Genomic DNA, 144,179 nt, shown 5'->3' on the forward strand with positions numbered 1-144,179 from the left:
TTATTACAAACAGTATATACTTTACAATAGGATTGTTTCTATATTAAGAATCAACAGCTGTGGTGAGTCTGGTTGATCAGCAATGGCCAGTTAGCACAAAGTAAATTAGTTGTTTCATCACTGTGTAGCCGTAACACTCATGTTCTACATTATTTATAGTATAATTGGCACTGCCATGTAGCATACTTGTGTAATCTAGTTTCATTCTTTTCCCCTGTGTCTTATTAGGGTGATACTGAATGAGAAGTATCGTTCATCCTCCTAGATTCATTCACTCCAGAGTAAGCCAATTCTTCCAATTTCTACAGTACAATACAAATACAGAATCTAGCAAGTACTATTATTTTCAGGTTACTCTTTTTAGATTTTTATTCTTGGTTTTACATTTGTTCCATTGTTTTTCTTTACATCTATCTATCTATCTATCTATCTATCTATCTATCTATCTATCTATCTATCTATCTATCTATCTATCTATCTATCTATCTATCTATCTATCTATCTTATACCTGGCTACCACAAAACCATGTGCACTGGAGGGGGGCAGATGTTACTTGTGTAGAGAGAATTATATTTGGGTTGGGTTTTACCTCAAAGTGAGATCTATATTGCAGTGTAAAAATAAAGCAGTCATTATTTACCCTGCACAGAAACAAAATAACTCACTCAAATATAATTCTCTCTGCACATGTTACATCTGCCCTCTTGCAGTGCACATGGTTTTGTCCATCTAAGAAGGATTTTGTCAGAACGAGTGAACTAGAATTAGGCCCATAGTAACTATCCACTTGGTCTAGAGTATGTATCTGCCTTGCTTGAATCTCTTGTATTGTCCTGATTCTTGAGGCCTTGTATCTAATAGATATCAATTTTCACAATAGAGTGACTCTGTCTTGATTGAATCTCTTACCTTTGACTAGTAGATGACCACTTTAATGGGTAATGGCAGCACAAGGTCCCTCATTACCTGCTCAGTACCCTCTACTGGTCCCCTATGTTTGGGTATTGGGAGCACAGCTGCCCACTACTTTTTATGGCTCATCTGGTCATTGTCTTATGCACATGGTTTAATACGCTATACCACAAATCTTAGTCTGAAATGTGAATGCATTGTGGGCAACAATGTATAAGGACGCATCAGTAAATACTCCTTATATTTCCCTGTACTGGCTGCATACCAGTGAATTGCTTCTTTTAGAAGTTTGCATTTGTGTTAGAATTTCACATTTGTATTCTTGTTTTTTTTAACAATTTATTTTGTTGTAGTTGTTTACTTCTCTTTGATTATCTATTCTATTAATTAAGAAATCAGTAAATGAGTTACCTGACTACCATTGTATAAATACTATATTTACATCTTCATTTCCATTTTCCTGTCCTGACCTTGGGCCTACAGTAAGTTATTGATTAATGAAAGCATTCTATGGATGGACTTGGGCCTCTGATCTAGTTCTTGATAAATAAAAATTTTGGTACTTGTGTATTATCTGGGCATCCGATTTTCTTCATTGCACCTAAAAATCGCGTTGTATCGCATACAATCATATTGCATGCGATACGACGCGATTTGGCGCGATTTTTATATGTAAAGGCACCCAGATGCCTGTTTCATATGTGAAATGGCCCCCCAGACCCCATTTTTAATTGTATGACCACCCTGATGGCTAAATGCCCCCCATTGTTAACGCCACCCCACTATCAATGCAAACCCAAAGTGTGGCGAGCGCAGCGAGCCCGCCAGGGGCGGCGGTACACGTCCTCCGACCTTTTCATACCCCCACTATCCACGTCGGGGTGGAGTTGACTTTATATAGTGTGGCGAGCGCAGCGAGCCACCGAGCCCGAAGCGTGGCGAGTGCACGCAAATTACATGTAATGTAATACGCGTCCCCTCGCGGGGCTCGCTGCGCTTGCCACGCTTCAGGGTCGGTGGCTCGCTGCACTCGCCACACTATATAAAATCAACTCCACGCCGACGAGGATAGTGGGGGTATGAAAAGGTCAGAGGACGCGTACCGGCGCGCGCTCGCCACGCTTCGGATTGGCGTTGATAGTGGGATGGCATTAACAATGGGGGGCATTTAGCCATCAGCATGGGTATACAATTAAAAATGGCGTCTGGGGGGCCATTTCACATATTTTACAGGTATCTGGGTGCCTGTACATATAGAAATGGGGGGCATTTAGCTCAAATCGCTTCGCATCGCATCGCGTCGCATTGTATACCATACAATAGCATACAATACGAAGCGATCTTGACTTCAAGTTAATTTCAAGGGAAATCGCGTCAAATCGCGTCGCATCGCATGCTTTAGGTACTGGCATACAATTTCAACATCAGGCGCCCAGATAATACACAAGTACCAAAATTTTCTATGGGTTGTATAATTTACAGTCTTATAAAATGTAATACCACTCCGTCTGCCATGGTGTGCCACTATGATTCATGGATGTAGTAGCCTCTTTTAAAAGATGGGAAGTTATTCCTTAGTTGCTGAAAAATTTTTAATGTGCACCACTGCACATATATTTTCAGAGATTAGGTGAAGCATCAAGGTGAATGTCAAGGCTTCTCTGATACTGGAGTTCTCCAACACTGCTTGACAACAGTACCTGCTCTGGGCCATATAAATGTTTACTGTAAAGCCACATGATAAAATAATTTTTCTGAAGTATCTCCCACCATGTAACTGTAGTGGTATTGTTAAGTCTTATTGTTAGTACCCCTTGGTGTGCTAGGGAAAACCCATTTTGTGTATTATTCTTAGAACCCCTCCCTTTCAAGCACCTGAGGGCTATTAACCAATTAATTGAGCTGCATCCATTTTATATTGCAATACATTTTATTTAAAACAATTGTAATGTCTTGAGAGTGAGGGCAAGATTTAATAGGGTACAATTTTGAGTAATGTAAAATGGCACTAAATCGCATTCTAATCTTTCACAGTTTGTTAAGGTGATGTCTCGTACTTGGAAAATCTACCCGGTAATTGGATTCATTACTATTATGTCTATGAGTTTCTTGGTTCATCGTAGATTCAAAGAGGTAATGTATATACTTTCAATAACATCCACTACTCTTTCCATGTGTTTAATTCACCATGATGTTATGCATGTAAGGTAAGTTGCAAATATAAGCAATGTTCAACTGATACTGTATTAAGAGTTAATTTTGCCAAAAAAATATTCCTCACACCTTTACACCACAAACAACTTAAACCTTCGAAACAGAGCAGAGATGATCCACTGATACAGGTCTGTTGTCCGTTCAAAATATAGCTGATTTTGGACTCCATATAAACCAGCTCAAATTACATGATTTCAGCTGCATTATTACTGTATCAGCGATAAAAAAAACTTACTACTCTATATGGCAGAAACATAAAAATGAGTAGTGTAACTGGATTTCTGACAATACCAGTATAATCAGATATTGTCATGGCCACTGTTCCCCTGCAACATGCCTTCATACCAATAAATTGCTTCAGAAAAGTTTTTATTTTTAATTTTAAACAATTAAAATTTTTGGTACTCTTTACCTAGAACGGCGCCCGTCGCGGGCATCGCGGGTACATTTATGTATGCCCGCGACGCGACCGACGCGATGCCCGCGATTTCCCCATTGAAACCCATGTTAAACATGAAAATCGCGTCGGTCGCGTCGCGGCCGGCCATAAATGTACCCGCGATGCCCGCGACGCGATGCTACCGATTTCCCATAGGAATCAATGTTAAAAGGCGCGATGGACCCGATTTTACTGTTAAATGGCTCAATGGACCCGATTTGGCCATAGAAATCAATGTTAAATGGGCCACAGAGCCCATTAACCCTTAAATGTCCCCCAAAATTTTTTACGCCACCCCACCATCCACGCCAACCCGAAGCGTGGCGAGCGCAGCGAGCCCGCGAGGGGCGGCGGTACGCGTCCTCCGACCTTTTCATGCCCTACTATCCACGTCGGCGTGGAGTTGAGAATAGAATAGTGTGGCGAGCGCAGCGAGCCACCGAGCCCGAAGCGTGGCGAGGGGACGCGGATACCTTCACAGGTAAACGCGTCCCCTCGCAGGCTTCACAGGTGTCCGCGTGGCCACGGACACCTGTGAAGCCCGCGAGGGGACGCGTTTACCTGTGAAGGTATCCGCGTCCCCTCGCGGGGCTCGCTGCGCTCGCCACGCTTCGGGCTCGGTGGCTCGCTGCGCTCGCCACACTATTCTATTCTCAACTCCACGCCGACGTGGATAGTAGGGCATGAAAAGGTCGTAGGACGCATACCGCCGCCCCTCGCGGGCTCGCTGCGCTCGCCACGCTTCGGGTTCACGTTGATCGTGGGGTGGCGTTAAAAATTTTGGGGGCCATTTAAGACTTCAGGGGGACTATTAGGGCTCTGTGGCCCATTTAACATTGTTTCCTATGTAAAAATCGCGGGCATTGAGGCATTTAACGCTAAAATCACGGTCAATCTGCCTTTTTAACATTGTTCCCTATGGGAAAATCGCGGAAATCGCGGGTACCCGATTTTGATGTACCCGCGATTTACCCGCGATGCCCGCGATTACCGCGATTTTACCCCCGATGCCCGCGATTTCAATTGTGGGCGCCGTTCTAGGTAAAGAGTACCAAATTTTTATTTAAAACAATTGTAATGTCTTGAGAGTGAGGGCAAGATTTAATAGGGTACAATTTTGAGTCATGTTTTAAAATGGCACTAAATCGCATTCTAATTTTTTTGAGGGGGAACTTACGTAAAAAGTATACCCCAGCTGTGGCATGACACTGTGGGCTGTTGAAGCCCAGTGCTGGTTCCTAAATATGGGGGACCCCCAGTTCTTTTGTCCCCCATACTTTTGGAACCAGGACCGGTCCAAAAATCTTCTGCTCCTTAGGAGGTTTCTGTCCTCCCTGAGCTCACCTTAGGACACCTGCATTACGGTTTGACATATGTATTCTTTTAGTCCCCTGTATTTTTGGAACCAGGTCCAGCCTAATGAGCCCGGTTCTGGTTATGCTTTTTATTTTAACTTTTACACATTTTTTACGACAGAACCATACATAGATATCAATGATCTGTGGATGGTTCTGTCAAATTCATCAGTCAGAACCTGGTCTATTTTTTGGGGGAAACGTTTACCAAAAATTGCACCCTTTTAGTATTGTGAGGTGTATACTTTATATTGGGAAAACATCTGGATGCAAATTAAAGTGTGACCAAAATCGCCAGGTCAAAATGTGCGAATTTCACAGCAAAAAGTGTGATTTTTTTTTAATCATAATTCACACGTGATTTTCGGAAAACATGCAAATTCAGCTGTTTTTTACCTAACATTGCCCATCTATAAAATCACACTCTATTACATTTCACCCTGAAAATTTAGCCCCATACAAACTAAGCAATATTCTTCACAATATATCACTCAGACAGGGATTTCTGAGCGATATTGTGGACAATATCACCTAGTGTATATGCTCCCTGTCGTAATCGATGTGCACTCCACCGCACCATTAACGCCCCCCTCCCTCATCCATGCACGTCCAGATAAGGGAGGTCATCATTACCGATGACCATGCAGAAGCTGCAGCACAGCCGTCACTCCCTCCGCTGCCCCCTGTCGTCGCTCACTCCAGAGCCGGCAACGGCTTGTGTGTATGCATTTTGCTGATGCCTGCCACCTGTCAGTTCGACAACGCTAACAATATCGGTGGCAGGAGGCATTGGCTAGTGTGTATGTGGCTTTTCATATAGCTGCGTAATTTTGCCATCCACACTACTCATAACTGGAACTGGCTGATGATTTGATATTTTAAACCTTTTTATAACCTTCCAAACTTTCATTAGATATTTCTATATAATAGAAATCGAGGTATACGATAAGGTATACGATAAGGTCACTAGGTCGACAAAAGGAAGGTAGACTTGCATTGGGTTGACCACTTAAGGTTGATATGCATAAAGGTCAACATGTCTGAAGGTTGACATGGGGTTAGGTTGACAGGGTCATTAGGTCATCACATGCATTAGGTCAATATGGGCTAGGTCAACAGTCAAATTGACATGAGGTTTTTCCTTAAATTTCCTGCCTCCAGTGTCATGTCCTTAAGTACTTTTAAAGAATGTCTCCCTTTGGTCAATTGTTATATGCTTACATACATTACCAGATTTTTGTTCTAAGCAGTCAGACTTAGCAACACCAAAGAAATTACAGGACATGGCCTGTCATGATGGGCCTTATTCTAATTCACTCTGACAAAATCCTTCTTAGATGGACAAAACCATGTGCACTGCAGGTGGGGCAGATGTTACTTGTGAAGAGAGAAGTAGAGTTGGGTGGGGTTTTACTTCAAAGTGAGATCTATATTGCAGTGTAAAAATAAAGCAGCCAGTATTTACGTTGCACAGAAACTTAATAACTCACCCAAATCTAATTCTCTCTGCACCTGTTACATCTGCCCCCCTGCAGTGCACATGGTTTTGTCCATCTAAGAAGGATTTTGTCAGAAAGAGTGAACTAGAATAAGGCCCGATATGAGACGCTGCTAAGCCAGATGCCAAAACTGAGGCCAATCAATAAACACATTTCTAATAGGTAGATTGGACAATACATCTTTAGGTACTATCTTTAGGCTCTTACTATTGAAGGATGTTTCCCATCTGGCCCCACTGATTGATCAATTTTCAGTTTTGAGAGTATTATTTAGGTAATCTTCTATTGCCTTTTCTCCCTCCACTAAACTTTCACTCACTTACGGAAATTTACTAAGAATATGAAAATTGTTATTTGGATTCTTAATATGAATGAATATGACTGGCATAACAATAGTGGCCAATAGCGGTATTTAGGAGGAGGAGCTGCACAATATAAACAAACTCATCATGCGTCTTCTCCTCAGTCCAGTCTGGCATGGGTTTTCGCTTTATTATTTTTTCATTTTACCTGGATGACTACTTGGAATGAAGGGGACCAATCTACGCCGGAGGAGCCTGGTGAGTATAATTTCCTTCCACAGGTACCCCATGGATTTCTTCAGGACCAGCTGATGGACGGATGGACGCAGACCTACCTATAGGGTCAAGGTAGATCAGTATCAGTGTTAAAGGGCTATGTATGTAATAAAGTTTTATTTTTCAGGTGTCAGAGTGTTTTTATTTAACTATTGGTTCAGATGTGGAACTAAGAGTCCCAGCAAGCCTAATAATGGGCCAAATGCTTAGACTTGTGGTTCTCCAAGTCCCAGGATACGGTCTAGGTTTGCTGGGACTCATAGTTCCACAGCAGAACCCAATGGTTTAATTCTATCTTTTACACATTTATCAGCCCAGTACCCAAACCCAGGGGTACCGGGGACAGCCCCATGCTTCTGCCTGGGTAGGTTAATTCTGGAGGGAGAGACCCATTCATTGTGAGGTCCCCACTCCCCCAAAAAACCCTGCCATTTTTTGGTACTTGTGTATTTTGGCGGCGCCCATCGCATCGCATACCATAAGGCATACGATGGTATGCGATGCGACGCGATATCGCGCGATATTGTACAATGCCATACAATTTTAAAATTGTATATGGCATACAATGCCATACAATGTGATGCAATGCGATTAAACATTGGATAAGCACCCTAATGGGTGCTTACAATGTTAAATGCAAACCCACGCCACTCCCCCACTATAAACGTGAACCCGAAGCGTGGCGAGCGCAGCGAGCCCGCGAGGGGCGGCGGTACGCGTCCTCCGACCTTTTCATACCCCCACTATCCACGTCGGCGTGGAGTTGAGAATAGAAAGTGTGGCGAGCGCAGCGAGCCACCGTGCCCGAAGCGTGGCGAGTGCAGCGAGCCCCGCGAGGGGACGCGGATATCTGTGAAGCCCGCGAAGGTATCCGCGTTCGCTCGCCATGCTTCGGGCTCGGTGGCTCGCTGCGCTCGCCACACTTTCTATTCTCAACTCCACGCCGAAGTGGATAGTGGGGGTATGAAAAGGTCGGAGGACGCGTACCGCCGCCCCTCGCAGGCTCGCTGCGATTGCCACGCTTCGGGTTCACGTTTATAGTGGGGGGGTGGCGTGGGGGTGCACCCCCCCCACTATAAACTATAAACATTGTAAGCACCCCTTTAGGGTGCTTATACAATCTTTCATCGTATAAGGGCCAAAAATCGCGTCGCATCGCATTGCATGCCATCGGGTGCATGGCATGCGATGCGACGCGATTAAAACATTGCGCGATGGAAATCGGGGGCGCCGCTATAATACACAAGTACCCATTTTTTTAAATGATTTATTTTATTGTCTATTTTTTTACATTGCAGTCTGCACAAATCTGGTTGATCTGTGCAGGTTTCTGCCAAATATGCCTGGAAAATTAAGTATATTTTCCAGGTGTATTTTACTGACAATTATTGGTCGTATCCCGTAATTACCGGCCGTATTGAATATACGGCCGCTTAGTAAATTAGGAATCACCATTTTTTTTATTTCTATTTGTATTCTTTTGATGGTGTATGCATACATATTTGTAAATACAAATATGAATGTGCCATGAATACAAATACGAATTTGTGTATTTTCGGGATAGTAAATCATAATTAGTAAGTAACTCTGTGGCGCAGGAACTAATTTGCTACTCCTGTACTGTCCAGTAAGCTACAGTACATGTAGCCAGACACTAATGAATACAATTACATTGAAGTGCGTATCATTACACTATTTTACAACTTGTTATGGGCACGGACGCGAATGTGTCTCATTGGTTTGGTTGAAAGGCATTAGGATGAATCTGAGTGAAAGCTTTGGGCACTCTTATCAGGTGTGTAGGCTAGTGGATAAGTGTGCCACTCTTCATTTTGTACATTAGAGTACAGAATTCCTGAGTTCGATTCATAAAGGGACCATTTAAACACATCTATAGTACAGTAGGTCAGTTAGAGTATACAGTATTTAATAGACAAAAGAATAATGCCTCCCTTGAAAGCTTTCCGTGCATCTGCATGGGCACAGACGCTAGGGCGTCTGCACGGGTGCGAACAGCTTTTATTGCATTATTCTGTTATCACTACAGCTATAAGCAGGGGTTAAAGTGAGCCGGAACAGGGCGGAACTGCGTTCCGTCAGTTCCATTTTGGAGCTGGAATGGTTCCGCCTCTGTCTGCTCACTTTGCCCTGCTGCTGTCTGTCCATTCATGCAGTGCACTGCAGTGCCGTTTAAGGCAGAAGTGCGGACAGAGGGTGATGCTGTATATGTGCGAATCTGCGCAAATTCTGGTCCCACGGTCCTGTGTATCTCCCCACCGGGTTCCTGTGTCTCTTCCCGCCGGTTCTTTGTGTCTCTTCCTGACGGGTTCCAGTGTTTCTCCCCGCCTGTCCCTGTGTCTCTCCCCACCATATCTCTCTCCCGTCTGGGTGTCAACATATGTAGGCAGAGCATCCCTCCACCATGTGGCTGGGCACTGAAGACAGCATCCATTCTTCCACTGGGGCTCCAGCCCCTGTGCTGGCTGTCAGCAAAGCACTTAAGAGCATGCAGGGCTGTTAACCCCTGCCTCCCAGGTACTAGCACCGCAATGACCGCTGTGACCCTGGGGGATTTATACACATTGGGGATGTTTAGAACTTCTGCTGGGGTCCTCACTAGTGCAGGCAGCGGGCTAGAGCTTGAGTACTGTGCACTGTCAAAGAGCATGTAACCCCTGGCACTGTGCATGAAACCCCTGGCAGTGAGCAAGAAGCCCCTGGCAAAGAGCATGTAACCCCTGGCACTGTGCATGAATCCCCTGACACTGTGAATGAACCCCCTGGCACAGAGCATGAAACCCCTAGCAAAGAGCAAGAAAACCCCAGCAATGAGCATGTAGGTAAGTGTCACTTATGTGGCATAATATGTAATAGGCATTACCGTGTGTGGCATAATGTGTAATGGGAATTACGGTTTTGGCATAATGTGTAATGTGCATTACGGTGTGTGGCATAATGTGTAATGGGCATTACGGTGTGCATAATCCCCCGTCCCACAAAGCCAAGCCCTACATTTTTTGCTGAACACCTCCGGCGCGCACTGTCCCGTTTTTAGGGTATTTTTGGGTTGTCTTGCACTATGGGGCATAATTTGAATTAAGGGTTAATTTATATGGCTGGGGGACCACTTTAAGCACTGGGTATTAATGATAATTCTATAAGTATAATGGGGAGATATAAAAGCTCCTGGATGCCAAAACATTGTTCCTAGCACCTCTATAGAGTTTTTTCCTATTTGAGTAATAAGTAGCACTTGCATACTCAATAGCACTTTGTGTACTTCGTTGCACGAACAGCTTTTATTGTACTCTGCTGCTGTGTTATGTCCCTATCAGTATAATGTCTGTGTTATGTTACAGCTGTGTTATGTCCCTATCAGTATAATGGGGAGATATTAAAGCTCCTCCCTAAGTTCCTGGATGCCAATACACTGTGCTTAGAGTTTTTTCCTAATTGAGTACTACAGTAAGTACAGGGGCGTAGCTAAGGGTTCATGGGCCCTGGTGCGAAAGGTCAGCTTGGGGCCCCCCTACATACAACACATTTATACACCGCCACCCTCATATATACATTTACGCCACCATCATAAATACTTACATACATTTATACACCGCCACCCTCATACATACATACATATATATACCGCCACCCTCATACGTGCACACACATATACACCGCCACCCAAATACATGCATACATTTATACACTGCCACCCTCATACATGCATACACCGCCACCCTCGTACATACATTTACGCCACCCTCTTACATACATTTATACACCACCACCCTCTTACATACATACATTTATACACGCCACCATCAAAAATGAATACATTTACGCCAACCTCATACATACATTTATACACCGCCACCCTCATACATACATATATACATCGCCACCCTCATACATACATATATACACCGCCACCCTCATACGTGCACACATATATACACCGCCACCCTCATACATACATACACCGCCACCCTCATACATACAGTACATGTATACAACGCCACCCTCATACATTCACTCAGTACATACACCACCACTCTCATCCATCCATACACTGCCTCCTTCATACATACATACATACATACATATATCCACAACATACTGTACACTGTCTCTCATAGAAAACCATCCACTACCTCCACCAACACCCCCCCCTCCCTCAGCGCAGCTTTTCTGCTGCTCCACAGATGTTTAAAATTCTCCCCTCCCCCCTAACACAACCCCTGGCTGCCCCCATCAAGGTACACCTTTCCCGGGTAACTTACTTGGAGTTTTGCACGCTAATGGACAGAGGGTGATGACGTTGGGCGTCCTCCAAATATGGAGAGGGGGGGAGGTGCTCCGCGGGCCGCGCCCAGCCGATCAGTGTGCCCAGTCACTGCCCAGTCAGTTTCTGCGATGAGGGTGGGGGGAGCTGCACTACACTTTGTACAGTCAAGTGTATTTCAGTGGGAGGCGGCAGCACAAGCCCGTGTCCCCGGGCGTCCCCGCCTCCTCTGACTGGATAGAGCAGGGGTGGCCAACCTGCGGCTCATTAAGGAGAGAGCCGCAGGTTGGCCACCCCTGCTCTATGCAGTCAGAGGAGGCGGGGACGCACGGGCTTGTGCTGCCGCCTCCCACTAAAAGGCACTTAACTGTACAAACTACAAAGTGTAATGAGGCCGGGTCCCGGCCACAATTCGGCCTCAATGTAAACGGCCTCCCGGGAAACTTCCCGGTCAAGTTAATGACCAATCTGTCAGGACGGCCGGACAGTGGCGGGGATGGGCCCCCCTGGCTCAGGGGCCCGGTCGCAGTTGCGACCGCTGCGACCCCTGTAGCTACGCCACTGAGTAAGTAGCACTAGCATACTCAATAGCATTAACAGCTTTTATTGTACTGTGCTGTAAGTTACAGCTATACAGTAAGTGATATCTTTATAAGTATTATGGGGAGAGATAAAAGCTCCTCCCTAAGTTTCTGGATGCAAAACACCGTGTTTATCCTCTCTATGCAGTATTTCCTATGTGCGATAGTCAGTAGTAATGAGCTACGTGGACAATTGGAGGGGACCCTGCCTATGGTTGCTTGCCACTTCCCTTCCTTATGTCATATAAACTACTACTTAGTCTGCCTTGAAAGTCAAGAGTCTCCTCTTTCATATACTACCAGTCTTTAGTCTCAAGTCTCTAGGACACATAGAACCGGAGATATCAGGGTGCAAAGTAGACACATTTTCCCCACTGACTAGAATGGACCCGTTAATTCAGACCCACCATGGTTTCCGATGCTTGCAGTTACCCTTTCCGGGCTAAAATAATTAATCCGCACTGTCTAATAGTATTACTGCCAGGTGATCCCTATAAATTGGGATTACTTACAAATTCTGTATTTCATGTATAGGGAGGTGCTTTCCAGGAATTGGTTAAATGTATAACAGGAAACAAAGAAAAAAAAAGGATTCCTACAAGGGGCACTCAATACTGGCTCATTTAGCTATTTAGCTTTTATTTAACATATTTGTTTTCATTATAGTGTCCCAAGAAAAGATTATAATAAAATTTAAATTGTATTGAATATAACGTTAAAAAGCTGCAAAATACACAATTGTGCTCATAAGTTTACATACCCTAGCAGAATTTGTGATTTTCTGGCCACTCATGGTTAGTGGTTGGGTGAAGCCATTTATTGTCAAACAACTGAGTCTACTCTTTTAAAATCATAATTACAACAGAAACTACCCAAATGACCCTGACCAAAAGTTTACAAACCCCAGTTCTTAATACCGTGTATTGCCCCCTTTAACATCAATGACAGCTGGAAGTCTTTTGTGGTAGTTGTGGATGAGGATCTTTATTTTCTCAGATGGTAAAGCTGCCCATTCTTCTTGGCAAAAAACCTCCAGTTCCTGTAAAATCCTGGGCTACCTGCACATTTAAGATCTCCCCAGAGTGGCTCCAGAACCTTCACTTTATTCTGCTGAAGCCAATGACAGGTCGACTTGGCCTTGTGTATTGGATCATTGTCATGTTGGAATGTCCAAGTATGTCCCATGCGCAGCTTCCGGGCTGATGAGTGCAAATTTTCCTCCATTATTTTCTGATAACATGCTGCATTCATCTTGCCATCAATTTTTACCAAGTTTCCAGTGCCATTGTACCTCACACATCCCCAAAACATCAGCGATCCACCTCTGTGTTTCACAGTAGGAATGGTGTACCGTTCATCATAGGCCTTGTTGAATCCTCTCCAAATGTAATGTTTATGGTTGTGGCCAAAAGGTTCCATTTTGGTCTCATCACTCCAAATGACTTTGTACCAGAAGTTTTGAAGCTTGTCTCTGTGCTGTTTGGAGTATTGTAAGCCGGATGCGTTGTGGCATTTGCGTAGTAATGGCTTCTCCTGGCGAATCTACCATACAGCCCATATTTCTTCAAATACCTCCTTATTGTGCATCTTGAAACAACCACACCACTTTTTTACAGAGAGTCCTGTATTTCAGCTGAAGTTATTTGTGGATTTTTCTTTGCATCCTGTCAGCGCTCAGAGGCTTACCACAGTTAGGGGTCCCTCTGTTTGTCCTGCGGGCCGCATGGTATGGACAGGACGCCGGGGAGCAGGGGCACACAGGAGGCAGGTCCCAGGCAGCGTGGTGTGGCAACGGAGGCCACCATTGTAAGCACAGTGTTGAGGAGGTGTGCCTGGTTCTCTGCATTGTCTCCAGAATGGAGGCAGCCATGTTGGAGACCAAGGTTTCTCCAATCCCCTGCCAGGGGTTTTCTCCAGCCAATCCTGTGTGTCTTTCCCTGATAAAAGTCATCTGGTACATATCTCCCTGCCAATGCTTCAGTCTACTTCCTGGAGAGTGGTTCGGTGGCTTTGTGCTCCACAGTGTTCCTGCCTAACCTGCTGTTGCTCCTTAAAGTCCCAGTACCGCAGTGACCTTTCAGCGTGCTGCAGCAGACCCACCTCTCTGCTGTTGGGATTGCCATCCTGTGCCTCTCAGCTACTTCCAAAGTTCCTCAGTGACTCTCAGCAGTTTCCAAAGTATCTCAGCTTTTACAAGTCATGTTCCATAGAGTGCAAAAGCATCCATAGTGTATTCAAAGTTATACCAAAGTATTTTCACTGTGTGCAAGTATTCCAGAGAGTGCCAAAGTATCTTCATTGTGCTAAAATCCACAGAGTGCAATATTCCGCAGTGTGCTAAAGTCTTCAGTGTGCTAAATTCCACAGTGTGCTAAAATCAGCAGCGTGCTAAAGTCTATAGTGTGCTAAAGTATTCACAGTATGCTAAAGTATTCACAGTATGCCAACGTATTCACAGTGTGCCAAAGTATATACAGAGTGCTAAAGTATCCTCAGTGTCTTCTAAGTGCTAAAGTATCCTCAGTGTCTTCTAAGTGCTAAAATATCTACAGTGTCTTCAAAGTACTAAAGTTTCTTCAGTGTGGTCAAGTGCCTCAGTTACCCAAGTGCCTTAGTTACCTAAGTGCCTCAGTTACCCAAGTGCCTCAGTTACCCAAGTGCCTCAGTCTTCATAGCTCCAGTATCCACAGTGTGCTCCAGTATCCACAGTGTGTTCCGTTATCCACAGTGTGTTCCAGTATCCACAGTGTGTTCCAGTATCCACAGTGTGTTCCAGTATCCATAGTGTGTTCCAGTATCCACAGTGTGTTAAAGTATACCAGAGTACTAAAGTATCCACAGTGTATTCAAGTACCTCAGTTAATATTAAGTTGTATACAGATGCCACAGTCACCTTGAGTTGTGTCCAAGTGCCTCAGTTGTCCAAGTGCTGCAGCTATCCTTACCTGCTTCTAGGAGCACCAAGCCTTCACAGCTCCAAGCCTTCACAGCTCCAAGTCTTCACAGCCTCAAGTCTTCACAGCCTCAAGTCTTCACAGCTCCAAGTTACTACAGCCATCTCCAAGGTCTTTATCATTTACTACGAACTCTTACAGTGGTCTTCAAACCCCTTCATCATCTTCAACTTCCTTATCGTTGTATCTGCAAGTTCTACATCACAGTCTACCCATTATTATGCAAACTGATACCGTTGTAATTACCATTCATTTACCTCATTACCTGCTATGTGCTATTATTCCTATTGATTGTATTCTAAGACCTGATCATTAAACTCTTCAATCTTATCCAAGTTCTCCTTCGTTCATCCTCTATCCTGGTTTATGTGAAGGCAGTACCTCCAACCACCGAACAACATATCCATCCACTCACTTCCTCAGCTACCCCTTTCCTGCCAGTCCCACCAATACCCCAAAGTGTGACACATCCCAAACAATTTTCCTGGCAGTTGTGGATGAAATGTTTGGTTTCCACAGAATCCCTTATTTTCCACTTCCTAATTAGAGTATAAACACTGCTGATTGGCATTCTCAATTGCTTGGTTATCTTTTTATATCCCTTTCCTGTTTTATACAGTTCAATTACCTTTTCCCGCAGATCCTTTGGGATTTGAGTCATGCGGAAAGCAAACAAATTGTCAGACACGTCAGTGCAGCAATGGATGAAAGATGCAAGGGTCTTTCAGAAGACCAGAAACTCACTGACCTTTTACATACACACACACACACACACACACACACACACACACACACACACACACACACACACACACACACTTATTACAAGCAAACAGATTACAGGTGAGGATGGTTACCTTTAGTAGCCATTTAAACTCGTTTGTGTCAACTTGTGTGCATGTTATCAGGCCAAAATCTCCACTTTTGATCACAGTCATTTGGGTAGTTTCTGTTGTCATTATGATTTAAAAAGAGTAAACACTGTTATTTGACAATAAATGGCTTCACCCAACCAATAACCATGAGTGAAAGAAAAGTTTCTCAGTTATCATTCATATTCTCTGACAAATGGCCAGAAAATCACAAATTCTGCTAAAGGTATGTAAACTTATTATCACAACTGTAATTAAAATTATAATTCATTGTGAAGAAAGTGTAATAAAGTTCAATAAAGTGTGAAAGCTGTACAATGGAAAAGATGGATGAGATATGTCCCTCTGTGCGCCTAGGCAGTCTGTAAGAAGGTACACCTAAATGATATCCCTGAATATAAAAAAACAGCAAATACATGAAAGGTGACGGTGTTCCTCCCAATGGCGCCCTGATAAGAAGAATACGTCCCTCTTTATAAAGGGGCGGTCCTCTTCTCCGTATATGTGAGATAATATATAATACCCCGACTTTCCTCCTCCTTAGAAAGGGGTCCTCTTCTCCGTATCAATAGATTAGCCAAATACAGATTTTATTCCCTTGGACCAACCGCAGGGGACAGAACAAAAAAATGGATAAAAATGGTACATAGAGTAATACCATACATTAAACACAACATAAATTTGCACAAGACATGAGGTAAACAGTGGCCAATTACCCAGATGTAAAATGCGCATGAAAAGGAAGGTGAGTACCCGGGATCCACCTCCACATCCAGGCAAATGGGTAACAGGTCCAGTGTCCAGTCCTCAATAAAAGCAGAACTGCATGCTAGACAGTGGCATAACTATAGCACCGCAGCCCCCGCACACCGCGGGGGGGGGGGGGGGGGGGCGCTGTGCATGTGCGGGCGCCGGGGGCTGCAGTGCTATAGTTACACCCCGCCGCAATCCCCCGCAGTCTTTACCTGTCTTCAGTATGCGCTGGTCCCGGCTCCCTTCTTCTGCTATGAGGACCACCACAAAATGTCCGCCCCCATTTAGCAGACAGTTCTCTGAAACTGTCTGCTGTATGGGGGCGGACATTTTGTGGTGGTCCTCATAGCAGAAGAAGGGAGCCGGGACCAGCGCGTATTGAACGTAGGTAAGACTGTGGGGGATGGGGGGGGGGTTTGCATGGGCGGCGGGGCAGCGGGGCAGGGGTTGGTGCGGCGGGGTTGGTGCGGGGGGGTGGGTGGGAGTTCGCCCTCCCTTTAACGGCGGGGTGGGCGGCCAAAACCTAGTTACGCCACTGATGCTAGTATACGCGATGTGTCATATCAAGCGTCTGATGTCCATGTCCAGTTGACTGTCACTAAAGCAGTGTGTGAACATGCTTGTAATAAACTGAACAATCGTGATTTTAACGGAAACATGTATAGGAAATGTTCTCATTTAAGCCTCTGGGGCTTAGTACATTGAGGTTGATAATCCATTTGGATTCACATTGCAGTATATTCTTCGCTCGATCACCTCTCCTGATGGAGGCTGGGACAGTGTTGATGATGCCATAGCGTAAGGTGTTGAGGGGGTGATTCATCTTTGCGAAATGGCGGGCAATGGGTTGGTCGCTTGAACCAGAAGATAATGCTTTTCTGATGGCCGACCGATGGACCGACATACTGTCTTTGAAGCGACAAAATGATTTGATAAACCACGTTAGTGGTATTGCAGTTAACATTGTGTTGAATATTGATGGATTTGCCAGTGTGTGGGTGTTTGAAGGTGCTGCCTGCTAACATGAACTGGCATTCATCTCCACATCTCCACATCTGGAGCATCCCAAAGGTTTAGGGTTGAGAAATGAAGTGTATGTTGGATTGGTGGATATGATGAGCGATAGATCGGTTTTAATGAGCCAGTCTCTTAGGTTTCTTCCCCTGGAGTAACAGGGCATGATAGATGTGTTGGTTAAAGGCAATCTTGAGTCAGAAGAAATAATAGGCCAGTGTTTTTGGCTGCAGAGTTGATGGAGGGTGAGAGATGATTATATTTATTCACCCATGGGAGTTTTCTTCTGGCTACTGTGGCGGTAGTGTCTTTATTAAATAAAGAATCTCGGTCGATGTTCAATACTTTTAGCTTCTTGAAGAATTTTGTGCGAATATCCTCCTAGCAGAAATTTATTGATGAGAGTTTCAATTTGTTGGATGGCTGTGCATCTGTCGCTACTGATTCGCCAGATGCGGATCATCTGAGAGTACGGTAAACCACATTTGGTGGCAGCTGGATGCTAATAATGGTTGGTTACGATCCGTGGGCTTATGCTATACTGTAGTAGAAATCTTGTTGTGACAAGTGAGATTTTGACATCCAAGAAATTAATTTTGCTTTTACTGAGGGAATATGTAAATTTGATAGGACTCGATGTAGCATTGTGGGTATCCATGAGGGTTTTGAAATCTTCTTCGGAAGAGGACCAAATAATGAAGAGGTCATCTATGTAACATCCAAAAAAAGGTATACAGGACATGATTTCTGGTTGTTGAAAACAAATTCTTGCTCGATGGCGTACATCACGATTTTGACATAGCACAGAGCTGCGCTAGAACCCATCTGGCAGACCTGTGCTTGTAAGAAGAATTGTTTATCGTAGAGAAAAAAGTTATTGCAAAGAACAAGTTCCAGAAAAGCCATGATCGCATTGATTTGGTCAATGCTGAATGACCTTTTATCAGACAAGAATTTCTTGGTGATACTGAGACTAGACAGTGAGGTGTTCATGAGATCACGTGTCAACAGGTGAACCGCTTGAGGAAAGAAACTTTTTAGGCTTCTGGTGGACCTGGTGGGAATAGCCCTGTAGCACCTGCCTGATGGCAGCAGGTTAAACAAGCAATGGCCAGGATGTAGTTGGTCCTTGACTATCTTCGTTGCCCGTTTTTTTTCTCTGGGCAGGTACAGGTCCTGGACAGAGGGAAGGTCTGTCTCGATTATCTTCTCCACAGTTCTGACTACCTTTTGAAGTCTGCATTTGTCTCTCTCGCTGGCAGAGCCGTACCCACTCAGCAGAGGATGCAAAGCAGGTAAGCGCCGGGCAGGAGAGGCGCTGTCTCTGTTGTGCATCCTCTGCTGTCCTCCATGCCTGCCGGCTGCTGCTGGCCCTGTCACACTTCATCACAGGCAGCAGCGCCAGAGGCACAGAGATCCCTCCTGGCTCATTTACAGCTGGTCATTGGCAGGGCCCGAAAGGGGGCAGAGCTACACTGATGGAGGGGGCGTGGCTACACTGACCAGAAGGGGCGGAGCTACAAGGGAGCAAGACTGCCAGAAGACAACAGGAAACAGGAGAGGATGAGCTGCCACCATTGTAAAGTGTGAGTGTTCTGATGTCGGCAACTGATGTGGGCACGTGTGTAGGCAGAGCTACTAATGTCAGCAACTGGTGTGGGCACATGTGTAGGCAGCACTACTAATGTCGGCAACTGGTGTGGGCACATGTGTAGGCAGCGCTACTAATGTCGCCAACTGGTGTGGGCACGTATATAGGCAGCGCTGCTAATGTCGGCAACTGGTGTGGGCACATGTGTAGGCAGCGCTACTAATGTCGGCAACTGGTGTGGGCACGTATATAGGCAGCGCTGCTAATGTCGGCAACTGGTGTGGGCACATGTGTAGGCAGCGCTACTAATGTCGGCAACTGGTGTGGGCACATGTGTAGGCAGCGCTACTAATGTCGGCAACTGGTGTGGGCACGTATATAGGCAGCGCTGCTAATGTCGGCAACTGGTGTGGGCACGCATATAGGCAACGCTACTAATGTTGGCAGCTGATGTGGGCACGTGTATAGGCAGCGCTATTAACGTTGGCAACTGGTGTGGGCACAGTGGCGTAGCTACGTTTTGGGCGCCCCCCCCGCCGTTAGGGGGGGCGCCCATACCCACCCCCCGCCGCCGCCCCGTCGAGCACCCCCCCCCGGTCGCCCCGTCGCCCCGCTGCCTATGCTAACCCCCTCCCCCGCAGTCTTACCTATCGCGCTGGTCCCAGCGGCTCCGTCCGTTCATCTGCTGAGGACCACCACAAAATGGCCACCCAGCACCCAGCAGACAGTTTCAGAGAACTGTTTGCTATATGGGGGCGGCCATTTTGTTGTGGTCCTCATCAGAAGAATGGAGCCGCCGGGACCAGCAAGATACGTAAGTCTGCGGGGGATTGGGGGGGGGGGGGTAACTATAGCACCGCAGCCCCCGGCGCCCCCACATGCACAGCGCCCCCCCCCCCCCCCGCGGTGGTGGGGGCTGCGGTGCTATAGTTACGCCCCTGTGTGGGCAAGTGTATAGGCAGCACTACTAATGTCGGCAACTGGTGTGGGCACGTGTATAGGCATCGCTACTAATGTCGGCAACTGGTGTGGGCACTACTTGTAAGCAGAGCAACTACTTTTCGCAACTGGTGTGGGTGTTATGAATAAGCAACGCTACAAATGTGGGCATATGCAGGAGTACTCGGGGGCATTATGTGTAGCATAATGTGTGTCAATGTCATATGGACATTATAGTGCATGGCACTTTATGTAAGGGGAATTACAGTGTGTGGCATAATGTGTAATGGGCATTATGGTGTTCTGCATATTGTGCAAGGGGCATCATGATGTGTGGCATTACAAATAATGTACATTACTGTGTGTGGTTACTATAATGTGTTATGGGCTTTGAGGTGAGAAGCATAATGTGTTATGGGGATTATGGTGTTATTGGTACTTTTATGTGACCACGCCAATTCCCCATGAAGCCACGCTTCTACAATTTTGCGCGCGCCTTCGGCACGCACTGTCCCTGTTTTATCACACATGGCACCAAAATGGCTAGTTACGGCACTGGTGCTGTGTTAGGTGAATAAGATTGTGCTACTGTGTGGTGTCATTTGGAGTGGGAGCATTATTGTGTGGCCATACCCCTCCCTTTGTAAAGTTTTGGTGGGCGCAAATTTATAGTTCGCAGGAGGGCGCCGAACCCCCTAGCACCGGCCCTGGCCATACCTGACCAGTATTGAGGAGCACAGTACTGACTACACAAATTGCGGAGTAGAAGAGGAGCAGAAGCTTCTGTGGGATGTTGAACTTCCTCAGTTGCCTAAGGAAGAATAGCCTCTGCTGTGCTTTTCCAACAATAGTATCAGTGTTGGGCCCCCATTTAAGGTCCCAGGAGATTGTGGTTCCTAGGAACTTGAAGGAGTCCACTAGCGACACCACACTGTCAGCAGTTGTTAGCGGAGGAACACCAGCAGCCTTCTTCATAAAGTCCACTACAATCTCAATGGGTTTTGAGTGGATTGAGCTCTAGATGGTTGCTGCTGCACCACTGGGCAAATCAGTCCACTTCTTGTCTGTAGGCCGATTCATCCCACAGACAAGAAGTGGACTGATTGGCCCGGTGGTGTAGCAGCAACCACTTACTACTAATAACAGCAGAAAAAACAATGCATCCTCTTTGTGCGAGATACATATGGAGGATCGGCGGTCAGGATGCCAGCAGTCAGAACGCTGGCATCACAAAGGAGAGAATCCCAACATACTTACCTCCCCCTGCCGCCTAATCCTAACATTACCTCCTGCAGTTTCACCCTAACCCTCAGGGGCTGGCTGGTAACTTTCACACACACACACAAGCAAGTGGCCCTGGCTTGTCTACCAGAGTACATATCCTGCCGATATGTGAAAAAGCATACGCATGCAAAAGTGCATTTATCATTTTGTGATAAATAAAAATTATTTTCTGATGCCATATAATAGTATGGTGATGGAAAATGGTTAGATGCTTGCAAATACAGTAGAGAAAGAGGATATCCATCTGTTATCTGGTTTCATACATTCCGAGGATTGTTTTAAGTGTAAAAGCTGGTTATTGCACATTTAACACTTATGCCAGGATGTGGTCATTAGGTCGACAAAAATTATGTCAATAGTAAATAGGTCGACCACTATTGGTCAACAGTCAAAATGTCAACACATGAAAAATGATGACATGCATAAGGTCCACATGGTCAAAAGGTCAAAAGGTCAATATAAGTAATAGGTCGGCTTGAGAAAGATCGACATGAAAAATGTCGACATATAACACTAATACAGTACACACATACACTTGATGCAGCAGCTAACACTCTTCCCCCTCCAACTTGCAGCACAGCACGAAATACAGCATGTGTATACCCACAATGCACACACCTTTTTTTACAGCTGTCTGAAATCAAAGAGTAGTGCTCTGAAGTGACAGTCAGTGACACAAGCACTTTGGGGAGAAATCATGTGACGCGGCAGCTCCACAGGTTGGTTCAGCCATCTTCTTGGCTACTTGAGCTGCCACACATGTGTCACACTGAGGCCCTCATTTTAGTGTGCTCAGTAAGCTGTGAAGATCGCAGCTTCCCGAGCAACAGAGGTGCCACCCATCCGAACACCACCTGCCGCTGACGATGCTACTATACAAGGGGATGTGTAACGAAGACACATCCCCTTGCATGCCTCTGCTGCAGGAGAAATTATTTGATGGTCACCGACTATCAAGTGATTTCTCCTGGCTTATAAGTCAGTGAGAACTGACTTTTATTTACGAGCGCCGGGACGAAGATGGGGTGGGCAGCTAAAGTCTTTTGACATCAGCTGCCGCCTCCGGCACCCATCAGCATGCCTGCGTACCCATGGGAATGCCTAGAATTTTCAAAGGGATGCCGATTAAATGCTGGGCATTCCCATGGGCGACTCCCATCCTGCCACCATCTGTCCCCAGCCCACCCTGATCCTTGACCAAAAAACAGCCCACCCATTGGCCCACCTTATTTTTTGAACCTTTGTTTCAATTCTATTCTTCAATTTTTCCACATCGTGATGCCCATTACACATTATGCCTCACACATGATGCCCATTACACATTTATGGCTCACACTGTGATGCCCATTATACATTACACCTCACACCTTGACGCCCATCACAAATTATGCCCATTACAGGTTACACCACACAATGTGACACCCATTACATGTTACGCCTCACAGCTCATACTGTGATGCCCGTTACACGTTATGCCTCACACTGTGACACTCATTACACTTTACACCTCCCAGACACTCTGGGAAGGATCAGACAAACTGCAGGACAGTTAAGTATCTTTTTGTTTGAGTACTGTTAATTACTGTTCTGTATTTAACTGGTATTTAATATGGAGTTGTGTGATTTAGTAGCAGTTTCTCCAACTTGGTAAAAATTTGTGGGAACAAGGTTGAGAATCTCCACCAGTGTGCATCTTGTAAGATGTATTCACCGATGGACATTGGGTTCAAAGGCGAGTATGACTGTACCAGATGCAAGCAGTTGATTACTCTGGAAGGTCAAGGATCTAGAGCAACACATTACAACACTGAGGGAAATAATTAACCTTGATCAGAGTTTGCAGTTTCCTGCATTAGAGGAACAGGGGGCCAGGGGGTGTCAGATGTTGAGTCAAGGAAGCGAGGATCGGTAGCTGGGTACAAGATAGGGTGTCTAGGATAGATGATGGAGTAAGCAGCAGGCAAGCTCTGAACTACCAAATCCTAGTAGATATGCCTGAAGAAACTATGGTTGGGAGTGAGGAGCTGGGGGAGCTGGCAGGGAAGGGGTCCTCTAGCAACCAGAGGAATACCCCCTCTGGCAGGGAGGGTAAATCAGAGAGGAAGAGCCCAAGGCAAATAGTGGTGGTAGGGGGTTAAATTTTTAGGAAAGTTGATAGGGCAATCTGTGATTGAGACCGTGATAGGTGTACAGTCTGTTGTCTCTCAGGTGCTCAGGTACGTCATATCGCAGACCGGGTGGGCAGATTATTGGGATGGGGTGGGGAAGACCCAGCTGTCTTTGTGCATGTTGGCACCAATGACAAAGTCAGTGGTAGATGGGATGTCCTCAAAAAAGACTTTAGGGATCTAGGCAATAAACTTAGGGTGAGGACATCTAAGGTAATAATGTTAGAAATGTTGCCTGTGCCATGAGCTAGCCCAGGGAGACAGGGAAATTAGGGAGGTTAATGTGTGGCTCAAAGATTGGTGCAGGAGGGAGGGATTTCAGTTCCTAGAAAACTGGGCGGACTTCTCGGTCAGGTGCCATCTCTTTTGCCACAATGGATTGCACCTGAATGAGGAGGGGCATGGGTGCTTGGGGGTAGAATGGTGTGAAGGCTTGAGGAGGGTATAGTAATAAACCTTAAACCAATAAATGATAGTAGAATAGAGGGAAAAGACTGCTACATTGTGGAAGAAGCAGGGGGAAGGGAGGAAGAAGGGAATAAGGTATATGAAAGGTGTATGAGATACATACAGACAAACACAAATATTGTCCATGATACTGATTTAGCATTTCAGGAATCCTCTGCAACTGCAACAGGTAACATGACAAAGGCAAAGGAAAAATTAGATCTGAAATGCCTTGATCTCAATGCTAGTTGTATAACTGGTAAAATGGATTTTGATCTCATAGGTATTACCAAAATTTGGTGGGACAAATCACATGAGTGGGAGGCTAAAACAGAAGGTTATAGTCTGTTTAATAAAAATAGATACGGTAGAATGGGAGGGGGTGTATATCTATATGTTAAAACATCCTTAAAACCATACATAAGGGAAGACATATCCCTGAGCACAATGGAGTCAGCAGAATCAGTATGGGAAGAAATCACAGGTAATATTAAAGGGTCTAAAATTTTTATAGTAGGAACATGTTATAAACCACCCAACATAAATACAGAGGAGAAAAAAGACCTCCTGGGAAAAGCGGCCAGCTTAGGGGACAAAATTATTATGGGTGACTTTAACTACCCAGAAATAAATGAGAAAGATAGGTCCACCCACCAGCCAATCATGTTTCGAGAAATCCTGATGGGCGAACATGATTGGCTGGTGGGCAGGACTAACTTCCGGTCTGTGGGTGGAGCCACAGATGTAAACAGAAGTCTGTATTTAAAAGAGAGGAAGGGGGAGGGGGGCCCATTATCAAAAGCAAGATCCCCCTCCCACCTTGTACCACACACTACAGGACTGAACTGGGGCTGAAAATAGGTACTGCCATTTACTGTAGTAGTAGTAGTAGTAGTAGTTTGTTTATTTATAAGGCGCCACAAAGTGTCTGCAGCGCCGTACATAGAAAACAAACAAAAAAATTACAAGGTAACGTACATGGTGTGTTAATAAAATACAGCGTAAATAGGGGTATAGCTGGTAGAACTAAAATCAGCATCAGTTCTGAAGTAGGTGTCGAAATTGTCAAGGAGACTGAAGATGAAGTAGAGGAAGGGAAGAACGGGGCAGGAGGACTGGTGAGGTAAAGAGGTAGGGTGAGTACATGACGAAGGAGGGCCCTACTCATAAGAGTTAACAGACTAAAAGGAGGTGGTGGACGAATAAAAAAACAATAGGATAAGTAGGAACAGATGGGAACAGATGGAGGGGGAGACGTGAGAGAAGGAATGGAACAGGGGGAGACATGAGAGGAGGAAAAGAACAGGGGGAGACGTGAGAGGAGGAAAGGAACAGGAGGAGACGTGAGAGGAGGAAAGGAAAAGTGAGAGACGTGAGAAGAGGAATGGAACAGGGGGAGACGTGAGAGGAGGAGGAACAGGGGGAGATGTGAGAGTAGGAAAGGAACAGGGGGAAACGTGAGAGGAGGAAAGGAATAGGGGGAGACGTGAGAGGAGGAGGAACAGGGGGAGACGTGAGAGGAGGAAAGGAATAGGGGGAGACGTGAGAGGAGGAAAGGAATAGGGGGAGACGTGAGAGGAGGAGGAACAGGGGGAGACGTGAGAGGAGGAGGAACAGGGGGAGACATGAGAGGAGGAAAGGAATAGGGGAGATGTGAAACGAAGAGGAACAGGGGGAGACCTGACAGGAGGAGGAACAGGGGGAGAGATGAAAGAAGGAAAAAAGGGGGAGATGTGAGAGGCGGAGAGAAATAGGGGAGATGTGAGAGCAGGAGAGGGAATGGGGAAGACGTGATGAGAGGAATTGTGTGATACATGAAAAGAGGATAGGGAATGGGGGAGACATTTCAGGAGAGGAGGAACAGGGGAGATGTGACAGGTGACAAATGGGGGAATAGCATGGGGGATAGGTACTGTAGGATGAGGCATATGCTGGGGCATAGGGAAGATGAGGCACAGGCTGGGGCATATGTATGATGAGGAATAGGATGAGGCTCAGGCTGAGGCATAGGTTGCATGGGACTCAAAAGCGGTGGCCAAGCACTACTGCCCCTTGTGAAGTATATTATGTTTTTTGAAAGGTGAATAGCCAGAAGATATCTATAGCCATTATAGCAGTCTGTGTGTAGCGCATAAATAGTCACTGCAGTCTATGGACAGTACTGGAGCTATGTAGTGACTATTGGGAACTGAGCCAGGATCTGGTAATGAATGGGTTACTATTCCTAGACTCTAGAATTAGTAAAGGAAACAGGTAAAGTCACTGCCATGATACCAACTTATTTGGACTGGAGATGAGCAGCTGATATACTGTATTACACTATAAAAGGAGGATAGAACAATATGATTGTATAGAAACAGTTAATGCAGGAGAGTGGGGACTATGGGCCTTATTCTATTTCACTCTTCTGACAAAATCCTTCTTAGCTGGAAAAAAACCATGTGCACTGCAGGTGGGGCAGATGTAACATGTGCAGACAGAATTAGATTTGGGTGAGTTATTTTGTTTCTGTGCAGGGAAAATACTGACTGCTTTATTTTTACACTGCAATATAGATCTCACTTTGAAGAAAAACCCCACCCAAATCTAATTCTCTCTGCACATGTTACATCTGCCCCACCTGCAGTGCACATGGGAAGGAATTTGCCTCTAAGAGTGAACTAGAATAAGGCCCTATGTGACGTTAGCAATGTCAGTGTGTAACTGTGTAAACAAGGCTCCCTCCATCCATCATTATCCCCCTCACCCGATGCTCCACACTAGTGACCCTCTTCCTCCTGTCCTGAGCACCTGATCCATCAGTGGCCAGGGGGATGCTATAAGCTCTTCCCAGAAGGTTAGCTTCCCTGTAACCCCTTCCCTGCCAGGCAGCACAGACTGGGTGGTCAGCTCCTTATTTGTAATAAAGCAGCAGCATAGCACACACTTGCTGCTGCCACCATCCATCCTTAGTTTGTGAGACTGTGATGATATGCAGGCTATGTGGCATCCCGGATTAACCTTGATGCTACACTGCCCAATTCACTTGCATTTTCAGCACCACCACTGTACTCGAGTCGCAAGGGATCACTTCACTTGAGTCACAGCCCAGGGGCAGCTGTCTTGAAGTTCCTGCTGCTGCTAACTATGTTCAGTTCCCACCTACTCTCTGTACAGACAGCCAATAGTCAAGCAGATTGCTCCCAAATACACCCCGTGCTGAGCCTGGCAAAGGTTTGTGGGAGTTGTAGTTTTAGTAGTTGCTGCCGGGCTGAGGGAAGGATGAAGGGCGGTGTTGCACCATGGGAGGAGCTGCATGCGGCCCTGCAGCAGCCCTCCAATGGCTGAGATCGTGGTTGTGCAGTCAGCGGCCCTGCCAGAGATTCTGGTGACTTATGAGCCGGCCGACCGGGAAATGGCCCGGTTTTCTGCTGGGCCAATCCGCCCCTGGCATGCACATACAATCCCTCCTTACAGAGGAATATTATGTTACCAATGGGGAAGAGAGGGAACACAAGTGAACCACTTACAGAACTATAAGTAGGGACCCACTTGCAGAGAACTGGCAGTGAAAGGGTTACTAACACTTATCCCCATTGGTTGGCTGAACGGAGAATATTGGTAACTGAAGGGTCACCAGTGTTGCACCCCCTGCTGCAGCACTTCTGCTACCTTTGTCCGGCTCCTGTCCTCGGCGCCACCCGGGATAAAAAGCACCATGCTGAGGATGCACTGATCATGGCTGTCCACTGTTTGGTCCTCAGGTCCACGACTTCTTCTCTAAAAAAACTTAATCAAATGTGAAAAAGTAGCATTAAACAAAATATAACAAAATTTTCATACTGGTACATAAATAAATTGGCATATAATGGGGCCATGTTGGACCTCATCGCCGTGCTCTGGTGCTGCTGCAACAATAATTAATTATCATACAGAAAATATGTTTTGCATAATTAACTCAAACAACATAAGCAAGAATGGGTGGTCTAATAGAATGTGTACTGGCACATGCACATGCACTTTAACAAAACCATCCTGGTAATTTATGTTAGTTAGTGTATAAGCTGGTGACAGTTAGTTGGGGGATGACCAAAGTTGGATAATTTGTTTAAAAAAAAATCTGTATTATTACTCAAAAAATACGGACTACTTTGTACAACGGATTGCAAAAAGTAGTCCACGTACTGGGAGACTGACTGGCTTATAGGGAACCCATAATCAAAATTATTTGTCTCCCAGGAGAAGAGACCAAAATTTATAGACTTTGGGCAAAATATATACGAGGAACCCTAGGAAAATTCTGGATTAAAAACCACGATCATGAATCATGAATCCAGTGATTATTAAAGCCCACCAGGCAAATAGAATTAATATATTTTTTGTACTTATCAATAGGGTCATAGGTCAAATTCATATAGCAATCCTTATTAGAAAGTTGCCTGTCGATTCCCTTTTTATTTTCAACCTTATTAAGTATAATGATCCCCCCCCCCTCGCCTATACCGTATTTCACGTAATTATGTAATAGCCTTACTTTCTTTAGCGTTCAGATTATAATAAACTTTAGCAGAATTTTTTCAGGCAACAACACGTCATGTTTCACAAGTCACATGAAGCTGTCAATGGAGCTGCTGGAGGAGGGCGGATCAAATACACTATTAGGTTTTAAGGGCAGGGGGGAGCTATGATCAATTTTTTAGGCTGTCAAGCAAAGTGATCTTTAAAACGCAATCTATGGAATTTAAACAATTCACTTTCTCTCAACCTCAAATGGCTGAACAAAAGATAATCCTTGGGTGTGTATTCTGAGAGTTTAAAGACAGATATATTTTTGATCCCTTCTTGCCCCTCCCTTTTTGATTTGTGGTGTCTGACTCCTTTTCCTGCAGAGCCCAGGCCTCATGTAGACTTTTTCCCCTGAAAGAGCATACATATATTAAAGTCATATCCTGTTTGGAAGAGGCACATGTGGGATTACTATCTGTCTGGTATCTCTATAGAATAAGCCCTTCTCATAGGAAAAAATATTTTTGGAACATTTGCTTATTATTTTTATTGTTTCACCAGTGTGGATTTTTTCCTGGTTTTTATCAATGAAGAACCTTGTGAAAAGGAATCATTGAATCTAATAAAATTATTCACTTTGACTTTCCCCTGATGAAGTCGTTAAGAGGAAATGCGTAGGGTCATCAATCATTCGTTTATGGGAAAGATCACATGTACTTTGTATGTTTTATTGAATGTTTTTATCATTGTATTTCTTATGCAAATAAAAATGCAGAATTCCTTTATATATAAGAGGTTTTAACCTAAAAAGGTGGTGGTATTGTTAAAACTCTATTTTATTGCACTCTATTACTTCTATCAATCTACCTACCTACTGCCCCCACTAACAGGGGGGCTTAATAGAGGTGTCGCTGGTGCCCTGCAGTGCATTCAGAGGTACTCTCTTTGTAATATATTAAAGTCTGTTTAGGTACAGGGTGGAAATATAATCCTTAACATAGTCAAAATAACACATACCAAACTTTACTATAAAGCAAGTGTGTCATAATTTGGTAGTTCGTCAGCCTGATTTACTGAAGGTGCTCAGATAATTGGTCAATCAGGTTTGTGGGAAAAACTCCAAAAATTATGTTCACCTGATAAATGTACCATTAAAAATATATCAGTTTCAATTTAAAAAACATTGCATTATTCTGTGTGTTCTCTTGTTAATACTAAATAAGAAAAGGTGTATCATGTCTCTCCATATTCCGAGTTACAGTAGAATAGATCATTACTTTGGAACATATTGGTTCTATTAAATAAGAATGTGTGGATACTGTATGTTCATGTTGTATTTTTGGTCTTTCATAGCCTCTATCTACAAACCGGTCCTACAGCATAATTTTTCCCAGTAGTTCTCTATTTCACTGCAATCTTTTCTCACCTGTAAAAACTTTGAATATGGTAAAATAAACCTGTTTTTTTTTTAGTATACAAAAAATGTAAAAAAAAAAAATTGTGGGAAAACTCTTTCCTAAAATCTCTCACTTTCTGATTCTCACACCCTATTACATTTCTCCCTAGATCTAATTAGTCAATCTACTTCAGGTGCTGTTTATAGGTGAACCTTAAATTATGAGAATTGATTTGGATGTTATAAATAAAATCCTCAATGCTGAGGTTATTACCCTCCCAGATCAAGATGTTATAATCAAAATACTCTTGAAAGATAATTATATTTGGGTACTTGATCTCTTCTCAACCATATATGGATTCACACTCCAAGTCCACCATGTAGATGTTTGCTGTCTCTTGGCACTGTACATAATATGCAAGACAGATGGTGTTTGCAGGTGCACTATGCACTCATTACTGCTAACATATATACCTTTTATAATTCACTGTACATAATATTATGGTAGATGTATTGGTACTTGTTAAGTTTCATGGCGGCAGCATGGCCGCACGCTACTTCCGGGTTGCGCTCGCCACACTATATTTATTTATTAACAGTTTCTTATATAGCGCTTACATATTCCGCAGCGCTTTATAAAATCAACTCCAAGCCGACGTGGATAGTGGGGGTATGAGGCCAGAGGATGCGTACCGCTGCCGCTCGCCACGCTTCGGGTTGGCGTTGATAGTGGGGTGGCGTTAACAATAGGGGGCCATTTAACATAGTAATCACCCATCAGGGTGGGTGTACAATCAAAAATCGGGTCTGGGGGGTCATTTAACATAGGAATCAGGCATCTGGGTGCCTGTGCGATTAAAAATCGGGTTCAATCGCCTTGCATTGCGTCGCTTCGCATGCGATATGATTGTATGTGATGCGATGCAACGCGATTTTTTAACGTGCGATGAAAAAATCAAGTGCCCAGATAATACACAAGTACCAAAAAAACAATAAAGATGTAAAGTTGAACAACATTTATCCAAGAATAATATAAGTGCCAATAATTTGTTAGTGGAATATTAGGCAAGGTTGTTAGGCATATTGGAAAGTTTTTATAAGAGTCATGCGGTCATTAGTTAGTAGATTAGGCAAGGTTGTTAGGCATATTATGTTGCTTTCACATTGCCTAAACATTTGAGACCCGGTAGTTTGAAACGATATTTAAAATGGTATATTACCGTTTTAAACCCCTTTCACACTGCACATAAATACCGGGTCTCAAGCAGGTTTGCAGTATGAAAGCAGGACAGACAGTAACTATAAGACAGCATAGTGCATATGTAATGAGCACAGTGCATATGAATGAGCCGCTCATTACATATGCACATATTTAATGAGCGACTCATTATATATGCACTGCACTCTCATAGCTACTGCCTGAGTCCTATATACTGGTTCAGAGCCGTTCACACTGCATAAAAAATGGCTCTGAACCATGTAGGTGTCACGACTGAAGGGCTGGATGAAGTCGTGTGGTGTGTAGCAACCGGAGACGGACCAGAGGAGGAAGGATTAAATCGTGCAGGTTTAATAATAGAATTCATCAATGGAAACAATACACACTTGAATACTTTCTTTAAGTGACAGTTAGTGGTAAATAATACTTGAGCCAGCAAGGCACTTTTAGAAGAAGAAAGTTCATTTGAATAATGACAGTTCAATAGCATAGGACGACAGGCTGGGGTCTTGAAGAATAAGAGGATCCGGAAAGAGAATGTACTTGATGGTAAATGAAGCATCCTTGAAGATGAATGAAGAAATGAAGATTGCAGAATTGCTTGGAAGCAGGAGGACTTGAAGAGCTAGGCCAGGAAGCTCAGGGATACAGGCAGAGGCCAGACTGTGGAGAGAACTGGCAGCGATGGTGTTAAGCAGTAACCTAGACCAGTATAGAGCACGAGCAAGGCACCAAGGTCAGGAGAGGTGAGTCAGAGAGCCGGAGTCAGCTGGGAGCTGTGAACGCCTCTGGAGACTCTTTGTACTGACACTGAACAGCCCTAGGCAGATCCCCTATATCCCAAGAGGGCGGCTGCCATTGGCTGTCAGGTCAGTATGGGCGGAAACCTCAGACCTGGGCCAATCTGCTATTTGTCCTTAACCAAGATGGCGGCGCCGGCCTCCCGGCGCCATTACAGTACACAATGCTACACCTGTCGGCGTCCCACGCTGCCCGCTGCCCACCAGACTGTCTCTGCCCGCTGCCGCTGACCCGGAGACCACTACACGCTAGCCGACGGCGGGCGTGAACGGGTGAGTAATATGCCCGCCGCGCACCGCCGCGGCTGCGTGTGACAGTAGGACTCTGTTTTTTACCCGTTTGCAAATACCGGTTATTTGTTTTTTTTTAATCTTCATTTTTATTAGTTTAATACACATTTAAAAAAACAGACAAAAGAGCATCAGCTCACAGCGGGTATATATTGGTATTATCTGTTACATTAGCTGTGATTGTACAGCTGATTGCTCACACAATGACAGTACTAAATACAACACAATACAATACAAGACAGGACAATACTAAAAAAAAAAAAACCTGTAAATGCAGACCGGTGCTTTCACACTGCAGTTCTAACCTTTTAAAAGGCTAAAAAATCGGCAATATACCGGTTAAGAGCTGCAGTGTGAAAGGGGTATTAGAAAGTCGTTATCAGCGTCATGCAGTCATTAGGTACTGCAAAGCAGAAAAGCTTTTGGTATCGATAAAGCTTATTAGTGTTTATTGGCACGTCAAGTTCTTTGGTTAATAAAGCAGTTTTTAGCAAAGAGGCACAATGTGTTAGTGCAAGCAGCTGAAAGGTATAATTACAAAATCCTTGTGTCAGTGTTTGTATTTTGTCTGTCCATAGATTTTTTTCCCGCCAAGTAGTGGACAAATACACTAGTTTGCAGGAATCTATGATCTGCAAACTCTCTTTGTAATAGGGAATAGGATTGCCACCTAGCAACAGCTGGTGGTTATGTCGGGAGGCTTACACCATAACCCACCAGCTGTTGCTAGGTGGCAATCCTATTCCCTAGAACAAAGAGAGTTTGCAGATCATAGATTCCTGCAAACTAGTGTTTGTTCGTCGGGAGGCTTGCCACCTAGCAACAGCTGGTGGGTTATGGTGTAAGCCTCCCGACATACGCTGGAATGGTATAGTGAAATAAAATTTTCACTTACCTTACCACAGCCAGGGGAGTAGGGAGCTTAGCTGCTGATGCATGACATGTGCACAGGCAGTGCACATATACTGCAGGTCATGCAGGTGCACTCTAGTCACATGCACCTGCTGTATATAAGGCTAAGCCCGGCCCCTGAGGTCAGATTTTACAGAAGCTTACAGATGGCAATCCTAAAGTGGAACAAGAGAGAAATACCATTGTATGCAAAGACCATTGTATGCAAAAATAATGTTAACTAGAACATTCATAATGAACATAGATCAGATCTGAGAAACTCTACTGGAAGGAGTAAGAATGAAACTGGGTTGGACTAGGAACCAACAACTGAAATAACTGCCATGCTGTACTGTAGCCAGGCATGTTATAAACTGAGGCAAACTTGTGAGTATAGCAGAGAAGAGGAAATAATTAATTTCTGATATTTAGGTGACTGCACTTGTTGCTTCTTCTAGGCCTTCGGAGTGCCTTGAATCAAAGGATAAGTTAGGTATATAACCGAACCTTAGAGAGAACAAGCAGCAGACCTAGCAAGGTACTGGGTGGGAAGGGTGGGAGCTGTTGCTAGGTGGCAATCCTATTCCCTAGAACAAAGAGAGTTTGCAGATCATAGATTCCTGCAAACTAGTGTTTGTTCGTCGGGAGGCTTGCCACCTAGCAACAGCTGGTGGGTAGACTACCACACACCTGGTGGTTGCTCTAAGGAACGCAATTCTTTGAGAACCAGAAGGCCTCCAGCAATGTCTAAAGAAAGTCCAAGCGGATGACCAATGTGCAGCTTGCAATACAGGCTGAAATGGTAAGCCTCTAGCAGCCATTGAATTAACTGCGTCACAGTGAAGGGGATGGCCTTTGAAGTGGAGTGTCTATTCCAGAACTCTGTATGGTGGAAACTATACACTCCCTGGTCATAAAAAGGTCTGGCAGGATGAAAAATATTCTGGCATGTGAGAGAGAAGTTTGTTTGATGTCTCTCCTTACAGGTACTGTGAGGGGTATGTAAGTGGATTGGCAATCAACTATACAAAGATCTGGATCTGACTGGTCTCTGACCAGATCACATTCCACCAGAGGTGTGTGCATGGAACTTGTTTTTGTGTGTCCCCGTAGAATAATAAGGAAACCCATTGGCGTAGGGGTCATCCAGGTTCAGATATGTGGTTTGACGAAAACTCAGCCCCTCTGGCTGCAAAGGCAGGGGCTAATAGTGAAGCTAACTTCTTTGAAAGGCCAAAGATATCTGCAGATGGTGGTATAGTGGCCAAGAAGTACAAAAAGGGATTAATGTCCCACCAGGTAGAATGCCATAGCATGGTGGTCCTTTAAGTATTCTTATTCTCTGAGGCCTGGGATAAGGAGAGCTAGAGTCAAGCCATATGAGCATATCTTGGCATAAGCCAAACCTGTTTCGAATGTGGTGGCAAGGAAGTCCAGAGTTATGCTAGGCTCGGAAAAGAGGGCCTGAAGAAGGAAGGTTAGAGGACTGTAAGGCTAGAAATTCAATTATGGATTGATATCTGGATCTTATTCTAGGCCTAAAACAGGCAAGGCGTGGAAAAGGCAGAGAGGTTGGGAATGGTCTGCAACCTAGTAATGTTGCAATCCACATACAATGTGAAAGATGTTTCAGTAGGTCTGTGCTGCCCTGGAAGCAGTCTGTAGATGAACCTAGAGGAAGCCCGGAACCTTGTGAAAAAGTTTGATAAAGGGAACAAAACTCTGGAGGGCCAGACAGAGTATGCCAGAAATATTTGGGTATTTTGGACACGTCTGTTTCGATTTTGTGGATGACCCACAACCGCAGAGCCAGAGGGAAAAAGGCATATGAAAGTGGAATGTCAGCCCGCGAAAAAGGACATAGCATCCATGTGGAGAGTCCCTTGAGTCCGAATTTTGGATATGAATGTCAGAACTTGTACGTTTGATGGTGTTGCAAACGTATCCACTTGTGGGTGACCCAAGGTCTTTGCAATTCTGAGAAAGATCTCTGGTGTGTTATGGCAGCAGTGGGATCTAAATCTACACCTCCGAAGGAACTGGTGAGTCGCTCAATCCACAGTATGACTGGTTATGTATAAGGAAATGGCTATCTTGTTTAACTCTTCTTGTATGCATGAAGCAAACAGGAGAATGGACCGCTGTACTGCCCACTTCCAGGCATTTATTGCCTGCTGACAGAGAATGCAAGATCAAGTGCCTCTTATTCTTTTGAGGTAGATAAACAGTGGTTTTGATGTCCAGACAAAGCTGAACTGAATTATCCCGTGGGTCTGAGGGAAATACAGAGGATATAGCCAATCTGGCAGCTCTTAGCTCTAAGAGATTGATATGAGCTTTAGAATCTCAAGCGGTCCACTTCCCTCCTACTGTATTGCACTGGGTGAATGGACCCCCCAGCCCATGAGGGATGCATCTGATGTGATGACTATGTCTGGAGTAGGAGGTAGGGGAGATCTGGAATAGGAAATGTTTTCCAACTGTGAATCTCCCTGTGGACTATGGGAGATAGTATTATTTTGTCTGTCCTAATCCTGTCAAATAAGGGATGATAGGAGGTTCTGGAATTGTCTGCATATGAGAGGTACGTGGAGAAAACTCAGGATCTGAGGCTCTCATTTTCCTTATCAGCCTAGCCAAGTCTCTCAGGGAAAACTGAGCACCTGAGAAACAGACTTATATGGCGTTCCACTTGTCTGAGGGAACCGCTATTGATAAAGAAGAGGAATCTATCAAAGACCCCAGAAAGATTGGGAAGGTATTAATACAAATTTCTCAAGGTTCTTATGAAAACCTAGATGCCAGAGGAGCGACAGGATATGATACCTGGGAGAAAGGGGGGACAATTGTTCTGCATGCACTACCAGGAGATTACCTAGGTAGATAATAACAGCAAACCCTTTACTGTCTGAGGTGTGTAATTGCTGCCTTCATGATGCATATGAGTATGTAAGGGGCATTGGACAGTCCGAAATCCATTACAGTCCAGTTGCATGGAACGTCTCTCCACAGGGAACTTAGCAGCCTCCTATGATTTGGATGTTCCAGTATCATGTTAAATGCCTCCTTCGGGTCTGTTGAGCTACAATGTTTAGCTTGGACCAGCCTAAAGGGTATATCTGCTAAACCCTCCATATGGAAAGACCAAGGTTTCATATATATTCAGTACTGGCCTATATGAAAGGTCCTGTTTCCTTACAGGGAAATGGTAGCTGACCCAACCTATTTGCAGTTGTCTGCCGACTCGATCTAGCCCTGTTAAAGGGCGAGGGACATTATTTATCCAGCATCCAGAACTAGTGTTCCCTGGATGGGAGCATATCTGGTTAGGAAAAGGAACAAGGGGAATATGCCCCTCCTCCCACCTGTACATGGTAGTCCGCCTACAGGAGGCCAATGCTCTGGAAAGACAGGGAGGAATCCTCTGTCTTTATTAGGATGATATTCACTTCACCTCTCGTGACCTGTGTCTGGGAGAAGCCTCCTCTGAGGACTCTGTGGCTGTCACATTGCTCTAGGTTCAAACTGCTGGCTCTAACAGAATGACCCTCCTAGCAAACAGGCCCCTTGAAGGGCTGGGGACTTTATCAGAACTTAACCTTGTGTATGAAGTCAGGACTGAAAGATCAGAATTAGGTTTGGGACATCCACTGATGCAGGAGCTACATTACTGAGATCTGCACTTGCTTGCTGGCAGTTCTGCGGGCATTTGAAATAGAATTAAAGGCCTGGCCAATCATCAGGGTAGCTCTATTAACAGCTTTCAATAGGGCCATTTGGAAGCAGGGAATCTAGGGAGTTTGCTGGAACCCTTCTTACTCTGCCTTATCCAGGGCAAATAATACTGGCCCACAGTGTCAGTTACTTTGAACTTTATTTATTTTTATCTATTTATTTTTTGCAGCACTTTTTCCCCCACTTGTGCTGAGAAAGCAGAGTCAATCTCTAGGGTAAAAAGGGCAGGGATTTCAGGAATGCCCAGGTGTTACAGAGAACAATCTGTCCTCCTTAATGAGGGGCTGCAAAAGCCAGCTGGGTGAATTACTACACCTCAAGCACTTGTTCAGGGCAGAGTGTGCTGTGTATTGCATAAATGGGGCATTTCACTTGCCAATGCCACTCAGGTCATTTGCAAATCACTATATTCACCCCTGTGAGAGGATTCACTGGATCTTGTTACATCCTCTAACTCCCAAGCCACTCCCTGTGAGTTAGCTGGGGACTGTGTACTGTGGTGACTAGTCCCTTTTCTGAGCACTAGTCCCTGTTATGAGCTTGTTGTTGAGCATACTGCCAGTGACAGGCAGGAAAATGTGCCGGCCATGGGCAAGAGAGGGTGGTCTGTTACAGACCTCTCAGGTATTCCTACTGCAGGCAATACCTGGTAAAGAGATGTTATTGCCTGAACAGGCATCTCTTGAAGAAACATGGACTGTTTGTTTGTTTCTTTTTGTGCCTTTCCACAACACTGTGAGAATAGGCAGGGGGAGGAGGAGAGACTGCCTGACTGGGCTCTCCTTTCTCCCCAGAAACTTCCCTGCTGTCTTCCGACCTGACAGGGTTAAATAACTTTCTCCTCTTAAATAATACCTCATTCTGCGAGGAAGAGGAGGTATAAGCAGCCACAGCCATGTAATGTTTGGAGGGCCATCTGTTTTGCTGAAGGATGGGGATTTTATCAGTCTGTCTGTAGCAAACACAGACACAGCTTCCTCCTTCCTTCAGCGCTGAGGTAAAATCTGACCTCAGGGGGCGGGGCTTAGCCTTATATACAGCAGGTGCATGTGACTAGAGTGCACCTGCATGACCTGCAGTATATGTGCACTGCCTGTGCACATGTCATGCATCAGCAGCTAAGCTCCCTACTCCCCTGGCTGTGGTAAGGTAAGTGAAAATTTTATTTCACTATACCATTCCAGCGTATGTCGGGAGGCTTACACCATAACCCACCAGCTGTTGCTAGGTGGCAAGCCTCCCGACGAACAAACACTAGTTTGCAGGAATCTATGATCTGCAAACTCTCTTTGTTCTAGGGAATAGGATTGCCACCTAGCAACAGCTGGTGGGTTATGGTGTAAGCCTCCCGACATAACCACCAGCTGTTGCTAGGTGGCAAGCCTCCCGACGAACAAAAATAGTGGATGAATAAAGCAGGCAAAGGACTCCTGGCTCCTGATTACTGATGGGTTAGAACTCCCACTTCACCAAATCAGGGTCCGCCCACAGCCAAATCTGTCCAAGTGTGAAGAACAAGTACCAGAAAGCAGTTGGTGGTAAAATCAAATACAGTAGAGCAATTTAAACATGCTTGGGATAGACATATTGATATCCTTACAAAGAAATAATGCCCCCCATACACGGTCCATTTTTTCGGTCCGTTCTGTACTTTTAAAGTACACATCGTATCGGATCGCATCCCTTGTGCATGCACTGCGATCCGTTCCGATGTGTACCTAGTACAAAAAGTATGTGCAGCACATACTTTTTGTACCGTACTATGTGATGCGCGGAAGCGCGCATCGCATAGTACAGAACGGAGCCCTACACAACGGACCGTGTATGGGCTCCTTAAGGATGATATATGGTTTGAGGTAACATGTTTAAAAAAGGAGCAGACTAGATCGGCCAAGTGGTTCTTATCTGCCGTCAAATTCTATGTTTCTATTGCTAAAAATTATTAACATAATCATAGCTATCACATTGCTGTTAGACTTCAGGCATGCTGTCTGGTCTAAAGTTCACTGCAACTTTGCTTTTTAAAGGTGAGGCAATTACCATCACACCTGTTGCAAAGCATCTAGGGAAATAGTTGACACAAGCTATGATAAATGAGTTAAAACAGGGTGCATGAGAAAAAGAGACCACAAAGAGACTAATTAAAAATGAATCTAATAAACAAAAAGCAATTATCATCGGCACTCACCATTCCTAGATTTGGGGTGCCCTATGGTTTGAGACCACATTGTTTGAATAGAAATCACAGGGGCTCTGCACTCGCTAAATTAACTAACTATAATAAACAGTGGAGATTTAGTTCATGAACTAAATCTCCACTGTTTATTATAGTTAGTTAATTTAGCGAGTGATCAATACAGTGCAGGGCCCCTGTGATTTCTTTTTAAACATTATATATAATTTATCTACACATATGGTCTTTCACCATATGTGCCTTGTCTGTACCACCGTTTTCTGCTCAGTGTTTCCCTCTTCAACATCACTCTGCCACTCTGTCTTCTCTCCCATCTTCACCTAGTTTTCTTCCACCCATGCCAGTGTTTTCAACCTATCTGCATCTTTACCCCACATCTGCACCAATTTGTCTCCCTTCTGCATAATCTCCCCCCCCCCCGATCCTCACCACTCTTACCCCATTCATTTATCTGACATTGCCGGGAAGGTAAGTATTGAGGTCACTGTTAGGGCTATGGCCCTGGGGGTGGTGGTGAGGTGTTAGCCTCAGCCAACCCCCAGGATTAGGCTTAGCTGCCACTCCCAAGGGTAGGTAGAAATACTTAACCCCTCCATGCTACTATGCCCCCCATCCATGACACTGCTTCTTTCCATCTGTGCTGCTCTATTCCCCTCATCCACACAGCACTGTCCAACCATCCACACCACTCTATCTCCCCACCATCTGTGCTACTGTCTTTTCCCCATCTGCACCATTCTCTTTACCCTATCTGTTGCACTCTGCCCCCCCCCCCCACTGAATCACTCGGTCTTACCTTCCCCCATCTGCACCACTGTTTTCCACCCGTCTGTGTTGCTTTGTCCCCCATCAATGTTGCTGAGTCTTCCCCCTATCCACATATCTCTGTCCACACAGCCACACTGCTCTGTCTCCTCCCTCCAATCAACACCACTATTACCTCACCTGAGCAGCTTTGTCTTCTGCTTCGACCTTTGCATAGACTGCATTTGTGTATTCCAATGAGCACACAAATCTGTGAATTAGCAGCTCCACCATTGTGTGAGTGACAGCAATCTCACTCTGTGAGAGTGCTGAATCTGCACTTACCCATATCTGTATTGTGCAAGGAACACGTCCATTAAGGCGCCAGCCTTAATGATCAGAATTTCATTGCTTTTTGGAGTTTGAGTGGAAGAGTTACAACAGGTTTCTGAAATGTCAGATCATGTGTAATGCTGCTTTTAGACCGCAAAACTGACTTTGACCAGGTATTTTGAAACGTTTCTAAAAACGGGTCTGCCAGGTAAAACCCCTTTCACATCTCTTAAACGGGATATTACTGTTTAAGTGCCGTTTTTTGACACTGGCAGACCCGTTTTTGGAAACTTTTCAAATACAGGATCAAAGCCAGTGCGGTCTTCAGCAACCCCCCCCCCTGTAACACGCTGTGTGGCAGCGTGTTACAGTTAACCCCCCCCAACCAATAGAGGCTAACACCCCCACCACCCCCCCAACCACCCAATGTGTTTAAGAAAGCCCCCCGTGCAGCCAGTACCTCATGCCTTGCGGATCCCAGCTGTGCAGAATCCTGCTGCTAATAAAAAAAGTGACTTTCGGAAAATGGCTGCCCCCATACCAAAGACAGTTTTTTTAAACAGTCTTTCCTATGGGGCAGCCATTTTCCGAAAGTCACTTTTTTTATAAGCAGCAGGAGCCAGCAGGAGCCAACAGCAGGGATCGTAAGGCACGAGGCAGGGGGTTTTCTTAAACACATTAGGGGAGGGTCCCCTCTGAGCCAGGTCCCCTCTGCGCTGGTCCCTCTGAACCAGCGCAGTGCATATTTAACGAGCCGGCCGTTCATTACATATGCGCATATGTAATGAGCGGCTAATTAATTTGCACATATGTATTTATCGGCTACTTACATATGCGCATATGTAATTAGCGTCTGGCTCATTAAATATGCAGGCACTGGGGACCAATAGTGCTCACTGCTGCCTGGGTACCGTTTCAGACCCGTTCAGACCGCAAAAAAAAACGGGTCTGAAACGTGTAGGACCCTTCTTTTTTACCGTTTTCAAATACCAGTTATTTTAAAACGGTAACTTCACTCTGGACCTTTCAGACCGCACATATTACCGTTTTGAAACGGTAAAGAAACGGCAATATACCGTTTCATTTGTGCGGTCTGAAAGGGGCATAAGAAGCCTTAATGAGACATGTAAAACCCATAAGGCTTTTTGTCTATGGAATTTCATAGCTTTTTTTTTTTTTCAATTTATTTTTTTAACTCAGATAGCACAGCTCAGGACACCGACCAGCCAAAATCGATAGCACAGCTCAGGAGGGGAAACAGAGGAGAGAGAAAGACAAGGAGGAAAGAGGAGCGAAAGAGGGATAGTGGATGATTGGGGAGCAGAGAAGAAGGGGTATCGGAGAAGAAGGGTGGATGAGGGGAAGCAGAATATGTGGGGGGGCGGAGGAGGATGGGGAGGAGAGGAGGAAGAGGAGCGGATGAGAAGCAGAGAAGGAAAAGCAGGAGAGGGGGAATAGAGGAGAGCAGGAGTGGATAAGGGAGAGCAGGGGAGGGGGAAAGTGGAAGTGAGGAGGATGGAAGCAGAGGAGCAGAAGGGGGAGCACAATACAGGGAGAATAGGAGGGGGAGCAAGAGATGAAGAAGTGCATATGAGAAGTAGGTGGAGGAGCTGAGAAGAGTAGGAGAGGAGAATTGACAGCAGGAGCAGAGGATGGTAAGTGAAGGAGAGAAGGAGAGTGTGTTGAAGTGAAGCAGAGAAGGAAGAGGGAGTGAGAAGGAGTGAAAGTGGAGGAGAGGAGGAGGAGGGGAAGTGGAGGAGAGGAGGAGGGGACGCAGAGGAAAGGGGAGAGTGGTGAAGCAGAGAGAGAGAGCAAGAGAGGGGATGAAGAGGGAAAGTGGAGGAGAGGAGAAGGGGAATTGGAGGAGAGGGAAGGAGGAGGGGGAGAGGATGTGTGGAGGAAGAGTAGATGTGTGGAGAAGGAGCGGAGAAAGGAGAGCAGTATATGCAGACGCTGTGTACCACTTGTCATCGGCGATGCATGCTAAAGGATCATCAGCGATGGAAATGCTATGTTTTCTGCCCCTGCTCACAGGTCTGCTGCACTCTCTTTCCCCGGCGTTAGTCATCTCTTCCTCCACCTCCCCGGCGCTGGGCCTTCTCTTCCTGCACCCCACCACTGGGTCCCCAGCAGTCTGAGAGAGAGACAGAGAGAAGTGTGAGGAAAGAGGTGAAGAGGAGAGAAGTAGAAGGAGCGGAGAGGAGGGGGAGAGACGTGGAAGCAGAGGAGAGAGACGTGAAGGAAAGGGGAGCGGAAGAGGGATAGTAGATGGTTGGGGAGCAGACGAGAAGGGGGAGCAGAGAAGAGGAGGTGGATGAGGGCAAGCAGAAGATGTGGGGGGTAGTGGAGAAGGAGGAGGATCAGAGGAGGATGAGGAAGAGAGGATGAAGGGGAGCAGAGGAGAGGATAACCAGAGAAGTGAAAGCAGGAGAAGGTTTGAGGAGGAGGGGAAGTGAAGGAGTGGAGGAGAGGGGGGAGTGGAGGATAGAGGGAGCGGATAAAGGAGAGCAGGGGAAGGGTGAGTGAGGGTGAGGAAAGCAGAGTAGAGGAGGGGGAAGCAAAGGATGGAGAGCAAATAAGAAGGAGATGGTGGAGCTGATGAGGGGAGTGGAGGAGAGTAGAAGGGAGAGCAGGAATGGAGGAGGGGGAGCAGAGGAGAGGGGGAAGAGGTGAAGCAGAGGAGATAGAGCAGGAGAGGGGTGAGAAGGAGGGGAAGTGGAGATGAGGAAGAAGGGGGGTGAGGAGGAGGAGGAGTGGACGTGTGGAGAGAGAGCAAAGGGAGAGGCACTGTGTACCACTTGTCATGTGCGATGCATGCTACATGATCAGCAGCAATGGAAACACTGTGTTTTCTAGTTTTCTGCCCCTGCTCACGGGTCTGCTGCAATCTCTTTCCCCGGTGCTACTCATCTCCTCCTCCATCTCCCCGACGCTGGGTCTTCTCTTCCTGTACCCCACCGGGGAGAGGGAGAGGAGGGGGAGCAGAGAAGAGGGGGAGTGGAGGAGGAGGGATAGTGGAGATGAGGAGGAGGTGGAGCAGAGGAGAGGAGTAGGGGTAATGGAGAGGAGAGTTGGAGGATGAGGGAGAGAAGCAAGAGGAGGGGGAGTGGAGAATGGAGAGCATGAGAGGGGGTGAGGAGTAGGGGAGTATTGGAAGTGAAGAAGAGGAGGGGGAGCGGAGAATGGAGAGAGGGGGTGCAGAGGAGGAGGTGAGCAGAAGGGAAGTAGAGGAGTAGGACCGGAGGAGGTGGTTTGGGAACTGAGGAGAAGGGGAGAATGGAGAGCAGGAGCTTTAGTGAAACATGCCCCTTTATAATGGGGCATGTTTCACTAAATTAAAAAAACAAAACTATAATTATCTGAAAAACATTAACCCCAAAAGGCACTACACTGGGACAATATCTATCTAATAAAACCGAAAGTTTTAATTCTTCCTCTACCCTGAGTTATGCCTTCCCAATAGACTTTCATTAAAAACGGTGTCAAAAAGCCACTTCTGAAATGGCAGAAAAAAACTGACAGTTGGAAGTTTAGATTGCTCCAAATTGCTCATTTTTTACTATTTCGCCCTATTTGGCATGCAGCACCGTTCGACGATTCTAGGCGTCCATGTTAAATTTTAGCTCAGTTCGTCTTGTAACTTTTGAGGTGTAGCCCCTCAAACACCATGCCCCCATCTCAAAAGTTCCCTATGGGAAAATTCCGTTTGATCGGTTCAGCCTTAATATAAGGGCAGGACCGTGCCTTTATAATATATATTTTATTATAATTATTTATTTTTATTTATATATTTCTTTTGTCAATGTCAATTTACCTTTTCAGATTTCCCGTACAAGCTCTTTCCCAGTCAAACCCTCTCTGAATAATGAAATAAAGAATATTCGTGATTCTGCCTTGTCCATTGAGGAGCTCTCAGTTTTCAACAGAATATCTGACCTGATTCCTACAATCCAGTTCAGCAACATTAACTATACAACAAGTGCTAAGAAAAGTAAAGCCACGATTTTTAATCCAAGAGAGAAATACTGCATTGGAGAAAAGTTAATTGTTCAGATTGATATGTTTGACCACTTGGGCAATAAGAAATCATATGGTGGTGACTTCATAAAAGCAAGAATCTTTACACCAAATCTTAATGCTGGGGCATCTGGGAGGGTTGAAGATTTTCACAATGGATCATATCATGTTCATTTCACTCTATTTTGGGAAGGAAATGTATTTATCTCTTTGATACTTTACCATCCAAGTGAAGGTGTTGCAGCACTATGGAGAGCAAGGAACAATGACTATAGTCTCATATACTTCTTAGGTACCTTTGTCAATGGTAGCCAACAAGTCAAGAGTGAATGTGGATTTCAGCTTAAATTCCTGAAAGAAGTTTGTGAATATAGACATGAAAATGAATGGTTTTATTGCAACAAGCCAGAGAAGTTCCATTGTGAGTCATTAATATTACTTCAGTCATACAACAGAGACATATCGTTCCTTAGTGGGCCAGAGAAAACAATGTTTGAAAGGTAACTATATTTACAATTTCCTACATTCCTGTAAAATAAAATGTTTCATATGTTCATAAATAGGTTTTAATCAGGTTTTACATTTTCACACTACTGTGTCTAATTTATTTGCCTGTACATGCCCTCCTGCATTTTTCCTACACATCTTTTATATTTTTTTGCTCATTTCTGTCTGTAATTCTTCTGTCTTGTATTTCCTTTTATCTTCTTTTTTTCAATAATGCTAATTATAGTAGTATGCCCAAAGAAATGTCACATTTGTTATTGGGGATCTGCGGTTAGGTTCTTCAGAAATCCAAATCCTCCCGAACTTTGCAGATCTGAACTTGCACCAAAACTGGTGACAATCATCCATGGAGACTCGATTGAACTGAGGATTTTTTATACAAATTTAGAGTTTAGCTTTGCAAAATTAGCAACAGGGCCTACAAAACTGTGGCTGAAATGATTGGTTTGTTTGGGCCCCCAAAAAACCCCAATTCATATCTCCCTGAATAAACTGGCTTTACAGATACAAGATGTCATCGTCACTCAGCATCCTCCTCCTCTGATTCCTCGCCCCCTTCAGTGTGTACTTCCTTATCCTTTTTTTCAATTCATCCCCGCTGGACTCCCCAATCACAGGTCCCATTATAATCTCTGGAGGCATTTCCTGGTCTTCATTGAATAATTGATAATTAATTTTTATAAACATCATCTTCTTCTCATTTTGCGGAAGCAACATCCTTCGCTACTCACTGACCAGGTTCCCCGCTGCACTAAAACTCTTTCGGAGTATACACTGGAGGTAAAATAGAGCCAGTTTGTACAGGGGTTTCCAAACTGCCTTTTTTTCCTGCCAGTACAGGTAAGGACTGTCTGACATGTCTACTTGGATGCTGTCACCAATGGTGACAGCATCCAATGCAGCGACAGTAGACATGTCAGCAATCGTTGGCAGGTCCTTTAGTCAGGACCAGATGTCCAAACTCTCTCCTTCCTGCCCTGCATCCCCGCCAATGGGTTGTGTGGGAAATTGCAGCTGTTTCCACGCAGCCTCAGGTGTGGGAGAAAATGAAGGGGGAGCTGTGGCAGTGTAACGGTCCCCTTCAGATGACAATCTCCTGACCAGCAGGTCTTTGCACCTTTGTAGACTTGTGTCCACTGGAAACAGAGACACAACATATGCTTTAAACTGTGGATTGAGCACGGTGGCCAGAATGTATTCCACTGACTTTAAAAGACTGACCACCCTTGTATCCTGGCAAAGTGTATGTAGGGATTCACCCACAAGAGCTACATGCTTCGTGGAATCGCAATGCTTTAGCTCCTCCTTCACTTTCTCCAGCTGCTTCTGCAACAGCCTGACCAGGGGAATCACCTGACTCAAGCTGGCAGTGTCGGAGCTGACTTCACATGTGGAAAGTACAAACAGCAAGAGAACCTTGCACAACATGGAAATCAGCCTCCACTGCGCTTGAGTCAGGTGCAGCCCTGCTCCTCTGCCTATGTCATAGGTGGCCATGTAGGCTTGAATGGTCTTTTGCTGCTCCTCCATCCTCTGCAACATATATAGGGTGGAGTTCCAGCACGTCACCACCTTTGCTTAAGCTGATGGCAGGGCAGGTTGAGGAGTTTTTGCTGCCGCTCCAGCCTTCGGCAGGCAGTGGCAGAATGCCGAAAGTGTCCGCAAATTTTGCAGGCCACTGCAAGCATCTCCTGTATGCTCCTGTCACTTCTGATGAATTGATGCACCATCAAAATTACTATGTGGGCAAAACATGGCACATGTTGGAAATTTATGTTACTGGCATTGTCCGACACCACAAATGCCAAGGAGAGTCTAAGGGGGGTAAGCCATTGGGAGATGATTTCCCTCAGTTTCTCTAAGAGGTTGTCAACATTGTGCCTCTTCCTGAAATCAGTGATACACATCATAGCCTGCCTTGGAAGGAGCTGGCATGCAGGAGATGCTGCTGCTGTGAAAGGGGACGCATCTACCCAGTGGGCTGTCACAGTCATATACTGTAGTCCTTAGTTTGCCCTGATCCACTTGTCTACATGACCATAGTTAAGTGGAGAGTACAGCTGCAATTTTCAGGGAACTGAGAACACTTTTTCTGACATCTCTGTACATCCTGGGTATCGCCTGCCTAGTGAAGTGGAATCTAGATGCAAATTGGTACAAGGGACACAATACCTCCATAAGCTTTCTAAATTCCACTCCACTGATGTCAGACACCAGATGCACGTCTAACACCAACAAACTGTAGCTTTCAAGGCCGCAGTTATCCACTTTGCCATTTGATGACTGCTATCATATTTCGTCCTCATGGCAAATACTGCTGGATGGTCAATTGCTTAGTGAAAGACGTAGTGGTCTTACTACTTCCCCGCTGGGATGATGACCGACTCCTAGCAGCAACAGCAGCAGCGGCAGTAGTCGGCGTAGCACTGCAGGATCCTCCGGAGGAATCCAGGATAGAAGAGGAGTCAGGACGGATGGGTTTTGGATTCTGCACTCTGATTTCTTGTGCCCTGTATTAGGTGGGTAAATACCGCTATTTATTTTATTTTGTGTAGCGGGGGTGCTATCCTAACCAACTGGGGTCAACAATCAGAAAAAGGAGAAAAAAGGCAGTTGTAGGTGGATGCACTCCTTTGGATTTGGATATTCTCATGTTTGAATAAATAAACCGTGGGGACTCCAGTTGTCTTTATTAATTTAGTTTTGACAAGGAGATACCCACCAATTTGCGAAATAATGGGTTAAAAAATCAGGACATACATACACACATGTAGTGACGAAGGTAAAGATAAGTATTGAAAAGATTTAAAATGTGTAGGCAGGTTGAATAGGAGGATGTAGAGTGTGATATTCAGGGATAATTCCCAATGGGCATGTGCCTTAGTATTATATGTCACACTGTTGAAAGACTGGGAAAGGTTTATTTAGTTTCTATTTGCCTTAATAGGCTGAGAAGTGTTGGGTTTATTAACTTTATTTATTTAACAAGAAGAGTATTTTGATACAATCATTGTAACCATCAGTGGATACATTGTATTACCATCACATTCCTATCTGGCTTATTACCCATATTCTCAGGCAGGCAACAATGTATACTTTGTGCAGTAAGTAAGGTGATTTATACTTCCACTGGTCACTGCTGACCTCTGCTGGTAATTAGGTGTGCAGTCTTCAATACTGTACATAAGTGGGTGCGAACCCTTTATTGATGACACTGTAATGCTGGCAAATTGCCTGAGAATTGCAGTTTTTAAAGCAGCATTCGTATATATCTGCACAGGCACACTGTTAACCTCTGCCAATTCCACCTGTCAGCCTGATATTGGCATTTAACAGTGGACAAGAGATGTGTAATATTTTGCCTTAAATCTGGTGGTATGCTGCACTGTGCTGCTTGCTTATCCTCAGTGCATCCCACGCAGGTTGCCCTGGGGTGGGGTACTGCGTGAGCAGAGGTCCTACAGTCTTTCAAACAGTGAATCTGACAAATAACATATAAACAAACTACATCATATCTTCCCACAAACTGCCTAACACGGATCTAGAACACGTGTTTCGCATAGGTGCTTCTTCAAGCTAGCCTCTGGCTAGCTTGAGGAAGCACCTATGCGAAACACGTGTTAGGCAGTTTGTGGGAAAATATGATATAGTTTGTGTATATGTTATTTGTCAGATTCACTGTTTGAAAGACTATAGGACCTCTGCTCACGCAGTACCCCAACCCAGTCCACCGTTAAATGCCAATATCAGCCTGACAGGTGGAATTGGCAGAGGTTAACAGTGTGCCTGTGCAGAAATATACGAATACTGCTTTAAAAACGGCAATTTTCAGGCAATTTGCCAGCAGTACAGTGTCATCAATAAAGGGTTCGTACCCACTTGTGTATTGAAGACTGCACACCAAATTATCAGCAGTGACCAGTGGAAGTATAAATCACCTTACTTACTGCACAAAGTAAACATTGTTGCATGCCTGAGAATCTGTGTAATAAGCCAGATAGAAATGTGATGGCAATACAATGTATCCACTGAGTTACAATGATTGTATCAAAATACTCTTCTTGTTAAACAAATAAAGTTAATAAACCCAACACTGCTCAGCTTATGGAGGCAAATAGAAACTACATAAACCTTTCCCAGTCTTTCAACAGTGTGACATATAATACTAAGGCACATGCCCAATGGGAATTATCCCTTAATATCACACTCTACATCCTCCTATTCAACCTGCCTACATGTTTTAAATCTTTTCAACACTTATCTTTACCTTCGTCACTACATGTGTGTATGTATGTCCTGATTTTTTAACCCCTTATTTCGCAAATTGGTGGGTATCTCCTTGTCAAAACCGAATTAATAAAGACAACTGGAGTCCCCACAATTTTAAATCAAATGTTTATTCAAACATGAGAATATCCAAATCTATCTGATCGGAGTGCATCCACCTTCAACTGCCTTTTTTCTCCTTTTTCTGATAGAAGAGGAGTCAGTCATGCTGGTGACAATGGCCTGCAGGACTTCCCCCGGATAGAGGAGGAAATTGAGGAGGAGGGAGTCGGTGGTGTGCTTTTCAGGCACTTGACTCCAATAGGAGGACTAAGGGATTTAGGTGTCCCTGGACTGCTGACGGTCCTATCCACAGTTCCTAAACTAAACACAGATTTATGAAGGGTCTTCAAGTGACATATAAGGGAGGATGTCCCTAGGTGGGCAAGATCATTACCCTGCTTATTGGAGCTTTACATAAGCTATATATGGCAATACATTTGTTGTCCAGATTTGGATAAAAAAGAATTCCAGACCGAAGAGGTGGATTTATTGGTCCTCTGTCCAGGCATGACTATGGGCTTTTTCATCCCATGGACAACAACTGTTTCCCCCCTGGTGCCTCATTTAAGTAAACCACCTCAGCATCCTCCTCCACTTCCTGCCTCAGCGCCAGCTACATCAATATCCTAATCTCGGTCTACAACATTGACACCTTCATTATCTAAATCAGGAACTGCACTGTGGGTGATCCATCCAGCATATGCAGAGGGGGTGCTGAAAATGGTGAAAGGAGTCCCGTACAGCAATGGGAAGTTCAGGCATCGCAACCAACACCCTTGGACTCTCCTTGGGGGTTTGTGATAACATGTCTTCTTTAGTAGGCAGAGATGTTTGCTGTGTTTTTGATGACTGCTGAAATCTCTTAAAATCTCTAAAGGAGGGAGTAGTAGGGCTTGCATCGTCATGTGAAGTTGAACCACCAGTCATGAATACAGGCTAGGGCCTTAACCGTTCCTTGCCACTCTATGTTGTAAATGGCACATTGGCAAGTTTACGTTTCTCCTCCAATGATTTTAATTTATTTTTTGGGTCCTTTTTTTTACTCAACTTTGGCTTTTTGAATTTTACATGCCCTGTACTTTGACACTGGACATCGGCCTTGGCAAATGATGTTGATGGCATATCATTGTCCATGTCATCATTAATACTTGCAGTTGCAGCAGATTCAGAAGTAGGAAGAAGCGACCCTTCATCTTTTCCAATTTGATTCTCCATATTATGGATCTTCATTATTTTTGTGGATTTATTCAATATATTACACCACAGGACATCACCACTGGAGTGCAAGTATATATGGCATTAGATGCACCAGTAGTTAGGTATTATTTATACGGCAGTAGATGCACCAGCAGACAGATATTATATATACGGCAGTAGATACACCAGCAGAGAGTTATTATATATACAGCAGCAGAGGCACCAGCAGAGAGATATTATATATATATATGGCAGTAGATGCTCTAGCAAAGAGATATTATATATACGGCAGCAGAGGCACCAGCAGACAGATATTATATATATACGGCAGTAGATGCACTAGCAAAGAGATATTATATATACGGCAGCAGAGGCACCAGCAGAGAGATATTATATATATACGGCAGTAGATGCACTAGCAGAGAGATACTGTATTATATATATGGCAGTAGATACACCAGCATTGAGATAATATATATATACGGCAGTAGATGCACCAGCAGAGAGATATTATATATAAGGCAGTAGATGCACCAGTAGACTGGTATTATAATTTATATAGCAGTAGATGCACCAGCATTGAGATATTATATATAAGGCAGTAGATGCACCAGCAGAGAGATATTGTCAGTAGATGCACCAGCAGAGAAATATTATATATACGGCAGTAGATGCACCAGCAGAGAAATATTATATATACGGCAGTAGATGCACCGGCAGAGAGATATTATATATAGGACAGTAGAGGCACCAGTAGACTGGTAATATTATTTATACGGCAGTAGATGCACCAGTATTGAGATATTATATATACGGCAGTAGATGCAACAGCATTGAGATATTATATACAGCAGCAGAGGCACCAGCAGATATATATATATATATATATATACGGCAGTAGATGCACTAGCAGAGAGATATTATATATACGGCAGTAGATGCACCAGCATTGAGATATTATATATACGGCAGTAGATGCACCAGCAGAGAGATATTGTCAGTAGATGCACCAGCAGAGAGATAATATATATATACGGCTATATATATACGGCAGTAGATGCACCAGTAGACTGGTACACTAGATATGATTTCAAACGCTTAAACTGGCGTGTTACTCCTTCAAGGTTTGCAGGCTGTAATAACCTTCCCCTCAGTGGGGCAGATTACAAATATCCGATGTTCCCCAAACGGGGTCCAAAAGTACGCGATGTGTCCGCAACCTTCTTCAAGCACCTCTTTAGGGTGCAGGTGCATGGAGTTTTAAATTAGGGGGACCATCCCATTTATAGAGGACTGTCGGCAAGATCTGTGCAGTGTAGTTGGCCTGATCCACAGTATCTGGTCCACAGTATCCGTTGTTCAGCTGTAGAATGGATATAATGCGTGTGGGTATCAGCAATATACAGCTCAATTTCTATAAACAGCTCAATTTCTGATCTAAGTGGAGAATGCTGGACAAAGCTTTGTCCAGCATTCTCCACTTAGATCAGAAATTGAGCTGTTTATAGAAATTGAGCTGTATATTGCTGATACCCACACGCATTAGATCCATTCTACAGCTGAACATCGGATACTGTGGACCAGATACTGTGGATCAGGCCAACTACACTGCACAGATCTTGCCGACAGTCCTCTATAAATGGGATGGTCCCTCTAATTTAAAACTCCATGCACCTGCACCCTAAAGAGGTGCTTGAAGAAGGTTGTGGACACATCGCATACTTTTTGACCCCATTTGGGGAACATCTGATATTTGGAATCTGCCCCACTGAGGGGAAGGTTATTGCAGCCTGCAAACCTTGAAGGAGTAACATGCCAGTTTAAGCGTTTGAAATCATATCTAGTGTAAAACCCCTGATGAAGTCTTTTTTAAGACGAAACGCGTCGGGTTATTGATATCGTATTTTCGAAAAGGATACAATTTCCCGATGTGGTTCTTGAAACACAAATAACGCATTCTGGTTTTATGATTATACATTGTATTGGGTTATTGTACTGTATATGACTGTAACTGGTGGAAGTTCCATTTGGTGGTAAAAGCGCTCTCTATACCTCTTTTTTCCATTTCCATTGTTGCCTCCCACTAACAGGGGGGGTTTTAGAGTAGCTGCTCAAACTATAAGGGCGCATGTGGGGTCATTCTTTGGATATATATATATATATATATATATATATATATATATATATATATGTACAGCAGTAGATGCACCAGTACACTGGTATTAATATTTATTTATATGGCAGTAGATGCCTTATATAAGGCTGTAAATGCACCAGCAGGGAGGTATTAAACAGCAGATGCACAAGCAGACTGGTATACAAGTGGCTAATAACAACAGTGCACATATACTGATTGAAGTGGCCAGGTACTGGCTGGGCTGGCAGCCACTGGCAGAGCAGAGCAGACAGTGGCACTAGTAGGCACTGGCAGTCGCCCCAGCAGCAAAAAAAAGACAGCTCCCGGTACTTGTGTATTATCAGGGCGCCCTCGAAATCGGCCAAAAATCGGCCACAAATCGGCCACAAATCGCATGCAAAAATCGAATGCGATTTTGCGGCCGATTTTTGGCCGATTTTAGTCCGATTTTTCGCGTTTTTCGGCCGATTTGCTTGCTGTTCCATCATTGCACACCTTGCACACCCCCAATTTCTATCGTAGTGCATCGCATCGCATGCAATATAGCGGCATGCAATGCATGTCATGCGATTCATGTTATGCAATTCAATTTCTGATGGGTGCTTATAATGTTAAATGCACCCCCATTGTCAATGCCACCCCCACTATCAACGCCAACCCGAAGCGCGGCAAGCGCAGCGAGCCCGCGAGGGGTGGCGGTACGCGTCCTCCGACCTTTTCATACCCCCACTATCCACGTCGGTGTGGAGTTGATTTTAGACGTGGCGAGCGGATGCGGAATACATGTAAAGTAATCCGTGTCCCCTCACAGGGCTCGCTGCGCTCGCCACGCTTCGGGCTCGGTGGCTCGCTGCGCTCGCCCCACTATCTAAAGTCAACTCCACGCTGACGTGGATAGTGGGGGTATGAAAAGGTCGGAGGATGCATAACGCCGTGTTGGCGTTGATAGTGGGGGTGGCGTTTACAATGGGGGTGCATTTAACATTGCGAATCGCATCACATGCCACTTGCTGGCATGCAATGCTATGCAATATTTAATTGTACAATCAGGGGCATTTTCCCCAAAATTGCATACCATCGCATAGTACCTGGGGGTGTTCAAGGATGGAATAGCATGCAAATCGGCATGAAATGGGCGAAAGTCAGCAAAAAATCGGCCGAAAATCGGCCGCTAAATCGCATCGCAGATCAAATCGGCCAAAAATCGGCTGCAAATCGGCCGATAAATCAGATGCGATATCGTTTATGATTTACAGATGGGGCAGGTCTCATCCTTGCAGGGGATGGCGATGGTGACGCCAGCCACCATCCCCCGCCACCCGCCATCTGTACAGCGAGAAGGGGACGCGCGCGCACAAGATGCGCGCGCGTCCCCTTCTGACGGCGCTTCCATCGCTTCCCCCAGGTCACCGCTGGCCTGTCGGCGGTCACCCGGGGTCCCTGCCGCCTCCCCGCACCCCTCCCCTAACTCTGTCCGTCTCCCTGAAGCGGAGACGGACAGGGTTCCCGTCACCCCGCCGACGGAAACTGAGACACGCATGCGCATGAGACGCATCGCGCGTCTCAATCAGATGGCGAGCCAGGCTACTGGCGGAATGCCAGCAGTGACATTCTGGCGATTCGCCAGCAAAGAAGAGCCCGGCCCCATCTGTACATTACATCGGGCGCCCTGATAATACACAAGTACCCAGCTCCCTAACCTACCTAACCTAACAAAGCTCTACACAGTCAGCACACTCCTATCCCTAACCCTCCTAACTCACAAGTGACAAATGGCGCCAGATTCTCACTGCTTATATAGAGGTCCGGATCTCATGAGAATCCTGCACTGGGCAATGATGTTTTGCCTGCGCACCCGGCTCCGAATCAGGCGGGAAGCTCCGCGCGTTGCTCGGATCCGGGCTCAGATTGCTACCGTTCGTGCGGGTTTGAATCTGGGGAATCCGAGCCCGCACATCTTTATATATATAACAACTCCTTGCTATACCACACCCCAACAAAGATAATGTAAAATTATTCCCCAGACAGGGAAAGGTGTAAAACAGTTCATCGCCCACTAAGCTATTTGCTTAGTTTTACGCGTCCACTCGCCACTCGTCGAGCTCGGTGGCTCGCTGCGCTCCACACACTATATAAAATCAACTCCATGCCGACATGGATAGTGGGGGTATGAGCGTACTAACTATAGTGGGCGCCCAACTAACATATAAGTACCACAATATGTATTCTGCAATCTGGTGCAATAATAAAAACCCATTACAGTAGAGTTATCAAGAAAAAGTTACAAATTATGTTGTAAAATATTGAAAAATAAAACAGGATCAGTAATAGTATCTATAATGGGGGCGTGGCCTAGCACACTATCTGAAAGGAAGCAACTTTAGGGAACTCCCAATTGGGATACATTGTACTGCCCTTAAAGCCCACAGGATGCCTGGCACTGTGTTCCTCTCACTTTCTTGGTCCTCAGGGCTCACGCTTTATCAAAGGGCACTATTCGCTGAGCCAGTAGAATTTAAATCTATGCAGGTTGTGGCCTAGGCCTCTGGGAGATTCTGCAGCCTTGAAGTCTAGGCTGTTCCTGGAAACGGAGCGCAGTCAGTGCAGACCCGGTCAAACTACGTTGGCACTGTGGGGACCCCTTTGGAGACCACTCGAGGTGAGCCTCTGGAGCCACATGTATTTGGCACAGGTCATATCAGGATGGATGAGAGACCCTTCTATTAGTTCCCATATTGTCTTAATTTTTATTCCCTCCCTTTGACTGAGGATTTGGACTTCATGTATCATCAGTGTCCACCACCCTGCCTTCTACACCAGATCAGTCACCTTCTGTGAGATGCTGCCCTCCTGCTACTGTGCTATTTTTCTATCATATTTACATACATACATGATGTTGCTGCTTGATTGATTATGACTGTCTGCATTCATCACTCCTTAATGTTATCAGTATATTTCTGGCCTTGTTTTATGGAACTAACTCTGACTTAACCTGTACTGAGGGTGCTAACAGAGTTCATCTACACAACAGAGTTTGATCTTGGTAATTTTTACTTTTTTGCACTATAGTCATTATGCCTCCTAAACAACCAAAATGATCTGTAGGGATACCCCCAGTCAGTTTCCTTTAAACCTGTCTCCTCTATTGTGTTGCCAAAGAGGATAAAATTATTCAATTATCTCCACTTAGCATGCCATTTGATCCTGCGTCTACATCCTGCAAGTACGGTAGATGTTTGCTATTGCCACTGACACTGGGATCAATTATTTGATTTTGGGGGACTTTAACATGCTTCTAGACCAGGGCTGGGCAACACCGGCCCTCCAGATGTTAATGAACTACACATCCCAGGATGCTTTGCATTAGTTTGGCTATGTGGCCATGCTGAAACTGATGCAAGGCATGCTGGGATGTGTAGTTCATCAACATCTGGAGGGCCGGTGTTGCCCAGCCCTGTTCTAGACCCATCTCTCGACAAATCCGTTAAATGGATGTTACAGTAGATCACAGGGGTTTCTAGCTTGCCAGACAACTGGTCTGACAACCTAACGTTTTGTATACATTGGGAGATTAATTTGGAACAGATTTCTCCCAATCCCTGGCACCATGGCGATTATCTGCTCCATGAACTGGATGCTAAACAGACCCTTTTACAATCCCTTAATCTCTTTTTAGAGACTACTAAACTGGAAGACACATTGCTATTTACCTTCTTGTGTTCTTTGAAAGCAGTAGTCAGAGACTCAGCCATACAGGCAGCAGCTTGTATACGCAAGTAAACAGTTGCTTATCAAGTAGCCATTGAATCCCCAATGACTGATCTGGAATATAGACATAAAATGTAACCACTCAATCATAAGCCAGAACTGTTAAGGGTTCATGAGGAATGAAATATTTTGGCTTTGTGGGAGGGCCATAAATCTCTTTTTAAACTGAAACATATATTTTATGTTTAGGGTGATATAGTAGGAAGTCTCTTTGCTAGGAAACTAGAAACTAGCAGAGGAATCAATTGCTAATATGCAAGGTACCAAAGCGTCAGATCCTTTGGATATCGCAAATGCTTTTTACTCCACACATTACAACCTTGCAGATGATACCTCAACTTCACAACCAACAGTGGGGCAAATGTATTAGGCCTTAGCAAGAGATAAACGCAAGGGTGATAAAGAGAGATAAACGTCCAGCCAATCACCTGCTAACTGTCATGTTACAGGCTGTGTTTAAAAAAAAATCAGTAAGGAGCTGATTGGCTGGACGTTTATCTCTCTTTATCACCCAGTGTCTGAGATAATAGATTCCTAGCTGCAGTAAATCTATCTTCTCTTAATACAGATAGGGGCACATTTATCATTACAGAGGGATGCCAGCGCGGTGACATCGCATTGCGGTATTGTGCAATACCGCTGGGATTTATCCATGTAAGGGCGCAGGGACCCTGACCCGGAAGCCGGGGTGTCTGCGCATGTGCGGTTATGTGCTAACACCACCCTGCCCCCCCCCCCCCCCACGCGCGCGTGACCCCACTGACTGCACTGTCGCTCGAGCAGTGTGATGTGTAGCCATACGCTACAATGGGCTGTCGCCATATCAGAATGGCAATAGCCCAGGGGTGCGAAGCCAGGCTGCTAGATGTTGATACATCGGGCAGTTTCGCATCCCCCATAGAAACCTATTGGGGATGCGGCTGTCAGAGAATCCTGCTGTGGTCCCCCTTTAATACATTTGGGGGATACTTAATATTTGTGGTTAACCCCCGAAAACGGCCGTTTTTGGGGATTTAGCCGCAAATATTACTTGATAAATGCAGCCCAGTCTCCACTCACTTGAATGCCCTTGGTCTCATAATGAGATAAATGCTGTCATTAACACTGTCCCACAGATAAGCCCCTGGCCCTAATGGTTACAGTAATAAATTATACTCTTGTTTTGGTACTTATATGTTAGTTGGGCGCCCAATTAGCATACGGATGGTAACTTAGGGAAATCGCATCGCATGGGCCATTTTAAGGGCATGCGCTGTGATGTGATGTGATTTTTTCATGTAATTTTTTTAATATATTTTACAATAGCTTTTATGCACCCCCCCCCCCACTATCCACGCCACCCCGAAGCATGGCAAGCTTTCGAAGCATGGAGCTTTTCAAGCCCCCACTATCCACTTTGGCGTGGAGTTGATTGTATATAGTGTGGCGAGCGCAGCGAGCCACCGAGCCCGAAGTGTAGCGAGCCCCACAAGGAGACATGTATTACTTTACATGTATTCCGCATCCCCTCACGGGGCTCACTGCACTCGCCACACTATATAAAGTCAACTCCATGCTGACGTGGATAGTGGGATAATGAAAAAGTTAGAGGATGCGTTCCGCCACCACTCGCCACGCTTCGGGGTGACGTGGATAGTGGGGGGGTGCATAAAAGCTATTTTTAGGACATACAATCATATCATTGTATACCTAATGTCATGGCATCACACACCCTATAGAATCGCATTCGATTTAAAATCGTATGCGATTTTGCGGCAGATGCGATGCGATGGCCCGGGGCTGGGAGAGCAGTGATTAAATTACATAGGAAAATCGCATCGCATCGCACATCGCATGGCCCTAAAATGGCCCTAAAATGGCCCATGCGATGCGATGTGATGCGATTTCACTACGCAGAATAGCCCACTAAGCAAATTGCTTAGTGGGCGCACAACTAAAATATAAGTACCCTTGTTTTAAAGAAACCATTTCTCCTATTTTGGTTCAGGTATTTAATGAATCTTCGATTTGTAGTTTCCCAAAAGAAATAGTGGAAACTAGAATAGTTGTATTCCCTATACCAGGCATTCCCAACCACGGTCCTCAAGGCACATCAACAGTGCAGGTTTTAGTTATATCCAGGCTTCAGCACAGATGGTTTAATCAGAATCACTCAGGTACTAATTAAGTCACCTGTGCTCAAGCCTGGATATCTACAAAACCTGCACTCTTGGTGTGCCTTGAGGACCGTGGTTGGGAATGCCTGCCCTATACCGTGAAAACCCCCCAATAACCTGACCCACTTCCATCCTATTACAGTTACTCAATACAGATGTTAAAATATATGCTAAATTGGGTACAACTAGATTAAACCCCTTACTCCTGACTATGGAGGCCAATCCTGGGACATTTTTTTTTAATCTCGGGATAAAAAATCTGCCAATCCTTGGATTTCCAAGTTCCTGGACATGGTGCCATACTAGGAACTGCTTAGAAACAGTCCATCGGTGGACGATCAGGCTGAGTGGATGCGGTAAGTAGAGTGGATGGATACAGAAGGGGGCTGATGGACGTGCCACAGCGAGTGGCCGGGGGCCGGCAGACGTGGCGGAGAGGGCAAGGGCAAACAGAGGCAGCAGTGGGGACGGCTGGTGCATGGCTGTGCAGCGTGACCTCTAGCATCATGCTGCACAGTCGCACAACATGTTTATCAGGCAGCGCTTCCCGGCAGAAAGGCGTGAAAATGATCATTCGTATTTTAATCCTGAAAATTTGTGATTGGATGGAGAGGGCAGGCAGGGCTTTTCCTTATCACCCTGTTTTTTTTTACATTGACTATTGAACCACTAGCCAAGGCAATTAGAATGATAGATTCTATAAGGGGCCCGGATATCTCTAGTAGGATGTATAAAATCTGTCTATTTGCGGAGGGTGTCCTGCTTACTCTAGTAGATCCGGACACAGCTTTATTTTATTTGCATTGGATGCTTGAAAAACACCCTTATACTAATTTATCTATTAATTCCTCTAAAATCCTTACATGAAGGAACTGTTTAGCACTCTACCAGTATTGTATATATGGGCAACAATTGTTGCCAATTAAAACCATACAGAACTAAAAGTATCCAATATAACCAGTAAATCAAAAATATACAGAGTTACTACTCACTGGATACATTAGTAGACAGCTTAAGAAGTATTCTTTATAGGCATACTTTGCATTTTTATTCAATAATTCTAATTCTTTCCTGGTTCATCACAACGTGACAATTCTTTTTCTTTCTATATGTATCATTCCAAACGTTGTCCAGTTTTAGCCCCCCCCCCCTCCCCCCCATAAACTCACAAGAAGGATTAATCCAGAGATTGAGACTTTAGGGGGGCCTCTTTTGACCAGTAAAATTTAAAATTCATAAATTTAAATATATCTTTCAATTCTCCTGTCTTGTGCGACTGACTTGTCTCGTTCCTATTTTCCTTGAAAATACTCTAAAGTTCGAGATTATAAATTAAATTAATTTAAAGATATCTATAATATATTTCAAATACAGGAAACCAAATATGCTAAAAATGCTGTACAAAATTAAAATAGATTATCGCATATCAAATAGAAGGCTAGAGCACCCACTGTCCCTAAATCAGGAATCAGTTAATTGACAGCAAACCAAGTTCAATGGGAAATAACTGAGGGAAGGGTTTCGTAGTCATAAATCACTGAAAATATTTGTTATAGCCGGTTGGTACACATAGTGAACTTGGCTTTTGTACAGACTATGGGGGTTGTATGTGCATGTGCAGAGTCATTTCTGGGCATGTGCATATGCCACGTGCGTGTGGCCACAGTGAACAGACTGTAAACCCAATGCACGCATCCAAGGCTGCAGCTGGGGGGCGTGGGGCGGCGGTGGATAGTCGCACCCATGGGAACGACCAGCAATTCATGGGCGTTCCCATGTAAAACACTTTTGTTGGTAAGCTGCTCAATCAGAGGTGTGTCACTCAGGTGACAAAAGGGAGGGGTAATTCTGTCTAGAAAAAAAACATGTTGTATCCCAATTGCACACTAAGTGAGAAAAATAACTACATAATAATCAGATAATACAGAGATCTTGGATGCATATATATATATATGCTGGGCATTCCCATGGTAATCAGGCTGTGACGCCGGTGCCGGGGTCGGGCAGCTGACACCACCGGATGTCAGCTGCCCACCCACTTCCTCCCAAGGGTGCACGCAAATCTAAGTGACCTGAGAGTCACTTAGAAATGCGTGCACGTTTCACATCATTCGAGGGTCGGCAACCCACAGGCTGCAACTGGATGTATATGTTAAACATCCATTTGCAGGCCCTGCGTGCAAACACACGCAGCGAGGAAGGGGGGGGGGGGTAGATGGCCCGGCATCTATTGGGCAGGGTCTGGTGCACTCGCATGGCTGAGGTTTTGCAGCGTTGTATATTAACCAGAATAAACCCCTATCTGTGTACGTGACTTGATGCATAAATACTTGCAACCCAATCATTTTTTGCTTCATGTTGTTTCCTCGCACCCTGCCCCACTCTGTTCACCGATCTCTCTATTTTATTACTCTCAGTGGCTGTATTTAATCCTTCTGCCAAGACCAGTCTTTTTCCCTGTCTCTATCTTTCTCTCCATCTCTTCTTTCTTTCTCTCTCTCTCTCTCTCTCTCTTTCTCTGGGGTACATTTACTAAGATGGAAGTTCTATTGAAGATTAATGTATTACTTAATACAGCTGTAATGCCTTATTGCGCCTATAAAAGTACTTTGTATGCGTCTATCTTTAACACTCAGAATTGACTCATCTTTGCTTTTGGCCTATATGTGACAAATGTAGCACTTGAATTTGAATTTTCTTTTAATGTTTTTACAGTATCCTCAACAATTGACACACATGGCACATGTTGTCGGACCTGTAGTAACTTTCTATGACTTAATATGTGGCTAATTTACCTGTGTTTACTTAAAAAGCCACAGCTAGAAAGTCAAACCTGGGCATCAATTTCTGTAGCATTGCTGTAACAATTTCTTCATCATTTTATTGCTCCTGAACAGACATTAGTTGCTGAGGAACATACATCATTTTCTATGTCATCACTCATTCCTAACATGTTATTCTATACAAAAGGCAAACAATTATCCTCATAAGACCTCAATTTTGGTACAATGTTTGTATTGCTGTCCACATGTCTTTAGCTAATGTCTTACCATGTATAACAGAGTAAACATGCTGCTCTCACACTCTAACTAATAGTGCCCATAGCCCACGCTGTCACCTGGGCTTGGATCTGTACCAGTATCTACTGTCATTTTAAGCAATCTCTCGTGCTGTAATTGCATTATCATAGCAAATTACAGTAGCTGGTTGTATAATTCTCTTTTAGTTATGTAGCTAAAACAGTATATTCATGGTTCTTACAGGAATAACTAAACAGATTATGTGCTGCTATACTGCAGATGTTGTGTATTGATTAGCTTCTGTACTGACACTGTACTGGAAACACTCTGTACTGTCTTTCTCTTTGTGCTCTAAACAGTATGCTGCTATAAGTATCCTAGTAGCTGCCAAGAATGCGGCAGCGGCAGGGGTTGGGGGGGGGGGGGGACATATTTACTAGTTACGCCACTGCATTGGAAAGTCCCTTTCCAAGAGAGGGTAGTCCAGGTGGGGAGATTGGGGGTATGGTGCCACATATGTCATCATTGCTGTAAACAGCCTTATGTTTTGTACAAGAAATGACAAAAGTTACTCGCGCTCACAAACAGAGATTGCTGCTGGAAATACCACAGAATTGGGATACCACACCCAAAAAGAAATACCACAATGACAACAAGATGTGGATCTCCACAGCGCTACCTCCGGAAGTGTTTCTTGATTCCCTATGTAAAGTATGGGTCAAGACTCCAACAGTATGGAAAAGAAAAAATATAACAGTACAATTTCAGATTAGTGAAGGTCCATATACTAGATCTCAACTTCTTCCAAATCTCAAGGTGACTCACCTAGTCTAGCTAGGAGATGTTCCCATAACGGTTTCTTTATAAATATATAGGAAATGGAAACTCACCAAAGGGCAGTGCCCTATTTTCATCCAAAGGTATCTTTTATTTTCACTCCAAAACGACAGGACAATCTGTATCATCCAAAGGTCACAATTTTTATTCCTTAAAAACAGGACGTTCACCCTCCCACTGTACAAGGAAATCCTTCTCCCACCCGGAATGGAAGAGATACAGTCCAAGTAGTGCAGATGGTATCACACCAGTGGATAGGGGGTCAGTCCAAATTTAAATAATCCTTTAAAACACCAGGTGTTTTAAAGGATTATTTAAATTTGGACTGACCCCCTATCCACTGGTGTGATACCATCTGCACTACTTGGACTGTATCTCTTCCATTCCGGGTGGGAGAAGGATTTCCTTGTACAGTGGGAGGGTGAACGTCCTGTTTTTAAGGAATAAAAATTGTGACCTTTGGATGATACAGATTGTCCTGTCGTTTTGGAGTGAAAATAAAAGATACATTTGGATGAAAATAGGGCACTGCCCTTTGGTGAGTTTCCATTTCCTATATATTTATAAAGAAACCGTTATGGGAACATCTCCTAGCTAGACTAGGTGAGTCACCTTGAGATTTGGAAGAAGTTGAGATCTAGTATATGGACCTTCACTAATCTGAAATTGTACTGTTATATTTTTTCTTTTCCATACTGTTGGAGTCTTGACCCATACTTTACATAGGGAATCAAGAAACACTTCCGGAGGTAGCGCTGTGGAGATCCACATCTTGTTGTCATTATGTTTTGCACAATTTATAGTTAATAGTTTCATTGGGTCTCCCATAAATTCTTGGAGAGCAGACTACTATGGTTGTAAAAACAAGTATATTTCATCAAAGGCAGATATGTTTTAAAATACATTTTGAGGGGCAGGAATGCACTTTTTATTTTAATGGCCCTTGGAAAATATCTGGTGATTTAGCTGTAAATGTCTCTAATAGCTACAGTATGCAATTAGATAACGTTTTATATCACAATCAAAACATTTTTGTTCACAGATTGTCTTGTCTTCCACTTCTTTTATGTTTTATTTTTTTTAGAAAAAATCTAGCAGTTGCTATTGAAAGCAATTTTGGAAACATTGCTGTGTCGACATGTCCAAGTAAGTTTTTTTTTTTTCCATCTGAATATTTCTGTAAAACAATTTTAACTAAATACATTTTGGCTAAATTATTCATTTGAGCAAAAGTGTTATTTTTTATTTAATATTGTGATTGAGATTAGGACAAGTTTATCTCAACAGGGATAAACTTAATTTTAATGGGTCTGCTAACAAATTGTATATGAGAACTTTATTTAATAAAATATGTAGAAGAATTTTGTTGTATCACTTATGCTAACCATTAAACACAGCTTTAGCATTTCGGAGCCTTATTAAGGATTGTACTTAAGGGGTTCAGTATGATATTCCAACAGTCAAAATCATGACAACCATTGGCTGGTGGTCAAAATACAGACAAGGTCAAAATCCAGACAGCGTAGAAATCCCGAGATTTAAAATGCAGACACGGTCAAAATGCCGACATTTATATAAGTGTACCGCTATGCTCTCCATTCTTTGGGCCAAGCTGCACTCGGTATACAATTGTATTCTAACTCTAAACCCTCTTAGATGGGAAAGTATGAATAAACAAGTCAGTTTAACAGCAAAAATCATGAAAAACACATGTTGACTTTTTGACCTGTCAACATTTTAAATGTCGGTAATTTGACCGTGTCTGCATTTTAAATGTTGGCATTTCAACCCTATTGGAATTTTGACCTTGTCGGTATTTTTACAATTGGCCAATGGTTGTCGGGATTTTGACTGTCGGGAAATTGACAGCATCCCTACTTAAGTAGTCGTTTGTACATAATGGCCTTGCTGTATGGCAGCTGACTTCTGTCCATTTTTGTTAAATGTATAGCAGCTATGATAGTGTCTGAGCACTATCACTCCTGGGGCTTATGGATAATAGTTCTATGATAAATTCAACTAGATTAAAAATATATAGTAATACCTTCTGCAAGTGGCCTATAGGATTTGGTTGGAATCCGAGTTTACAGACAAAGGCAAGTATTCAATGCGGGGGGAGAGCGGTGACAGCGTTCAGGGCTGCCTGCTCGCTGTCACTGCTCACCCCCACAGTATTCAACTGACAATATTCAAATGACCCCCCTAATACGCTGATTCCCCTTGGTTCATTTTTGTATCGTGGGGGAAATCGGCGTATTTTGCTGCTGGAGCAGTGATACCCGTGGTGAAATGCTGCTGATTCGCTGCATTAGCCACGGGTTTGGCTGTTTGGGGGAATCCTCACTGTCCTGTGACAGCGAGATCGGCTGGCGAGGGGGTTAAACAGCGAGGATCGATTGTTTTCTGCGATACTCGCTGTTTAACCCCCTTGCCGGCCACGGTGACAACCATTGAATACAGCCCATTAAATAGAGGATTGTGGTTACTGTGACTGGTATATACAGTAAAAGTAGAGGTGCAAAATAAAGAATGTTCTCAATTTAAATAAAATACATTTTATTTTGATAATTTCATTAATTTTAAATTGGTTTGCTCTCCTTATCAACAAGAATTCTCTTTTTTTCTCAATAAAGATTGATATTTCTAAACACAGTAGACAGTGGCGTAACTATAGAGGGGTGCAGGGGATGCAGCTGCTATGGGGCCCGGAGGTTGGGGGGGGGGCAGAGCCCAGCAGATGATCCCCTGCACCCTGTCAAAGTGTGTCCCCCTGTGAACGCCTGCTGCTGGCGCATGTGAATGGGAGGCTCCTGCTCCCGTCCCTGGCGCAGATTACATTGTCACCAACCCACCTGGAGCTGTGATGGTGTTGTGACGAGTCCCAGTGGAGGGGTTTGGTGACTCCGCCCCTCTGGAACCCCCCACAGATCGTGGTAAGTACCAGCGGGGGGTAGTCGGCCGTGATGACACCCAGTGGGGTATCATGACCTGGCGCCTCTCCCTCCCTGTCCCGGCGCCTGTCATGATGAGATCCAATGGGGGGGTCCAGGACCTGACAGCCTGCCCCAGCCATGATGAGATCCAGCTGGGGACCAGGACCTGGTGGCTCCCTCCCCCGGCGTCTGCCATGATGAGACCCAGCAAGGGGGAAGGGCAGAACTTGGCGGCTTCCCTCTCTGTCACTACCCAGCGCTGATGTTATTTTCAACAGCAGCAGCCGAATCTGAGGGGCTGCAATGTGCGTGAGTCATGACCCTGGTAAGCAAATAACAGGTCAGTGCTGCCCTGCCACCCCCCATCCATAGTGCAGTGCCCCGCCCATCTAGCCAGCTGCCCTAGTACAGTGCCAACCATCTAGCCCGCTGTCCCCAGCCCAGTGTCCCCCATCTAGCCAGCTGTCTTCAGCCCAGTGCACTCCCATCTAGCCAGCTGTCCCAAGCCCAGTGTCCCCCATCTAGCCAGCCGGCCCCAGCCCAATGTCCCCCCATTTAGCCAGCTGGCCACAGCCCAGTGTCCCCCCCATCTAGTCAGCTGGCCCCAGCCCAGTGCACCCCCATCTAGCCAGCCAACCCCAGCCCAGTGTCCCATCATTTAGCCAGCCGGCCCCAGCCCAGTGTCCCCCCATCTAGCCAGCTGTAGTTGCCCCCCCCCCCATATAGCCAGCCATCCCCATCCCAGTGCCCCATCTAACCAACCATCCTTCTTTTCCAGCCCGGTGGCCCCCACCATCCCTATGTCTCTCAATCTGGCACCTTGCACCACCCTTTTCCTTCTTGATCGGCTAACTGCCAACATCTCATTGCCCTCCGCTTAACCTCCATCCAGTACAGTTACAGTACCCCCCACAGAGAGTCCCCCCTTTTCCAGACTGGTGATTGCCCCTCCCAGTAGAGTGACCCTACCGGCTCAAAGACCCCCCCCCCACATGTGACTTGCACTCCACTTACTAAATTCGCCTGCACATAGTTTAACATAGGGAAGGAAGATGACTGGCTGTGGGGATGCCAGTAGTAAGAATACCAACACTGGCATCCCAATGGATGGAATCACAACAGTAGGTATACTTACTCCCCCCCCCCCGTATCCTTAACCATCTTCCCACGTACCCTAAACACTCTGTGTAAGCTTTAACAGTCTCCATCCAGTCTGGTCTTGCCTTCTACTGTGTCATATCCCCCCTCCCCATCTACTACTTTGACCCCATGTGATGGCATGCGATGGGATGCGATTTTTGCCGTTTTAAGCATTTTGAAGAAAAAAATCGCATGCGATTTTTAACAGAAAAGCATCCAAATGCATTGAAATTAGTATCAAACATGTTCAATGGCCCCCAAATGTCATTTTTCAGGCTGTACCACCCCACTATAAACGCAAACCCGAAGCGTGGCGAGCGCAGCGAGTCCGCGAGGGGCGGCTGTACGCGTCCTACGACCTTTTCATACCCCCACTATCCACGTCGTCGTGGAGTTGAGAATAGAAAGTGTGGCAAGCGCAGCGAGCCACCGAGCCCGAAGCGTGGCGAGCGCAGCGGGCCCCGCGAGGGGACGCGGACACCTGTGAAGCCCGCGAGGGGACGCCTATACGCTTCGGGCTCGGTGGCTCGCTGCACTTGCCACACTTTCTATTCTCAACTCCATGCCGACGTGGATAGTGGGGGTATGAAAAGGTCGTAGGACGCGTACCGCCGCCCCTCGCGGGCTCGCTGCGCTCGCCACGCTTCGGGTTCGCGTTGATAGTGGGGGTGGTACAGCCTGAAAAATGACATTTGGGGGCCATTGAACATGTTTGATACTAATTTCAATGCATTTGGATGCTTTTCTGTTAAAAATCGCATGTGATCGCATGCGCTCAAATCGCATGCTATGCGACCGCATGCGATGCGATCGCATGCGATGTGATGCGATTTTTTACTATGCGATGGACATTCTGGGAGCCGTGATTGTCCACAAGTACCCAGAATGGTCATAGATAGATTTAGTAGATTGAGTAGAAGTGCCTACTGTGATTCATAATTTGATTGGTAGCTTGATTGGCCGTGCAATTGCAGGCTGTAATAGCTGGTCCGGTAACAAGTTCCGCAGGAGGTCCGGGTGTGGGTGTCTGCTGCGGGCCATATGTATGCAAATTAGACAACAATTTAAATCATAAGACCTTTATTTAGCAAAGTGTAGGTGTGCTAGTAATAACAATTAAGACTGTAGAAGTCTCTGGAGGACTTGGGGCTGTGCAGTTGCAGAGATTTATGCAACTTCAAATATGGGAAGATACTCAAATTAGACTCACAGCCAGTATACAGAATATCGGGATCTGTATGTTGAATTGCATAAGTGGATTGTCACGACTGTAGTCAGATCAGAGTTAGAAATTTACACAGGCGTAGGGGTTGACTGTTATATAGGAATTGGGGTGCCTTGAAAAGGCTACAGCGCCTTCACCAGGAGGCACCCAGGACAGTTAGAGACAGGACCACGAGGTAAAAAGCACAAGTCTTTATTAATACCACAGATGGTACAGATGGTAACTGGTGAGAATTAACTTGAATATGAACGGCAACAACTCAACAGGATTCAGTACCATAAAATGAGTATGAATAACAATAAGAGGTGCAGCGTAGGAACGCTGATGCAGTCTATAAAAGCACAGCATGCTTGGTAGTAAATGGAGCAGTGTAGCACACTGATGGAGTCCTGATTAGAGCTAACAATAAATGAAGGACTGACAATTGGTGCAGTGTGAGGACATTGAGGGAGTCTAGACAATAATAACAGTAGTGATGGTATTGGTGCAGTGTAGGAACAGTGATGGAGTCCAGGCACAAAAATAACTGTAACAATAGTGGGGTATGGTGCAGTGTAGGAAAACTGATGAAGTCCAGATAATAACACAGTCTCAGGAAATGCAATATGAAGAAACAGCAGAGTGGTACTGACCCTTGAAGACTTGTGGAAATGCCTTGGAAAGTGGGCACAGATAATAATACTGGAAATACTTGAAGAAACTTGGATGAACTCTACTGATGGTGGAACATCGATAGCGGTGATGATCACTGCTAAAACTGGAGAGCCACCAATGATGCAGGAGAATCACTGATGTTGGAAACTGTTGATGGATGTAGGAGTTGAGGAATCACCAATAATGCTGAAGAATAATTGATGGTGAATACCAGTGATGGAACATCGGTGGAGCTGAAGAATTACCGATGGTGCTTGGAAGTCACCGATGGTAAGTACGATGGTGGAGCATCGATGGAGCTGAGGAATTACCAATGGTGCTTGGAAGTCACCAATGGTTAGTACCGATGGTGCAACATTGATGGAGCCAGGAAAACTGCACACTTGGAGTACTCAGGTTCTGAAGAAGGATGGAAAGCTCTGGAGAATGGCACCTGGAAGTAGCTAAGGAGACAGAGAAAGATCATGTTGCAGGTAGCACAAGCTGATCAGTAGCACTGGCAACTTGCTTTACTTACCCAGCACCTATAAAGCAGCAGGGGAGTGGTGATGGGCTGGGCAGAGCAGAGAGCCTTACAGGATAGGCTGAGAAATACTATGTGATCAGAAAAGACATGGCTGCTCCCATGTTCAGGAAAGACAGGAAAAGCTGTTTGTACAGTACATAGACATGGCTATGATAATGGTGACAGGGGGTGACTGACAGGCAAGGATTGGTGTTTATCTGCGGCAGCTGCCACGCTGGGAGACTGCTGGATCGCTGGTACAGATGCACATTGTGAGTTCTGGATCCCTGCACTGCGGGCAGAGCACACACAGCACTGATGAAAGCATGTTCTGGTATTCAGTGCCAGTCTTGATAAACACTTGGAAGATAAATATACCTGTCTTAATATTCTGGCCGTGACACAGATGCAAGCCTAAATTCACAGGATGGCAAGGCCTCACCCCAAACCAATGTATTCAGAAACCCATTCATACAGAGGCTTGGCGTTTGTCATGGTGGCCATGGCCAGCACACTAGTGAGTGGAACACACATTGGCTTAGTCCACTTGGCTTAAGCCAGCAACAGATATAACCTAGGATAAACATTGAAGTGATAAAGTTGAATGACTCAGAAGTAATAGGATTGTGTAAGCAAATTTAGAACATAGTGTACCTGCAAAATTGCTTTCATTTTCTGTTATGGCATCTTTTAGCACACTAAGCAGTAATTTGGTCCATTAGTGGCATCTAGTGGTCAGTGGCAGTACATCACTTCATAGAGGTGTAGAGTAGATAGGGCCAGATGTACTAAGTCTTGAAAAGTGATAAAAGGGAGAGTGCTATACCACCAGCCAATCAGCTCCTAACTATTTTTTCAAACCCAGCCTGTAAAATGGCAGTTAGATGCTGATTAACTAGTGGTTTAGCACTCTCCATGTTATCACTTTTCAAGCTTAGTACATCTGGCCCTTAGTCTTTTATATATAGAGATGTATCAAGTAAATACAAGTCCGGCACTCAACTATCATATGCACAAGTTACTTGCCCAGGTGCCTTCTTGGAGGGTAGCCTCACAATAATAGAATTCCATGATTTGCTTCATCTTCAACTGGTCCCGGAGTGACGTTTCCGTTGAATTCTATATGTAGATGTATAAATATTTACATAAAATGTTTTTATTAAAGACATGCAAATTTGCAGTGTTCCATGGCAGACAATCAGGCATTAGTTAACAAAAAAAACTAAATAAAACAAGAAGCATGTGTAAAAATAGGTTGCACCCCTTATCTCAACCCTACTAGTCAGACTCATCTGTTCTTTTTAAAGTGGTGATACCCAAATCTGGGAGCCTCACCACTACCAGGTTTTAGCTGACAACCCTGTTAGGAGACCGATATCAGCACTGACAACAAAACAGATTTCATTGGGTAGCAAATGGTCTTTAATATGTAGCACAAATATACTTTTCTATAGCTGTAAAACCTTATTGAGTATATTTACCAGGGATATAGTAATATACAGTCATAGTGCTGTATGCTTTTTCAAAATGTACTGGAGACACACAAAATGGGTTACGTGACGGAATTGATTGGGACAGGAGCCATTTTGCCTTTTCTACCATTATATTAATGTGTTATTTGCTTTTTGGGTTTATTTTTATTTTTTTACAGCAACGACCTGGTTGTTCACTTGTAAAAATCACTTAATGCTAGTTGGCATGATATTTGGCATTATGTTGCTATTGCACACCAGCAGTGATCGATTGTTTCTGACCAGCAGGAAGGAAATTCATTTTCCAACATAGACCTATTCTCATGGGGAAAAAACTGGTGCTGCCATTATGATGATTGTAACTGTAAGAAGCACTTCAGCATACAACGTGTGTGCATTTATTTTTCAGATGCAAGTATTATAATTTCAAACCAAATAAAGTATTTGCCAGAGGAGTCTAGGCAAAGTTCATGCCAAACAAAACTTGGTGAAGCAGCTGCATCAGTTCAAAGTAGGAAGTGTCTTCTAACATGCTGCAGGTTTGGGTGACTCAAAACAAATTCCATACATCTTGCACTTGATTTCTGGGAACACATTCTAGTAGTAAGGGGCCAGGTCTGTACTATATGGTAGATGACCACACTCTTGGATGCATTTGTCGGCTAGAAATATACCACTTTCGTGGACTTGTGGGCAGGTGCATTGTCAAGATCAAGAAGGGCATGAGTATGAGCACCACTCTTGAAAATGGATCCTAGCAAGGCAGGCATTGGTTGGCATAATAATCCCCACTGCTGCTATAGTGTTCAGTGCTTTGACATTTCACAAGAAGTCAGTGAGTATTATTCACAACTAGACAGTCAAACAGTCAGATTGTGTTCACTTTACCTATGCACTGCACATTCAGAAATGTATTGCACACCCATCATTTTAAAATGTGGCTTTAGAACCTGGCTTTAACAATTGGTCTCTTTATGTGATGAAATAAACTGTATTCTGTGTACAAGTTATTACCAGAATAAGCAACCCACTGTAGTTCCATCACTAGCATTACAATATAAACTCCAAAATCACCAACAATACCAGTGGCGCTTAAAGGGGGGGTTTGGTTGCACAGAAGCCCCCCTGACAGGTGAAGTTTTTATTTCTGTTTGCTGCCGACCTCCAGCCGCTGCTGCTCTTGAATGCCCAGTGGCTGCTTAGTGCTAAAGAGCTCTCCATGCTTTGCAAAGCAGACGGCAAAGTACAAAAGCAGGAGCTGAGCAGTGGTGGGCACATGAAGGCAGTGGCAGTGGGATGTCAGCATTGATAGCGGCAGGCACTCTGCAGTAGAGAAAGAGGTGTCCAATTTACAGGACCTCGGCAGCATAGGGGGAAGAACTTCAGCAGTAAAAGGGGCCTGCTGCCTGTCACTTCCATGCGCCCATTTTTTTTAAAATGTGCGGCGTGTGGTCCCATACCTCCTCTGCAAAGTGGCCTACCATGCCTGGCTCTCCAGTCCATCTTAGCACTGACTGGTTACCGCACATCTGAGTTTGCGTTCCACAATATGGAGCACAATCAGGATGTAGCTGAAGACGGCAACGAGAGGGTATTCTCCATGCCCCTTCTGCTAATGGCCCTCAGAAAATCGCTGAATTACAGTAAACTCAGCTGACATAAACTCAGCAAAGCAGGGGACCATCTGGATGGGCTCACGGCTGAGGAGGGGGTGCCACCACAGTTAATGACACTCAACCACTATCATTGCCCCAGACCCATTGCTGTGTGCTTCTACACAAACAGACTTGCCTGTCAGGTGCCATGGGAGCAAATAAAGTCCCCGCTGGGTGCCCAGATTCCCCACTACCACTGAATTGCTTCCTGCCCCTCTATCTCTGTATCCTGGGGCCGGGCTGCATGAAAGCCACACTGGTGACTGGCCATGCTGACTGCAGAGAAGGATGGGACATGATGCAGGAACCTTGCGGAACACAGCTTCAACACAATCCTGAATTTGCTGATCCAGAGTAAGTCTATTGGAGGCCACTACCACCCCACCGCCTAACTCTAACCAGACACCCCAGTCCTGCATAACTCACCCCCTGCTGCACAACAGTAGTCATACAGCCCCCACACAGTATAACGCTACCATACCTCCTCCCTCTTACCATTCACCCCCCCATGCATTTTAACCCTAACCATACACACTCACACACACACCACAGCCTGACCCTAACCATACACACACACCCCACAGCCTATAACCCAAACCATACACACAACCCACAGCCTATAACCCTAACCATACACACACCCCACACCCCCTATAACCCTAACCAAGCACGCACCCCACAGCCTATAACCCAAACCATACTCACACCCCACAGCCTATAGCCCCAACCATGCACACCCCGCAGCCTATTATGTGACCACCACCCTTCCCCATGAAGCCATGCCCTAAATCTTTGACACTCACCTTTGCTGCATAGTGTTCCTTTTTCAAGTATGGGGGAGGCGGGGCAAAGCATATATTATACTGTACATACATACATTTTAGTTTTAGTGAAGCACCCTGTTAGGACTTAGGGGGTTATTCTTATTCACTTGAAAAGGCACAATCACTCTCTAATGGACAAAACCATGTGCTCTGCGGGTGGGGCTGATGTAACGGGTCCCGACAGCCGGGATCCCAACAGTTATTTACCTGACGTTGGGATCCCGACTGTTAAAACACCGACAGACGGGTTCCCGATGGCCACTGGCTATTCTCCCTCATGGGGGTCCACAAGCCCCATAGAGGGAGAACAGAATAGGTGGCGAGCCACCGTGCCCGCAGCGTGGCGAGCGCAGCGAGCCCACAAGGGGATTTGTTGCGCTTACCATGCTGTCTGAGTCAGGCCAGTCGGGATCCTGATGTTGGGCTAATGACTGTCGGGATCTTGTCTCTTGGAACCCTATACCACACCCGATGTAACATGTGCAGAGAGAGTTAAGGAGCCCATACACGGTCCGTTGTGTATGGCTCCGTTCTGTACTATGCGATGCGCGTCCCCGCGCATCGCATAGTACGGTACAAAAAGTATGTGCTGCACATACTTTTTGTACTAGGTACACATCGGATCAGATCACAGTGCATGCACACTGCATGCACTAGGGATCCGATCCGATGTGTGCTAATTAAGTATCAAACGGATCCGTTAAACGGACCGTGTATGGGCTGCATTAGATTTGGGAGTTTAATTGTTTCTGTGCAGGGTAAATACTGACTGCTTTATTTTTACACTGCAATATAGATATCAGTTTAAAGTACACCCCCCACCCAAATCTAGCTCTCTCTGCACATGTTACATCAGCCCCACCTGCAGTGCATATGGTTTTGTCCATTAGAGAGTGATTGTGCCTTTCTGAGTGAATCAGAATAACCCCCTGAAGGTGGATGTGAGTGCGGACTATCAATGGTCACAGACACACACAGACTGTATCGCACAAATCTAGAACCCCCCCATGAAAATCCTGCGTTTGCCCCAGAATACAGAATCAGTATCAGAAAGTGGAGTTTCACAAAATGTATATAGGTTTTTAGCAGTCATCATAATAATGGTCTGTAAACAAGCAAACCTAATTTGTGGGTAATAGGTGTTAAAACCAGGAGAAAAAGAATGCATTCTTAGTATAAACAGAACATTAGCTGCAAATGTCAGGTTTTTCTCTGCTATATAGAGAAAGTTAATAAATACAAATATAGAAAGGTGTTTTTAATTTGCTTTATTTTTCCTTTCCTCAGATACAACCTCTTTACAACTGCAGAAATGTAAGATTGGAATGAAGTCTCCCTTTCCAAGTGGCTTTGTGTTAAATAATAACTGGAGACCGGTATTTTGTAATATCTCCAACTTTACTAACACGGAACAAAAATACAGTTGTTTAAGTGACAAAATGATCTATATTTTAGGAGATTCTACCTTACGACAATGGTTCCATCATTTGGTAAACTCACTGAAAGGTACTTTGTTTAACAATAGCAAAATACTAGATTGTATATTTCTTTGCTTTCCTTTATTGCTATTCAAAAATAAATGTGTTGTAGCAATTTACAAAGAAAAGGGGCCCAAACACCAGTGGGTGTCACCCTCCAATCCCACAACCCGCCGGCACTGCAGTTGTGCTAATCGGATGTTCCAATCAGCAGCCAGTTGAGGGATCGGGGATATTAAGAATTTGAAATAAATCCAGATTCCTCGATACCCGCTAGGATTGGGAGATTGGGATTTTTAAACATGTCAATATCCCCGATCTTCTGGCGTGACCATTGGGGATTGCCCCAATACGCTTCTGGTGTATGGGCACCTTAACTTCTGAGAGCCCAAGATAATTGTGACTTTCCCTTTTTGCACACGAGGCATACTTTATGGTTGATAATTTACATATCAAGGGCGAAATGAAACAGCCTATGTGCTGCCTATATTCTGCTATAATTTACAATGCATAAATGACAAAGTACATTTACAGCAGCAACATCAGCCGTGATGGAGACTCATGCGCTGCACATGCTCGGGGTATTATTTGAGAAAATGCTGACAAGGCTGTGGACTGCATTTGCAGGGACAGAGCTTTCTCGCAAGCTCTGTACATGAGAAAAAACGGAGGTAGCTATGCCCTGTCAGACCACAATATGTCAAAATTAAAACAATTAAAAACTACAATTGAAAGGTCCTCTATTCAAGCAGCAGCCAAATGTGGGTACTTGCAGTGGCGGATTCAGGGGGGGGGCACCCGGGCACGTGCCCCCCTGTCATTTATTTTGTAGCTGAGGACCAGGGCTTTCCAACGAGCCCAGCCCCGTGTCTCTAGCCCCCCGGGAACCGGAGATATCGCCTGGCAAACCTGTAACGTTTTTTCCCCTTAGGATAATATGGGACCCGTCAATTCCGACCCCCACCCGGTTTCGACGGCTGCCAGTTCCCGCCCTGGCATCACAGAAGCTTGTGGTTGATTTTATTCAATTCCAAATCGCTGGGCCTTCAATATGATACCAGGCTGGTCCAAATCGGTTAATCGGTTCCAGAGATATTGCGTGTAAACCGATTTCTTTATTTTTGAAATGTAATTTCATGGCTGTTCATGTTTTTGAGGGCAGATTACTCTGGAACCAAACGTTCCAGTTTCACTGGACCAAAATCATTCAAAGCCAACTCAAAAGTTCTTCAATATAATACTTGTCTCATGTAAATGGGTCAGTTGGTTCTGAAGATATAGCCGGTTAAATGAGATAACTGGTTAAAGGGGGGAAGGGTGGTTTTCTCTCCCCCTCACACCAGAAAATGCAGGGACTAGGCTGATGTAAAAGGGGCCAACCTGGGAATGCATTTTCTGGTGTGAAAGGGGTATTATTTCAAATAGCCGGGAACTGCAGTGCTCTGAATACAGCCAGGCTCTGACACTGTCAGTGGCTATCACTTCTGCCTGGCGGCGGCTGTCCCCCATTTACCACGAGCATGTATTCCCCCTTGGCAATGAGCATGTAATCCCACATGGCAACGAGCATGGAACCTCTGGCAATGAGCATGGAACCCTTGGCAATGAGCATGTAGAGAAGCCGCACTTATGTAGCATAATTTTTAATAGGCATTATGGGGTTTGGCATAACACATAATGGACATAATGGCGTGTAATTTAACGTGTAATGGACATTATGGTGTAAATGTTTAATGCGCGCCTTTGGTGGACAATGTCCCTGTTTATGAAGTGTATTGTGAATTTTGGCTTAATCTGTGTGGCATTATGTAAATTCTGGCTCAATCCATGTGGCATTATGTGAATTTTGTCTCAATCCGTGTGGCATTAAGTGAATTTTGTCTCAATCCGTGTGGCATTATGTGAATTTTGGCTCAATCCGTGTGGCATTATGTGAATTTTGGCTCAATCCGTGTGGCGTTATGTGAATTTTGGCTCAATCCGTGTGGCATTATGTGAATTTTGGCTCAATCCGTGTGGCATTATGTGAATTTTGGCTCAATCCGTGTGGCATTATGTGAATTTTGCCTCAATCCGTGTGGCATTTTATGCATTTGGCTCAATCCGTGTGGTATTATGTGAATTTTGACACAATCCATTTGGCATTATGTAAATTTTGGCTCAGGCCATGTGGCATTATGTGAATTTTGACACAATCCATGTTACATTATTTGAATTTTGGCTCAATCCATGTGGCATTATGTCAATTTTGGCTCATTCCATTTGGCATCATGTGTAAGGGGCAAGTATAATGGGGTCTAGTATTTTGTTGCATAATGTGTAGAAGTTGTATATGGTGTTGACACGCCCCCTGTTGAGTGGCCACACACCCTTTTCTGGAGCGCGCCTTTGGCGCGCGCACAACTACATCCTTCACTTTTGTCGCCATGGTGGGACTGCGTACTTATGGGCCTATTTTTAATTCCATTCCCACCCTCTCCTGCCACTCTCTTAGCATGTACACTGGCACCACTAACACCGCCCCTCCCCCACCCAAACCCTTTTTTATCATGGTGCCCCCCCTGTCATTTTATCCTGGATCCGCCCCTGGGTACTTGTATCACATACTGCACTTAGAATAGAGATATGTCTATCCAAATTCCAACAATTCACAATTGTATAAGAAATCAATGTACGAAGACAAGCCACCACTAGGGGTCTCTATGACAAACTTATATTATTATTGCTGCTAAGGGCACTGTTACTAAACAATACGTATAAAAAAATACACTATACTGAAATAATAAATTCATTTTTAATTCTAACTGAATAAAAAATGGATAAACTAATAATATACAAATTATAAAAAAATAGCGAAATCAATCATACATAAATCAAACAAAACAACAATAAAAAGCAAGTCCCATTGGGGGTGAAGAAAGTCAATTCTCCGATAGTATTATTAGTGTTCCAACTGTATTAGTAAGCCAAATGATGGGAGAAAATGTATCTGAATAAATATTTGATTAACTGTAAGAAAGAAAAATGGAGTCTCTGCGCTATTATTTCATTCAAAATTGCACCACGGGTGAAATCACTTCACATACACAGTTTTTTTATTTTAGTTAATAGTTTATGTATATTTCTTTTTCTTAAAATATATATATATATATAAATATAAAGACAGTACAAATTTTATAGGCGGCCACCTAGAAAATCACAATATAATACATCAAACAGCAAAAAAATATATATATTTCTGTTATATATAAAAAACACATATATTTAAAAATGAGTCTTGAAATATCTGAATATATATAGGAACTAAGTTCATTTATTTATGGACAGAAAACACTTGTTTTTTTTTGCATTCACAGAGTACCGTTGACTTTTGTCTCCAGACAGTCTTTTTACTTTAAATATATTGCTGGACTTATACCATTTGTTATATATTTCTGAAAAATGTTCATCAATGGTTTTCGGGCACACAGCAGCGCGTCTCTCACCTGCGCACACTGGGGCAGATGTATTAAGCCTGGAGAAGAGATAAACTGGAGATAAAGTGGAGATAAGGTAAAAGGAGATAAAGCACCAGCCAATGAACTGTTTCAAAATGACAGTTGGCAGTTGATTGGCTGGTGCTTTATCTCCTTTTACCTTATCTCCAGTTTATCTCTTCTCCAGGCTTAATACATCTGCCCCATAGTGCGCTATGATCCCAGCCAATATGGAGTGTCCCTCCGGTGAGCGGGTTGTGGGGGGATGCCGTCAGGATGTTGAAGCAGGCGTATCATTCACCCATGCTGTTGCGGGACTGTGTCCGGACAGCTAGCGCTACTCTCACCTGCGCTGCCGTTTAACCCAGTCTCACCGGTGTTCTCCTTGCGGCTCTCTGGTGCGTGATGAAGTCGGATCTCCTCCGGTCTTTCCCCAGATGTATTTGTGCCAATGTTGATTATGCACGGGATGCGTGTAGATCCTGGAGCGATGGTGAATGATATCTGGATTGAAGTTCCAAAAAAGGTTGTTAGCTGGGTGAACCTCTAACGCGTTTCACCCTTTAGGAGGGCTTTTTCAAAGACATATTTGATATGTTTGGTTAGTGTTTGCAAGAGAAAAGGGGGTCTTTATCATACCACTGCGGGTTAGTGGTTAATAGTCTGTTAGTACATCAGAAGCAGTTCATTGTGGCATCACAGCAGCACATCAAGAAAAATCTGATTATTGATGATATGATATAGTTACCACTCCTTTTTGATTGCGGCTATGCTTGCTGCCTTTTAGAAAAACAAGCTTGGGGGTAGACAGGTAACCACCTGAATAGCAGTAGAAGTATGCGGTTCCCGGACCGGTTAATAATTCCAGTTTTGCCCTATTGAGGTCTGCACACTATGATGGCACTGCCGTCCACAAGAAAATCTGGTACCAGGAAGAAGTGAGTATCACTAACGCGTTTCTCCGCCTAACAACGATCAGCAGCTTCCCCGGAGAGGAACTTCTACTGCTATTCAGCTATTCTACTAATATCCGTATGTTTTAATAGGACCATTTTCACCAAATGTCACCAACAATCTATGCAATCCATAATTGCAAAGAAATAAAACCATAAAATAAGTTATGTGTAACAATGTGATATGACACAGGGAAAGTATTAAACACACACACTGAAATGTAATACTTTTTTACAAAAGTCTTCAAGACACCTCCTGTATAGAGAAACTAGTCTTTTGGCCCATTCTTCCACACAAACAGTCTTTAAATCTTGAAGACTCCATGGCCCTTTTTCTATGAACTCTAATCCACTCTCTCTTTCCATAGATTTAAATTGGATTCAAGTCAGGTGATTGGCTGGGCCATTCTAGCATCTTTCTTTTCTTTCTCTGAAACCAATTGAGAGTGTCCTTGGCTGTGTGTATGGGGTCATTTACTTGCTGAAATGTCCACCCTCATTTAATCTTCAGCACCCAGTGTTATATGACAGTAGACTTTTATCAAGAATGTGGAAAAACAGCCACACACCATGATATTCCCACCTCCACTTCACTGTTAGGATGGTGTTTTGAGGTGATGTGCAGTGCCATTTCTCCTACAAACATGGTGTGTATTATGACATCCAAAAAGTTAAATCTTGGTCTCATTGGACCAGACTATGGGGCAGATTTATTAAGCTTGGAGAAGAGATAAACTGGAGATAAAGCGGAGAAAAGGTAAAAGGAGATAAAGCACAGCCAATCAGCTGTGTTTGAAAAAGACAGTTGGGAGTTGATTGGCTGATACTTTATCTCATTTTACCTTTTCTCTGCGTTATCTCCAGTTTATCTCTTCTCCAAGCTTAATAAATCTGCCCCTATGGGCCTTATTCTAGTTCACTCTTTCTGACAAAATCCTTCTTAGATGGACAAAACCATGTGCACTGCAGGGGGGCAGATGTAAAATGTGCAGAGAGAATTAGATTTGGGTGAGTTATTTCGGGTGACATTCTATGGGATGAGATTTGCGTTTTTTGGCGTTAATTAGTCAACAAAATGGCGACATCGCATTTTTCCGTCAAATCGCCTATTTAATAGGATGCGCTAAGGGACTGAAATCGCATATTATGTGCGTTAATGCATGCGGACCAAAAGTGCGAGATTAATTCGCATTTATATCGCATCCAGATGTTTTCGTACAGAAAAGTATACAAATCGCTTATTTAATGTAATGCGGTTTCTCAAATCGCACTTTTTAGGTGTCTAATAATCGCACTTATTTCAGACCAGGTTTTGTTTGGCGATTTGGCCCAGAACTCATTTTGGTCAAGTGCACACATGGTTAATTTCACCACAGGTGCCCTCATTTTCACTTACAAACACCCCTACATAAACCCCAACATCATTAAGGACACCTGTGAGGGTTTGAGACATGGAGATTTTGCAGAGTGGTTTGGAGTTGCTTATCTGTGATGTGGCCCATTTGGAGGAGCTGCGCAGGAGGGAGGAAGCTGCGCGCCAGATCCAGGTAGCCCCCCGACTACTGCGTACCCCACGTATGTATCGTGCTCGGCTGTACCTGGACTCCCTCTCGGATCAACAGGTTGTGGGGATGTTTAGGCTGAACCGCATTAACCTGTTGGACTTATATGAGCAGGTGAGAGATGATTTGGACCCTTTTGGGGGAGGCAACTATGCAGTGTCTGGCCTGCACAAATTAATGTGTGCCCTCTACTATTTGGCCACAGGCTCCACTTAGTATGTGACCTCATGGGCCTTGGGGGTATCACAGGCCACTTTCTCTAAGCATTTTACTCAAGTGTTACTTGCTTTAAAGAAGTTGTGGCGCACATACATCAGATTCCCCAGTTCTGAGCAGGAGTAGCAGGACCACAAGTTGGCTTTCTATAGACTCTCAGCATTCCCTCGCGTGCTGGGAGCTATAGACTGCACACACATTGGGATTAGGGCACCGCACGTGCGGGGCCACGTCTACGTCAATAGGCGTGGGCGGCACTCCCTGAATGTGCAGGTTGTATCCAATGCTCACTTGAAAATCCTGAGTGTTGTCGCACTTTCCGGGAAACTGCCATGACGCCTATATTCTGAGACACTCAGCCCTCTGGAACAGATTTACCGACCACCAAATGCCAGAGGGCTGGCTACTAGGTAAGTACCTTTTTACATATTACCCTGTCTGTCCTTATTTGTACCTGCTCTAATGTGTGTGTTTCCTGTTTCACAAGCATATTGCTCTTCTACCAGTGTGTCCTGTTTGAAAGAAACACATACCGTCCCATATAAGGCAATAACTTCCTATCTGTGTTTTAGGTGACTCAGGATATGCTTGTGTTTCCTGGCTCATGACACCTTTGCGCACCCCGGAGGGCCCTGCACAGCACCGGTATAATGAAGCCCACATTGCAACCCGCAATGTGGTGGAGCGCACATTTGGCGTTTTGAAGAGTCGATTCCGGTGTTTGGACAGGACGTCGGGTACGCTGCTTTACCACCCTGCCAAAGTAGTGATGATCATCCAGGCTTGCTGCATGCTGCACAACATAGCCCTGTCCCAACCTGCCTATGTGGAGGAGGAACATGCAGCAGTCGTGCAGGAAGCCCAACCTACCACACCTCGGGTAGTGAGGGGTACGCAGAGGGGGAATCTGGTGCGCACACACATCATCAGCCGTTACTTTTCTGGTAAGCACATGTGCCCTGTACTCCAAAATGTACCTGTGCTGTAAGTGTACTCATTAACAAATTTGTGACCAATACCATCTGCTTCCACCCACATTTAGCCTAATACACAGAGCCCAACGGATGCAGATGGTGGTGCTGACCTATCCCTTGCTGGTATCTAGCTTGTAAGTACATTTGATACATGTATGAATGAAGTTTGCAGTCAAACATGGCTCACTGGTGCTGTGGAACTACACGTGCCAGCATGCCCTGACACACTACAACCATTACAGTCCAAACCATGAGTGTCAGAGCCTGCTGGAATATGTAGATCCACAACCTTTGCCGGCCAAGGAGTTACCCCACACTACTTTAGTGCAATCCCATTGTCATATACCATTACAATATGTTATAATTTACACAATAATTGTTTTTTATAAAAATACACAAACACAATGGTATGCGGTTAGACATTTTTACAAATCTGCATTTTTGCAGGTAACACATAACAACTGTGGGGCCATGTTACAAGATGTATTGGATTTTACAAAATTAACAAACATATATATGAGCTACCTTCTCCCAGCATCAGGCAACCCTACACCACTTCTAGAACCTGCACCAAGCCCACCACGGGTCCTAACACTCCGACGGGGTGGGGAAGTGGGGGAGCCACTTATTGGGGTGCTGGATACACTGCTGAGGGTTGATGCTGCGCCACCTCCCACATTGGCTTCCAGCTGCTGTAGTTGGGCCTGCATACCTATTAAGGCATTGGTCTGCGCTGTGCATGATTGGCTTAGTGCAGCTATACTTTGCGCCAGGCTGCCAATATGGCTATTCTGTTCCCTTACAGCAGAAGTTAAATCTGCAAAACGGGTGTCAATGCTGTTAGCAATGCGCACATGAGTGCCTACACCTACCCGTACACTACGTGCAATTTTGCGTAATTGAAGAAACGTGTCACGCATGTACCCCTGAATGTTACCTATTTGCAGGCTTTGGGAGGCCATGAATTCTATCTGTTTGTCCTTGAAATTGACCAAGGAGTTAGCTACTTGGGAAGCAGAAGCTGCTGTATGGGGTGTGTTTGTGGGTGGGGGTGGGTTGGGAGACACCCCACTTGGGGGAAGATCACTCTGTGATGAGGTCTGTATTTCTTCCTCTGCCGCAAAGGTCTCGACCGGTTCAAGAATGATGTCCATTTCGTCTAACAGCATTATTGAAGAATCGGTTTGGTTGGTCCCTAGTTGTATAGCACCTGTGGATACAGATGAAGAGGTAAGTACTGATGCATATATAGGCCAGACTGTCATCTATACTGTTTTAGAAAGGGCTTGAGATGCTGGACGCACATACCTAGGGGTGTTATGTACTTACACATGTACCCCGATACAGCATGTAACATTGACATTAATAATATGTCACATGCCTAGCTCAGATGACATTCATTTCAGTTGCAATGTAGCAGCAGGAGATGAATGTAGTGTGAGATATTGTTGATGTGACATGGGTGTGTGTACTGTATGTGTAATGGCGTGTTTTTTGTTCATTTACCTGCTTCCACAGATTCTGCAGCAACGGGCCTTCTTGTCTTGGATGCTGCAGCACTTCGGGATGGACAATCTGTACAAGGAAAGATGGGCAGCCATTATGGACCTTACAATGGATAAGCATTTACAAAAACCATGCATTCAAATGACTATAATGGACAATACTTCCTTTGGATAAGGACTGCATTATTTATTCACCACCATTTTTTTTTATTTTTTTTAACACTATTATTTGGTAAAATGATTATTAAATTAGTGGACACATGACAACTATTGGATAATCTGTGGTATGTAGTCATGGCAGGTAAACCACCAGTACACCTCTGTGTTTTTGGCCACATACATGTTAGGCTGCTAGAAAGAATGTTACAGTGTTGATCAATATGAGCAGTTGTGGAACTACAGGGCACAGCATTATGAGCAATTTGAAAGTAGGAGCAGGCAATTTCTTGTGCATGACCTTGCTGGGCTATGTAGTTCCACAGCAGCACTTTACTTAGCATAACAATACAAGTGAACATTATAGTTATAAAACATTGGCATGTATGTTTAAGATTGCATGGGGTCACACTTACCAGCTCTGGATGGCGTTTGCGGCCTATCGGTATCCGCCACGTGCATGCCAGGCAGGACCTCAGGGGGTATGATGCGCTTCAACTTCACCTCATACGAAGTGTAGCACACAGTGGTGGGGCTTCCTCCTCCAGTCTTGGTGGCCTCCTCCAACTCCATGGCCATTTTACTTTTCAACTGCCTTTTGATGTCGTTGAATCTCTTTTTTACATTGCGCACCAGGCACTTGTGCTGACTGACAGCGTTCACCGCCTGGGTGATGTCCTTCCACATAGCCCTTTTGCGCTGTGCAGTGGTCTTGTGGTGAGATTTGCCAAGTAAACGGTCAAACACTGGCATGATAGCCCGGACAAGTGCAGCATTTTCCTCATATGAAAATCTGACCTTCCGGCCACTTTTTGTGCGGCCAGCTTCCACCTCCTCCTCCTCCTCATTTTCTACTCCAGCCATCCTCCTCCATGCCAGTGTCTTCCTCCTCCTCACCTCCATCTTCCTCCACCTCTGACATGTGGCCCTCCTGCAGCTGCTGTGGGGTATGGTCAAGGTCTTGGCTATAGGATGGGGATGCCAGCGGATCCTCCACCTCCTCCTGCTGGGGCTGGACGCCCAGGGCCTGGTCTGGGGCTGGCCTTGCTGTGGCCATGCTGCCTGCCACACTGCTGGCTCTCCCACTTGGCTGGCTGCTGCCACTGCTCCCTCTGCCACTGCTCCCTCTGCCACTGCTCCCTCTGCCACTGCTTCCTCTGCCACTCCTCACTCTGCCACTGCTCCCTCTGCCACTCCTCACTCTGCCACCAACACCTCTTCCTCTACTCACACTGCCACTGCTCCTCTCCATGCTCCTTACTTCCTATCAAAGAGTGAAATGGCGCCAATGGCCCTCTATATAGGGGGTGTGATGCATAATGGAGGGGACAGAGGTGGGCCAATAGGTTGGGGGGTTCTTACTCATGCGGAGACAGTTTTGTAAATCGCACTCCGGTTGGTCCAAAGCTCGCACATGACCGGCGGAAGAAATCGCACTTTTTTGTGACTTAAAATCGCACCACTTCGCCGCAAATCGCAACACTTCGCACTTTTCAGCATCCAAAGCGCATCACATTAAATATGCGAATTATGACTGAAAAATGCGAGTTCAAAAAGGGCGAATAGCGGCGATGTGGTTATCACATCCCATAGAATGTCACCCTTAGTTTCTGTACAGGGTAAATACTGGCTGCTTTATTTTTACACTGCAATATAGATCTCACTTTGAAGTAAAACCCCACCCAAATCTGCACAAGTCACATCTGCCCAACCTGCAGTGCACATGGTTTTGTCCATCTAAGAATGATTTTTTCAGAAAGAGTGAACTAGAATAACCCCCTATATTCTCTCAACATTTCACAGGCTTGTCCAAGTGTTGTGTAGCATACTTTAAATAAGCTCCAACATGCTTTTTCTTCACTAATGGACTCTTGCGTTGTGAGTGTGCATACTGGCCGTGGCGGTTGATTGCATTACTGTACTTACTGGGTTTTTTTTAAATAATTGTACCTGCTAATTCCAGGTCTTTCTAAAGCTCTCCACAAGTGGCCCTTGGCTCTTAGACAACTCTTCTGATAATTATTTTCACTCCTCCACTGAAATGATGATATTTCCACTTTGAATAATAGCAGCAACAGTGCTCACTGGAACATTTAGAAGTTTAGAAATCCTTCTATAACATTGCCATCAGTATGTTTTGCAACAGTTCAGCAGCGGATGTCTTTTTAAAAGCTCTTTGCTGTTACCCTTAATGAGATGTTTCTTGTGTGAAACCTTGGTAATGAGACATCTTTTTGTAGGTTATCATTTAGGACTGAACCAGCTTATATTAATTTGCACTGATAAGGGGCAGGATTGCATTGTAATTACTGATAGATTTCAGCTGGTGTCTTGGCTTTCCATGACATTTTGCACCACCCTTTCTTTATGTGTTCAATAATTTTTCCCTGTGTCATTTCACATTATTACATACAGGTATAACTGAATTTATGGAATCTATGGTTTGATTTCTTTGCACGTGTGAATTGCATTGGATGTTTCTGGTTGTTGGTAAACATTTTATTACAATAGCCCCATTACAAATACTGTATGTTTACTGGAAAAAATGGTGATGTGCTTAATACTTATATTGCCCGCTGTATATCTGCAGATCAATTGATCTGAAGATATATCTCTCATCAGATTGGGCCGTGTGTTCTCCATACACTCTGCCCAATCATACATGTGACTACCCAGTTTAGCTGCCAATCAATGTTGGCTCCTTGTGCGGGTGTACGGACAGTTGGTGTATCACCTGAACCACACAGCATGAACCACCAATATATATATTTCGGGCACCTGACGTGATATCCTAAAGAAAGGTTTGAGCGCTAGGGACAGGTGTGCTGTGCCGCGTACAAATGGCTGCCTTCTGGTAGAGGGATGCCGCCCTCACTTAGGGGATATATGGAGAAAAAGGACCAGTGGGCGCCTTCTGTATGCTAAAACAATTTATTACACAAATAACACAAAAACACAGTATAAACAAACAAAATTATTGTATAAAAAACACTAATTTGCATGCATGCAAAACCTCAATAAAATTTTTTGTTAAAAAGCCATTTCACTGCATATGCATAAGGTGTAACAAATAGTTACCAGTTCCTGATTGGGTGGATAAATTGCCAGGTGTGGACAGATGTTTCAGCCTCGCACAAAGTTGCTGTGGGCAAAATTTTGTAAATCCTTCCAAATGGGATCAGGGCTTCCAGGACGGATACACACCATATGTATAGCAATATCTCCTTAATAGTACTTGGTGCTGTCTCCTCTAATCATGGAGGCATTGGTGAATTGGCCTGATGGATGTACCGAGCCAGATGCCTGGTGTTGTTAAACCCTTTCTCCGGGTGCTGCGCCAGCCGGCGGCCCAACTTTGGGCTGAGATAAACGGTACTCCACTGAGTCAGGATCAACCCAGCACTTACGTGTGCTGACGTCTGCAGCGCAGACCTCTGGTGTATACAGCGGCTGCTGGACTCAATTCCCAGCCGGCTGTTAGTGTGCACAGTAGGGACCGGGTTGCCGCGGATCAGTGTCAGTCAGGCGGCGGGCTAGTAGTGTTGATCAAGTGCCCTGCAGGTCCTCAACTGATAGTCCTCCTCTATGGACTCCTCAAGACGCGTTTCGCCGCGCTCAGGCGGCTTTGTCAATTTTCCTTAAAAAAAAGCCGCAGATGAGAGACTTTCAGGACGGCTTTGCATAGCGCTCTACTATGCAAAGCCATCCTCCCCCCTCCGTCGGTGCCGGGCAGGGGGAAAGCCACTCAGGGTGTATGCACTGAGTGGCTTTCCCCGCAGTGATGATAGTGATCATCGCTGTCCATACACGCTGGGCATAGTCGCCCAGTGTGTATGGACCTTTAGAAGTAGAAGAGTAGCCTATCTTTTCCAGCATCTTTGTCAGCACAACTAGATTGCTGGGGTTAAATAACATGCTGATTTGCAATGTGCTAGCTGATCACCATTTCCCAGAATAATTAACATGATACGAAAGATAGAATCCAAACTTAATAGATATAAATCCAGAAATCCAGACGGCTTTATAAAATTACCTCTTACTATTTTTTTTTTCAACAGAATTCAGGAAATTGAATCTGCATAGAACAGGACTGGAATCGCTGCTTTTTGCAGTACATGAGAGGAGGAATATTCAGTTACACTGGAAAAAGCACAGTCATCCTTTTGTTGCGAGTAATTATTACACAGTTAAAGACGATACCTACATGACTGAGGAGATAGATCGACTAGCGGGTGGTTCCAACTATGTTCTTGTCATCTGCTTGGGCCAGCACTTCAGACCTTTCCCAATCCAGCTCTTTATCAGGAGAGTTATAAATGTGCATAAGGCTGTGAAACGTCTCTTCTTACGGAGTCCAGAGACCAAGGTTATTATCAAAGCAGAGAACATCAGAGAGGTCAGCAGTGATGCCGAGAGATTCAGTGACTTCCATGGCTATATCCAATATCTGATTGTGAAGGATATCTTCCAAGATCTTCGTGTTGCGGTTATTGATGCCTGGGACATTACCATTGCTTACAATATAAATAATGTTCACCCACCTGAACATGTAGTGATGAACCAGGTACACATGTTCTTAACATATATTTGCTAGTTCACATAATATTTCTCTAGTTAATATTAGGTTTCCGCTACTTCAGGAGCTTGATGGAGAAGCGGAAACCTAATATTAACCAGAGGAACACGTTGAGTTATTTACTCACCACTGGAACACTTGAGCGTCTATCCAATACTGGGACCTCTATTCGGAGGAGAAATATCGGACCAGACTTCCTACTGGGAACCTTGCTCCTGTGCAGTACCCTCCTGATCCCATCTGAGAAAGTTACTTGGCTTGGCTCCACAATAGGGCTCATTTTGGAGAGGAGACCAAGACGATCGTGTTGACCCAGCCAAGAAAAATATTGATAGTCAGGCTGTTGAGCTTGGCTGCACCTGAGAAAGTTTCTTGTGCTATTACCTTGGGACTATTACCTTTTTCCTAAAGCACAACAGGATTGGATCAAGCCGTTATTTTCAGGAACTGGTAATATCTATGTGCTGCATAGAGTAATTGGAAAAGGCCCTAGTTCTGGGACAAATGCTCTAAACTAATCTAGTGGTCTTATTAGCCCCTATTGATTTTAATAATATAACATTACATTTTAATATAACTTTTTATTGTTGATAATAAATGGAGAAAACGGTCCTACTGTATATATTTTTTTCAGCCTGCCCTGGTATATCCTTGTCTCTCATATATCCATATCTGTGGGTTTACCATGCAATATGTATGGATTACGTGGTCACCCAAATTGATGTGACTCACACATATCGCGGCAACTTTGTACAGTATAAGGACACATCTGTACATGTTAGAGGTTTTATTTGGTCACACAATTCTCTCTTCCCATATGCAAATACCAGAGGTAAATTTAGGGGTCAGGCTGCCCAAAGGCATAATATTATTGGCTGCCCTGCTCTCCCTCCTTAACTACTCTCAGCATCCGTGGTCACTGGCAGTTAAACATAGCTGGAAAACTGCCCTGCAGCAGTAACAGGCAGCTCTGCAATGACATGGCAGCAACAATGTAACAATGCAAAAGACAACTCAGCATAAAATAAAATCATTGTTGTATAATCATTGATACGACATGGGTATGGTCCTGGAACACTAGTAAGTACTTTGTCTAGTGCTTTTTATGCTGCTTTCACATTGCAGAAATGGGTAATGACACGGTATTCTTAAATGGGACTTTAAAACGGGTCTGAGCCTTGAGACCTTTCACATTGCAGGTGAAAACCATTTTAAAAATCATTTAATACCATTCAAACATTCAACCCGTTTAACCCCCAAGGGACAAGTTTCAAGCCATAGAAATAGAGCTGCCAAGGTTTGGAAAGAGATTTTAGTTGCCACCTGCGCTCACTTGGAAATGCAGCTAGAAGATACACCAAGTAGGGCTACCAACCCCCAATACAGATACACGTAACAATTTACAGAGGTGGATCTCCACAGCGCTTTTCTCAGGGTAGACGGTTCTAATCCAGGTGTCCACCTGGGCGTCCCATCGTGGCAGGGACTGGGTCTATCCTTTCAAATCTGTCCCATTATTTGGATTCCCTACTCCAACCTTTGGTCCAACAAACCCCCTCTTTTCTGAAGGATACCATTTCAGTACTCCAGACTCTCCAGGAGACTGTATGGGAGGAAGGTGACATTCTAGCTACGGCAGATGTCACCTCACTATATACTATAATCAGACATGATTTGGGCCTTGCAGCCGTTGAATATTTTTTAGACCTAAAAAATACATCAAATGATGAAAAAAGATTAATCTTTGAGGGCATCTCCCTTATTCTAACAAATAATTATTTTTGGTATGAGGGGTCCTACTATCTTCAGCTCACTGGGACCGCTATGGGCACCAGGCTGGCACCTAGCTATGCCAATCTTTTCATGGCTTGGTGGGTGGCTACTTCAGTTTGGAGTGGCCACCCATATGGTGCCAGCCTGGTGTCCTGGTCCCGGTACATCGACAATGTTTTTTTCATCTGGAGGGGAGGAGAGTCCACCCTTGAAATCTTCTCTAAGTATCTCAATGAGAACAATTTGTTTATTAAACTCACCTTTGAAACCAGTAAAAGTGAGGTGCATTTTCTAGATTTGTCCATTTATATAGAGAATAATGTGATAAAAACAAAAAATTATGTTAAGAGTACAGATTGCAATTCATACATCCCGTTTGATAGCAATCATCATGCAAACTGGAAGAAGAGTGTTCCTAAGAGCCAATTCTTCCGTATACGGAGGAATTGCACAGATGTGACTATGTATAGAGAACAAGCGGAAGTAATGCAACAACAGTTCATTGCTAAAGGTTACGATCCAGTAGTAGTGAAAAGTGCTCTACAAGAAGGAGAAGAAATGAACAGAATAGATGCCTTGAAAAAGGACCCCAAAAAAATCAAAGAAAATAAGAGAGGGGTACCCTTCATCACTAAATTCAATTCTCAGCATAAAGAGATAGAATGTATAATAAAAAAACACTGGGGTATCCTTAATAGTGACCCATTGCTTGAGAAATACATAGGAACTACTCCTAATATTATTTACAGGAGATCTGAAAATATTAAAAATATGGTGGTGCGGAGTGCCATCAATACACCCGAAACTCGGAACCTGATAAAAACTAAGGGGTTCCATCGGTGTGGTACTTGTAGCATCTGTAAGGTGTGCAAGTCCACAGAAAGAAAGTGTTTGGAATACAAATCAAACCAAACAGGGAAAGTATATGAAATTAAGGACTTCGTGACCTGTGACACAAAATACTGTATTTATTTATTATGCTGCACATGTGATAAACAATATATAGGTAAAACCTCCAGGGCACTGAAAGTACGTCTGGGGGAACATGTACGCAACATTAGGAAAGGCATGGAAACTCATAGCGTGTCCTCACACTTTAAAAATGTTCATGGAAGTGATCCTCGATATATTAAATCATTTTGTGGCATCAAAGTGGTTAATTCTAACTGGAGGAGGGACGATAGAGATATCAGATTGTCCCAAACTGAAATGAAACTGATATATGACCTCAAAACCCTGATGCCAAAGGGCTTAAACACAGATTTTGAGTTGAAGTGCTTTTTGATATGATCTGCCTGTATATTTAATATTGTATATATAAATGGCCTACATGCTTTAAAGATGAAATGTTGTAATCCTCTATAGTTACTGATCCATTTTTTATCTTTCTATCTATTATGGGGGAGACAATCGGCTGTAGCATGACAGCTACCAACAGTATTTGATTCACATGATCCGCAGTGGAACGCATTCAGAGCGATTAGCTCCAGGAAGCAAGCCTGCAGCTTGCGTTCCATAGAGTCAGCACCGCGGTCTAACAGGAAGTGACACGCCGGGCGGTGACCCGCATTTGCGTTCCACCAAACGGATATGATGCACGGATTCCGGAAGTAGAGTCTTGCAGTAAGATCCCGGAAGTACCATCTATTACAGACGCCGTGCAATTAAAGAAAAAACAAGAAGAAGATCCTCTATGCGTATGAAATAGATGTCACTCTCTATATATACCTCTTATTTTATATGCACATAAGAGTAGATAGCGAATGTCTTTTTAATATTGTTAAGTATGTATGAAATTATTTGTATTTTATGCGTTTTATGAGTGTTAATGAATTTGTCAGAGCATTGATATCTGCCAGGTTTTAGATTTACCATGTTTGATACAGGCATATATACCCTGCCTGGAGCCATTTTTATTTGTACTACACCCTGAGGAAGAACATTGCTGTTCGAAACGCGTTGGTGTTTTAAAGGACTTTTATGTGGACCCTCCAACTTTCATCCAACCCTTGTGCCATCTTTGGGTTTTGTCTGTGTTGCTGCCACCTCTTATTCCAGGTGAGAGGACAGATATACAGCCGTGGGAGTGTGGGGTCCTGTGCTTGCTGATTTTTAAATAAATTTGAATTTTACCTGTGGACCTGTCATGTGAATTCTGCTGAATAAAGAAACCTTTGGATGAACATAGGGACTGTTCCCTCGGTGAGTGTCTTTCCATAAGTTTGGTGTATAGACGTTTAAAGATACCTTGATGTGAACATCTCCTAGTCAATCTAGGTGAGTGGCGGTGGTTGTTTCACCCTACTGAATCAGAATTTCAGTCTGTGTGCTAACCGAAAAATCCCTTTTCTCTTCTGTCCCATGTGTTGGTGAACACCTGGATTAGAACCGTCTACCCTGAGAAAAGCGCTGTGGAGATCCACCTCTGTAAATTGATAGAAATAGAGCTGTTCAAACTGCCAAAAAAATGGCTTTAAAACGTGTAGGACTCTGCTTTTTAACCGTGTTGAAATACCGGTTAACTTTAACCGGTAAATCAACTCTGGCACTTTCACATTGCAGCCTTAAACGTTTTAAAATGGAAAAAAACGGCAATATACAGTTTTAAAAGTGCGATGTGAAAGGGGTATTATTGAAGCATGTGCACCAAGACATGTATACAATCGATAATGAAATCACATACATATTGGAACAAAATGACAAATAAACAATGTAACATGTTCAATAAATCATTGCACTGCATGAAGTGTAACAGTTTTTATAAGCATTCAAAATTGAAAAACATTCAAATTTCAAAAAGTGTCCACAGTATTGGCCACCAGTGTAACTTAACTGAATGATGCAATTCTCCATGCATCCGAATTTTCTATTTTTTTTTTTTTAAAACCCATAACATAATGAACAGGATCTACAACTATAGCTTGGTCCCAAAAAAAAAAGCTATATCTATAGGACAAATACTATTCTTAGAAATTATTATGTTGTAAAATGGGCCAAAAAATAAGCCAGTACATATAAACAATCAGTTAGGAAGATAGCGGGTACTGAATGGGCCATAAAACAGAAACAAATTTGTAAAAAAAAAAACCCTACTCTTTCCTATACTAGAAAATGATTAACTATAACGATCATAAAACTCCAGGGTATACATGTCACTGACACTCCCCCAAACACATTTAGAATTGAATATCTTGAATCTCAAAAGATTTTTTTTTGTATTAATTCTGAGGGTTAAGGGGAAGCAGGGGCGGATTGGGAATTAAAACCAGCCCGGGAAAAATCTTGAAGCAGCCCTAAGGTGGGGGAGTGTTGTTGCGCGCCGGAGGCGCACCCGATTTTTAGGGGGCATGGCCTATCAATATGGGGGTGTGGCCTATTCCAACAAGGCCACGCCCAATTTTTGCCGCTGTGAGGGCATGGCTAGTGGCTCTCTGAGCTGCTGGCTATGTCCCCAGCCCCTCAGGCTGCAGAATAGGCGCATGCGTACAGCGTTTATTCTACAGCCTGTGGGGCTGGGGAGATAGAGATGGGGGGGGGGGGTGACAGGGGGTCTCCCAACACAGTAGAGTGGCAGGGTGAAAGAAGATGCAGGGAGGGAGGGGGGATGGAGGGTGCCGTAGAATGCTGGGAGGGGAGATGCAGAGTGGCTGAGAACGAAGGGAGTGAGGACTTACACAGGGTGGTACAGGATGCAGAGTGTGAGGGGGCATGGTAGCACAGGATGCAGGGTAGGAGGGGGAATGCAGAGTGGCAGGGGATGCAGGGAGGGGAGTCACAAAGTGGTGCAGGAGACAGTGATGCCCATAATACATATGCCACACACCGTGATGCCCATTATACATATGCCACACATCCTGATGCCATTATACATATGCCGCACACCGTGATGCCCATTATACTTGTGCCGCACACCCTGATGCCCATTACAGATATGCCGCACACCCTGATGCCATTATACATATGCCGCACACCCTGATGCCATTATACATATGCCGCACACCGTGATGCCCATTATACATATGCCGCACACCCTGATGCCCATTATACATATGCCGCACACCCTGATGCCATTATACATATGCCACACACCGTGATGCCCATTATACTTGTAGCGCACACCGTGATGCCCATTATACTTGTGCCGCACACCGTGATGCTCATTATACATATGCCACACACACGTGATGCCCATTATACATATGCCTCACACCGTGATGCCCATTATACATATGCCTCACACCATGATGCCCATTATACATATGCCGCACAATATAATGCTCATTATACATATGCCACACACCATGATGCCCATTATACATATGCCTCACACCGTGATGCCCATTATACATATGCCGCACACCCTGTTGCCATTATACATATGCCGCACACCATGATGCCCAATTTTACATATGCCGCACACCCTGATGCCATTATACATATGCCTCACACCGTGATGCCCATTATACTTGTGCCGCACATTGTGATGCTCATTATACATATGCCACACACATGTGATGCCCATTATACATATGCCTCACACCGTGATGCCCATTATACATATGCCTCACACCGTGATGCTCATTATACATATGCCTCACACCGTGATGCCCATTATACATATGCCTCACACCGTGATGCCCATTATACATATGCCGCACACCGTGATGCCCATTATACATATGCCGCACACCCTGATGCCATTATACATATGCCGCACACCGTGATGCCCATTATACATATGCCGCACACCCTGATGCCATTATACATATGCCGCACACCGTAATGTCCATTATACATATGCCGCACACCGTGATGCTCCATTATACATATGCCACACACACGTGATGCCCATTATACATATGCCGCACACCGTGATGCCCATTATACATATGCCACACACACGTGATGCCCATTATACATATGCCTCACACCGTGATGCCCATTATACATATGCCGCACACCCTGATGCCATTATACATATGCCGCACACCGTGATGCCCATTATACATATGCCGCACACCCTGATGCCATTATACATATGCCGCACACCGTGATGCCCATTATACTTGTGCCGCACACCGTGATGCCCATTATACATATGCCGCACACCCTGATGCCATTATACATATGCCGCACACCGTGATGCCCATTATACTTGTGCCGCACACCGTGATGCTCATTATACATATGCCACACACATGTGATGCCCATTATACATGTGCCTCACACCGTGATGCCCATTATACATATGCCTCACACCGTGATGCTCATTATACATATGCCTCACACCGTGATGCCCATTATACATATGCCGCACACCCTGATGCCATTATACATATGCCGCACACCGTAATGTCCATTATACATATGCCGCACACCGTGATGCTCCATTATACATATGCCACACACACGTGATGCCCATTATACATATGCCGCACACCGTGATGCCCATTATACATATGCCACACACACGTGATGCCCATTATACATATGCCTCACACCGTGATGCCCATTATACATATGCCGCACACCCTGATGCCATTATACATATGCCGCACACCGTGATGCCCATTATACATATGCCGCACACCCTGATGCCATTATACATATGCCGCACACCGTGATGCCCATTATACATATGCCGCACACCCCAGGGGCAAACGCAGGATTTTCAGAAGGGGGTTTCCAGAGGGGCGGAGCAAAGCACGGAGATGGACACTTAGGTGACCTAGTATATGCCGGGTCAGTTAAAGTATTATAGATAGACCAAATAAATACATACATACATATATATATATATATATATATATATATATATATATACATATACATACAGGTGCATCAACAGCAGTGTAGACCCCGGGGCATAGCAATGTATTGGGGCCCCTACGATCCTCCAGCGGTAGGGGTGGGGGGTGCTTTGAGCGAAAGCTTTGATGTCCTGCGGGTGGTAGGGGGTATTATATCAACCGCTCAGCATGTAAGGGCATGGATCAGTAATTTCCACTAATTACCCCTTTACTGCACAGATGGTGGGAGATGGGATGGGAGAAGGGGGCATTGGGCTGAATGAAGGGGCCCTGATACATAACTTCCAGGGAGGTAGAGGATGTTTAATATGCAGAGAAGGGGTGTATAGTGGAGTCGGCTTATTATTCATAATTGTCTGGTGGGAGGGCAGCTTGCTTGACTGCAGATATCTCCAGTTCCCGGAAATAGATTTCTTAGATTTTAATGGAATTAAAAACTAGAGACTCCCACCTACCAAATGGTATTGGGGACTAGAGGATCAGAGTTCAGGAGGCAGAGCAATCTGCCAACGAGTATATAAAACTTAGGGTTACCACCTTTTCCCTTTAATTCCAGACACATATTAATTACACAGGTTCTGTGGAAGTATAAAACCAGGTGATATGAAGTCTTGAAGTCATTCAGCCACAGAACCTGTGTAATTAATATGTGTCCGGAATTAAAGGGAAAAGGTGGTAACCCTAATAAAACTACATACCAGGTGTGTGGAGTTGGAGCAGTAACCAGCTGCTTGAAGGCTGATATCTCTGTTTTTTGGGAACAGTAGAGACAAGCGACTACTATCCATGGTGCATAACCAACCATTGGTCTAGCATACAAATACTGTACCTTCTAACACTGTCAACAACTCAAGTGGCTTGTGAAAGAAGTTTTTCAAGGCTTAAATTTATCAAAAACAGGCTGTGGAGTACCCTTAGTGCTGAGCATTTGGAAGCATTTCTTCTCATGTCTGTTGAAAAAGACATTCTACGACAAATAGATACAGATACAATCATCAGTACAGTGTCATTAAAAAAGTCCACTGTTATGTAAGGAGTTGTATCTGAAATAGTATTAATAAACAAAGCCTTCCCCTCAGGGGCGGATTGGCCCACCGGGAAACCGGGCTATTTCCCGGTGGGCCGGCCCATTTCATCCATATAGGGGCCGCTCGCCCCCCCTGGCTGGGCCGCGGACCACCGACTGCCATCTCCGCGCATAGCGGCCGCGGCCACAGCCACTTCACCCATAACAAAGATGGCCGCGGCCAGCTTCGTCCCCTGCAGCACTCACAATGGCCGCGGGAGGGCTGGTGCGCATGCGCGGTCGCACGCAGCACCTCCCGCGGCCCCACTGACTGTGATTGTGCGGCTGGTTAGGTGATCCCCAGCAGGCAGCGCAAGTTCTTTTGCGCGCTGGGGATCAAAAACACGGTGGGCGGCGCTGGCAAAGCGGCAGCAGAATTAAGGACTGAGCAGTCTGTCTGCAGCGCCGCCCACCCTTCTGCTATCCTCGAGTACTCCCTATAGCAGCAGCCTGGCAGCCACAGCCCACAGCTGATGCACTGGAAGAGCCAGCAAGGCATGGGCAGAGCCTGGAGCAGCTCTACAGCAAGCCAGGTATGTAATGTGTCATGGGAATGGGCATGATATGTTAATGTGTGCTGTAATGGGTATCATGTGTGTGCGGTATATGTATAATGGCATCACGGTATGTGGCATATGTATAATGGCATCACAGTGTGCGGCATATGTATAATGGCATCACGTGTGTGTGGCATATGTATAATGGCATCACGTGTGTGTGGCATATGTATAATGGGCATCACGGTGTGTGGCATATGTATAATGGGCATCACGGTGTGAGGCATATGTATAATGGCATCACAGTGTCCGGCATATGTATAATGGCATCACGTGTGTGTGGCATATGTATAATGGGTATCACGGTGTGTGGCATATGTATAATGGGCATCACGGTGTGAGGCATATGTATAATGGGCATCACGTGTGTGTGGCATATGTATAATGGAGCATCACGGTGTGCGGCATATGTATAATGGACATTACGGTGTGCGGCATATGTATAATGAGCATCACGGTGTGCTGCACAAGTATAATGGGCATCACGGTGTGCGGCATATGTATAATGGCATCAGGGTGTGCGGCATATGTATAATGGGCATCACGGTGTGCGGCATATGTATAATGAGCATCACGGTGTGCTGCACAAGTATAATGGGCATCACGGTGTGCGGCATATGTATAATGGCATCAGGGTGTGCGGCATATGTATAATGGGCATCACGGTGTGCGGCATATGTATAATGGCATCAGGGTGTGCGGCATATGTATAATGGGCATCACGGTGTGAGGCATATGTATAATGGGCATCACGGTGTGAGGCATATGTATAATGAGCATCACGGTGTGAGGCATATGTATAATGGGCATCACGGTGTGTGGCATATGTATAATGGGCATCACATGTGTGTGGCATATGTATAATGAGCATCACGGTGTGCGGCACAAGTATAATGGCATCAGGGTGCAGTAGCGCACGCAGGGGGGGTTTCTGAGTACCCAAAAACCCCCCAGGAGTCTAAGGGCCCTCAGCTGAAAGCTGAGGGTCCCCTCTTTCCAGGGGTATAAGAATTTTAAAAATCGGCCCTTGGGAACCGGAGATATCTGACTTCAAAGCAGTGGTCCCCATCCAAGCCTGTTAATTGTTATTCCCAGTCAGATATTTCAGGTTCTGTCTGACTTAGAGTTTTTTTGAGGGTATATTCCAAAAGCTGTGACTCTCCCCCTTTGAGGTACACTACTGTTCCCAGAACCAGAGATATCAGCCTTCCAGCAGCTGGTTACTGCTCCAGCTCCACACACCTAATATTTAGTATTATATACTCATGGGCAGATTGCTCTGCCTCCTGAAGTATGATCACCTAGTCCCCAATACCATTTGGTAGGTGGGATTCTCTAGTTTATAATTCCATTAAAATCTAAGAAATCTATTTCCGGGAACTGGAGATATCTGCAGTCAAGCAAGCTGTCCTCCCACCAGAAAATTATGAATAATAAGCCCACTCAACTATACACCCCTCCTCTTCATATTAAACCTCCTCTACCACCCTGGAAGTTATGTATCAGGACCCCTTCATTCAGCCTAATGCCCCCTTCTCCCACCATCTGTGCAGTAAAGGGGTAATTAGTGGAAATTACTGATCCAGGCCCTACATGCAGAGCGGTTGATATAATACCCCCTACCTCCCGCAGGACATCAAAGCTTCCCCCACCCCTACTGCTGGAGGATCGGTAGGGGCCCCAATACATTGCTATGCCCCGGGGTCTTTCACTGCTGTTGACACCCCTGTATGTATGTATGTATGTATGTGTGTGTGTGTATATATATATATATATATATATATTTTTTTTTTATTATTATTTATATACATTTGGTCTATCTATATACATATACTGGGTCACCTAAGCGTCCATCTCCGTGCTTTGCTCCGCCCCTCTGGAAACCCCCTTCTGAAAATCCTGCGTTTGCCACTGTCATCTACTGGTAATACCAGCAGGTCAGCAGCGGTCACCGGCAATAATGCAGGAGCTCATTGCTGGCCCGAACACACTGGGCGGCTTTTGAGCTGAAGTAGCTGAAACAACTAAACTGAGCCTTAAGTCTTATCAGTTTGTATGTCTTGTTTTATAGAATTTTGGGAAAATGGAGATATATGGGTGCAGTGCATACATTTGAAGAAAAAATAAAAATGAAGTTATTATAGGTTCAATAAAATGTTCAAAGATCTGTCTCTTCTTTTCTTTACAGTGTTGTTTTTGCATTTATTTAAAAAGGTAACAATTTTTTTTTATAGACAATTAAGAAAATCTGCCGAGATTACCTTAATTTTGGCTTGTGCCTCTACATTTATTTCAGATTCAAATTAGTCCCACAGTATTAGAATTAAACACCGCCTTCACTCGCAAAAGCAACTTCTCTCTCTAACGGACAAAACCATGTGCACTGCAGGGGGCAGATGTAACATGTACAGAGAGTTATATTTGGGTCAGTTATTTTGTTTCTCTGTAGGGAAAATACTGACTGCTTTATTTTTACACTGCAATATAGATCGATTTCTCTGTAGGAAAAATACTGGCTGCTTTATTTTTACACTGCAATATAGATATCAGTTTGAAGTAAAAACCCCACCATTTTCTCCATTAGAGGGAGCATTTGCTTTTATTTTTTAACCAGAATCAGGCCCATACATACATACCCTACATTTTTCAATCCACCTCTTAATAATTAGTCACATTCCATGACTTAGCCCTTTGAGTTTAGCATTGGCAAGCAAACAATTTTATTCATCATAATTAGAGATGGGCAAACTGACTCACTAAAATAGCGGTTCTGCATTTGATCACTCAGTGAAAATAACTAGTTCTCTGATCTAGTTCACTACCTCACTTTGAATAAAAATAATAGTTATTTCTGTTTTGAGTAGTTTCGTAATGTAAAGTGAGTTTAATAAATGAATGACTTTATCTCTCTAAGGTCTTTTATATTGGGGCAAAGGGACGTTTTTCGTCTATTTACTGTATTAGAGAAAAAGCGACCTATTAAATTATTCTGAATCTAGGTCTTTTATTGCATATTATGGAAGTAAAAATGAGTAACAACAATGGGATTAATATTGCAGAGCTAAATATGTCACTACACGGTTGCTGGATAAGTTACTGCTTTTCTAAAATATTAAATAATCTGATTTATTAAACACATCTGCATACCTCCCAACTGTCCCGCTTACTGCGGGAACGTCACGGTTTTTGGGGATGTTCAGCGTTCCACCCAGGGCCAGCAGTGTCCCGCGGCAGGGGGAAGGAGGCAGTTCAGAGTCCCCACTGTTGCCCATGAATAGATGCTGTCCGTATTCGCACAGCGTCTAATCATGCCCCACAGTGGCAACAACGGGGCGTGGCCTAACAGGAGAGCAGTAACTATAGGTCACACCCCTTTGCTAGACCACACCCCCAACATTTGTGTGTGAGTGTCCCTCCTGCTGTTACATGAAAGTTGGGAGTTATGCATGCGCGGATTTAGGGGGGGGGGGCACCTGGGCACGTGCCCCCCCCCCCCCTGTCATTTCTGACACTTTTTTTTTTACTTTAACTCCCGCCCGCCGCCGGAGAGCATTTACAGCCGGTCAGAGAGCAGAGAGCTGCCCGGCTGTATTGTCAAGTTCAAGAGGACACTGCAGCAGCCCTAGGTCCCGTCCTCCTGACTCCCGGCTATTTTAAAACTTGCGCTGCTGCAGCAGCCTGTCGGGTCCGCAAGCCAATCGGACCTCGTTAGCGGTCCGGCAGCCAATCAGGAGACACCACTCCTGATTGGCTGTCGGACCGCAAGCGAGCTACGATTGACTTGCGGATCCGGCAGGCAGCTGCAGCAGCGCAAGTTTTAAACAAGCCGGGAGTCAGGAGGACGGGACCTAGGGCTGCTGCAGTGTCCTCTTGATCTTGACAATACAGCCGGGCAGCTCTCTGCCCAGCTGTGAAGACACTAGCACAGGCAGGGCATGTGGAAGATTTATTAGCACCCGTCCACAGCCCTAGGCAAAAATTCTACTACTGTGCGCGGCCCCTGCATCCCCCCACAGCCTGAACCCCTCACCCTGCACCCCCACAACCTCCACACCCCTAACTCCCCACACACTGTGCCCATTACACCCCTCATTCCCCACACTCTGCCCTCCACACCACTCACTCCTCACCCCCTGCACCTCCACACCCCTCACTGCATTGACAAAAGAACTAGTTTCCTCTGTGGGGACCGTTATCATGAGCAGACAGTAGCAATGCTGCCTGTACACCATGTAGGCGACCATACGAAACATTGCTGTATAGTCACACCATTAGAATGTGGCACCTGCGGGGGAAAGATAATGTTTAGCTATAAGCCACCCACCTGCAGCAGCAGGGAACAAAGGGGCACTTGTGGCTACTCCAGCTATTCACTGCTAACAGCACTGATCCAGCAATCCATCTGTTCTCTGCCCCTGTGCCCGCTATGCTGCACAAATACTGAGTGCCCACTATGCTGCACCAATACTGGGTGCCAGTGTGCCCACCCCCGCACTGCACACATACTCACCAGGAGTCCAGGACCCACTATTCCTTTCTGCATAAGCATCATTGGCCGGGACAAAAAAAAAAAAATTCCCACATGGCAACAAGCATGGAATCCCACATGGCAATGAGCATGGAATCCCACATGGCAATGAGCATGGAATCCCACATGGAAACGAGCATGGAACCCCTGGCAACGAGCATGGAACCCCTGGCAACGAGCATGAAGGTAAGCAGCACTTATGTAGCATATTTTGTAATTGACATTATGGTGTTTGGCATAATACGTAATGGACATATTGGCGTAATCTGTGTAGCATTATGTGAATTTTGGCTCAATCTGTGTTGCATCATGTGTAAATGGCAGGTATAATGAGGTCTACTATTTTGTTGCATAATGTGTAGATGTGGTATTTGGTGTGGTACACTACACTCAAGATTACGCCCCCTTTTGAGTGGCCCCACCCCCTTTTTCAGCACAACTACATACTTCACTATTAACGCCAAGGTAGGCCTGCATACTTTCAATGCCAGGCCTATTTTTAATCCCATTCCCACCCTCTATCTGCTCTCCTCCTCTCTCTCTCTCTGCTCTCCTCCTCTCTCTCTCTCTGCTCTCCTCCTCTCTCTCTCTGCTCTCTGAGCGTGCACACTGGCACCACTAACACCCCCCCTCCCCTATCTTGGTGCCCCCCCCTGTTATTTTTTCCTGGATCAGCCCCTGGAGGTATGTATTGGATCATTCTAACAAGATTATAACTCCTACAATGAGCTAGTTTTACAAATGCCTGCTCTGTGTAAAAATGTAGACTACTTCTTCTAGTTCAATTCACTTCTCTTATCCGTGCAAACTAAAGCCAAATATACGCCTGAAAAAAGAAGTGCATTTCTCAGGCATACTTGGCTGGCAATTAGCAGCCGTTTACCGCTAATTAGCGGACATATTTTCAATACGGCCGCTTAGTAAATTAGGAATCACCATTCGAGGGGCGGATTGGGCCGCAGGGAAACCGGGCCATTACCCGGTGGGCAGAGCCAAAACTCATTAAAAACGGGCCGGCCGCGCTTTCCCCTGGGCTGGCTGGCACTTTGCCCCAATCCAAAATGGCCACTGGAGGGCTGCTGCGCATGGGCGCACAGCACCTCCCAGGGCCTTCAAGCGGGCTCCCAGCTCCCATTCCCCCTCCGCCCGGTCAGCAGAAAGAAGCAGCAGCAGGTGAGTACCCCCCCCACACACACACGCATTACATACCATCACCGGCACCCCCCACACATTATTTTCAATAAAGCCACCCCCCCCGCTCCCAGGCCGGATTCAAGCCCCAATCTGCCCCTGCACCACTCTTTTGAATGGTGATTCCTATTTGTATTCTTTCGATGGCGTACACATTTGTATTTGTAAATACATATACGAATGTGCCATGGATACGAATTTACGTAGTTTCGGGATAGTAAATCCCTAAAATACAAATACGTATAAAATAGGCGTATTTTTGGATAAGAATATGCCTATTTTATATGTATTTTAGTTGAGTATTCAATTTACTTGCAAAAAAAGTTTTTGTAAGAAAAGGGATTTAGAAAGCCAGTGTATATTTACCTAAACATTACAAATGCATTTTGTAATCACCTGACCATAGTATTGTGATTTCAAAAAAACGGCTTACAAGACAGCATGCCTTTATCTTAAGGCTTCTCAAGACAGGGAGCTCAATAGAAATGATTGTAAAACACAAGTGAATGTGTAAGACCAATGTTCAGCCCTTTGATGGCCATCATCTCTGTGAGAAATGATTAAAATACCCGCTAAAACTGCTAGCATCGCTCACATTTGTTATATGAATTACAAAAAAACAAATATTGTATAATAAAATATTACAATTCCTATATGAGGTAAATATTACAGATCGTTATGATGAATAATAATAATTGCCATCAATTTGACATATTGACATATTGACATAAGAGTTGCTAATATAGTGTAATAAAACTAAATCAATAATATCTGAGTTCTTCAGGAACTCCACAGAGAATGTCAATAATAACACCTGCACTGGATCAGAGGGGTTAAAGTGGGGGAGAACAGGGTAAATTCAGCCCTGTCTCAAATGTTCGTGGTTTACCCATGCCTGAATATGAATATGAGCATGCTGGGACGTTCGATTACCCAAGCACCCCCCCCCCCCCTTCACTACGCAGTGACACCCGTGGTGGTTCGTTACAGCCCCCTGCCCAGAGCCTCCAACCTGTAATGACTCTGCACCTGCTGTCCGCTGCCCGGGGACATTCAAACAGGCAGTGCAGTGGGCAGTAGGCCAGAAGGGAGCGCCCACCGAAAGCCCCCACAAAGGGGGTTATTTTGGTTCACTCTTTCTGACAAAATCCTTCTTAGATGAACAAAACCATGTGCACTGCAGGTGGGGCAGATGTTATTTGTGCAGAGAGGATTAGATTTGGGTGGAGTTTTACTTCAAAGTGAGATCTATATTGCAGTGTAGAAATAATGCAGCCAGTATTTTCCCTGCACACAAACAAAATAACTCACCCAAATGTAACTCTCTCTGCACATGTTACATCTGCCCCACCTGCAGTGCAGCATGGTTTTGTCCATCTAAAGCCCCCCATACACGGTCCGTTCATTGGATCCGTTCTGTGCTTAAACAGCAGACATCGTATCAGATCGCATCCCTTGTGCATGCATTGTGCATGCACCGTGATCCAATACCATGTTTACCTAGTACAAAAAGTATGTGCAGCACATACTTTTTGTACCGTACTATTTGATGCGCAGGAGCGTGCATCGCATAGTACAGAACGGAGTCGGTCCACAACGGACCGTGTATGGGCTCCTTAACCCCTTCCTGACACAGCCAGTTTTTGCGTTCCTGACAGAGCCATTTTTTTCAAATCTGACATGTTTCACTTAAGTGGGGATAACTTTTTTTTGCTTTTACTTATCCCAGTGATTTTGAGATTGTTTTCTCGTGACACATTGTACTTCAAGTTAGTGGTAAATTTGGGTCGATACAGTCTGTGTTTTTTTGTGAAAAATACCAAAATGTCGTGAAAAAATGGAAAATTTTGCAATTTGCAAAATGTCACATTTTCTGCTTGTGAGACAAATAAACATACCACTCAAAATAGTTAATAACTAACAAAGACCATATGTCTACTTTATGTTGCAATCATTATTTCAACCTCCTTTTCATTTTTTTGGACACTAGGAGGCTTCAAATATGAATAGCAAATTCTTAAATTTTCAAGAAAATTTCAAACACTGATTTTTTTAGGGACCAGTTCAGTTCTGATGTGACTTTGAGGGACTTGTATGTGAGACACCCCCATAAATGATGCCATTTCAAAAACTGCACCCCTCACAGTATTCAAAACAGCATTTTGGAAGTTTGTTAACCCTTTATGTGTTTCACAGGAATTAAAACAAAGTGTAGGTGAAATTTCAAAATTTCTTTTTTTTTTGCAGAGTTTCAATTTTAATACATTTTTCTAACGAATACAGTAGATTTTACTAGAGAAATGTGACTAAAAATTGATTCCCCCAATTCTTTTGTTTTCATAAATATCCTATATGTGGCCCTAGTGTGCACGTTGACCAAACCACAGGCTTCATAATAGAAGGAGCACCTACTTGATTTTGGAGCCTCCTTTTTATGAGATTTTTTTTTAGGCACCATGTAGGTTTCTAGGCACCATAAGTGCTAAAAGTTAGGAACCTCCCCCACAAGTCACCCCATTTTGCAAACTACACCCTTCAGGGAATTCATTTAGGGGTATAGTGTACATTTCAAACCCCCAGGGGTTTCACCAATTTTGATACAACTGGGCTGTGAAAATGAAAAAAATAAATTTTTCTTTTTCACAGCTCAGTTGTATCAAAATTGGTGAAACCCCTGGGGGTTTGAAATGTACACTATACCCCCTGATGAATTCCCTGAAGGGTGTAGTTTGCAAAATGGGGTCACTTGTGGGGGGTTCCACTGTATGGGTGCTTCAGGGGTCATTCAACCAGAATCTGTGCTGCAAAATCCAAAAATCACTCCTTCCCTTCTGAGTCCTGCCATGCACCCAACTGGTATTTTTTGGTCACATGTGAGGCATTGCCATACTCGGGAGAAATTGGGGCACAGATTTTGGGGTGCTTTGTCTCCTTCATTCCTTGTGAAAATGAAAAATTTTGAGCCAGATCTGCATTTTTGTGTAAAAAAATTTAATTTTTTACACAAAAATGCAGTTCTGGCTCAAAATTTTTCATTTTAGCAAGGAATGAAGGAGACAAAGCACCCCAAAATATGTGCCCCAATTTCTCCCGAGTACGGCAATGCCTCATATGTGACCCAAAAATACCATTTGGGTGCATGGCAGGACTCAGAAGGGAAGGAGTGATTTTTGGTGGTGGAATGAATGGTGGGTGCTATGTCGCATTAGCAAGACCCCCGAAGCACCAATACAGTGGAACCCCCCCACATGTGACCCAATTTTGCTCACCAGCTTTGGGAGGGGAGCTGGCGCTGCGGCTGGTGGGGGGGTGGGAGGGGTGCTGACGCTACGGCAGCCGGGTGGGTGGGAGGGAGGGGGGGCTGCCGGGTGGGAGGGGGGGGCTGGCGATCGGTGGTGATCGGTGCTGTACTTAACAGCACCGATCACCACCGATCACTGTGTTACCGAGCGGCTTAGCCGTCGGTAACTTCTCATTGATGAAGTTACTAATTGAGGAAAAGAAAAAGGTATTCAAGGAAGTAGAAGTGGAAATCTCCTTGCTAACCCCCACCTTGGAAACTAAATTTAGCAAAGATACACTCATTGCGGCAAAAGCCGATATGGAGCAAAAGGTTTCTGCGGTTGAAAATAAAATTATTGCCACCAAGCAGAAAAAGTTTGCTCGAGACCGTATTGACTATGAGACCAACAGGGTTAGATCGTGGCAGGAGGCAAAAATAAGTACAAATCCTCCGCAAACTGTTGACTCTGAGCATGTCGACAATAGCCAGAGGCATGTAGTAAAACCCAGATTTAATAAGCGACAGCATACCAACTATGATTCCCCTCGTGAACAGAGAAGAGATTACTACAATTCACCAAAGACGTACACACGTGGTAATAATAATTATACTCAACGCCAGGAGCGTTGGAGACAAGTTCCCTATAAAAATTCTTATAGATCACAGGACCCCAAAAAACATTGGGATAGGCCGGTATTTTCTGCTAATCAGACTACTAGATGGGCAGATAAAAATAGATTTGAGCCACTGAGGTCTGATAGAACTGAGAATCCCCGTCAGCATTTTTTAGAGGAAGGTCGGGGCGACAACTTACTGATGTCGACCCCCAACAGGACCCCCCTCAGATTAAAAAGACGACTAGGGGAAGCCGGGGAAAAGGAACTTCCAAAAAGAGAATCGAAGCAGAGGTTCATCCAATAATCAACCATGGTATTACTACACTGGCGGGCACAAATATGGCGGAAAGGCAAACAGGAATTTTTAATCTTTCAGATAAAATCCTTACTGAGTTTGAATATAAAGTTCTGCAGAAGGGTTTGTCCTTCGCCCCAGCCCAAGGCCCAAATAAGGTCGACCTACAGATTGACCTAAACCTGTTTGCTCGAAATCTTACCCTCAAGCGTCATTTTTTGAAAAAAAACGCCACAAAATGAGCTGGTCGACACTGGTGTCGACACCAATAGCTCTAAGCTAAAGCTTAAATCAACGTTTTATCCCCTGGAGTCCCGCGGCCCTTATATTGACTTATTCACTGAACTTGTTAAAAAAGATTTTAATAAAATAAACCCCAAAATTAACAATAAGTTTAACCTGAGCCTGAAAGAGAATCAGGCCCTGAAAGCATTAATGTCTGATGACTCTGTCGTCATTAAAAGTGCCGACAAAGGCGGTGGGGTCGTTATTGTTAATCGGGATGACTATGTGATGGAAGCCCATAAATTACTGTATGATGTGAATACATATGCCAAGTTGTCTGGTGATCCTACTTCTGAATATTTGTGTGTTCTTGATGGTATTCTTAAGAAAGGTCTGAATGAAAAGGTCCTATGTTTGGAAGAGTACAAATATCTGTACAATTGTGCCCCAAACTTAGCGACCTTTTATCATTTGCCAAAGATCCATAAGGGGGTGGTCCCTCCTCCGGGCCGTCCTATCGTGGCCGGAGTCGGATCATTAACTTCTCGTGTTTCAGAATATGTGGATATGTTTATTAAAAAGTATGTACCATCTATTGAAACATATTTAAGGGACTCTTCACACCTCCTGCAAATTCTGGATACTATTGAATGGGATGCTGGTTATGCTCTGGCCTCTATTGATGTACAAGCGCTGTATACCAGCATTCCCCATGAGCTTGGTATTTGTGCCGTTGAGCAATGTTTATTGAGGGACCCTGATGTATCCGTGAAAAAACGTGAATTCATTTGTGAGTGTCTCAAATTTGTCCTCAAATTTAACTATTTTGAGTTTTTGGGGGAGTGGTTTCTCCAGGTCTGTGGGACGGCGATGGGGACGATTTGTGCCCCTAGCCTAGCCAATATTTATATGGCGGACTGGGAAACCCACACCATAGTGGGAGATGCCTGTGAAAGGTTGGTTCTATTTAAGCGTTATATTGACGACATAATCATAATTTGGAAGGGCGATGTCGACTCATTCACATTGTTTGTCGAGGGCTTGAATTCCAACTCATATAACCTTAAGTTTACTTCTACCTTTAACAAGTAAAAAATTGAATTCTTAGATTTGCTGTTGAGTGTAGAGAATTTTCCAACTGAAAGAAAAATAAATACCTCCACTTTCTTTAAGCCTGTTGATGCTAACAGCTATTTAGATTACTCCAGCTGTCACCTTGGTGCCTGGAAAGATAACATTCCTTATTCCCAGTTCCTAAGGTTGAAAAGGAACTGTTCTGACCCCCACAGTTTCGAAGAACAAGCACAAGTTTATGTTAACAGGTTTGAGGAGAGGGGATACCCCAGCAGAATCATACAGGGTGCACTTCGAAGATCTCGGACCCTTGAGAGAACGAATTTGCTGAAACCCATTCATGGATCTGCTGATATATCCACTGTGAATGTAAGTCTCCCAAAAAAAACCTCTGACACACTGTTTATTACACAGTATAACACACACGAACGGGAACTAAAATCCATCTTAAATAAGCACTGGAATGTCCTTAAATTGGACCCAGTCCTGGCTGACCATTTATCAGATAGACCCAAGATGGTGTTTAGACGGGCTAAAACCATTAAGTCCATGGTTTCTAAAAGTCAATTACAGCCCCTAGATAGAGGGCCAAAATCCAATTCTTTTCTCACCATTCATGGTTCCTTTCCCTGTAATAGGTGTAAAATATGTCCCCTCATGAAGAAGGGCTCTATTATTGAGGGTACAGATCACAAGATCCTCAGTTTCATTAATTGTAATTCTTCATTTGTTGTTTATTTATTAACTTGCGGTTGCGGACTCCGATATATCGGAAAAACAAAGAGATGTTTAAAGATCCGCATTTTAGAACATGTCCGTAACATAAAGCATGGAATTACTAATCATAGTGTCTCTAGACATTTTAAGGAAACACACAACTGTGATCCCTCCAGCCTTCGTGTTAGAGGTATTGAATGTGTTCAGCCCAATAAACGTGGAGGTGACCGGGAAAAATACTTGCTTAAACGGGAAACCACCTGGATACTCAAATTAAATACATTGGCTCCAGAGGGGCTAAATGAGGGTTATGAGGTTACCCCATTTATCAATTGACGAAGTATATATCTATATATTTTTTCCTTTTTATATATACATATATTTTCTTTTCCTCTTTTTAATATGTACACCAAATGGTCATTCCAACGTGAGCTCTGCCCTAGACGCGCTGGGATGTGTAGTTTTTTGCGAATACGCTTTCTCTGTGTGTTCGGGGTTATATTTTTGTATTTATTTCTGCCGGGTTATTATTCTCTTATACCTATTTATATATAGGTTTTGTTATACCGGCTTAAATATGCTGCTATGGAATTTTCCGTTTTTTTATATGTAATTTTTTATATGTAATCTTTTATAAATGTATTCTTTTATATGTAATTTTTATATACATATGTTGTGTTGTATGTGATTTTAGGACAGTGGCAAAATAAGTATGTACTTGTTGTAAAAATCTACTCACGATCACCTGGTTATGGACCTGATTTAATGTCCGTCTCTCTCAGTTTTTTTGTGGTGAGAGAAAAACTTTTTTCCTTGCATATTATAAGTATATGGCTATATGTATTGTCCTCTATCAATATAGGCATTCTTAGCCTCCTCCCCTTTACGCGGTACGTAGTGGGATTCCCACACCGCGTCTGTCTTGATTGACAGATCAGGTCCAATATAAGCTGGCTGGATGCACGTGGCTTATGACGTGTCCGTCCAGCTGATCTTTTCTCCGGCATCCTCGTGTCTGCGGTTCGTGACGTCCCCTGCCTGCCGTCTAGCAAGCCAGCGTGGCGGCTTCCTTGGTGGTCGATTCCAGCCGTATGTCCCCGGATATCGTGAGCAGTTTTGCTTTGGCTTTATGCTATTGTCGTGTGGTAACCAGCCCACAGTGTCATTTTTTATGGTACTAGTCTTTTGACTATTTTACCTGGGATATTGTATGTCCAATAAAATTCTACATCGTTAATGCACCATGAAGCGCACCTTCTCTACTTTCTTTTAGATTCCTTCCCTCTGTGGATTCCAGAGGTCCATATTGAGAGAAAGGTTGCTGCACCTATATTACCTGGGATTGGTGCCTGGACTTTTGATTGCATATCATCAGTGAACTTTATGCTGGTTATACTGGATGGTGTTAGCGCATGATTTAATTTTTTATCTATATATATATATATATATATATATATATATATATATATATATATATATATATATATATATATATATATATGTGTGTATATATATATATATATATATATATACACATATATATGTGTATATATGTATATATATATATATATATGTGTATATATACTGTATATATATATATATATATATACACATATATATATATATGTGTATATATGTATATATATATATATATATGTGTGTATATATATATATATATATATATAATTCATTACATTACATGTACTTTTATTTATTTTATTTGTGCTGCGGCTGGCGGGGGGGGCAGGGGAGTGGGAGGGGGGGAGCGCTGCGTGCGCTGCGTGCGCTGCGGCTGCCGGGACTGCAGGGACTGCCGGGTGAGCTGCCGTGAGCTGCCGGTGAGCTGCCGGTGAGCTGCCGGGTGGGTGGGAGGGTGGGCTGGCGATCGGTGCTGTACTTAACAGCACCGATCACTGTGTTACCGAGCGGCTTAGCCGCCGGTAACACAGGAAACGCTGTGATTGACTGTTCACATTTGAACAGCCAATCACAGCGATCGCCGACCGGGGGGGGCATCCCTGCCCCCCCTGGGCAGCGAGGGGGGATGTCTGCTGTCAGGGACAGCAGACATTTCCAAACTGTCACCGCGTCTATAGACGCGGTGACAGTTTAAATCCATGACGTACATTTATGCCATGTGTCGGGAAGTACTTCCCGACCATGACGTAAATGTACGTCAAATGTCGGGAAGGGGTTAAGAAGGAATTTGTCAGAAGGAGTGAACCAGAATAACCACCAATGAGTCAGGCTTGTTTGAGAAGCCGGTGCTGTATTGTTACAGTGCCTGCCCATGTTACAGTGTTGCTGTGTTACTAAAGGTACCGTAACTGAGTAATTATTGTAATACATACCAGGGACTGGGAGAGGAGGGGGGGGTCCTCGGGGAATATCTTCGCTGCTGCTATCTGAGAGAGAGTGTGTGTGTGTGTGTGTGTGTGTGTGTGTGTGAGCACAGCCTGCAGGCCTAAGCAGCAAGTCTGTTACAAATATTAAGTGAGCCCTAAAACAAAAAACATTGTTTCACCCTCATATAATTATTTTATTTTTCAGGTAGACACTTAGGGGGAAATTTACTAAGAATACGAATGCTAAAAATCGTATTCGTATTCTTAATATAAATGAATACGACTGCATACGGCTGTTTCAGCCATATGCAAAGTTGTGTTCCGGAGGGGAATTTATAAAGCAGTCAAATACGACTGCTTTGTAACCCTCCGATGGCGTAGACATTCGTATTAGCGCCAGTATATACGGGTGCTAATATGAATTCGTACAGGCAGTCTGAACGGATCAGTAAGATCCGTGCAGGCTGCAATGAGTTAAAAAAATTAAATTAAAAAAACGTCGTGGGGTCCCCCACAGCCGTAACCAGCACCAGGCTGAAAGTGCCGGGGCTGGTAATATAAAAAAACAGGAAACACGGCAAATAGGGGTTCCCCGATTTTTTTAAACCAGCCTCAGGCTCCAGGGCCGGGACTGGTTCCCAAAATATGGGAGACAAAATGAGTAGGGGTCCCCCGTATTTTAAGAACCAGCCCCAGGCCCAACCAGCCAGCAGGGTAATGCCACAGCTGGGGGGAGACTTTTTATACAAGTCCCCCCGACCAAACCATTCAACCTACCGACCAGTCAGCCTGGCCACAGACCCTGGGGGAGTGGGGACCCCCCAATAAAGGGGTCCCCCCCTCCAGGACTTACCTGACCAGGCTGAAGCCTGGTGCTGTCCCCAGTGACCCTGGAGCGATGGACAATGTTACAGTTAGCATACTCAAGGCTATGAGTATTCCTAGAGCCGATTTATTTAAGATTCAGACTAAAAAATCCACAGCCAATTACTTACCGTGGGTTAACCACTTTAATGATCAGAGTGACAAAATCAACAAGATCTCGAAGAGCACCACCTCTTCGAGATCTTGTTGATTTTGTCACTCTGATCATTAAAGTGGTTAACCCACGGTAAGTAATTGGCTGTGGATTTTGACCGCTGGTGACCGCTGATCCTAAGATAGGATTAAGGGCCTTATTCTGGTCTGTGCGTACTTTCCCAAATTCTTACGGATGGCGGTTTTTAGCCGTCTGCGCATGCGTGGGCAACGCTATGCGCATGTGCCACGCATGGTCTCCGTACTTGTTCGCACTAATACCGTACAGAAATGTGCACCGCAAACACTCTGGAAATATGGGCGTAATATGGGCGTCATTCGGAACTACACAGGGGCGTAGTTTCAAAGTGGGCTAAACTGGGCGTAAACATGGGCGTACACAAGGGAGTGCACTCATTCTGGTAGGCGTGCATTCGGACAGCACACCGAATGCACAAGAACCAAAAGGCTAAAAATATGCGGTGTCCATAAGCAAGTATTTCTTTGCGGACACCACTCGGTCATGCGCTAGGCAATCGGAACGCCTAATCACTACGGGCGCACCTCAACCAATGTCAGCTGAACACAATACAATCCCCTCCTTTACTCATTACTCATTAATTACATGCTTCTCATTGCTTCAATTGGAACCATTGCAGCTTAAATGGACCATTACTAAACACACACATATATGCTGCAGTTTGGACACACATTTACACTGCAACCAATGGACCGAACTTACTATCACTAATAGAAATAGACATGTCACTTCTACATTTAAAGGGGGTTTATTGTGTGGCAGAATAGCACCAAGGGTAGTGCTCTCTGGGACACAATTCCTGGCGCTCTGCAGTTAAGGTTTACTACTTTCCTACTACTTTCAAAAATGTGTATATATCAATCAATTAATGACTCAATCAATCACAGCCTTATAAATGAAGTTCGTTCAGTGAACACAGTTACTCGTCTTGATAAAGTTCCCAGCGTGACCACGGAACGAAACGCGTTGACGCAATCCACTCATTTGAGACTGTGATCCCACCAACAAACAACTCTCTGCCTCCTGCCTCCCCGCGAGAACGCGTGATTTCTCTAAAAATACCGGCAACCAGCCGCTTCACGCTATCCGGTGGAATAGAAGCATCACTGCGCTCCCTGACAGGGGCACACTCACCCGCCTGCTGAAGCGCGGCTCTCCTGTCTCCCGAGCCGCCGGACATCAGCCGTGTTACCTTACCCCTCTCCCCACGCTGTATCAAGGGGATTGAGACTTCTGCGGCACCTTACTACAAGCTACCTGACAGGTGCACTATTACCATCTTGCTGAAGCGCGGCTTTTCCACCTCCCGTGCCGCCGGACATCAGCAGCTATACATCATCCCTCTCCCCACACTGTGTTAAAGGGATTGAGACCCTCGTGGCATATCACTATCAGCGACCAGACAGGTACAGCTTTATTACCCTGCTGAAACACAGCTCTCCCTTGCCCTGAGCCGCTGGACATCAGTAGCTACACCCTGCTTCTCTCCCCAGTTACCTTAAGGGGATCGAGATCTTCAGGAGAAATTGCCATAAGTATATGCCTACAGCTAACTCCATCTATCGATAAATTATCAGTTATCTCACACATCCCAGCTGAAGTGCAGCTCTCCCTCCATCTGAGCTGCCGGCCATCAGCTGCTGGACACCACCTTCCTCTCCCCATTAAACATCCAGGGGATTGAGGTCTGCTACACGGGTGAGCATATCATATATTCTGTGACTGTTTCCATTATAAGCTATCATTTAGCTACTAATGAGATACTATTTCATCTAAATTGGAACTTTGTTTCATTGTCCGACTTTTCTTCTAACTTATTTTTCATTAAAAGGCAGGAGATTAATGTTCACTAATTTCATCAGTGAAGATTCACTACCGTTAAACATATCAAAGCGATTATAACCAATTGTGTGGGATCCCACTCTCTTCTTTTTAAAGATTGTCTTGTTTTTTATGCTGTATATTTATATGTATTGTATTTTATTTACCTATTTGTGATAAACAATTTTTCAAAAGCAACAGTGTGTCCGCAATTCATTCCTTTTTGGACAGCCAATGTGTTACAGATATTGAAATTATTTAAACAGCAGCGCAATTCACTCCAACCCCCTTCCTTACTTCTACATTTAACAATTAAACCACACATTTGGGGATCAAATTATAAATTTATTACAATAACTTCAAAAAGAAAATGGAAAGCATGTTATTTGACACATGCAACAAATTAAAAGGTACCATGGCAGGAATGTAAAAAAAAAAAAAAAAAAAAAAAAATGTATTTGTGACATACATAGCCACAGCAGAATCATTAGGAACACATCAGGTGGCTTCACAACAAAAGTATAGCACCAGCACTTCAAGTACAGCAGACAGTAATGGTAGCCGAAAGAGGGCAACAGGGGAACCAAACAAGACATTCGAACCGAGGGCAAATGTGGGTACCCTTTGCACGGGATTGGACACAGGAAGCTGACACACACAGCTAAATGAAAGATTTGGGAAGACATAAGGGTGGAGATTAATGCGGACACAAGTTCATTTGCGGGCACGTTTGGCCCTGGTAGGCTCCTTGCCACGTGCAGCAGCTCTTTGGCCACGGCCACATTGGGATGGTGGCCCAGGTGGAGTAGATGCTGGTGGGGGATGGTGTTCCCCCTCTGCCAGCAGGGAGTGCTGCTGCTGGAAATGCCCCAGAAACGGATGACAATAGGGCCCTATTGCTGGAAACTAGCTCCACCATAAGCTCATTATGGTGGAGGAGGAGGTCATTTTGGCGCAGGGCTTGATCCGCCAGCACCTGCAGGCTTGCAGCTATTGAGTGCTGGGTGCCAGCTTTGGCCTGCTGGGCCTCAGCAATAGCCTGCAGGCTCCCAGCTATTGTGTGCTGGGTGCTGACCAAACCCTGCATGACCTCCTCGGTCCTACGCATCCGCTCTGATGCTAAGTCTCCCTGCTGGTGAATCTGCCCAAGCACCTGCACCACCTGTCGTAATCCGGTTCGGCCAGTGGCTGCTGCTGCTGCACATGCCTGCCACTGGTGGCAGGTGGCACAGACTCCTCCACCTCCTCAAGAGATTCTTGACCAAGCGGTGGGGATGCTGGTGAAAGAAAAGAAAAGAAAAAGAAAATTACAATTACAACACATTCCCAGAAAATTAGTACCAACTACTTATGCCATGGCAAATAATTACCTTCAACAAAAGCAGCAAAGACTTCCGCTGGGGCCTCGCTATCCATGTTGCTCACCACCCGGACCTCCTCTACTGCAATGCAGCACTCGGCCATCTCCTCCAGGGGGGTGAGCTTCAGGCGGCCTGGCATGGGGCCAGCCCCAGAGGTGTGGCTGTGTTCCCACCGTTTGGTCAGTTTCTTCTTGAGGTTGGTTTTGAAGTCGTGCCACCTGCAATCAAAGTTTACATATTACTACATGTCACTCCTGATGTTTGCTGTAGCAGCCATTGCAACAGATTACAACATGTGCTTCATTACACAAAACTTACATTCCATTAAACTATAAAACCAACCCTTAGAAGATACATTCACACTCACCCTACAATAACTATCGATTAAATGACATGGCAATCATGTCTGTGGATTCAAGCAACGTGACCGACCATTTACCAACTCCATCTAACAACTGATTTAAACATTACTGGTCTTGTACTGCTCAAATGTAACACACATGAACTTGCCTCTTCTTGACGTGCTCCGCCTCACGAACTTGTGGAGCTACCGCATTAATCTCCGCAGTTATGTCCTCCCAAATCTTCCATCTCCTTGTGTGTGTCAACCTGTCCTGTGGACACTCGATCCAATCCCGTGCGCGGGGTACCAGTATGGCAAGCTCCTGCGCTTCAAATGCCATGTTCCTGCTGCTTGGTTCCTCTGTTGGCATCTTTCGGCCACGGCCACGGCCACCTGTCGCTGTACTTGAAGTGCTGGCCAGGCTACTCTGTTGGGAAGCCACCTGCTGTGTTGTGATTCTGCTGAGGCAGAAGATGGCCCAGCTGCAGATTGGGCTGATGTTGATGGGCCAGCTGCAGATTGGGCTGATGTTGATGGGCCAGCTGCAGATTGGGCTGATGTTGATGGGCCAGCTGCCTGCTCTTCTCCCATTCTGCATTTTGATTTTTCTTACAGCACGTGAACGTGCAAGACAGGCCCATGAGCAGGGCCAGGAGGAGCAGGGCCAGGAGGAGCAGGCCCAGGATTAGCAGGCCCAGGAGGAGCTGACCCAGGAGGAGCTGGCCCAGGAGGAGCTGGTGGCTATTTGTTATGTACCACTGCAGAATCTAGTGTGTTTTACTCTATTATTAATTAATAAACTAAAGTGGGTTACAACAGACACACTTAGGGGTTATAGGCTCAAGCTGCAAACATGGAATCTGGAGGCTCACATAGGAGATGAGTGTTTATTTATGGAGGGTCTTTCTATACAAGCACAAATAAAACATCAATGGAGTATGGTCAGGCCTGATTTATAATGGAGTCACAAGTGGGCAGTCCCCCTGGGCCCCCCTCTAGCCAGTTGGCCTGTGTTGTTGCCATGTATTTTTGAAATCTATTATGTAGGATGGATTGACCTTAGAAATTGTTTGGTGTATGGAAGCAGATTAGTGCTGCACTTTCACCTATCTGGCAATGTGACAATGATTCAGGAAGTAAGGGGTAGAGGGACTAGGCTAGCCTTTTCATGTGGTATCTATTTATCTATCTATCTATCTATCTATCTATCTATCTATCTATCTATCTATCTATCTATCCATCTATGTATACATCTGTGTATCTATCTATCATGCAGTTTAGCTATTAAGCAGTGACATGCAGGTATATATGTATGGCAAAATGTGGCATGTTGTAGTGGATTTAGCTTTCTAGTAGATTGATGAGTGTTTTGGCAGGAGAAGTGTGAGTGAGGCTCAAGTGTTGTTGTGATTTTGATACATACATTGGCAATTATATCAGTCACATATTCTGTAGTGTAACCCACTGTGTGTGTGTGTGGCACCATCTTTTTTTTTTCCATTAGAAACAGTATTGCCTATGTAATTGTTTGTATGTATGATTTATCATGCTGTAGGTACTTAGGATTGACTGTACAAGGTCTACCTGAATAGCATAATTAATGTTGAACCCCCTTTAACATGCCCACAGATGACCAGAGGGAAAAAGGCGAGGGGGTGAGAGGGGCCCTCCTCAGGCTTCGCCAGCACCTTGTCGTCATGGCTGCAGAGGTGCAGGACCTGTGCGACCTCCTGCTGTAAAGCATTTTTTTGGATGTTTATGTTAATATGTTAAAATGTTAATAATTTTTTGTGATAAAAGTTAGAAGTGGTCTGTGTGTTATTGTATTATTTTACAGTATAAGTATAAATATAAGTATATAAGTATAAATAGTGCTGTTTATTTATGTAAGGTGCAAAAGGTATATACATTATATAGATGTGTTTATTGCATAGAAGTGTTTGAAAGTGAAGGGTAATGTAAAGATGTACATAGTGTGTTGATGTGTATGTGTGTGTTTGCATGTGAAGAATAATTGATGACGTCATATGCATACATAACACATGGGCGTAAAGGGGCAAGAAAGAATGTTGTGAACTTAGCATGATGTAAGGGTTAATCTAAAGTGGTAGTAAAGTGTTAAATTATCAATTAGTTAAATAATAGATGACCATTAAAAACAATCCCTTTTTAATGAGGTTGCCTAATTGAATAAGTGGGTCATGTTACAGATTTGGGTGTTATGATAATAGTGGTGATTTGTGCGTAAATACACCGCATCGGTGCGTACGGGCAGGTTCCCATCCGTTCTGACGCGGTAAGACCGTGCAGACGCTGTAAGACCGTGCAGAATCTGTGTGTGTCCACCGCACACGCAAAGGTTTGGATGTCGTCCGTAAACACGCCCTCTTCTTAAAGACTGAGTCCGTCCGAATGCGGAGGCTCGGTGGGCGTTTCTTCGGACGATGTCCGCACAGCGTGGCGTGCGGCCCGCTCCATAAGATTTCGGGAAAGTACGCACCGACCAAAATAACCTCCTAAGTGAGAGTAAACTGATGCCCTGTTATCAGCGAGGTCGAAATATTTTCGACTGGGTTGTCCGGACAGACATAACCGGGTTGACAAGTAGTCAAACCCATACGGATCATTCCTTAACAAAAAAGAAGGGTTGTTTCAAGTGTTTAAACTGCTTAACTTGCAGATCCATGGTAGCATCCTCGTTTTTTAATCATCCCTCCTCTGGTAAAAGGTACTACATTCGATGCAGATTAACCTGTACTATGAGGTTTGTTATTTATCTTCTGACATGTCCGTGTGGACGTAGTTATGTCGGGAAGACAGACCACACATTGCGGGAGAGGATGTCCACCCATCGGCATTCCATTAAAAATGCACTGGAGAGTGGATCTAGTGACCAGCCTGTGGCGAGACATTTTCTGCAGGCTGGCCACAATGTGTCCTCGCTCCAGTATATCCTGATTGACCATGTGCCACCCTCTATCAGAAGGGGTGACAGATCATTAAAGTTGCTGCAATGTGAGACCAGCTGGATATACCGCCTGGGGTCTCTGGCCCCCCGGGGTCTCAATGAGCAGTTGGGCTTACGCTGCTACCTGTAACATTTTTAACATAGATCATCTACAATGTTCATCACATGATGTATAGCCAGGACTTCTAATACTGGCATGATAGTGATACATACAATATGGTATAGTGATGTATACACAATGATGGGTTCTTTGTTCAGTAGTCATACTGTCTGCAACTGTTTTTAAACAACCTTTTTTGATGTATGTTCACGAGTGGGAGAATAAAGTTTGTTCTATATTGTTTATTTAGGTATCCATGGTTACGTACGCCGCCGGGTGCAGGCGACAGATCTGCGTCTGTGCATCTGTGCATCTGTGCGTCTGTGGGTAGACTGCAACGCCAGGCCACGCCCCTCTACCCGTCTACCTTGATGTGTCCAGGAGCAGAACTTTCACGGGTGTAACCGCTCCAACTGAGATACTGTGTCGGAGACACAAGTGCTTATGCTGTTTTTCCTGCGGTGGTTGAAACTGCCCAGTGTGGTACGTCATTTTATATCTGTTTGTACGGAGAAAATCCTTTTAGAAAAATAAATATCTTTGCTTATTGCACTATGGAGCGCTCTCATTCATTCAAATGTTGTCTACCAAAACTTGGAAGACAACATTTCAGCACCTTTTATGTGGTCACCTAAGTTTACAACACAATATGCCCCTTATTTATTTATTTTATTTATTAACAGTTTCTTATATAGCGCAGCATATTCCGTTGTGTTTTACAAAGGAGACAGTGATACAACAACAACAGGGTATTTACAGACAGTCAAAATGTAGGAGGGCCCTGCTTGCAAGTTTACAATCTATAGGGAAATAGGCATTGATACATAAAATCATGCAGCACAATAGTAACCTACTTATATTGTACTTGCCTCTTACACATTGTGCCACATGGAATGAGACAAAATTAACACTGACTAAGCCAAAATTCACACTATGGCACTCAGATTGAGTCAAAATTTATATTATGCCACATAGATTAAGCCAAAATATACACTATAGCAAATGGATTGAGCAAAAATTCACAATAAGCTTCATAAACAGGGGTATTGTGCACCAGGTGCACATTCAAAATTTACACCATAATGCCCATTACATGTGAAGCAACACACCATAATGTCCATTATGTATTATGCCAAACAATATAATGCCAATTAAAAATTTCCTACATGATCATTGCCAGGGGTTCCTTGCTCATTACAAGGGGTTCCATGATCGTTGCCATGTGAGATTACATGCTCATTGCCAAGGGAGAATACATGCTCGTGGTAAGTGGGGGACAGCCGCAGTCGGGTAGAAGTGACAGCCATTGGCAGCCAGGCAGGGGGCTACCTAGCTGTATTCAGAGCACTGCAGGTCCCGGCGATTTGAAATAATACCCCTTTCACACCAGAAGATGCAGGGATTTACCCAGGAATATGGTCCCGGGATCATGCAGGGACATTCCTGGGCTGGCCCCTTTTATACCAGCCTAGTCCATGCATTTTCTGGTGTGAGGGGGAGAGAAATCCACCCCCTCCCCTTTAATCAACCGGCTATATCTTCAGAACCAACTGACCCATTTACATGAGAACAGTATCATATTGAAGAACTTTTGAGTGGGCTTCAAATGATTTTGGTCCCGTGAAACTGGGTCATTTGGTTCCAGAGAAATTTGCCCTCAAACAACATGAACAGCCATGAAATTACATTTCAGAAATGAAAAAATAGGTTTACCCACAATTACTCTGGAATCAATTAACCCATATGGACTAGCGATTTGAGTTTGACTGAAATCAACCTCGAGCTTCTATGATTCCAGAAGGGGAACTGGCAGCCGTTGAAACTGGGTGGGGGTCGGAATTAGTGAGTCCCATGTTATCCTATGGGGAAAACGTTCTAGATTTGCACGGCTGTATCCCTGGATCCCGGGGGGGCTAGCAATATTTGTTGAGTGGGCCTGGAGCTACAGCTCCATCAGGCCCATTGTAATCCAGCCCTATATATATATATATATATATTCACCAGAGTGGGGGACATACAGTCAGGCAGGCTGGAGGAAATACAGAGAAGGGCGGGCAGTCTAGGGAATTTACAGTGAAGGGGCAGGCTGGGGGACATAAAGTGAATGGGGGCAGAGTGGAGGACCATTCTGATGTGATTAATGATTCAAAGAATGTCGGGCTGAATGGTCGGCCCCCCACATTTTCACCTTACCAAAACTGTCCCTCATCGCAAAAAGTTTGGACACCCTTGCAATAAAGTATTGAAACGTTAGTAAAGATACAGTATCTGGAAGTATCTTTTGGAGTGCCGTGATTTTGTCCTCTATATTGTTTTATTCCACTGGCAACCGGAGAAGGAATTAGCACCAGTGGCTGTGCTGGACATGTTGCAAGTATGTGTATGTATATATATATATATATATATATATATATATATACATATATATATATATATATATATATATATATATATATATATATATACAGAAAGACAAGGAAAGTCAGCGCAGTGAGACAGGAGGGAGCGGGAAATTACTTTCAATTCTTGACAGATTACTCCCCCTATATATGTGGGGTGTCTGCACAGGTCCTGTAAAGGCGGTGGTGTACCGCCTTTAAATAAATAATTATTGTAAAAGAAGGTTAGGACCCGGCGACTATAGTAGTGCATTAAGAGTAAATAAGTTATAAAATATAAACAAAATGTAATTTTAGATAAATATAGGTAAAAAATAAGAAGTATATGAGGATAAATAAAATATATATGCACGTGGATGGGAGTATAAAAACACACACTAATAGAGACTACTAGATATAAAAAAAATACAATGATATTGCTAAAAATATGCACGTGGGATAAAGTGCAATTTATAGCAGGTTATGGGTACAATATTTGATAAGGAGAAAAAGTCGAAATTATGGAATAGCTTAATTTAGTGCAGAGAATAGTATTTCAGAAGCTGCCCGACATGTTTAGTCACAAAAGGACTTCCTCAGGGGGTGGAGACAAACTGGTGGGAGCAGGTATTTATGCTATGGCAGACTGACATCACTTCATGTAATTAATTATCCACACTGGGCATATAAGCATATTTCCATTGAGGTATTCTAGTGATAAGTTCTGCAGGGGACTTATAATCGTCCGCAGTGATATTAAAATGCATTCATTACTGAAAACCATGACTGGCGATACATATATACTTTTAATTAGTATCTGGACTGCGGTGGAGTGGGGCGCAGCATCACTTCCGCCCCGCGTCCGTCCCGCGTCCGTCGTCCTGTTCATATGCGCATGTGCCAGTGTGCACACAGCTCCGGGAGAGTCTTTATTTCAGCGCGATCCCCCGTCCTGTTGAAAGAGTGACGTGCTTCCACTGGAGCGCAAGCCTGCGTTCCAAAGGCTGTTTAGTGGTGGCATCTTGTGATCAATACAGCACATAGCCTGTCAAAAGGTCTATAGTTCGTTGTGTGTGTTTATCGGCCTTATTGGTTACAGGTACAGCCGATATTGTGGGCAATTAGTGGCATTTCCATTTGTAAAAAAAAAAGAAGGATTATATTAATACATATACAACTTAATTCAGTAGGTTATGTTGGCAAATCCATATTTCATTTCAGCGTCTCTGCTATCACTTAGCATAAAATATGTATATGAGATTACTTGGACTCCTGCATGTTTTTTAGGGGAGATGAACAGCCACTAAAATATCATGCGAATAAATTAACATACCTGAATAAATAAATATCTAAATATGAATCACATGGGTTTATATGTTTACCAAAAATAGTGGTACTAGTATTTAGCTGTGGAACATCTGACGGACACATGTGCCCGTCACATTCATATTTTAAATATTTATTAACTATACTATAACTATACTAAAGATAAATGCATAAACAATACATAAAAATTAAAAATAATGTGGAACACAATTATAAAACTGAGAATAAAGGATAGGGGAATGTCACATGGGTGACATCTAGTAGTGCATAGTGATATATACCAAATTTGGTTTGTATTAAAATCCAATAGTCTTTTTAAAAGTTCCAGCATATATTACCAACTTGGTGAGGCCGTCGGATGTAATGGAGTCAGATGCTTAAATTCTTCCAATTTAGGTGGATCCAATAGAAGTTGCTCTATAATTTCAAGGGTTCGAGATGTCCTGATGGCAACTACAGGGTCTTGGATGACTTTAGGGATCTGGCTGGATAACCCACAATAGATGATGTCACTTGACCTGTCTCTAGTGGTGCTCCAGTTATTCAGGAGATAGTCAGGATCCAATGGCAAATTGATAAATTGATGAAAGATGGCTATTTGCATTCCAAAAATGTACTTATCCGATATGCGGCTGGTGAATATATCCAATAAAAATAGCTCAACGCGTTTCCCCAGATTAATGGACTTCTGGCTTCCTCAGGAGCAAATTTGGTATATACCACTATCCACCACTAGATGTCACCCATGTGACATTCCCCTATCCTTTATTCTCAGTTTTATAATTGTGTTCCACATTATTTAAAAATTTTATCTATTGTTTATGCATTTATCTTAAGTATAGTTAATAAATATTTTTTTTTATTAGAACCATCTTAATCCTATTTCAGCCAGCGCTGGCATTTCTCCTTTATATACTCCTTGTTGTTAGGGGAGTGACTTCCCCTTGCCAGCCGCTGATAATTGCGCACCACACAACTACTGCATTTATTCCCTCCAAATCTGCCTATGCACTCACCAACTGCAGGCCTCTAGTTGCACAGAATGTTTATGTAGTTATGTTTTACTCAGTGTGCAATTGGGATACCAAATGTTTTTTCCTAGACAGAATTACCCCTCCCTTTTGGCACCTGAGTGACACACCTCTGATTAAGCAGCTTACCAACAAAAGTGTTGTGCAGTTGAGAGAGGCATAGATGGGTCAGCATTAGGAGGGATTGCTGACACCTGAGTGCCATTGGAGAAGCCAGGGGTAGCTCCAGGTAAGCTGGCTCTCAGATGTAGTAAGCCATTATCATTATCATGTGGCCTTACATATATGTTACAGCGAATAGGATGGGTTTGGGAGTGTGGTGCCCCCTGTGTTGCTAGGGCTGGTCTGCTCCAGGTTGGCACACCCTAACACTTTATTTACACTTATTTTTTCCTATCACATTGTATATATTTTGTATTTTAATCACACCTTCACTTCCCTACATAGCACTTATGTGCTTCTTATTAACTCCTACTAATTTTCATTTGTGTGCTGCCCTGGAGTACTCAGCTTGTGTCGGCATGTTGGGGGCCCGCACCCCAGATCCATACCCAGTATTAAGGACCCCCAGTGACAGAGATGAGTTGACGTACGGCCTGGGGGCTTAGCCCTATATCTGCAGATATACGCTTCCAAGATGCGTTTCTCCACCTTACAGTCACTCGGCGGCTCAGCTGAGGAAGCTGCCGAGTGACTGTTAGGCGGAGAAAAGCATCTTGGAAGCCTGCTACTGCCCAGTACTTACCACCCAGTGACACAGCGGAACTGTCACTGTGCCCACCCCATACTAAGGGGAATATATTTCAGCAGGAGACACTCAAGGACTGTATATTTGGACTCAATCATCTGGAGCCGGTCCCTTCTAAGGAAGGTAGACCTTACCCTTAAAAGGATTACAACCTAACAGGCTCAGATAAAGGGAACAAGTCCTACAGATAACTACAAAAAGCCCAGAAGGGATCCTGCAATATAATACAGAATGGGACTGGTAACTATCAAAAAATGCCTTTGATATGAACTGAACATTTGCATAATATGTAATAGCCTCAGTAATAATAGTATACTCAGCCTCGCCAATTTCTGTGTTATATGTTGTGTGTCTTGTGTGTCAGTTTTTATTATTATATTGTATTGCTACTGTTTAAATGAATATATGCCTTTTTATAATAAATAAGTGATATCACACTTTATGGTCTACTTAATGCTTTTTGGTAAGCAGCGCCACCTTGTGGTATCAGCCTAGAGCTAGATACCATCCTTGCACTATTTGTACCCACAGAGGCACACAATAAACGTACCATCGGCAATCCTTATGCTCCAACACTTTAATAAACTTATCTAATCTTATCTAAACTTAACACTAAAATAAAGAGACAGACACAAGTGCTGGCGTTTTAATATGAATGTCAAATTTATTAATTGACAACTATTTATATTGATTTCTATAAAAGAGGGTGGCGGCCCTAAAGAACGGTCATAGAGAAAAAGGAGGGGTAAGATGACATCACACCATTCACACCTCGTAGGTGTTCAAACTCTCCCACGCAACCCACCCGTGCGGATGGTGTAGTCCATCCCCTGTCCAAGGGGCATGGGCTAGTAGCGTATGAATGACGGGAGAGCGCACCCCTCTTATCCACACATGACTTCCATTTGAACAAGGACCGTTCTTTACCGCCGCCAAGAAAGGATAGAAAAATAGGGAGGGAGGGTGGGGAAAAGCGGGCCAGAGAGGCAGATCACCTGACATTTCTGGCTATTCCTAACTGTAGGAACTCCTCCCCTGCTCCCTAATTGGCTATAGCTGCAGCATCATAGCCCCTAGCAAACAACAACTTAAAGTGCAGGCATCTCGGATTCCTTCAGTAGTTTATGTTACCTCATGGCTTAATCAGCCTTCCGTTTTCTTAAACGTACCATCGGCAATCCTTATGCCCCAACACTTTAATAAACTTATCTAATCTTATCTAAACTTAACACTAAAATAGAGAGACAGACACAAGTGCTGGCGTTTCAATATGAATGTCAAATTTATTAACTGACAACTATTTATATTGATTTCTATAAAAGAGGGTGGCGGCCCTAAAGAACGGTCATAGAGAAAAAGGAGGGGTAAGATGACATCACACCATTCACACCTCGTAGGTGTTTAAACTCTCCCACGCAACCCACCCGTGCGGATGGTGTAGTCCATCCCCTGTCCAAGGGGCATGGGCTAGTAGCGTATGAATGACGGGAGAGCACACCCCTCTTATCCACACATGACTTCCATTTGAATAAGGACCGTTCTTTACCGCCACAGCCAAGCCTTAGGCTGCAGCACCGCCACCCTAAAACGCTCAGCACTACAAACTAAACAACAGAACCTCAAACTAAAAACCTCTAAATAAATCGTCCAGGAATATGGCCATTCCCTCAGGACTTAAATGGACACCGTCCGGCCTATACAGGGAACTGCGCTTATAGATAATGGAGTCATGCCTGATGACCCCACCGCTATTCGCCAACAGGTATCGCTGCACCGCAGCATTCACCTTTCTCCGTGCGCCATCCAAGCGGGGCCCTGATCTAGCATTCCTCCATACCTGCCTAGGTATCATGGAGGACCACACTATTCGGCAGCTGGGGAGCGTCTGGGCTACAATATGTAGGTCTCTAAAAATAATCGACATCAGTTCCAAAGCAGTGCAACGGCCAAGATCGTTGCCGCCCAGGTGCAAAATTAGTACCTCAGGGACCCCAAAGTCCCGCAATGACCTCAGCAACAAGCCTTGCAACGCTCCCCAGAGCATGCCTCGCACTCCCAACCATCAGACCATTCGCGCTTTCACACGCATACTCTCATCCAAACATGCACTCGCTTTCGAAGCCCAGTGGACAAACGAGTGTCCCATCACCCACACCGTCTTGTTGTCTCTGCGACCTGCAAGATGTAAACAGGTTAGAACATAATCTTTCAATATCTCCCCACACTCAATCAGTTCAAACACACTGGAGAGGGAGAGAAGAGAAAGTACAACCGCAGCCGACCGGACCTTGAGGCACACTGCACAGAAAACCCCCGGAGTAAACTATCCAGGATGCCATGTCAAATTGGAATTAAGCCGAATCATGCCCCCGGGGGAAAGTGGACCACCTCAAGACTCCCGCTAGAGTGAGACGAGTACTTATGCGTCCAGTCGGCTACGGTCAGGCAGATGGACAGATAAACCAGGCCGAATGTATCTGCGAAACGCTGCCGATCGCCATCGACCCAGAGACTGTATCTCTGCGTCGGAGTAGCCACCAGCAGCAGCAGATGTGGCCGCCCCGATCCGGAAGGAGTGTGTGCCAAACTCCCTCGGATCCAGGCCAAGTGATACCAAGGCACGTCCCAAAACATGGCAGAACTGGTACTTGGTCAATGAAGAACCATCCAAGTGCATCAACAACGCCCCAGGGCGGTTGGGACGCAACAGAGCGTAGGCGCATGCTATCGCCACTGGGCAGACCCCTTCCACCGGGCATGGCTGCAAGGACCTCCCTCTCCCAGCCTGATCCGTCTTGGAACGCCACACCCGGCACCAAACCAAATCAACCTGAATTAATACATCCTCTAACAACAGCGGTGCCGGTCGATGCCGTGATGCGGCCACCAGCTCGCCGACCCTGAAGGCTCCATGAAAAGCCATGGCATATGCCAGGCGAAACAGCTGGACCTCATAATCGGAATGACATATGTCCCGTACCGCCCCCAATAAAGGAGGCAGCAGTGACAAGTCAACGGGCCTTCTGCTATCTGGAGCCACAGGGGAAGCGCGCCGCCAGCCTCTCAAGGCCCGAGACACTATAAAAGACCTACCGGGGTCCGATCTCCCATACAGCAATGAGAAGAACGACACACCGGCCAACAGCCGTCTCACAGCTGACACCGAATGCCCACCGGAGTATAAGCTCCATAAAAATGCCATCATGACATCTCTGTGTCTTACCTGCTTGGGATGCGGACATTCCGAATTGTTCCCATTCCAGCCAGCCAGCCTGGTAACAACGCAGAGTCCTAGGAGCAATAGCCCGCATGGCTAGTTCCTCCATGCCGGCCTGATAACCTGCCAAACATAAGGAGGACATGGCTCACCAACCAGGTCCGCCCCCGGAGCTAGTGACCGAAACCTAGCCCAGTCCTGCCTGGACAGTGCATCGGCTATCGAGTTGTCCACCCCGGGAACGTGCCTGGCAACAAAATGCAAATTCACCTGCAGGCACCGCAACACCAAGCGCGCAAGCAGACGCACTACTGGCAAAGAGGAGGAGCTTGTCACACCAGAAGGTGATGCAGGCATCGCGCAGACGATCACCCTAAGCTCCATGGCTACTACAATAGGGAATAGTTCCAGCATTAACATGTTCCTGGTAAGCCCCTCCGCTGCCCAGCCCTCCGGCCAGGTCCCAGCACACCATGCGCCCTGCAGGAAAATCCCAAAACCAACCCCCCCCCGCAGCATCGGTATAAAGCTGTAACTCCTCGCTACTGCGCCGGGGGGTGGGCCAAAGTAACACCCCATTAAAACTGCGGAGGAAAACCTCCCAAACTCGTAGGTCCCACTTGAGCTCTGCGTTCAGCCGAATGAAGAACTGTGGCCTATTCGCCCCGGACATGGCCAGCTCTAGTTTCCGGCAAAAGACACGACCCATGGGAATGACCCGGCATGCGAAGTGGAACAATCCCAGGAGGGACTGCAGCTGGCGCACCCGTAACTTGCCGTGCTAGCTTATCAAGTGGCAACCTGCAGCACCCGTCCCCCGTGTCTATCTCAATGCCCAAGAAAGATAGGCGCGTAGTAGGCCCCTCTGTCTTGTCCACCGCTACCAGGACTCCGAAATGGGCAAACAGCTGAGGAATTGTGTTCAGAAGAGCCCCGCAACGCGGGGAGTCCGCAGGGCCAACGCACAGGAAATAGTCCAGGTAGTGGGCGACCCCTGTCTCGCCTGAACACTCCATGACACACCAATGCAGGAAGCTGCTAAAGCACTCGAAGTAGGCGCAGGACACTGAGCAGCCCATGGGTAGGCAACGGTCTACATAAAACCCTGAGGGCAGCTTAAAACCCATGAACCTGAAGGACGCAGGATGTAGAGGCAGCACTCTAAATGCTGACTCTATGTCGATCTTACCTAGCAGCGCCTGCTCCCCGAAGCCCCGCACTATCACTAATGCCTCCTCGAAGGATTGGTACCGCACCTGACACAACTCCGCCGGAATTGCATCATTTACGGAGGAACCCGGGGGATGTGATAGATGTTGTATGAGCCGGAATTTTCCCGGCTCCTTCTTTGGCACCACCCCCACTGGGGACAAGACCAGATCTGGAACCGGGGGCTTGGGGAATGGGCCCACCATCCTGCCAAGTTTTACCTCCTTCTCTACTTTTTCCAAGACTACTTGGGGCATGTCTATTGCGGATTTTAAGTTTCTCGGTGACCCAGATGCCACCTCCCCACGTATGGGGAGAAGGAATCCTTGCGAGAAACCTTCGGCCAGAAAAACCGCCTCAGTTCTAAGGGGATACCGCTGGAGCCAGCTGGCCAAGCGGTCGCCCCTGACAGGAGAAGGGGCCTTACTGAGGAGGGGCAGAGACGGGAGGGGCTCCGGCGTTCTGCCTGGGAGCCCCTCCCGCCACCTTGGACCGTGGGCAGTCCTTAACGGAATGACCACCCCAGCACTTACAGCGGTTCCCCGTTGCGCAACCTGCCCCATTGTAGGCAAAACATCTGCCTCCAGACTCCACCTTGGACCGTGGGCAGTTCTTAACGGAATGACCACCCCAGCACTTACAGCGGTTCCCCGTTGCGCAACCTGCCCCATTGTAGGCAAAACATCTGCCTCCAGACTGACCCCCACCGGCACCCCCGCGAAAGGACGAAGGAGCCTTGCACGGAAAGGCCGGGGCCGCCGTGGCTGCGGCTGCCGAGGTGGTGGCGGGAGAAGTCGACGGCTTCTTACCCATCCATACCTCGACGTCCTTGCACCCGAGGGCCATGATATCACAACCCGACTGTTTGCGTCGGAATTGCTCGTCATAGGCCCGCCAGACGCGTTCGCCGTCGTCGACATATGGATGTACCGTATAACATTCATATGTTCTTGGGGCCTTGTTTCCAGGTAACATGCTGCGAACATAAACAGCCCCGTCTGCCACCTCTGGTACGTACAGTACCTCTTGCTCGCCTATGCCTCCCCGATGCTTCGCAGCGCGGTAATCTTTTTCATCCTGTGCTGTCATGGTGAAAAAGCTGACATATTTGCCTTCCCGTATCCTATCCCTGACGCTGCGCCTTAGGCCCCTCAGCACAGCCGTATTCTCACAGTGCACCACCTCCCCTTGGGGAAAAAGTGGGGAACCAGAGTCGCCACTGGAGGATTGGGAACGCCTGCGATGTCTCCTGGACCGCCTGTGCTTGTGCCTGGATCTACGTCCCCCCTCCTCTCCGGAGGTCACAGAATCCGACCCCGAGGAGGAGGAGGTACGCGAGTACCTGCGCCTGCGTCTCTTGCGTGAACCTGAAGACCCACCTGTAGCAGCTCCTGCTGCGGATACTCCCGCGGCCCCTGACGGGCCGGCCACCACGTCCTGTACGGCCACCGGAACGGGTACTCCAGCTGCGTTGACTGTATGGTCTGTCCGCACTCCGGTAGCGGCTGGATCAGATGTGGCAGGGGTAATACCCAGGGCTGACAAAACATGGGAGGAAGCACCCCGGACAGCCAGAGCCCCAGAGGAGGGAACTGTAGTAGGCTGGTCCCTAGGACCTGACCCAGAAACCTGCAGCGATGACTGACCCGCCAGCGGCGTCAGCATCGCCACCAGCTGCTGTACTACCGCCATGTCTATACTGGAGCCCGCCGATTGCGCAGGGGCAGAGGGAACAACAGGCTCTCCTGTAGCGGGTTGGGCCTGGGCACCCTCTAAGGGCCTGACCCGTTGCGGGAACAAACGCGCCCTACTCAGCCACCTCCTACGTGCTCTCCTTAAGGGTGTCATAGCTGATTCCATAATGGGCTGCCCCAGGGAAGGGAGTGAAGAGTCCCCTCCCCCACTCTGCCTGCGCTGCTGCAGTGCCAGGCTGCTAGTTGTGGTGGGAGTAGTGGGAGGATGGGCTATGGAGGCAGCCGGGGCTGTAACCCGTGAGGGTATGCCCGTTACGGGTGCCCGGCGGCCATCTTGCCGCTGTACCCCCGTGCTACGGGCAGCCGCCCGACCGCCCCGCCGTGAGGACCGTCCCCGGGACCCGGCTGGCACGACCTGGGAAACTCCATCGGTACTCCCGTCGCCGCCTGCCGCACTGCGCTGCCGCGGCCTAGCGCCGCGCGGCGCCGCGTCATCAGTAGGTGACGCGGCTCCCCTCGCGCCCCGCCGACGCGTCCCTGCGCTCCCCGCAGTCCTGCCGCCCCGCCCCGCCACTACAGCCACAGGCGGGGACCGAGCAGCGGGGGAACCGGGCTGCTGGAAGCGGGCAGGGGGTTGGGAGATCCTGCGTGGGCGCGGCATGACTAGGCCGTACAGCACCAGGGGACAAAAGGCTCTCTGGCTGCAAGCAAGGACAGCTGACAGGCGCAGACAGAAGGAAGAGTGAACGGAGAACGCAGGGAGAGGAGAGAGAGAAATGACAGTGAGTTAAAAGTGGTGAAAAACAGTAAAAAGGGGGGTATTGCAGGAGGGGTGTTCAAAACCAACCTTCTCCTGTGAAAAACGGGCCAGAGAGGCAGATCACCTGACTAACTGGCTATTCCTAACTGTAGGAACTCCTCCCCTGCTCCCTAATTGGCTATAGCTGCAGCATCATAGCCCCTAGCAAACAACAACTTAAAGTGCAGGCATCTCGGATTCCTTCAGTAGTTTATGTTACCTCATGGCTTAATCAGCCTTCGGTTTTCTTTCCTCTGATAGGAGGCGGCAGCTTATCCAAAAAGAAAAATTACTAGCCCCCAGAATTTTACTAGCGCTCTTGTGTGACCTAAGGACCACTTGTATATCTTTGTATATATAATTATTGGATTTGATTTATGGAATGTTGGCCAGGAGTAAACCAGGAACATAACCTTCTTTTAATTTATTTGTGTTCCAAGTACATAAAGTGCACAGTTCCAGTTATAACAAGATTCTTATTTACATTCAGTAGGTATGTTATGTCTCACATAGCTTATATCTCTATGTTTTAATAATCACTAAAGCTGGATACACACTTGTCTAATCCTTGTCAGATCAGACACCGGATCAGATTGTTTATTCAATCGTAAGCTTCGTACACGCAGGAGATTTGTGCTGAGTGATCCACTTAAGCACAGATCACTCAGCGCACATCTCTGCACGCGTGTGTGATGTGTGCTGAGCATTCTGTTGCCCGTGTTCTCAATAGAGAGAACACAGGCGATGACTAATCTTTGATTGCATGCAGTAAAATCTAGTCAGGCGATAGCACTGCATGGGATAGCGCATCACTGTTGGCCATAGACACCGAGTGATCCATGATTCATTTCTAAGTGATCAAGTCAGATCGCTTAGAAATGGGGCTAAAATCGGCCCGTGTGTATGGCACTTTACTGCAGACCTTTTCATAGTTTCTACATCCAAGCAATGCCTTTGCACTTTTTTGAGAGGGGCATAGGGGCGGTGTGGTGCCTGCTGCCATGCAGGTGTCTCCTGACCACTTACCTGGTGCTGCACCCTCTCACCTTCAGGCCGTGCCAAACCACGGTCCTGGAAAACTCCGGCACCCGGACACGAACACCTAGGAGGAAGGAGATGTGATGAGTACGATTCTTCTTGGACGCAGACCGATGCACCCTCCGTCCCGCAACATCACTACAGAAGTGATCTTTGGGCTCCAGGAAATGTCAACATCGGCACACAGCCTCAGAGCCTGGAGTGTCACCTATTGACCGCACCTAGGTGAGGTCTTGACCTTACACGTGAGTGCAAGGTCCACGTACGCCCTGAATTGAGGAAGGAAGACACTCACCGTCCTCGATCTTGTACTGTGCCCCTAAGTTCCCCTCCCCTGTAAGGAGACAAGAAAACCAGACATGTTCAGAGCCTAACTCAACCTAAATGTGGCACAACTACTGCAACTACAACACAAAGCCCTAGAACTGGCTACGTGTATGTTGTGCGACAACTATACAACAACAGCCTAAACAACTTCGCTCTGCAAGGACATGATATACATACAGTACCATCCAAAAATTACAACTGTCTCTTTACACCTCTGCCTAATTTTGGAAGTTACTACAGATGGAGCGGGCCTCGCTCTTGCAGGGGATGGCGGAAGATTCGCCATCCACCATCCCCCGCCAGCCTCCATCGCCGCCATCTGTTCTGCGAAAGGGGACGCACGCGCACGAGATGCGCACGCGTCCCCTTTCGACGACGCTTCCCCTGGATCCCCGCCGGCTTGTTGGCGGTCACCCGGGGTCCCCACCGCCTCCCCGCTGTCCCACCTAACCCTGTCCGTCTCACCGGATAGGGTTCCCGTCGCAACCTGCAGCACCCGTCCCCCGTGTCTATCTCAATGCCCAAGAAAGATAGGCGCGTAGTAGGCCCCTCTGTCTTGTCCACCGCTACCGGGACTCCGAAATGGGCAAACAGCTGAGGAATTGTGTTCAGAAGAGCCCCGCAACGCGGGGAGTCCGCAGGGCCAACGCACAGGAAATAGTCCAGGTAGTGGGCGACCCCTGTCTCGCCTGAACACTCCATGACACACCAATGCAGGAAGCTGCTAAAGCACTCGAAGTAGGCGCAGGACACTGAGCAGCCCATGGGTAGGCAACGGTCTACATAAAACCCTGAGGGCAGCTTAAAACCCATGAACCTGAAGGACGCAGGATGTAGAGGCAGCACTCTAAATGCTGACTCTATGTCGATCTTACCTAGCAGCGCCTGCTCCCCGAAGCCCCGCACTATCACTAATGCCTCCTCGAAGGATTGGTACCGCACCTGACACAACTCCGCCGGAATTGCATCATTTACGGAGGAACCCGGGGGATGTGATAGATGTTGTATGAGCCGGAATTTTCCCGGCTCCTTCTTTGGCACCACCCCCACTGGGGACAAGACCAGATCTGGAACCGGGGGCTTGGGGAATGGGCCCACCATCCTGCCAAGTTTTACCTCCTTCTCTACTTTTTCCAAGACTACTTGGGGCATGTCTATTGCGGATTTTAAGTTTCTCGGTGACCCAGATGCCACCTCCCCACGTATGGGGAGAAGGAATCCTTGCGAGAAACCTTCGGCCAGAAAAACCGCCTCAGTTCTAAGGGGATACCGCTGGAGCCAGCTGGCCAAGCGGTCGCCCCTGACAGGAGAAGGGGCCTTACTGAGGAGGGGCAGAGACGGGAGGGGCTCCGGCGTTCTGCCTGGGAGCCCCTCCCGCCACCTTGGACCGTGGGCAGTCCTTAACGGAATGACCACCCCAGCACTTACAGCGGTTCCCCGTTGCGCAACCTGCCCCATTGTAGGCAAAACATCTGCCTCCAGACTCCACCTTGGACCGTGGGCAGTTCTTAACGGAATGACCACCCCAGCACTTACAGCGGTTCCCCGTTGCGCAACCTGCCCCATTGTAGGCAAAACATCTGCCTCCAGACTGACCCCCACCGGCACCCCCGCGAAAGGACGAAGGAGCCTTGCACGGAAAGGCCGGGGCCGCCGTGGCTGCGGCTGCCGAGGTGGTGGCGGGAGAAGTCGACGGCTTCTTACCCATCCATACCTCGACGTCCTTGCACCCGAGGGCCATGATATCACAACCCGACTGTTTGCGTCGGAATTGCTCGTCATAGGCCCGCCAGACGCGTTCGCCGTCGTCGACATATGGATGTACCGTATAACATTCATATGTTCTTGGGGCCTTGTTTCCAGGTAACATGCTGCGAACATAAACAGCCCCGTCTGCCACCTCTGGTACGTACAGTACCTCTTGCTCGCCTATGCCTCCCTGATGCTTCGCAGCGCGGTAATCTTTTTCATCCTGTGCTGTCATGGTGAAAAAGCTGACATATTTGCCTTCCCGTATCCTATCCCTGACGCTGCGCCTTAGGCCCCTCAGCACAGCCGTATTCTCACAGTGCACCACCTCCCCTTGGGGAAAAAGTGGGGAACCAGAGTCGCCACTGGAGGATTGGGAACGCCTGCGATGTCTCCTGGACCGCCTGTGCTTGTGCCTGGATCTACGTCCCCCCTCCTCTCCGGAGGTCACAGAATCCGACCCCGAGGAGGAGGAGGTACGCGAGTACCTGCGCCTGCGTCTCTTGCGTGAACCTGAAGACCCACCTGTAGCAGCTCCTGCTGCGGATACTCCCGCGGCCCCTGACGGGCCGGCCACCACGTCCTGTACGGCCACCGGAACGGGTACTCCAGCTGCGTTGACTGTATGGTCTGTCCGCACTCCGGTAGCGGCTGGATCAGATGTGGCAGGGGTAATACCCAGGGCTGACAAAACATGGGAGGAAGCACCCCGGACAGCCAGAGCCCCAGAGGAGGGAACTGTAGTAGGCTGGTCCCTAGGACCTGACCCAGAAACCTGCAGCGATGACTGACCCGCCAGCGGCGTCAGCATCGCCACCAGCTGCTGTACTACCGCCATGTCTATACTGGAGCCCGCCGATTGCGCAGGGGCAGAGGGAACAACAGGCTCTCCTGTAGCGGGTTGGGCCTGGGCACCCTCTAAGGGCCTGACCCGTTGCGGGAACAAACGCGCCCTACTCAGCCACCTCCTACGTGCTCTCCTTAAGGGTGTCATAGCTGATTCCATAATGGGCTGCCCCAGGGAAGGGAGTGAAGAGTCCCCTCCCCCACTCTGCCTGCGCTGCTGCAGTGCCAGGCTGCTAGTTGTGGTGGGAGTAGTGGGAGGATGGGCTATGGAGGCAGCCGGGGCTGTAACCCGTGAGGGTATGCCCGTTACGGGTGCCCGGCGGCCATCTTGCCGCTGTACCCCCGTGCTACGGGCAGCCGCCCGACCGCCCCGCCGTGAGGACCGTCCCCGGGACCCGGCTGGCACGACCTGGGAAACTCCATCGGTACTCCCGTCGCCGCCTGCCGCACTGCGCTGCCGCGGCCTAGCGCCGCGCGGCGCCGCGTCATCAGTAGGTGACGCGGCTCCCCTCGCGCCCCGCCGACGCGTCCCTGCGCTCCCCGCAGTCCTGCCGCCCCGCCCCGCCACTACAGCCACAGGCGGGGACCGAGCAGCGGGGGAACCGGGCTGCTGGAAGCGGGCAGGGGGTTGGGAGATCCTGCGTGGGCGCGGCATGACTAGGCCGTACAGCACCAGGGGACAAAAGGCTCTCTGGCTGCAAGCAAGGACAGCTGACAGGCGCAGACAGAAGGAAGAGTGAACGGAGAACGCAGGGAGAGGAGAGAGAGAAATGACAGTGAGTTAAAAGTGGTGAAAAACAGTAAAAAGGGGGGTATTGCAGGAGGGGTGTTCAAAACCAACCTTCTCCTGTGAAAAACGGGCCAGAGAGGCAGATCACCTGACTAACTGGCTATTCCTAACTGTAGGAACTCCTCCCCTGCTCCCTAATTGGCTATAGCTGCAGCATCATAGCCCCTAGCAAACAACAACTTAAAGTGCAGGCATCTCGGATTCCTTCAGTAGTTTATGTTACCTCATGGCTTAATCAGCCTTCGGTTTTCTTTCCTCTGATAGGAGGCGGCAGCTTATCCAAAAAGAAAAATTACTAGCCCCCAGAATTTTACTAGCGCTCTTGTGTGACCTAAGGACCACTTGTATATCTTTGTATATATAATTATTGGATTTGATTTATGGAATGTTGGCCAGGAGTAAACCAGGAACATAACCTTCTTTTCATTTATTTGTGTTCCAAGTACATAAAGTGCACAGTTCCAGTTATAACAAGATTCTTATTTACATTCAGTAGGTATGTTATGTCTCACATAGCTTATATCTCTATGTTTTAATAATCACTAAAGCTGGATACACACTTGTCTAATCCTTGTCAGATCAGACACCAGATCAGATTGTTTATTCAATCGTAAGCTTCGTACACGCAGGAGATTTGTGCTGAGTGATCCACTTAAGCACAGATCACTCAGCGCACATCTCTGCACGCGTGTGTGATGTGTGCTGAGCATTCTGTTGCCCGTGTTCTCAATAGAGAGAACACAGGCGATGACTAATCTTTGATTGCATGCAGTAAAATCTAGTCAGGCGATAGCACTGCATGGGATAGCGCATCACTGTTGGCCATAGACACCGAGTGATCCATGATTCATTTCTAAGTGATCAAGTCAGATCGCTTAGAAATGGGGCTAAAATCGGCCCGTGTGTATGGCACTTTACTGCAGACCTTTTCATAGTTTCTACATCCAAGCAATGCCTTTGCACTTTTTTGAGAGGGGCATAGGGGCGGTGTGGTGCCTGCTGCCATGCAGGTGTCTCCTGACCACTTACCTGGTGCTGCACCCTCTCACCTTCAGGCCGTGCCAAACCACGGTCCTGGAAAACTCCGGCACCCGGACACGAACACCTAGGAGGAAGGAGATGTGATGAGTACGATTCTTCTTGGACGCAGACCGATGCACCCTCCGTCCCGCAACATCACTACAGAAGTGATCTTTGGGCTCCAGGAAATGTCAACATCGGCACACAGCCTCAGAGCCTGGAGTGTCACCTATTGACCGCACCTAGGTGAGGTCTTGACCTTACACGTGAGTGCAAGGTCCACGTACGCCCTGAATTGAGGAAGGAAGACACTCACCGTCCTCGATCTTGTACTGTGCCCCTAAGTTCCCCTCCCCTGTAAGGAGACAAGAAAACCAGACATGTTCAGAGCCTAACTCAACCTAAATGTGGCACAACTACTGCAACTACAACACAAAGCCCTAGAACTGGCTACGTGTATGTTGTGCGACAACTATACAACAACAGCCTAAACAACTTCGCTCTGCAAGGACATGATATACATACAGTACCATCCAAAAATTACAACTGTCTCTTTACACCTCTGCCTAATTTTGGAAGTTACTACAGATGGAGCGGGCCTCGCTCTTGCAGGGGATGGCGGAAGATTCGCCATCCACCATCCCCCGCCAGCCTCCATCGCCGCCATCTGTTCTGCGAAAGGGGACGCACGCGCACGAGATGCGCACGCGTCCCCTTTCGACGACGCTTCCCCTGGATCCCCGCCGGCTTGTTGGCGGTCACCCGGGGTCCCCACCGCCTCCCCGCTGTCCCACCTAACCCTGTCCGTCTCACCGGATAGGGTTCCCGTCGCCCCGCCGCCCGGAAACTGAGACACGCGTGCGTGTGAGACACACACGCATCTCAGTCAGATAGTCAGATGGAGCGCCTCGCTGCTGGCGGATCGCAAGTGGAGACAATCTGGCGATTCGCCAGCAAGAGGGAGGCTAGCTCCATCAGTACTCCCTACCTAGAGCTACCCAGCCCTTACACACCCTAAAACGTTCCCATTACCTACCAGGGGCCTAAAGAGGTGACTGCCGTACAGCCCGTACACCTCCTACCCCAACCACCCACAGGAAACAACACTATTTTGGGGGACCCGCAATACCGGGTCAGGCACCCTCCCCTACTAACCTGCAGGCCTAGGGGCCTAAGTAACACTCACAGGCCTAGCACCTGTCTATCCACACTAGAGTGTCTAATGCCAAAGTAACTGACAATACAACAGATCCTAACTGAAGCTCAGGCCTAGTGCCTGTCAATGTCCACAGGTCTAGTGCCTGACTGGGCACAGGCCTAGAGGCCTCGTATGGTGCACAGGCCTGGGGGCCTGGCTAGATGAGCCCACGGGCCTAGCGCCCGGCTATATGGGCCTCGGGCCTTGCGGCGACCAATAAATGTCTGACCAATACAAGGCCTTGGGCCAGGAGAGCCCACCTAAATGATCCATGGGCCTAATGCCCAACCTATCAAGGGGAAGGGCCACAGGTCTAGATGGCCCAACTGCAATATGGGCCAGGAGGGCCCAACAATTAAATGCCCCCGGGCCGAGTGGGCCCGACTAATATGACCACAGGCCGGAAAGGCCTGACTACGCACACGGACCTAGTGCCTGACACCCAGTGGTCTAGGGAGGGGTGGTAGGTGGCCCGGGGCCCGCCTACCTGGCATTGGGAGAGGCAGCGGGGGGAGCTTCATTAGCTCTTTTGCATTCCTCCCCCGCTGGCCTCTCCAGGAGCCGCCATCTTGTTTTCTTCTGCCACTGGCCCATCCTGGCCAGTGGTGGTGCTGCTTCCTCTCCTCATCAACGGGGCACCGGCGATTCTTCTTTTTAAACCCTGCATCTTTTGGCCTCTTCAGTGGACGCCGGAGCTGTTCTTCCCGCAGCTGTCTTCTGAGCCGTCCTCCGGCGGCTTCCGGCGTTTTCAGGAGTGCACCTGTGCTCCCTCTCCGCTGTCACACTGTCTTCTGCCACTCCCTGGCAACGTCTGACATCAGACGCCGGGGAGGGGGCCAAGTACGGCGCTGCGAGTGCTGATTGGCTCGCCGTGGGCGTATTCCATTGCCCGCTGATTTGGGAACCATGATTGGCTCCCGAATTGCGGGAGTGTTCAAACGCCGAGGGCGGCATATTCTATTGGCTGCCAAAAATGCGCTAATTTCAAATAGCCACCACAACGTCGCTCCCCGCCGCTGCTTCACCGCCGACTGCACCATAGGTGCGGGCAAAAAGACAGCTGATCCCTGCGCTGGGGGGAGCTGTGTCCGATGAAGGGCACAGCTCGCTCTGCCTCTTGCCATGCTGCTGCTCCGGTGCTGGGAGCAGAGAAGCTATCCCAGCACCGGGGAACATTGTTACACTTTGTTACACATCAATGCCTCTGCTGAAACAATGTGCGTACACCCTGCGTTTCATGGGTGTCCCCATGAAAATGCTGGGCCTGCGTATGGTAATCCGGCCGTGACACACGTGTGGGGGGGGCGGACAGCTGACATAGCCGGATAACTGTCAGAGTTGTCGGGATCACTGGTGGCTGCCTGACCGCTCGGTCCATCATTCGATGGTCCGTGACAATCAGAGGATGGAGGAGATTCCCACAGGCCAGCGAGTGGATGTTCACATGAAACATCCACTCGCGGTCCATTCGCTTGGCATCCTACCGCATTCGGACGGCCTGAGCGATACGTACGATTGGTGGGGTTAAGAACACTCAGTGCCAGTTCAAAATACGCAACTGTCCAACTCAATTAGAATATGGGCCAGAGGGTTTGTTAGACTGCCAGTTCCAGTCTCAGCAGCTTACACACCGCAAAATTGGTTGGCTGGTCGACATTCATTAGGCCGACATGGTCAAAATGCAGCCATTTAAAATGTTGACATGGGTTTTTTGGGTGGAACTAATACTTATCAGTCACAATATAAATTAAAGTATTTGTTCATTTAATTATATACAGAGTTCCAACTGCATAGAGCCACATAGGGCCGATTCAGACCTGTTCATATATATTCATTGCCTAGCAAGAAAGTAAATGTCACCCCGCCGAGTGAATCCCCACACTAGCATGCGAGTGGATGTGTATGCTTACATGTGGGAACGCACGGAGAAAAATCATTTGATTTGATCACTAACCATCCAATGATTTCTCCAGCCTTCGCTCTGAAAAGTAAGTTTATACTTACTTTACACAGGCCCGCTATCTGCCCGTTATCTGCCGAATTGGGGGTGGGCGTGGCATCATGTGACATCAGTGGCCCGCCCTGAGGATGCATGGGCATGCCTGCATTCGCAGGGTTCCTCCCAGCATTTCCATAAAATGCTGGGTTGTCCCCTGCGTCTGCCCCATGCCCGTCCCCTTCCTGCCCATTCTGTTAGGAATGCCCTGGCAAGTGTGAAACTAGCCAAAGGCGTTTGCTCCCAGGGTTTGCACAGGCGCATATTCACTTAGTCAGCTTAAGGGGGGGGGGGGGGGTGGTCTGGGGGTCAGTACCCCTGGGCCCCCCTCGTTGAAAGGCCCCCCCTCCAGTCACCACAGATCGGATCTGTGTTATTAATCCGATCCGTGGAACGGCTCCCCGTCACAGCCGCCGGAGCTGCAGAGCCAGCATTGCAACAATTTTCTTAGAAATAGAAACATTAACTGAATTTGTTGCCGCATTTTTTTATCTTAAACCTGGAGTGCAACTTACTGTATGTATATTTCTGGCTTCTGGCTGCAAACACTCTGACCAAACAGCTTCTACAGTACCTTACATTTTACAAGATGTGTTTGAAAAATGACAGGAGCTGTTGGGTTTTTACTTTCGGGCTTATTTAAAGGTGATCGCTGCTGTGTGATATTGCAGAGCCCTGCTATCAGATAGTTCAGGGCTGGGCAACACCGGCCCTCCAGAAAATTGCCAGTTACCACCCCCAAATACTGGCTTCCTGTCAGTCAAGTTGTGAGGTGCTTGTGCATAAAAAAAAAATTACTGATTTTTGTGACTGTTTGGCCTCTCGTATGTACACTACAATTCTGCATGTGCAGTCCTTCGATAATCGATCGACAAGTGCCGATTTTTCGCCTCTTGGATAAATTGGCCTGGTCGGAAAACACGTGGATTGGCAAACTACTCGCCGCTCTGCGTGTTTTAGTTGTAAATGCATCAATTTTCAACTATTTTCCATAGATGCAGATTCGACTTAAAACAAAGTCGAATGTGCATCAGAGGAAAAACCATCCCAAACTGGCCGCATTGATTAGAATGTCTGGATATTTGGGATAGCCCCCATAGTCTTCTAGTATGATGAATGAGTAAAAGTAGGTCACTTAGATTGTAATTCAGTCAGCTACTACTATTAATTTGAAAGGTGTGTCTGCATAAATTATGTTGAAATAATAGACTATTATATTAATTAACTCCCAATTATCAGGCGCTATTTTTAGATAACCGAAACCATGATTATTAAGTGATGGGTGGCTTGTTATTTAATATAATCTGGATTGGACCCCTTTTTATAGTTCTTTGAGTTGCAGAAATGTCCCAAACATGTTGTAAGAAAATGTTTTATTGAATTATGAAAGCCTGTGCATTTACACCTGAACATTAAAAGTGTATTTCTTTTAATAGCAAAACATGCAGCAATAAAATAGTAATAGTATATTCACCTCACCGTAGTATTATTGTAAAACAAGCACTGTTTAATGTAAAATAAAATATATGTCAGCATGCTTTTTTCTACATGTACAGGCTGCTACATGTACAGGTTTCCACTGTAACAGGCCTCAGGTTTCGCAACACAGGGCTTGGTGCCTCTCAAAACTGTAACAACATTGTTTTTTAGTGTTTTATTCAATTCCACTTATAATTTTACTAGGTGATTCATCGCGCCCTACGGGCGCTCTTCACACCGTCGTGAGGGGCTGCACCCCCTTAATTTGTGAACGTTTTTATTGTGAAAAATATGGTTAGAATTGTATGAAAGATGCCCTGTATTGCAACTTGAGTTATAGGTGAAATGTGTTAAATAGAGAGCATATGATTTGGAAGGGGGTGTGCATTGTTTTGTTTAATTAAAAAGCGGTTACAGAATAAGATGTACATTGATAGTGTGGAGGGTACTGTGACATTTGTGGGTGTGGGAGTGTGTGCGTGCGTGTTGTTTAGGTGTGTGTGTGCAATAGTATAGTAGGGTGTTTTTGAGTCAGCGACTCCCCAGTGGCGGAGGTCACGACTCACGACACAGGAAAACAGGAGGCTGGGTAGTGATAGGAGTGTGTGGGCATAAGGGGGACTAAAGAGGAGGGTGGGGGACACTGTGCAGCTTCTGCCAGTGGGTGAGGGTCCAGCGTGGCAGCACAGGAGTACAGGACAGTGTCCCTGAGTCAGTGTCTCCTCCTACTAGTTAGAGTGCATGAGAGCAGGAGGCTGGGTGGTAAAGCATGATAGGGGAATGTGGGCAACACAGGGTGAGCGGGTCCCCACTGGCGGAAGTTACGGGGCAGGAGAACAGGAGGCAGGGCACTGATAGAGGTGTGTGGGCATGAGGGGTAGTAAAGGTTTTTGAGTAAGGATGGGCATTGGTGCAGACGCCATCGATGGTTGGCATTGATGGCGATTTTGCACTATGCCAACTATAGTAGTAACATATTACTTGGATAACCATCGATTGTTGTAGCTATCGATGGTCATCCATTATATCTGACTGAACAGGCCGTGGGTCAATCAGAACTCGATGGCGGGACTTCCGGGTGTGGGGGGGGGGGGGCAGAGCTATGATCCATGTCCCAGCATCTTAAAAAAAAATTTAAACTTGATCGGTTCTCCTTTGCCATTGATGTAGGGAAACCATCTGGTCCTCCCACATCGATCGCAAAAGTATTCAACATCGGCCATAAACCATCGATGATTTGAAATTGGTCGATGGGCATCCCTAGAACTGGAGGAGGGTGGGGGACAGTATGCAGCTCCCGGCAGTGGGTGAGCATCTCCTCGCACTGGGAGGGAGTAAGGGGGTGTATGAGAGCAGGAGGCTGTATAATAGTGGTATGTGGGCAAGACATTGATAAAAGTTGTGGCGCTGGTGCAGAGGACCGTGGGGACACTTTTGGCAGTGGGGGAACCTGCATCAGATTTCCCACCTAGGGGCGGCACCTGCTTGTGGTGGTACAGGATCCTCCATTCTCACGGGGGTATGTGAAATGCAGGAGCGTGGTCGAGGGGGTCTGCGGGGGGGGGGGGGGTATTGCCGGAAAGGGGTCAGGGGGGTCTGCAAATTGCGGGGGGGGGGGGGGGGGGTGTGGGTGGGGATATGCGCTTAGCGGGAGGGGACAGGGGTCTGCAAATTGCGGGAGGGGGCACGGGGGGCCTTGAATCGCTGGAAGGGGGATCCACAAATTTCGGGAGGGGAGTTGTGGGGGTCAGTGAATTGCAGGAGGGGGGTTGTGGGGGTCCGTGAATCGCGGGAGGGGCGCAGGGGGGGGGTACCGTGAATGAAGGGAGGGGGGGCGCAGGGGGGGCGGAGGGTCAGGAATCGCGGGAGGGGGGATCGGGGGGGGGCGCAAATCATGGGAGGGGGGGTGCGGGGGTGCCGTGAATCGCGGGAGGGGGGCGTGAATCGTGGGGGGGTCCGTAAATCGCAGGAGGGGGAGCGGGAGGGGTGTGTGAATCGTGGGGGGTGTGTCACGGAGGATCGCGAATCGCGGGAGGGGGCGCGGGAGGTGCCGTGGGGGTCCGTGAATCGTGGGAGGGGGACGCGGGGGTGCCGTGAATTGTGGGAGGGGGCGGGGGTCCGCAAATTCTGGCGGGGGCGCGAATTGCGGGAGGGGTCGCAGGGGGGGCTAGAATCGCGGGGGGCGCAAATCGCAGGAGTAGGGTTGCCGTGAATCATGGGAGGGAGCAGGGGTTTGCAAATCACGGGAGGGGGGGTGCAACGAATCATGGGAGGGGGGCGCGGCGAATCGCGGGAGGGGGCGCGGTGGTGCCGTGAATCACGGGGGTGCCGCGAATCACGGGGGTGCCGCGAATCGCGGGGGGCGCGGGGGGTGCCGTGAATTGCGGGAGGGGGCGGGGTTCCGCAAATTCTGGCGGGGGCGCGAATTGCGGGAGGGGGTCGCAGGGGGGGCTAGAATCGCGGGGGGCACAAATTGCAGGAGTAGGGTTGCCGTGAATCATGGGAGGGGGCAGGGGTTTGCAAATCACGGGAGGGGGGTGCAACGAATCATGGGAGGGGGGCGCGGCGAATCGCGGGAGGGGGCGCGGTGGTGCCGTGAATCACGGGGGTGCCGCGAATCACGGGGGTGCCGCGAATCGCGGGGGCGCAAATCACAGGAGGGGGTCCGTGGGGGGTGGCGTGAATAGCGGGAGGGGGGCGCGAATCGTGGGAGGGGGCTTGGGTCTGCAAATCACGGGAGGGGGGGCGCCGTGAATCTCTGGATGGGGGTCGTGGGGGGTGCCGTGAATCGTGGGAGGGGGGGTGCGGGTGTTCCGCGATTCGCGGGATTGGGGGATCTTGGGGGTCCCGCGAATCGCGGGAGGGGGGGTCGCGGGGGTCCCGCAAATCGCGGGAGGGGGGGCGGTGTCCCGCAAATTGCGGGTGGGGGGTCGCGGGGGTCCTGCGAATCGGGGAGGGGG

The 144,179-nt window shown here is 45.8% G+C and overlaps 1 protein-coding gene and 1 long non-coding RNA gene across 2 annotated transcripts; both read left to right on the forward strand.

The window, feature by feature from the left end:
• Positions 1-226: 226 nt before the first annotated feature.
• On the forward strand, positions 227-87,846 carry LOC146008234 (NXPE family member 4-like). Its single transcript, XM_083147311.1, has 6 exons — positions 227-281; positions 2,948-3,046; positions 43,794-44,488; positions 63,024-63,085; positions 73,635-73,853; positions 86,726-87,846. The coding sequence occupies exons 1-6, from the start codon at positions 240-242 to the stop codon at positions 87,259-87,261; spliced, it is 1,653 nt and encodes a 550-aa protein (XP_083003437.1). The 5' UTR covers positions 227-239; the 3' UTR covers positions 87,262-87,846.
• On the forward strand, positions 80,691-82,794 carry LOC146008235 (uncharacterized). Its single transcript, XR_014444483.1, has 3 exons — positions 80,691-81,140; positions 82,132-82,236; positions 82,525-82,794. It is a non-coding gene; the product is annotated as an uncharacterized LOC146008235 (long non-coding RNA).
• Positions 87,847-144,179: the final 56,333 nt, after the last annotated feature.

Source organism: Crinia signifera, chromosome 6 (assembly GCF_055691185.1).
Source record: "Crinia signifera chromosome 6, ASM5569118v1, whole genome shotgun sequence".
Classification (NCBI taxonomy): Eukaryota; Metazoa; Chordata; class Amphibia; order Anura; family Myobatrachidae; genus Crinia; species Crinia signifera.

Excerpts from the sequence above, each read along its gene's own strand:
- LOC146008234 (XM_083147311.1), top strand. The coding sequence starts at position 240 with ATGAGAAGTATCGTTCATCCTCCTAGATTCATTCACTCCAGA. Across the intron at positions 44,489-63,023 it reads GAGAAAACAATGTTTGAAAG|AAAAAATCTAGCAGTTGCTA; the intron begins GTAACTATATTT and ends TATTTTTTTTAG. Across the intron at positions 73,854-86,725 it reads TTTGGTAAACTCACTGAAAG|AATTCAGGAAATTGAATCTG; the intron begins GTACTTTGTTTA and ends TTTTTTCAACAG.